This window comes from Heterocephalus glaber, unplaced genomic scaffold (assembly GCF_053883595.1).
Source record: "Heterocephalus glaber isolate CG9 unplaced genomic scaffold, H.glaber_assembly_v1.0 deba00001610, whole genome shotgun sequence".
In the NCBI taxonomy this organism is placed as follows: Eukaryota; Metazoa; Chordata; class Mammalia; order Rodentia; family Bathyergidae; genus Heterocephalus; species Heterocephalus glaber.
In genome coordinates, this window is record NW_028258381.1 from 3,477,964 (window position 1) to 3,622,142 (window position 144,179).

Here is a 144,179-nt window from a genome sequence, read left to right on the forward strand (position 1 = left end):
GGCTTTAAAAGGATAATTTGTTTTGTTTTGGTTTAAATTCTGGTCAACTTGGTAAGAATAATAGATATATAGTATGTTACATAAAGGTTTCAGAATGATGTATTGGTCTTAAATATTTTCTAACCAATATGCTAAATTTTAGGTGGGATAGTTAGAAAAACTAAATTCAGCTCTTAAAATGTTTCTTAAATATCAAGTTATTATGACTTCCTTCTCGAATGAGATCTCACATATCATTTGTTGTTTCACAATCCCTTACCATATGATCTGTAACTTCTTCATGAAGGCTGGTGCATGGCTGAATTCCTTGATGGTAGCGGGAAGAGTGATCATTGTCCCAGAATCATTGTCCCTGGGAGGAGGGAGGGTCATATATTGCAAAGTAACTGCATACCCTATTTAAATGCCACTTATGAATGATAGTGGGAGTCATTTCTGTCATAAATCAGAAATAATGATGAACTACATTTTAAGGGTCCTATGAATCAGCTACTTCCTTAAAAATAACTCTGTAAAGCCAATGTCATATCCTGAATTGGATCTGGGACAGGTAAAGACATTAGTAGAAAAAATAAAAGTAAAACTCAAATTAAAGCCTGTAGTTTACTTATTAGTATTAAAATAATGTTGCTTTCCTTGTTGGGACTATTATACCATTATTATGTGAGATGTTCATATCAGATGAAGCCACTTAAAGATAACACACAAACTCAAATATCTTTGCAAATTTTCTGTTAATTAAAATTTTTCTAGAATACAATATAATAATTTTTTTTTTTGCATCGGAGGACAGAAGTATTAATTTTCTTTTAGGGATCTTGAATGGTTGTTTCTATATTTCAATGCATTAAATGTGAGCAAGTGCATTATATAGCTAAAAAATTGTTCCAAATGAAGTGTCATTTTTTAAAGTGTAAGAGAAGAGGGCTAGTAGGTAATTTTGTCTTGGCAACAGAAATTCTCTTAGGGAAAGCATTCTCTTAGTTTAAAAATATGACAGTTTAAAAATAAGCTTCATTGGAGAGAGCCTACACACAGGACCAAGCCAACAAAAGGCAGGTATAGGACTCTGCAGGACATTAGCTTTTTAGTCTTAGAGGAAAGGAGAAAGTAGAGATAAGAAACAGAAAAGGAGAGGTAGACATATCCAGTACTGTAGCCTAGGACAGCAGAACTACTCAGGATGAAACCACTAGTGAAAATCTTCAGCAAAAAATGGCTAAAAGAGTGCCAGGGATTTAGCTCAGTGGTTCCGCTGCCTGCCTCACAAGTGGAAGGACCCGAGTTCGATCCCCGGTACCAAAAAAAAAAAGGCTAAAAACCTTATAAAAACAAAAATGTCAAATACCTATCATTAATTTTCAATAAAGTTGACAGTGTGTGTTTGGGTATTTGGATGCTTGTATTTGAGGGAAATGAGTAGGGAGGTTGGAAGGAGAACCCAGAGTAGGGCTGATGTGTTGTTGAGATGCTGTAAAACTGAAAGGATGTTAGCAGCAAACACAAAACTCAGAATAAAGAAGCCAGATTCCAAGGAAGACTCAGACTGGTTGAATTTTCATGGAATCTTTGATATTACTGAATTCACTGATGGGAAGATAAAATGGTTCTTATCAAACAGTTAAGGGACAAGAAATTCAAGACAGCTGTTTAGATTTCTTTATGACCACAAGACAACATACTGTACTAAATTAATATAGGCTTGACTGCTAATCTTAATAATTAGATTTTTAATAATTCAGAGTAGCATTTTAAAATATTATTCACAGAGGATACAAAATGTTCAATCACATGTGATCCACAAACAGGCTTTATTGGGCTTACATAACGTTTTCAAACTATTTGAACCTGTTTCCAAAAATTGACAAATAATATTTTAATCATAAAGATCTTAATTTCTGGCTTCCTTTTAAAAAATCAGAAGGAAGTACAGGCAACCTTGAGCCCATAATTCCAAGTGCTGATGTGGCTGAGACAGTGTGGAGGATTCTCCCTCAGGCCCTGCTAGCTCTCAGCTGTCACCACCCCGCCCAATCGCCCCATCCTCTTGCTGGAAGCTCTCTCTGCTCAGCGCCCCGTCTAGGAAACCCCAGCTGACAACTACAGCACTGTCACAGTAGATCTTCCAGTGAACCCAACAAATGTCAATGGTAGCAATTTTCACACAGTGCTGTCCTTAGGATATATTATGCAGAAATCATGTTATAGAAAACCATAGCTGTGGGTTTAGCTGGATAGATGTTGATGCCTAAATTTTCCACATGCCAACAGTCTCTAAGTATTTTGCTTCCGATCTTTCTGCTATGAATTTACATATAAAATGTGGTATATTTAATAAATACAGAGTTTCACCTTTTATTATTTCACTTACAGTTAACTTTCCTGACCTCAGTTTTGATAAGCTCAAATTTGTAGGGCTTTTTATAAGGATTTAATGTGATTTGATGTGTAAAGTCATTAACACCTGTGAGGTTTTAGCATGTAATTCACTGTCCTGAATTCCCATTGCTTCCAGCTCCAATTATTCTCATTCTCAAATTTTGGTCACTTGATTTATGAAAGAGACTAACTTGGAGGGATAAGGTTTTCAATGCAACTGAATTATATTGTTTTTAAATAAGTTTTAAAGCTTTAAAGTTTAAATTCCTCTGACAGGTTAAATTTCAAGCAACTTGAGTTGAATTACATTGCAATCTAAGGCACATAAACCAATTCTGGGACAAAATTATTTGTTTTAATTCTGATCTGGTTCAAAATTTAAAATCAAGTCTATGTTGACAGAGGTAAGAAAGGGAAAAAGTCTCAAAGGAATAGAGAAGTTGATGCTGACTTAGACTTTTTTACTGATGCTAACAATCACATGTTTTTAGCTTAACTTCTGCTGTTCTATCTACTCTGGCTAGAAATAAAAACACTTAATTCATTGAATTTTGGGGGGGTACGGGGGCTTGAACTCAGGATCTTGTGCTTTTGAGGCAGGCAGCAAAACCACTGAGCTAAATCCCCAGCCCAATTAATTGAATTTTTTAAAAATCTTATAACAACTGTTGCTGGCATAGAAAGGAATATACTGACTATAAGTTTAATAATGAGGAGGCAACTTTCCCAATTATTTTTCTTTAAGTGTGGTGAGGTATCAGAAGGTACTCTAAATGGAAATCACATTAGTATAATATATTTAATTAATAGTTCTCTATGTTTTTAAGTGTAAATGGTGTAGGCAATGTAGAGCAATCATGTACTCCCCTCAAGGAGCTTACATTCTAACAGACTAAAGGAGCACAGGAATCACTGAGGTATAGGAAATGTGTGACATAGATCACAGATGAGGCTCAAAGAAGACAGAGCCTCAGTGATGGGGATCTGGAGATGTCCAAGAAGTGGCTACATTCTAATCATGAAAGCCAAGTATGTTCACTTGGATACACTTTGGAAAATGCACAAAATTTTGAAAAGTAATTGGAGATAGTATTTTCACTCAATGATAACTGTTGTCTACATTTCAAAAACTTGCATTTTGATGCATTCACAAAGTTTTTGTAAAAAAAAGTTATGGATGTACATAACATAGCATTTTACATTTTCTTAATTTATTTAAAATTATTCCCTAAATATTTTTCTTTGCTATTTCTATAAATTATTATTTTTAATCTCCAATACCACCCATCTACATCATTTGTGTACAAATACTTAGTCTCAGTTTTATCATGGGAAAGTGCCACAGAGACCTCAATTGAAGGGCAGCCTATAATGTATGTGAAACTGACCAATTTGAAATGCTAAGTTCATGAAAACTGAGAAGACCTGATATCCTCTCAGAGACCGAGGATTTCTGAAAACTGACTGCATGGAAAGATTTTGAATTAAACTCCATATCAGGGAATGCACATTAGTGAACAATTGGTTAAATTTAAATATGATCTATAGATTGCTTAACAGTATCATATAAATATGAGTTTCCTAGTTTAGATAATAGTAATATTATTAACACTAAGACAGGGCATACAGAAAATTTTGATACTTTTACAATTTATTTTAATAATATGACATTATTTCAAAATAAAAAAGACAAAAATGGATAAAACATAGAAGTTTAAAAAGAAAAGTATGACTTCTATGGCTATGTAATTTTTTTTGTGGTTATATCTTCCTTCAGTCAATTCTCATTATTGGGATGTAGTTAATCTTTTCATTTTCCTTTCTGTAAATATAAGTAAGAAATGATGAGTTTATGCATAATCTTTGCTGAAATGTAAGTCACTCTAATAATAAAAATGTGATGCAAAATAAAAGCAAATTTACACGTGGAAAGTAAATAAGAAGAAAATTTGTGAAGAAGCAGTAAATCAAGAGTGATCAAACTGCTGCATTGTTAGGCTTAAGGGAAAAATAGAACCACCTGAGGGGAGGAGTTCTAGATCAGGCCAAAGTGATGAGATGTGGTCAGGCCAGACCACAGTGGACCTTACGGTCCAGAGCCCAGACTTCAGTTTATAAAAGTGAAGATTTGCCCCCATATATGCTTATTTATCTGCCTGACTTCCTTTAATATTGAATACAGTGTTTGTGATTTTTTTTTTCAAATGGACATTGGAGGAAAGTTAGGAATGCAAAATACACATGAGAATCATAAGGTACAAAAGGAACTGAGACACTAACCATTGCTGTGACTGTGCCAAAAATCACAGCTTCTCACTTCAGTTTAGAGTGGTGAATGTTTGAAAACCTGACCATTAACAAGTGGAGAGCCAGCTAAAAGGAAGGGCCAGAAATAGATCTATAATCCTTTGGCTTTGACAGGATGTCCTGCAATTTACTCACTTTTTATAATAAATGAATGTAGATAGATGAAATGAAAACAGATAAGTGCCCTTTACATAGATATGAAACTCATTTAATACATGATTTATCTCTGACCAACACTTTACATCTTACATATCATAAATTTGAAATTGTAATTCAAACTTTCTGAAAGACATGAGTTTTGCAATACCTGTTTTGAAGCCTATTATTCTAACAGCTAACCTTATTTAAAACTCCATGAACCTAGTTTCAAGTCATTGAATCAAATGATCCCTATTATATAAATACTATACAAATATATTACCTCTTACATTGAATTATTCTTCATTGAACTTCTTAATATTACAACTTGATTTTTGATTAAATATTAACTTATAAAAGATAATGCAGAAAATTGTTCTAATATATTAATATTCAGTATATATTATACATTAACATTTCATCAATAAGAAATGAAATTTCTATATTTAAATGTAATCAACAGTGCCACAATACACAGAATTACTTTTAACTGAGCAATATTCTTTCTATGTTCAGTGCTCAAAAAGCTGATTAAAATAGAAAGTGGACACCTCACGTATTGTTGTTTTCTTTCAAAGACTTGAAATTCAAATGTACGATTATCCTGAAGGCCAAACAGGTTAAATAAGTACCTATTTAATTGGTTTGGAAGATATTGCAGCAAAACTTCTGCCCCCTGAAATATTCCCCTTGTCACTAAAATGTAACTTTCATACACTTACTAGTATTCAGGGAACTGAAGGATTCCAAGAATTATGTAAGATCAGTGATGGCCAACTGATGGCACACATCCCCCAGTGGAATGTTTGTTATCATTGAAAGCTCTAAAAGGTTTGCCATCACTGTCCTAGATTGTTAGTACTGAAACCCAGAGAACAAACACTAGTGTCTTCTCCCCAGTACATCAAATATAACAAACTCAACTTTGATTTCTAAGGTATGGGTATATCTAGCATTGTTGGCTGGTGGGCATTGACCTTTGCTGGTAATTTATCAGAGATCAGTTGCCCAGCAGCTTAGACGTACAGAGATAGACTGAGAAAGAGGTGAAATGGAAGGCCCAGGTTAAATGTCATTATGTATTGGCCTATCGCTCTCTTATACATAGATAGTGAAAAGGAAAAAAAAAGTAACTATAATCCTGACCTGAATATGGATATGACATATTCTAACAATTAAGTTGTGTATCCATGTGTGAGATAATTAGAACAACCACATCTTCATTCTCTAGACATCCACGTGCAATCTAATTTAGCATGGTTATATGAGATGAGTGCAATACCAGGGACGACATTTGGAAACAGGTCACAGTCTGACAATGACAAGTGGCAGGGCACAAAGCAAAAAAGGGTGCTTGACTTGGATTTTGTTCCAGGCTTTGGCATCAGTTACTTACATGATGGGCTAGTGAATTTCCCCTTCTGACTTTTGGTTTCTTTATTTCTAACACAACATTGGGGCAGGGACTTGAGTAACTGAGATTTACTTTGTCACTAGCGCCCCAGGTCCTTTACCTGTGAATGTTGCATAATGGTGGCAATGCATAGCAGCATAACTGTAAATCGAAACCCTTAGTGAGTAAGTGATAGGCGCAATCAGCTGATATCCTTACTTTTCAAACCTGAGGAGGATGAAGAATTAAGAATTGAAATAAAGGATTCCTTTCTCATGGTACATAATGGTCATCAGCATCTTGGCAGCTTCTTGGAAATCTAAGTTCTAATGGGATTCCCTATACTTACAGACTAAAGGACTCATTCTAACAAGATCTCTGGGTGACTGCCTTATATAGTAAAGAGTAATTTAAAGACTAAATTACAGGAATTTGCCAACAAGCATGAATGGTGAGTGTCTGAAATCCCAATGCTCTAGAGACTGAGGCAAGATGATCGTGAGGTCAAGACCAGCCTGGGAAACTTAGTGAGACCCTGTCTCAAAAAATAAAAAATAAAAAAGGGGGGCTGGGGAGCTTAGTTCAAGGATCTTGGGTTCAATTCCAAGTACTTAAAAAACATAATGTTCGAGAAACACTGCCCTAAGTGATAGCTTGTATCCAGTACTGTACTCAAGAAACTCAACTGCACTTAACCATGGCCCCCAAGTTTCAGGGCCCATCCATGGTAGGAAGGCTGCTGGGCCACTTAAAATGATGCTCTTGGAATGTGCCTTCCTTGTGTCTGATCTCTCTCATTGTGCAGAAATGGTTCTCTTGCTTCCTCTTTGCCCTCCATTCCATCCTGGGAGTAACACAAAGCCATTGGTTAATTTTGAAAGAAAAAATGGGAATTCTTAGTTAATTTCCTGTAGTCTTTCTTTTGGAAGTTGGCTGCCATAGTGATCATGAGCTCGTCTCTGTCCTCAGAGGACAGGCTGCAAGGTACATTGAGATCTGCTGTGGTCCAGCGCTCCCTAACCTTGGACTTGCTTCTTCCACCCATCTAATTCTGGGCTAAGTTATGAGATCCATCTTGATAAGCACTATATTCCAATTTAATTGTTATCAGTAATAATTTCTGTCTTATTGAACATTTTGCTCAGAAATTGTGTGTAGAAAAGATGATGCTGTTATTTGGGCAACGTTGGTATAATTACCAGTTGTCAATAGACATGAATCCTGGCTCAGGATTTGATTTGCTCAGTTTCTTCCTTGGTTAACTGAGATGGTGAATTAATCAGTGGTTTTCAAACCTGAGTGAGCTTTAGGATTACTCATGTTTCTGAATCAAAATCTGTAGCAGCAGGGCCCACAAATCTGCACTATTCAAAAGTGAGTCAGGTGCTACAAATCCGAAGATTCTCTTCTTGGAGCCTCATCCTTTCTAAGGTGGGCTCTGCTTCTAACACTGTAACACTTCTTGGGAGCTTGCTGGGAATGTGGAATGCCTGACACTGCTCTAGAAGAACTAAGTCAGAACCTTCATTTTTATGAGTTCCAGGCTTTTTGTACACACTCTAAAAATGGACAAGCTATTTCTTGGACTGTATTATCCCAACAGTCCTTTCCAAGATGGAGCTGTTATGATTCTATTTCTTTTTCATTGCTCTATTTGGATGCTTGGCATTAACAAGGGGCTCAATAAATATTTATTGAACAAATTAATCCACTCTCTGTTCTGTTCAGTAGAATGTGACAACAGCTTAAACATTTGGTCATGATCCCATACATTTACCTCTTTGTAAACACTGCAGACAAGTTACTGATAGCTACTCAGAACAACCTGGACCTCTAAAGCATACTTATCATGAAGTCCTGACTTTTCTTAATTCTGATAATTGATGGTGAAAATTTTCTTAGAAGTTAGTGATGCTTATTTTATAATTGTCTCACTTCCCATATTCCTGCAATATTCAAAGGGCTTCTTTCAGATTTGTGCTCCTTGACCTTATTTTGATATTTAACAATATTCAATACTCTCTCCTGGAAGCTTTCTCCACTTGGTTTTCATGATATGATATTGCTTAGGTTTTCTATTTGTGATTATTTCTTTTTAAAAAAATTCTTTTAAAATCTCTTCTTTTTCTTACATTGTATATAAAAACTAACCACCTGTCTTAGTTACTTTTCTGATTGCTGAGACCAAATACCCAACATTCAAAGTAAAGGAGGAAGGGTTTATGTTAGCTCGCAGTTTTTAGAGGTTTCAGTTCATAGTTGGCTGGCTTTAAGGCAAGGTGGTACAGCAGAGATGCATTGCAGAGGAGAAACAGTTCATGGCAGACAGAAGGCAGCAAGGCAGCAAGCACCAAAGTAGTGAAGCAACAGCAGCAGCCTGAGTCTCCTATTTATCCCTTCCAGGCTACCCAGCTTTGGGATGGTTCCATCCACTCAGGGTAGGCATTTCCATTACTCACACTCAGAACTATGCCAAACCAATCAATGCACTGATTTAGTAATTACAGACCCTTAATCCTACCTTCACACACTTAATCTCAGCATCACACACCCTAGATCCAGCCACATGAGGCTTTGGGGGGACATCTAGATACAAGCTATAACATCACCCTTTCTATGCTACAGCTCACTTACCAATTTCATCATAAAGCTCTGAAGGCTCTACCATCTTTAGCTCAATTCATAACAAACCATCATTTAACTGTTATCTAATTATCTTATGTAGTTTTGATATAAAAGATCAAAATGAAAGCACCTTACATTCCAGAGCCATGAGTTGTACAGGTCTAACACAATTTGAAAGACATAGACATTGGTTAATAAACAAATACTCACAGAATTTGCACCTTCTTTGTTGTATGACAGGAATCCAAAGCAGATCTGATCCAAAGCAGAGTTACCCACCTGGGCCAGTTAAGAATCTCCAGTCTCCTGAGCATTGCTTCTGCTGCAGAAGGTTCATTACAGAGTCTGAAAATGAGAATCTGAATTTTTAAAATAAAATATTCTTTAGGTAACTCTAAAATATAGTACCTGGTATTCATTGACATATCCAATTTTGCAGATGAGAATAGTGTCAAAATCTAAGTGAAGACCACAATTTTGCAATCTTTTCAATCTCATATTGTTACCCACATATAGCTACTTTGTCAATAAGGTGAAAAGTTAGACACAGATAACAATCTGATAAATATGATGGCAGAGTTGAATGACAAGTTACTGCCTATAGTGAATGATACAGAAACCACTGCTTAGTTCCACATATATTGGCTGCCCATTTGCTCTGACCATGGATGATATTTTTATTATAAAGTTGGCCTAGTTGGAAACAAGTGGGCTAAAAATGTTTCTACTAATTTTGGAGATAATTACAATGTTTTTGCTGATTTAAAAAAATGTTGTGAATGAAAACAGTATTTTCATCCAAGTGAAAACAGAAGGAAAATGCCTTAAACTCATCACCAAAGATTCATTTGGATCATTGGACTTTATTTTAGAAACAGTGTCTAGCCATACCATTACTCGGAATCAGACTCAGAACATCAAGAGCTGCTACTCCTGTGAGATGACAGGAGCATGGTTCTGCCATCTCCCCCTGTTTGACCTGACCAGTGCATTTGAGGGACTCAAGTTTTCCAATTAATTTTAACAAATGTTCAAACTTCTTTTTGTAAATGTATCATGTAGCTTTTCTTTGTATTGTCAATTTGTGCTCAGTACCAGAGGTATCGTCCCTCTGTCTAATGGAGAAGCAGTAGGCACAGAGCTTGGCATGTGCAGCAGTGAGACATCTTGTGACAGTTGCTGCAGCACAGGTTGTGTCTCTTTATTGAAAGACCTGGCGTCCAACCAGTGCTTGTTCACTGTTTCCCCTGCTTTTGTTCAGCAGACTTCACTGAGCTTTGTTATAAGAAATTCTGCTGCTCAGTGCCTTCTGCTTATGCCAACGCAGATGGTTCCCCTTTTATTCTTAATTCAATATCCTGTTGGTCGACCCTATACCCTATAAATACTTGGTAGGGACAGGGGGTTGAGCTTGTGTCTGACCTGTGATGAGCCACCCATCACTCAGGCAATTACCGTGTAACAGCAGAAAAGACCAGCCTGCCGCAAGCCACTTGGCACTGCATGAAGCAAGAAGTCTGAAAGCACGCTCTCCAGCTCCCAGCTTCAGTGAAGCCCAGCATCTTTTCAGAAATGCTAAATTCTTGAGCTTCACACTGGATGTACTGAAGCAGACACTCTCGGGGTGGTGCAGTATAACAAACCCTCCAGAGGGTAGGAGTGAATGGCTACTATGGGCCAGGCACTGGCAAGGACATGAAGGTGCTGAAGACAGGAAAAAAGTGAAGCCAAGTCCCTTGATAGAGTAGTTTTAGGGCCTGAAGTTATGACAAATTGATCCCAACAGTGCCCATGGAATAGAACTAGGGAGCAGAAGAGGAGGTATAAATAAGAGTATAAGTGGCTCAACATAAAAAATTTTTCTACTATAATATATGCTCCAAATGTATTATTTTGTAAGAGGAATAATGCAACACTTCTACCTTACAGTGTGGAAAAACATAATGTCTAAGAACCCACATGTAGTACTACACTACACATAGTTTTATCAAATATTATGACAGTATTTTGGTTAAGTAGATTTTATAACAATTTTATTATACATGTGAATATACATGTGAATGTACCGTGCATATACTCACATAGTTTCACTTTTAAACACAAGACAGAATTCAAAGGCAAGGTGCTTTGTCAACACATTTAGTCAATAACACATTGGAGTCTGTACCAAAGGGGCTGATATATGGGAGTTAGCCCTGGATGCTCGGTGCTTTTAATGCAATATGCCTCTCAAAGCTAACATCTAAGATCATGGGATGACAGTCACAGAAAAGGAAATAATGTCGTGCCCGTAGTATAGAGACAGAAGCTACCCAAAGAACTTCTATCAGCTTTATAACTGAGATTCAAAAGTATTGTTTTAGTTGATTTACTTTTTTTTGCTCAAAAGCTATAAACACATACTATCGCATTGCTTCAGTTAGGCAAGATTCCCACCTCTTCTGATTTGAAACTTTGTCTTAGATCTACTAAAAATGATACACGCACGTTTGAAGAGATGAAATGCTATTCACAAAGAATTTCAAGTGAAATTTGAAGGGGGTAGACATTATTCTTACATTTCGGTTTCAAGAGCCATTTACAAAGCTCTCAAAATAAAATTTTCAACTGCTTTGAAAAATAAACAGTTATCCTTTTTCTTTAAGTATTATACCTTTGAACATTTTAATGATTACATTAACTCAAAGTAAATCTGCGAACTTATGAGGGCTCCCTGCAGTTTTTCTAGCCTCTGAAAATCTATCTCACTGAATTTCATCTAGCACTGAATTTACAATGAACATGTTCCTGGTATAGGTGATGTTCATGCAGCAGAGCAATGTTCTGTATGAGGGGGAACAGCAGCAAACAATGAAGACAGTAATAGCACAAGGCCGCATAAACTCTCTAGTACAATCAATCTCATTTAGCCACATTGCAATGTATTACTGCAATAGCTGAGTTCCTTTTGCAAATGGGCAACCCACAATTCCATGCAGTTACCACCTGGTAAATGTCCCAGTGTGAAACATGTAGGAAATGGTCCCACTCTCTGAAACCAACTCCATTTGATACAAATTGTGTGTGCTTCATGATTGCTATGTTATCCATTCTAGGTGCTGCTGAATGATAGAATATGTAAGAAGAATCAAGAAGATAACAAGGGTCAGTGGCAGTTTTTCCATAATTCATTATTGTATGTAAATAGCACATCTCTAGCAACAAACAAACAAAAAACTCAAGGACAATTGTGGGTCATGCTTCGAGATGCTGTTGGTCTACAGCTGTGTGGTCCACTATGTTAACCACTGGTCATCTGCAGCCCTTTAAATCTGAATTAACTAAAGTTAAGTAAATATTAAGATTCAATTATTCTTTGAGACTGGCCACATTTAAATGTTCATTAGGGACATGTGGCTGGGACAACATGGACAGTGCAAACAGAGCACTTCCACTGTGACAGACATTTTATCAGCACTGGAGTGGTGAGAGGCCTGTGTAGCTGACTGCCTGAGCAAAACTAGGCAAGTGGTACAAGAGGTTTTTATTTGATAAAACTGATAAAAGGTATTCAGTCTGCTTTATTGAAATTTGTCCATGTCTGCTAACCTTTCAAAGTCAACACTGTATCAGAGAACATTGATAAATATACTTCAAGGAAAGAAGATGTAGAGCATCACAAGCTGGAGTCTGGTCTCGGCAAGTGAGTGACTCCATGAGATTCTGTGGCTCAGTGTGAAATCTGTGGCTTTGGTCCTCAGTACCAAGAAAACAACAAAACCAAAAGGGGGGGGGGTGTAGATAAGCACTAGAATTTAGATGCAGGCAATAAATATTGCAGTACAAATTTCCATGCTAGAATTATGGTGAAACATAAAAGCAATTTCTGCCGCAATATCTTTTGTGGGAAAAGTGAAGATCCCAATCTCCTTGGTAGAAATTCATCCAAAAATGGTTCACCTCAAAGTATTCTTAATTAAGGACCTTGCAGTAAAATAATTTTGAACAGCTACACAGTACTGAACAAGAAAGACTGAGGCAAGAGATATTAGGTGCCACAGTTCCTTATTTAGGGAGCCAAGGAGCGCAAAACCAAATTAAAACATACTCTCTGCTGGAGCTACTTCTTGTGCCTGCTTTCTCAAATCTTCTTCTCTGAACTTGACCTTATATTGCTCCTTAGGACATAATATCTAGTCCATTAAACAAGGTTTGATTTTTAAGGCATATTTTGTAGATTAAATTCCATCTATATTTCTTTTGCTCAATTAGCGTATGAAGCGGGAAAGCCTAGGTTTTCCCAGTATGTCTATCTAAGAGCTCATTCAGTTTTAGTGGCTAGTTCTGTCCCTAATGAACTGTGAAGTTGGGTGAAATGAGAATGAGAAAGGTGAGAGCTAGAGAAAAATTTCCTGAAAGTGGAGATACTATGTTCATCCTTCTTCCGTTAATTTTTAAATGGAATACTAAGTTAAATACTGCCAAGTTTCAGATCCGCTTTGAAATGTGTACACATGTGCAGAATAAGGTCTCCTGGCTGTGCTGGTGGTTTCCGCTCAGGGATGGCCGGGGCTGTCTGGAAACGGGAGGCCTCTCCCTGCTTCTCACTGCTCAGGCTGCCAGTGCACTCGGACTCCTTTCCAGGAACCAGGGTTATCAGGTCAGTGCCACCAGGGTCAGCAGGCAGATGAACCAGGCTTTGACCCTGGGAGTGAGACAGCCAGATCACAGCCAGTTACTGGCCAGTTAGAATACTCTTACTTTTTTTTTTTTTTTTTTTTGCTAGTCTATTGGGTTTTTGTTGTTGCTGGTATTTTATAGAAATGTATTGTTTTCAAGCAACACGAATACCTTTAGTAGGGAACAGACTCAGTTAAATATTCTTCCCTTTGTTCTTGACGTTTGCACATCCAGCTCCTTCATACATCATTTCAGTCTTCCTAGATCCTGAAATATTTTGACTTTCCTCCCCTTGAATTAGGTAAATACAATTTAGACATGTTAGAGATGTATGAAATATCTTTGCTCAAAAATAATCTTTTATGTGAATGGGGAAAAAATGAGAACCAAGTTGCATCATGTAAAGGTACAAGTTCCCAATGAGAAATGTAAATGTGTTGTATTATACCTAAAATATATCAATAAAAGAATTTAAGTAAAATAATAATAATAATCTTTTATGTATATATCCCAGTTAAATTAAAATCCTAAAAATTGAAATTATTCCATATGAACTAAACGTGAGTTTGTAACTATTAAAGATATCGTCTTAATAATTATAAGTTATAATTATAAAATAATAACTTGAAACATGGCACATTCATGTGAATTAGGCTTAAAACAACAACCCCTGAGCTCTCCAGGCTTCCAGCTGTGAAGGATGAAGCTCCGCTCTCCACTCCAGCGTTTCTGCTGTCCCTTCTCCAAGCCTCCCCTCAGCTCCCTCTTGGTGCACACAGCCTCCACACTGAGCGGGTCTGCGAGGCCTGCCACTGCCTATCTCTCCACAGCCTGAGAGAAGCCGCTTAGCCACGTCCGTCATTCTGTCTGCTCTCCCAGGAACAGCAAGCTGGATGGTATTTCAGCCCCAGGAGCGAGGTCTTCTCCCGAGAAGTACGGGGAGCACACAGGAGGCACGTGAGTGAGGAGCAGGTCAGCACACGCTCTAGGTCAGCACAGCACCTGCTCACGGGGACATGCTGGGGACCTGCCCCGTTCGGTGCATCTCACAAACCTAGGGTCAATTCATAGGAAAAGGTTATTCGACAAAAAAAGGGGAAGTTTTTTACTATTGTATATAAGTACTCTACATTTCCTGGCTCTTTGTTTTTATTGTGCTTATATTTTGCAATAAGTAACATATTATTTCTAAATTGTTAATGATAGTTGCTTACTCAAGATGAGACTGATGTTATTAGCTGAGATGTTTAAGGATGTTGACTATATTCCTTTGTTTTCTTTTCTTTTTTGTTGGTTTTCTTTGTTTTGGTACCGGTGCTTGAGCTTCCGCAGCAGGGGGGGAAACCACTCAGCTAAATCCCGGCCCCACTATATTCCTTTGTTTAGTTATCTATTGGTGGTAAATTGCCTCAAGCTGAATAATCAAATTCTCTACTTTTTTCCCTGTAAAGCAAAAAATCCCATTAAAGTGGAGGGAATTTCAGATTGTGTTTATAATTTTGAGAATAGGCATAGAACAAACATGTGGCTGATATGTATGGCCTTCAGACTCGTGAATTAGAATATGCTAATTCTTCATCTAATTTTTTATAGTTTAGAATATTTATTTGGTATTTATTGGTTTAACACAGTTATTTGAAACGGCAAGGAAAGAGGTAAAGAAATTGCTCCACTGATCCAAGAAACCCTCGTTTAAACTTAGTGCTTTCTGCCTACCGACTGCTGTGTGACCTAAACGTATGTCACCTGTCAGCAGTGTGACGTGTACACGCGCCATACAAACTGCAGTGCCACAGCACCAACGCTAGGTGGCACTATTGGTAATTTTAGCTGGTCAGCCAGTCCTGCAGGTACCTCGCACAAACGTAGAAACATCCAGTTACCCTATCATACCTTTTGTTTCCTAAACAAAATGCATAAAATTATCATAGTTTTCAATATAAATGTAATGGCAATCACAAAGTACCTATTCAGCTAGGACACTATGTTCTGGAACAACCATATTTATCACTTCCCCCCTAAATGTAGTGTTTTTGACAAATTATATCATCTCATAGGAACTTTTATCACTTATGAGATCCATTCCCACCTTCTGCATTTCTCTTTGTTTTGATGTCTACTTCTCTCTGCGTCTTTTCAATATGCTTCCCAGCCCCATCTCACATAACCACACTGGGAACACAGCTAGAACTATCTTTAAGTTAACAGAAGTAAGCTATTTTCTGCCAGTTTCTGTTTTCAGTATTTCTCTCACTTTGTTCTATCTTTAGTAGTGAATATGAGTTCTACAGAGTAGTGGGTTTCATTTTGGCATATTTGTGCATGAACACATTTCGATCATTTTCCTCCCTGTGTCCTCATCTTCTTTCCCACCTTTTTCTCTGTAATACTCTCCCTTTTTCTTTCAAATTCTCTCTCCCTCCCTCCCTCCCTCCCTCATTTTGTCTCTCCTAGTTTCTTCAAATACGTAGTATTTGTTTTTCTGAATCTGGCTTCTTTCACTTAACATGTAGATCTCCAGTTCCATCCATTTTCCTGGAAATATATGATTTTGTTCATCTTTATGAGTACAACATGTGTTTTTGTTTGTTGTTTTTAAAGTGCTGAACATTGAACCAGGACCCCCTACATCCACTCTGTTACATCAACAGCTCTGCCCATTTTTAAATTAGCACATCTTCCTCAGCTCTGTCTTTCTTACAACCCTAACTCCTCCTCCTACCTTACAGCCAAATCAATACCTAATTAAAATGTAACAGATGATTATGTGAGGACCATTATTTTTCACACTCTACATATGAATAGTTCAACTAGAAGCATTTGAGTGAGATTCTCAATTGACTTGGACATACCTGGGCAGTTTAACGGCCTTGTTGAGAACACAATGGGACAATTCTTCAAGAAGCTTTACACCTGGGCAATCAGAAACTATCAGTCAACTTGGCATTCATAGACAGTATTGAAATCTAGTTCTGTAAAACTGTCTAAACATTAACTAAAACCAATGAACTACTTTAAAGTAACATTGCCTCTGAGAGTCCAGGCCTTGGGAGTAACCCAAGTCTCTCAGAGGTCTCCCATATCCAGACTACATTTGGATGTAGCCAAGAACACAGGACAGCTGAGAGGAGATGGCTCTTTAACTCCATCCCCCACTTCGGTGTACTCAAAGCTTAATGGACTCATCAGCACTTTCAGTACAATGGCTGGGTTGTAACAAACATAGTTAAAGTGGACAAACATAGTTAAAGTGGGCAAACATTGACAGGGCTAATTTTGGCTTATTCCTTCATGTGAAAACTCATTTTTCTTATGTTGGTTGACTGGAAGAGGAAAACACAGAGAGATACACAATATAGGATTTATGATAAAAATTGTTTTAAAAAGTTTATATAGACATCCTCTCTCTCCTCTCTCTCTCTTTCTATTTTTCTGCCTCTTTTTTGTTCATGCTTGCCAGAAGAATAACATCAAATATTCAATCTCTAGGACTCTATAGTCTTAACTCTTGGGAAAATCCATATTTGTTTGGGTTGACATTCGATAGCTAATTAGTCTTAAACAATCTGGCAAGATCTTGAAAAGAAACCTTTTCTCAAAGCTCCACCTGAAGCTTCATAAGACCTAGCTTTTCCAGAAATCTTTGGACAAACTTGCAATAGTTTTAGTCTCAAAAATCTTGGACCCATATGCTTTCTCTTCCTTTCCCATCTGCATTGATGTATGCTACAAATGGTAGCTAGTTTATATTATTGAATATGATAATAATGGTGGGGGGAATTTACTGATTTTCACTTATCCACATAACTTAATGTATGTTATCTTACTTTATATTAAGAGTTTTATAACTCTGACATTGTGATCTTTAGTTTTATAGATAACAAACTGACATTGACTCAGATGCGTGAATAGTTGCCTATACACAGTAAATAGCAGCATTTTATATTTGTATGAAGTTAGATGAAGTACCATCAGAATAAAGTTTAATTTCTGATTTATTTGTAGAGGTGGGAAAAATACAGGCCTTACCTGGGAAGAAAATAGAAAAGTCTAATTCCCTGGAAAGACAGTTTATACATATATAGATATTATGACCCCACAGCAGGCAGAAAATCATTTTAATCCTCTAAAGTTTAGAAGTACTTTGAAATTTTTATAACTATAAATTATAACTAAAAGTTAAATACTTTACATCATGACAAAAAAAATCCACATTAAAATATATATGTTCCTAAAAGAATTCTCATTTGATAATACTCTTACCACATGTGAAAAAATCTAACACTTCCTGTCATTCTCTTTAGTGCTGGTAGAGATATGAAAACTGGTTATATGAACCACCAATGGGTTATAACCTGCCTTTTCTCAGCATGTTCTTACAATTTAGAACACATAATAAAATAGTACATATTTATGGGGTACCATGTGATGTTTCAAAATGTATGCATTGTATAATGTATAACCAGCATTTGGAGAAGCAAGTTTGTTTGTATAGCAAAAGGGTAAGTAATACAAAGATCTAAATAGGTGTAGGATTACACTATCCAATGCTATGCTGATGTCTTCTCCTATGTATGATTAAATGAGGAAAATTCTCTATGATGATATTTCTTAACTGTATATGAATTTTCCTGTGAAAATGTCAAGATGTCATCAGGTTCCCTTTGGGAATGGGTAGCAGAAAAGTACTACAGCTTGGGTGCTGATATCTGTGGGATAGACTCCAAAGAGAGCAAGACTCAAAAGATCAGAATGACAAAGAAACAGGAGGAAGTGTGGTGGGGAAATGGGATCAAAAGTTACTTGGGAATCCTGAATTTAGAACACAGAAGCTCTGGTAGCCCAGACCAGGAGGAAGCTGGGCTGGCCCAGGAGGAACAGTAGGTGGAGAGTGGATGTGGGATTATACTGAGGAGTACACAGATTTAGGATTGGTTCAGATGAGTGTCCAGATTCTGAACCAGAGACCTGAGCTAATAGGTCTCAGCAGAGGGAGACTCTGGACAGTGTAATGATCGATCCTTAGTTAGACAGAGGAGTTACAGTTCTGAGGTAATTGTTCTCAAACTGTGAAATATATAGAAATTATCTGCTGAGTCTGCTCAAAACTGAGAACCCCGAGTGTCACGCCCAGATATTGGGATTCTCTGGGGACTCATGATTTTGCATTGTAATAAGGGCACAACCATGAATTGAGAAATGCTGGTTTAATATTTGGAGCAAGATCTAAGTGAAGATAGGGAAACAAATTACTGCATAGGCACATCATATGGACTTGTTCAATTGAATACATTTTTGAAAAGACCAAACTCATATACTCCAGGTTTTCCAGGCAGGTGGAATGCAGAACTTTTCCCGAGAAGTGGACCCTCCTAGAAAAATCCTCTACAGCCAAGAATTCCTTGCTGCCCACAGAGGTCAGAACAGGCTCAGAAGTTTGGTCCACCTTGCTAGGTGATCAATAGTGGCATGGATATAACACAAATAAATCTTCTGAGAATTAATAAGAATGACTTTATGGAGCATAGAATAAAGTTGAAGAAAACTCCAAAGTGAGAATAGGACAAAACTAGGCTTCCCTGGAGCTAGAAAGAAAAGGACATCAACTGAATCGAGCTTTGGTTCTCTATGGTAGACAGGATGCCCTCAGGGACTCTCACTCACTCTTCATCTCTCACTTGTGTACGCTCTGTCTTTGTAAAACTTCATTTCAACCTTATCAACAATCATCTTCAACAGATGCATAATGCTTCGTCCTATTCTTGTTATGTGGTGGGATTTGGTGATGAAAATTTATAGCAAGTATCTTGGGTTACATACTTACCCAGAAAGCCCTTAAAGGGGCCACAAGGGGCTTGAATCAGACTGTAGTTTGAATTCCCTCTCACCCATTTCAGTTATTTAACTCAGACAGGCCATTTGACCTGGAAAGACCAAAATTTTTATAGGTAAAATAAAAATAATAATATCAAATATACAGATAGTATGGTAAGACCTAATGTGACAAATGTTTTGCTTATTCTCTTCTTGAATAAAGTGATCAATAAAGATTGGCTATGATTATTATAGATAATTTGTGAATATGCTATTAAAAGTAATATGAGACTAAAGTAGAAAATAATCAGTATTTATTGAGTGTCTGTTCTTGGTCAGCCCTCTATTAGGCTGGCCATATATTATCTCTAATTCTCACAACATGGCAAGGTAAGTATATTAACTTCCATCTTTCATGTGAAAAAACAGGGGCTTAAGAGTTTCAGTAATTGAAACAAGGAATAGATAATTTGGGGAATCATTTGAACATCTCCCTACTTCCTATTTATCTTCTATATATAGAGAGAGCTTCTCATATAACCATGTGATAATTTCATTTATACTACTAGTTTCTCATAGTTCATTGAAAAAAAGTTTTGTGTTATTATTTGTTTGTTCTTTGTAAGAGAGAATTGTTTTAGTTTATGTCTTGAGTTCTGAATAACTACGTTGACGATAATGATACACAGTTGTAGTGGATGAACTAATGGTCAACTTATAATGCTCAAGTGAACTGAGTCAGCTTGGTCTGGGCGTGGAAGATCCACCTAAGGATTGTTGTCAATAGCCATAAAAAGAACTGGAGGGGAAGACTGTGCCTGTTAATTTTCTAGAAGAAGCTTGCTGTGGATGGTTTTCCTGTTGTGAACTAGGCTGTTCATCTGAGGAAGGGCTCTGGGCCTTACTGTCACTGGGAATGGCTGCTGTTTTCATCAGGGGAGCTCTGATCTTCACCGTGAGCATCACTTCCTGGCTCCAATGTAGATCCCTCAGCTGAGATCCCTCAGTGGCACAAATCCTTCATTCCACTGGAGTAGGTTTTCTGGCTTCCACCACTGGCCTTTGGGCCTTCCAGGTCCAGATCCTCAATACAGGCAAGCTTGAGACACTGCTGTGGGCCTAGGCCACTGGACGGACTCATGGAGGATACTGTCTTGGACTCTAAGCCTTTAGCTGGACTTGCGTGGGACATTGCTGTGGGATCCAGGCCCTCAGCTGGATTCTTTGGGCCTCTCGTGTGTGGCTAATCTCTTGCAGTTCTTTGTATTAGACATTTTGGGTAAATGTCATAAAATAATCCTATAAACTATGTGTCCTGTATTAAATGTATTCCCTTGCCAAAACCCTAGCTACAACAAGTGTATTAAGTATTATTATTCTCTTATTATTTTGTTATAAAATTTTGTTTCATGTTTTCATAAAATAAAAAAGGTTAAGTAATCAAAAATTATAAAACTAGTAAACTAAATTAAAATGCATTAGCAGCAGTAGCTACTTAAAGTTTGTCGTTTTCTTACTAAGTCACACTGTCACTTTATTGTCCTCCAGCATGATATCCTTATTTCATCATATTGCTTTCCCTAATGGCTTCAAAACTGAGATACAGGAGAGGAAATATCCATTATTCTTGTCCTTAAGTCAGACAAAATGAGCAGAAAGTGTCTTCTCACTTCCCAACACCTCCTGCAATTAAAGTAAAATGTCAGAACATTGATTTTATAAGAATGAGAATGGCTCAACAAAACCAAACTAATGATTAACTAACTACCTTATTTCCATCAATAAAGTATTACTTAAACATGACTGTTTGGAAACATCACTATTATTGTGAAGGACCTTGAGCTGGGTGGTTTCTCAGAGGAGTCATGATCTAAACTGGCACACTTATACTCTACCTGGTTTTTCTTAGCATTGCTGAAAACACCAAAAGATTCTTCACCCATTCTGTTGTTGAGAAGGATCAAGACTTCAAATTCAATTTTTAGGAGATATGTCCATGCATGAGCTGGGAACCTTGAAGCTCATATCAACATAATATGTGTGAGTGGGGATTTGGAAGTTTCATCTTGGTTCTTTGGAGCACAATATGGGAATCAACATGTCTCACAGCCCTCCTTTTCAAGTTATTCTCTTCAAGACTACACAAGTGATCTGGGTGTGGTTTTGATGATTTCTGAAGTTTGGAGCCAAGATAGAGAGAAGCATAGCATTGTAAGTTGGCTTTCTTGCCTGCTTATAAAGGAATGAGGGACAGGTGCCAAGTTCATTGAATTTAAGCTCCAGGACTCTTAAAATACCACAAATGCTTGCTTTATTTTAGGAGCATCTTTTGTAGTATATGCTAACATATTAATTTTAGTTTCACAAACTTAGGAAAACTAACCTTATTTTCTCAGAACTGTTATGAAAAGTTGGAATAGGAAATTTCTAAAGGCATTCTTTTCAGGTCAATCAGAGTCATTTATACTAAATATTTTTCAAGGAAAAAGACTGCCAATTGTTCGATGTTCTTGTTTTCTGTATATCTTTGGTATGAATTGAATTTTGTCAAATATTTTCATCACAGGATTCTCTGCACTCATTTCTAAGAATGGTCAAGATTTATGTGTAGATAGCAAAACTTATTATTTCTTCTTTTATGAGTAAATGAAGCTAGTGCCAGCTACCAATCCACAGCACAGTTTTGCCTTCTCCCTTTTCCTCTGTTTAAAATTGAGCTTGGCACACTAATAGAAAATAGTAACTACGTTAAACTCCTTTAAAAGCTTTCTCACATCGTTTGAATCAAAGCTCTGCTTTTCACAAGCTTTGCAGGATGATTGTGGCTGGCATTAAATAGATGTATTGAATGCTGAAGTTCTTTTCCATAACACAAGCCCAGCATGCATAGCTGTAGCCAAGCCTCTGTCACTCTCTTATAGAGGTGTCTCAAACCAAATCCATAGCAAGCCTCCTTCAGCAATTTCTGAGTTTCTACATTTATATAATCTTTACACTCTCATTCCTGACTGTCATAAAGTTGTTCCTGCCAGTTCTGAACACCTGCCTTTCAAACACCAAAGAAAACTGAGCACAGCATCTTTCCCAGGTAACTGCTGATAGAGCATCTACAGAATAACAACAGTCTCACAGTATCCTTCCTGCTGACCTAAGTTAGGGGATATATATATATATATTACATCAGCTTCAACCTAATACTCATAATCAGGCGTAACCTTAGAATACCATCCTATGACACTGAACCAATAATGTCTATTTTTTTCTCCTGGGCATATCCTACTTTATTTTTGTATACCATTATATGTTTGTAGTATGTGACATTTACATTCCTTGTGAGGAATTGATACATGTACATTATTCATCTTAATTCCTTATTTTTATCACTTTCCCATTCCCTTCCTCCCCGACTCTATGCATCTCTTGACCCCCTTTCCTTTTTTTGCACAGGTTTTGGAAACATGTTCACATTCCTTGTGAGGAGTTGGTACACATATGTAACACATCTTAATTCTCTTTTTCATCCCTTTCCTGCCCCTCCCTCCATCTCTTGATCCCCTTACCCTCTGAGAAACATCTTTCTCCCTACTTCCTGTTATCTGTCTTTTATTTTGCTCTTTATTGACTTTGTGTCTCTCATATAATAGAAAACATGTGGTATTTAAGATTCTGTGTCTGATTCATTTCACTATTCATAGAATTGTTCAAACAAGTATTTACATGAGAGATTCTTGACTCAGAAGATGGGGCAAGTAATTACTTTACAGGATGAGCATTAATAGGTAAGATCTGCAGAGACATGTTTAAAATTTTATTTCAAATGCAGTAAAACCAGTCATCCTAGCTGCATTAGGTTATTCTATACTGGAACCTCTTGCTCAGCTACAAGGAGTTTACCTGCTTTGTCCAGATGCTGATAGGTATTTACATATGAAACTGAAAATATGCACAAGGACATGTATAAAAAAGGGAAATCTTTGACTCAATACCTTTGTGTCATTTAATAAACTGTGGGTTGCAGCCTTTTCACTAGCCAAAATTTCCAAAGAGAATAAAAGAATGTGTTTATTTTATGTAACTATATTGATGAAACTATAGAACTAAACAAGTTTGAGTTATTTTAAGTTAGAAATACACATTAGAAATCTATGGTTTGATATTGGGTATCAATTTATTAGTGGCATGAACTTGGGTAGTCATAAAACCTGTCTAAGTTTAATTTTCTTTTTCTTTCAGATATATTTTCAAATAAACTTCATTCATTTTTGGGATAACTCATAATATGTTTCTGAAATATTCATAAATAGTGAAGTTTCGTAACTAACAGAGGATCAAACTGCATTAGGCATGAACAAAATGAAATCCAGAAAAGCAGGCAGGAAATCTGGGACTTCAACCTGCGACTCTTAATGAAACTGATGAAATAGAGAAATTTGTGTCCAAGTATGAACTCAAAGTTTACCATAAATGACTGGATTTTTTCAGTAAATAATGCACAGAACATATTATATACTACTGACAAGTAAAAGAATATCATTGCTGCTTCAGAAAGGAATGACAAGACTGAAAAGTCTGCAGAAGTGGGCTCTGGGTTCTGCAAATCTATAACTGCTCTTTTAAGTGATAATACCAGAGTGAATTAATTTTCATCTATCTGAGGATGATTATCTAAAAATTTCTTGAAGTGGGAGAATGTGAGGATCCCTGTAAGTTCTCTCTAATACAGGACTTCCTGGAGATCCACCTAGTGGAAGAGAGTTGCTCAGTTATCCAAGGACAGTGGATGAGGAAGTCCAGTCCAGTCTTTTGAAGTGAAGAAATGTGAAGAGGGACCATGTGATGAGACTGAAAGGCAGTGAGCAAAATCAAGGGTAGCTTTTGGGTGGATGTTCTAAGATTCCAGTGGGTAAATTAAAAGATCTAATGGAAGTCAGGGACACAAGGATTTGGAGCTAGCAGAACTAACAAAACAAAGCAAAACTATGAATGTCAGCTTCATCAAGTGATTTTTCAACAACTAATGCATTGCTTGCCTATGTCTCAGTTTCCATATATTAAAGTGGTAGGGAATGTTTCCTATCCTTAGTGTTATTATGAAAATAAAATGATAAAATATGCATACAGTGATCATAGCCATTTGTATACATTATAGGTTTTAATAAATGCTAGTTACATTGGGATATATTTATTTTCCTCATTATCTCTCTTTTTATATTCATTGGATTATTTATAGTCACCACCTTTTATTTTTGATTCATTACATACTCACAATTATGTTGACAAATGAAGTTAAATTGTTTATAATCCTATTTTAATTTTATATTATTTATAAGTAAGGACTCAACCACTGAGCCAGTTATTTCTATAATACTGTTGATAAACATGATGTGATTTTTGTCTCTACCTTTAGAAAATGCCATGTTATCACTTAGTGTTTTGTATGAAAGATCTTTTCAGCTATTTTCTATTAATATCTTCTCTAAATATCTTAAAGAACTTCAGGACTTTTTTTCCCCATTAAGTTTATTGGCACACTTTAGGTATAAAATACAGTTACATTCATCAATGGGATCTTGCACCATTACCTGAGTATCTTGGTTCTTATTTTTTTCCCTGTCCCCTGCCCTCCCTTTACCCCCTCCACCCTTCCCTATTTGCAAAGATTTTGTTTCCATTTTTTTTCTTTTCTCATATTTTTTCTTTTCCCTTCTTTCCTTTCCCCTACCACTCCCACTTCCCCTGCTCCTTTAGACCTTTTCTTTCTATTACACAATATCAATTATTCATTTTTTAAATTACAATATCAAGAACTAGGAGACATTACCACAGATTTTACAGAATTTGAAAGGATATAGAAAGCATATTACAAAAATCTTTTTTGAAATAAATTTGATAACTTCTAAGAAGCACTTTGGAAGACTAATGAAACTAACTCTGGAAGATATATAAAATTTGAACAGCACCTATTAAAGAAAATATATTCCAGGTCTGGGGATCTAGCTCAGTGGTTCTGGCGCCTGCCTCACAAGTGCAAGGTCCCAAGTTCAATACCCAGTACCAAAAAAAAAAAAAAGAAAATATATTCCTGCATTGAAAACCTACCTATATGACAACAGGCTCATATACATTTTAACTGATAAATCATATCGAACATTTAAAGCAGAAAAAAGAAAGAACACTTCTCCTCTCATTTTAGGAAATCAACATTGTACTAATCCTAAAACTGGATAAAGACAATAGAAGAAAAAAGTTTGAAAATAGATAAAAATTTGTTTAAACAAAACAAGAAGTCAGACTTGCCGGTATGTAGAAAGTGGTATTTTGGGGGGGTTTTTTGGTACCGGGGAGTAGAAAGTGGTTTTACTATAGGGATGGCAGTGTTGGTTCAACCTTGTAAGATCCACCCCAAAAGTCATCATTTTAACACAGGAAAGGAAAAAGCCATATGATCCTGTCACTAGTTGGAGAAAAAGTACTGGACTAACTTCTACAGCTGCTTGTGGTAAAAGCTATCAGGAGACCAGAAGTAGAACAGAACCTTCTCAACAGATCAAAGACATGTACTCCATACTTCCAGCAAAAATGCCTTATATGAGAAGATACAATGCTTTCTCCCTAAGGTGGGGAACAAGGGGAAATATGCCTACTCTTCATCTGTTCATTAAGCTTTGAAACATAGGCCCAAACCAAATAGTCTGGCAATAAAAATAAACAAATAGCATAGGATTGGCAAGGTAGAAGTAAAATCTTTACATGTACATGAAATGATCACCTACAGAGAAAATATTAAAAATCTCTAGGAGCCCCTAAAATTGTATTTGAATTTAGCAGGATTAGAAAACACAAGGTACATTTAAAAATTCAAGTCTCTCTATACTTGCTATAAATGAAGGATTGGATACTGAAATTTAAAAGTTATGTAGGAGTACAAAGGACCTAGAAAAGTAAAAAGAAAAAGAAAAAGAAAACAGTGTTGGAAGATGTTTAGTACCTAATTTTAAGACTTCCTCTAAAGCTACAGTAATAAAGGCAGTGCTGGTATAAGGAAAGACATATAGATCATTGGAATAAAACAGAGAATCTAGAAATAGAAACACACATATATGGTCCACTGAGTTTTGAAAGATTATTTGACTGTAACAGTTTATAGAACATAAACTCAATTCAAGAGCAGTGGGAAAGATAGTGTTTTCAGCAAACAGCATTAGAACACCTGGTATCCATATATAAAAAATTAACCTCAACCCTTTATTTCCATACATAAAAATAACTTGAAAGGATCTATGAACCTAAATATGAAAGACTAGAACTATAAAACTTTAAGAAGCAATTATAAGGGAAAATGTTTATGAATTTAGGGTAGGCAAGAATTTCCTAGGATATAAAAAACATGATGTATAAAAGAAAACATTGATAAATGAGATTCCATCAAAATTTAGAACTTCAAATGACCTCATTAAGAAAATGAAAAATGGTCCTTAAACAGACCATATTTATAATGCATATAACCTATGACCAGAATATATAAAGGACTCTTACAGGTCATTAATAGACAACCCAATTAAAAAGTAGACACAAGAAGATGATAAATAGCAGTACAGCACAAGGAAAGGTGTGCAACACTAGAATCAGAAAAATACTAATCAGTACAATAACCAGATCGAATTATACACTCATCAGGGAGATGAAGTTAAAAGTTTTAAAAGAACAAATGTCAGCTTAGGTGTGAACCAGTTAGAACTTTCTAATACTGCTAATGTGAATGTAAAATGACAAAACCATTCTGGAAAACAATATAGAAATTTCCTATCTTACTGTTAAGAACCAACAGTCCTGTTCTTAAAGTTTTTACTTGAGAAGAATGAAAACACATGTTCACAATAGATTTGTACATACAAGTTGAGTATCCCTTATCTGAAATTCTTGGGACCAGAGTGTTTTAGATTTTCATTTGAAATCCACTTGCTCTGCAAAGAGGATAGCTACTCCTGGTTTTTTGTTTTTGTTTTTGTTTTTGTTTTTTTCGGGTTCCTGTCACATGGAGTATTGTTTTCCACCCTTTAACTTTCAGACTATGCATGTCTTTTTGAATTAAATGTGTTTCTTCTATGCAACATATTTTTGGATCCTGCTTCTTGACCCATTCTGCCAAGTCTATTTCTTTTGATTCATGAATTGAGACCATTAACATTGATGGTTATAACTCATACATATTGACCTACCATTGTCATGACTTTTTCTTTTTGTTGGATTTGTCCCTATACTTTTAATTTCTTGTCGCACCCGACGGATTCATTCTGCTGGGGTTCCTGGGGCTGTGATCCTTGTTGTCTTTTCCTAGGATATTGTTTAAAATTTTTTGGAGTGCTGGTGTGATATTCATGAAGTTCCTAAGGTGCTCTTTGTCATGAAAATATGTTATTTCTCTATGAATTTTGAAAGATAATTTTGCACATCAATCTGGGTTGGAGGCTGTTTTCTTTTAGGACTTGAAATACATCATTCCAAGCTCTTCTTGCCTTGAGGGTTTGCATTGAGAAGTCTGCTGTGATTCTGATGGGCTTTTCTTTGTATGTGATTTTTTTTTCTTTTCTCTAACTGCTTGTAGAACTTTGTTCTTCTGTTGGGTTTCTGGAATCTTAACAATTATATGCCTGTATGTAGATTTTTTTTTCAATCAAGGCTAGTTGGAGTCCTATATATCTCACTTATCTGTATGTCAAGTTCTTTTCCCCTGCTTGGGAAGTTTTCTGCCACCACCTCTCTGAACAGTTTGTTTTATGTCATCTGCACTCTCTCTTGTTTCTTCATTGACTCCAATCAGTCTTACATTATTCTTCTTTGCATTGTCTAGCAGCTGCTGGATTGATTTCTTGTGGTCCCCTACAATTTTAAAGCAATTTTTCTTTTCCTGGTCACTAATTGCAATCTTATCTTCTATATCTCAAATTCGGTCCTCACATTGGATCATTCTGCTCCTTAGACAGTCAATGAAGTTTTTAATCTCCTGGAAATCTGTTTGCATCTGTTTTATGGATTCCATTTGTTTCCTATGTTGGGATTCCATCATGTTCCTGAGCTTCTTTCTAGATTTATTAATCATGTCTTGCACTATGAGCACAATCTCTACCATTATCTGAGAAATTATTTCTGATTTCATTTTTTCCAGATCCTCTTTTGTTGCCAGTTCAGGGAGTCCAGGTGGTTGAGTATCAGAGTGTTCCATCTTGTTTCCCTTTGGGGTTGCTGTAGGTGATCTGGAAGTCTGGTTTTGAGACTTGTTTACATGTCTTCTCATTTTGGCGGAGGGTGTGGGGGGGGTGCGGCTGGCACCTGCACAGTTCACCTCCTGTGTGCTGGTGGGGGTGGTATGGCTTCCCGGAAGCCTCCTCTCCACTGCTGGGAGTGGCTCACCTCCTGTTTGCTGGCAGGGGTAGTACAACATCCTGGGAGCGGCTCACCTCTTGTGTGCTCACTTCAGTACTTTGCAAAATCAACTTTTAATTTCTATGAAAAACTTTAACACTATCAAAATAAAAGCCTTCTGGAATGAAAAATTGTGTCATTGGTATTTATACTGACTTTATCCTATTAACAGGAAATAGTTGTCATATGACTTAGCCTGTAATTTTTAATAGAAAATATCAAGAGTTACTCATTCAAATAAAAGTGACAAGGTTTAGAGATGTGTATTTCCGAAGAAATGGGAAGTTATATCTTGGGAAGCAGAGGGAAATGATTAAATTTCCTACTCTCAGAAGTCACCCCCCTTGCACAGCCCATGTAGATGGACTTGGATATCCAGTCCACTTAGTCCTTTATCTGAGCCCATCAGCTGTAAGCTAGGTGCCTACACAGCAGAATGCCAGACTGCTATCAAGTCACAAGTGATTAGCAAACCATTTCTTGATTATTTCTTTTTCTGTCTTTATTTTCTTTTGCACAACATATTCCAACTGTAAGTTTTGTTTCATTTATTTATTCAAAGAATATCTTGTATGTGAGTGCTATACAACTCTTTTTTCAAGAATTCACAATTGAGTTGGGGCGCTATATAATAGCAAAGTATAGGGTATAAATTTTGCAAGAGATTTACAAAGTAATAAGTTTAGATGAGTACAGTATGAGTCTTCAGATGCAGTAGCATTTGGACGGGCCTCAAAAAATGGGTAAGACCTGATAAATGAAGAAGGAGGAAAATAAAACAGATGCCTGGCAAATTTATATGATGGGTAGAAAAAAGGAAGACAAAATACTGACCCAGGTTAGCCAGAGCTCACAGTGAGAAGCAGCTGAGTACAAGGACATAACTTTGAACAACTGAGACTATAGTTTGTTACTGAAGATCTTGAATTCAATGTACCAATTTGCATATAAGCTAGAATAAAATGGAAACCCACTGAAACTGTTTAACTATACTTTTGAGATAACCAAATCACACCATTAACAGATTGAAGAGATGAATGGAATAGTAGTCTACAGCCTTCCCACAGTGGGGAGCTTGGAGGTTGTCGGTAGGGAAGAAAAATAGCAGATAAATTTACTATAAGGAACACAATGTAAACTGCATATATTTGATGGAATATGCTGAGAAAAGTGACTGGAGGACCATGAGCTATTATCCACTTGGCCCCAAAGGCTATTGTGTTTGTCTATTTTGTGTAATTGTAACTAAATACTAGAAGTGTTGTAACTCTGGAATAAAAAGCATTATCTAGCTCATAGATTTGGATGCTAAAAATCCAAACACTATGATTCAGGCCCTGATGAGGGCTCCCTCTTGTCTGCACCACCTCTTGGCAGACAGCAGGGCCAGGAATGTGAGTGACAGAAAGAAGAAAGCACACAGAAAGAAAGAGGCTGCCCATCAAAACAGGAAGTGGAAGAGAGACTGAGCACCCATATTCCCCACACTCTGCCAGTGACCTGCGGACCTCTCACTGGGCTCCAGCTCTTAAGGAGGCTTCACTTCCCAACTTCACCACTCTGAGGATCAGGCTTCCGACACAGCACCCTTTGGGAGAAAAACAAGATCCCAACCATAGCATTAATATACAAATCTTCCTCAATTGAAGGCCATAAACTGATATATTAAGAAAAAAGGCGTTCATTTTAAAAACAAAAGTTCAGGGAGAGAGGGAAGTAGGGGAGGTGTGGAGAAGGAGGTGGCAATATTTTATAAAGGAAAAGAAATCCTCTCCTACAATTTATGATATATCCTCCTCACTTCCATTTGCAAATAAGTGATATAAAAGCAAGTGTTACCATTCAATAAAACCTCACAGTAGTTCTTGTCACAACACTAGAAATATATACTAAAGTGGGAAAAAAACAACTTCCATAGAAGGGCAAATATGATTAAGAAAGGCAAAAGAATAAAAATTCTATTATAGAAAAATGAAGGGTAAAAAGTACTAGTTTAATCTTAGAAAATTCTAAAGGGTAGGAACCACATGCCTGAAGATTTTTTCACTTGCATACCAGAATCAACATCTAGAGTTCTTCCCAAGCCATGAAGAGTAAGGGTCAGAGCAAGAAAGAAGAGGCATTGTTACAGAGAATTCTCTAGACCTTGGTCATTACACAGGCTGACAACATTAAGAGCCACATAGAGAATGCTAAATAAAATTACATGGATGACAGAGTCACAATGCACCATTAATCAATTTTTTGTTTGTTTTTGTTTCAGTAAGGGAGCCATGGCCTTCTCATCTTTCTTGAAATCACTGTTACTAGAAGGGAAGAATGGACACTCGGTGAGAAGAGAACACCTGCTGTGTCCTGGGCATTCTACTAGGAGGTTTTGCAGGGTCATATCATCTATGGCTCAGAGTACCTCTTGCAGATGTGAAATATGAAAATAGGTAGCTTAGCCAAGTAAATACAAGATGAACAAACAGATCCAGGATCAATGTTCTTTCTTTTAAAGCTCTTCTTTAAGTATTTGTTCAGTAAGTATTTATGGAGTCTCTGCCATGTGCTATGGACCCATGAACAGAGCAACAGTCTGCTGACATTTTAGGGTTGATGTAGTAGACACACAAGTCAGAAAAACTGCTGTGAAGAAATACAAAGCAGGGTTAGGAGGAAGTGACAAGATTAAGGATGTGGCAGAGCTGTTATTATAAACACACTGGGCAAATGAGAGACGGTGACATTTTAGAGATGTGAGGGAGGTGGTGAAGTGCAACAGCACTATGCCAAAGATGCCTTTCACACAAATGGGACAGCAAGTTCAAAGGCAGTGACACAAAGAGGAGCTTGAGTTGTTTTGGAAACAAGACATGTGGCCAGCGAAGAGCCAGCCAAGTGGGTTTGTAATCAATCAAAGGTGGCCGCAGTACCAGTAACCATGGAGATGATTATTAAGCCAGAGTTCAGTCACCTAGAAAAAGAGAGATGCAAATATTTTAAAGACAAGCAAAGGAGGATATATTGGAAACAAAGATTAAATGAAAATTCAGAGCCTTGGGATAAAATCTGGAAGGATTTACGGTAGATAGGAATAATGGAAACTTTAAGGAAGAAAGACTGGAGCAATCATGTAGAATGTATCTGAGATGTAAGATCAATGCCAAAAGATGAGCTAGGAGTGCTGGGACACAGTTGCTGGTCTGCATTCTGGGAGGATAAGGCAAGAGGATTCCAAATTCAAACCCACTCTAGGTAACTCAGCAACTCAGAGACTTTCTTGTCTGGAAAAAAAAAAAAAGGTGATGTAGTTCACTCAGCGTGAAGGGCCTGGGTTCAGCCCCAGTACCAGGAAGGGGAGGAGGACCAAAAGATGCTAATTACATTGATCAACTTGAAGGTCATTATTGTGGTAACTTGCGAGCATTTAAATAGAAAGATAGTTTTTGAAACAAATATTACTGATACAATTAGGTATCTGCAGCTTTTAAAAATTGGAGTAAATCTGAGTTTCACATCTTCTGTGAAAATTATCTCAAAAATTATAATGAACTTAAATGTAAAACATAAAACTATTAAGTTTTTAGAGAAAAACATACGAGAATAGCTTTGAGATCTGGGATAATCAGAATTCAATCTCATCAAAATTAAAAATTATGTTACTTGAGGGACTTCATTAAAAGCTAAACACTGGGTGAAATTCTACAACACAGGTACCAGAAGACTTATATCTAGTCTACAAACATGAATTTTCAAAGCTAAGTAGTAAAAAACAAAAAGTCAAATTAAAAATTTTCAAATGTCAATTTCAATAATGAGAAGTTGTAGATGTTATATTAGCAGATAAGCTCATGAAATACCCTTTATTTTCATTATCATTAACTATCGGGGGCTGGGGTATAGCTCAGTGGTACACCCACTTTCCTACCATCATAACTGAAAAAAGTAATCATCACCTACCAGGAAAACAAAAATTTAAACCATAATGAGTTTTCACTATATATCTATTAAAACACCTAACATTTTAAAATTCATAGTTTGATTTTTAATCAATCAATTAAGTACCAAATCTTTATTAGCATCTGTTTATTGTCAAATATTGTGTAAGATTCCTATGGTAGGTAAAAATGAGCTTTGATCAGCAACAACCCTGTGTGCCTCATATTTAATATACAACATTTTAAAAAATTGTTAGTGAAATTAATGTAAACATTATTATAAAAATGTATAGTGAAATTATCTTAGTCATCAAATTACCACTATGAAAATCATGTTTTCTTGAAAAAATGCAATAGAGAGAATTTAGAAATATTTCAAGACAGCAACATTTTTATCTGAGTTTATGTTGTAAACATTTTTTCCCTGTTTAGAAAAGTAGAAAACAAGTGTAACAAGTCAGTATTGTCTAAAGCCAGTAAACCACTGCACAGGACACTCATGGTCTGCTGCTAATGGCTCCTGGTCCATTGGGGAACCATGAAATGTTACCAGAAACCTCTACAGTAGGCTCCAGTATCCTACTCAGTGTGTGGCACAGGTCTGAAGGAAAAAAAACCTAAAAGACAGAACTAAGACAGAAAGCGGTGTGCAAGGACAACCAATACTGGTACAGCCAACAAAGGCCCTGGCCAGTCCAAGCCATTGATTTTTATTGGTAACTAACTGGGATAAAAGCGAGCTATGTGCAAGGGCAGAACTATGTGCAATGATGTGCAGTCATGTGGTTTCCACGGAAATTAATGTAAGCAAGGCTCACTAAAGACAAGACAAAGCATTCTCAAATTAGGAACAGAATAGACAAAGTATATGGTGGTAATTAGAACATTGTCCTTCTAGTAAGAAGGTTTTAGTTGTGGGAACAGAATTGGGGTGTGAGTTATTCCAACCTCAGGACATAGGCTTTGGCCAGACTCACTTCTCAAAACAAGCCAATTATGGGGTTAGCTCTTTACAGCCTGCACTGCTTACAGCCTGCTTTGGGCATAATCAATATTTCAGTCTCCCTCACTGGTCCATGTGAACAAGGTGTAGATATTTTGCCATTACCCTTGTAAAAAAATTGTAACATAATATTTATTTTTCTTTGCATTATTTTAACTTTATAGTAAATCATAAAATTGTATAAAGGACAGTATAACATTTTCTCACTCATTAGTTTCAATACTTCATAATTTTTTGTCAAACTGGCTTTACATATTTTAATTTACGTATTTTAATTTTTAGAAAGCTTTAAAGATTTATTTGAAGATTGCCATGCTTACCTCCTCAATTCTTTCTTCTTTCCTTTCTCTCTTTTTTTTTTTTTTTTTTTTTTTTGGTACCGGGGATCGAACTCCGGTCCTTGTGCTTGCAGGGCAGGCGACGTAAACACTGAGCTAAATCCCCGGCCCCTTTCCTTTCTCTCTGTTTGCACACATTTCAGCTGTCCTGTGTTTGGAGTTTCTCATTATCATGCATATTTTAATAAATATATTCTATGTGTATATATATATATAAAACTAAAATAATAATATTTGGAATAGCCACTTTACATGGTTTAAAACTTTATATACAGCAATAATAAAGCAAGTTTTTTACTTAAAATTGTGTTTGTAATTTATCTACTGTCATGTGACACTAAGTTATTATTGATCTGTTAATATACAGCATTGTATATAGATAATAATATTATACTGCACACAAAATCTATTGAGAGTGGATTTCATATTAATTGTTCTTTATACAATAAATTTTTATAAAATTTAAATATAGTTCTAATTCATTATTTTTAGATGTGATAATCCTTACTCTAAATATACTACATTTTCTTCCTATTTCCTCTTTTTTGGGGGTGCTATTTCTATAGAATCCTGAATATATCTGCTTGCAAGTAAGCCTACATTTTTAAGAATTATTCATAAATTGCTTCTTTCTCTATTCAACTCAATAGAGTATCTTTTAGTCATATTATGCCATTTATTCATTAACTGGATTTTATCTTTGCACTAGTGTTGAACTCTTTGAAGAAAAAATATTCATGTTGAAAATCACAGACATCATACACGCACACCTCAAAGAGCAAACACACAAACCAACACTAGCAAGGTCAAGAAAGGGAAACCCTGCCATTATCCTAGGAACACCCATGTGAGCCATCCCAGATGCTCATTCTTCCCTGTAAGAAACAGTAGCCTCATTCTCAGCACAATAGACTGATTTCATCTGTTTTAATATTCAGTTTGTATAAATGAAATCATATGGCATATATTCCTGCAGATCTGTCCTCTTTTACTACACATTATATCAGTAAAACATATTCTGCTCCCTGTAAGAGGCTGTGGTTCATTTATTCTCATTCTTGTGCTTCTCTTTTGTTTTTTTTTTATTTTTGAGACAAGGGCTTGCTGTATAGTTTAGTCTGGCCTTGAACTCATGGATCCCAGGCTGGCCTTGAACTCTCAGCAATCTTCCTCCCTCAGCCTCCCAAGTGCTGGGATTACAGTTATGTACCCTCATGACTGGCATTAATTTCTGTGTTTTTTCTGTATGTAGTTTAAATATGCCACAAATTATCCTATCAGTAGTAGTCATTTGAAATGGTTTAATTTGGGGATATTATCAACAATGCTGTTAAGAGATCTTTGTATATGTCTTATTGTGCTTCATTTGCATGCATTACTTTGACTGAATGATACTACATACATATATGTAAAATACATATGAAATATACATACACAAGGAAGTAGTATGTTACCCAGCAAAAAGTGTGAGTTCTAGTTCTAGGTCCTCAGTAATAGTTTTGTTACCAGCTTTTTTGACCACTATGAAATATATGCAGTGTTACTTCATTATTGTTTTAATTTGCATTTGTATGGTGACTAATGACGTAAATCACCCTTTCATACATTTATTGATCAATATGATAGCTGTCCTGTTTTCTGGAGTGCTTATTTTGCCTCCTACCCAATTTGCTCTTAAATTCCATCTTTTGCACATTGGTTTTTATTGTTCTTTTTTTTTTTTGTATTAAATTCTTTTATTGGTGCATTGTAGGTATACAACACAATTACATTTCTCATTGGGAATTGTACCTTTACACGATGCATCTTGATTCTTATTTTTTCCCCATTCCTAGCCCTCCCTTCACCCCCTCCACCCTTCCCTATTTACAAAGAATTTATTTCCATTTTTTCCATTTCTCATCATTTTTTCCTTTCCCTTCTTTCCTTTCCCCTGCCCCTCCCAATATCCCTACCTCTTTGGACCTTTTCTTCCTAATTTACATTATCAATTATTCATTCTAATCATTGGTACATTTTAAGTATACAATATGACATTCATCATTGGAAATTTGCACCTTTACATAGTCTCTCTTGGTTCTTATTTTTCACCCTTGCCCAGCCTTCCCTTCAACCCCTCCAGTCCTCCCTACTTACAAAGATTTTGTTCCTATTTTTCCATTTTCTCATATTAATCCCATTCCCTTCTATCCTTTCCCCTAGCCCTCCCACTTCCTTCCCCTTTGCCTCTTTTCTTGCTATTTCACATTACCTATTATACATTTAGTCCTTATTTAAACTTTCAGTTTCTCACGCCAGAGAAACTATTCAGTATTTATACATTTGTGTCCTATTTATTTCACTTAAGAGTATTGCCTCAATGTGCATCCACTTAGCTATAAATGTCTCTAATTTCTCATTTTTATGGCTGAGTAGTACTCCATTTTATAAAAAAACCCACATTTTCTTTATCCAGTCTCCAGTTGATGGGCATTTGGGCTGTTTCCAAGTTTTAGCTATCACAAACTGCACTGCTATGAACATGGGTGCACATATATTACTGTGGTATGATTCTTTTAATTCTTTGGGGAAGATCCCTAGCAGTGGAATAGCGGGGTCAAATGGGACTTCCAGTCCTAGTTCTTTGAGGTATCTCCATACTGATTTCCACAGTGCTTGCACCAGTCTACACTCCCACCAGCAGTGGAGCAGGGTTCCTCTTTCCCCACAGCCCAGCCAGCATTTGTTATTGGTGGATTTCATGACAGCAGCCATTCTTTCTGGAGTGAAGTGGAATCTCAGAGTTGTTTTCATTTGCATCTCTCGAATGACCAGTGATGTTGAACATTTTTTCATGTATTTATTTGCTATTTCTACTTCTTTGTCTGAGAAGTGTCTGTTGATTTCAGATGCCCATTTTTGGATTGGGTCTTTAAATTTGGGAGGTCTGATCTTTTTAAGTTCTTTATAGATTCAAGATAGTAGGCCTTTGTCTGAGGAAGAGCAGGTGAAGATTTTTTCCCACATTGTGGGTTGTCTCTTCACACTGCTGGTGGTTTCTCTTGCTGTGCAGAAGCCTTTTAATAAGAAGAGATCCCACTTGTTGATTGTTTGTGCTAGTTCATGGGCAACTGAGGTTTTGTTCATAAAATCTTTTCCGAAACCGATGACTTCAAAGGTTCTACCTAACCTCTGTTCCAACTGGTTCAGAGTTTCTATTTTAATATTTAGATCTTTAATCCATTTTGATTTTAGTTTAGCACATGGTGAGAGATATACGTCTAGTTTTAATCTTTGGCAAGTTGAAGCCCAATTTTTCCAGCACCATTTATTAAAGAGGCTATCTTTCCTCCAGTGAGGGTGTTTGGCTCCTTTGTCAAAGATGAGATGGCTGAGTGTGTCTGGCATTTTTTCTGCATCGTCTAATCTGTTCCACTGGTCCTCAAGTCTGTTCCTTTGCCAGTACCATGCTGTTTTTATCACAGTAGCTTTGTAGTATAGTTTCAGGTTGGGGATTGTGATACATCCTGCCATGTCTCTGTTACCTAGAATTGCTTTTGCTATTCTGGATCTCTTCTTGTTCCAAATGAATTTTTGGATTGTTTTCTCGAGGTCTATGAAGTATGTTGCTGGGATCTCAATTGGAATTGCATTAAATCTATATAGCAGTTGTGGAAGTATGGCCATTTTCACTATATTAATCCTTCCTACCCAGGAGCAGGGGATGTCTGTCCATTTTCTGATATCATCTTCAATCTCTCTTTTCAGAGTGCCATAGTTTTCAGAGAAGAGCTCTTTGATTTCTTTCGTTAGGATGATTCCTAGGTATTTCAGTTTTTTGGATGCTATTGTGAAAGGAATTATTTGCCCTATTTCTCTCTCAGTGAGTCTGTCATTGGTGTAGAGGAAAGCTATTGATTTTTGTGTGTTGACCTTATAACCAGCTACTTGACTGAATTTGGTCATTAAGTCTAGAAGACTTTTGGTGGAGTTCTTGGGGTCTTCTATGTAGAGTATCATGTCATCTGCAAATAATGACAATTTGACTTCTTCATTTCCTATCTTTATTCCTTTTATTTCTTTCTCTCATCTAATTGCCATGGCTAATGTTTCCAGAACTATATTGAACAAGAGTGGTGATAGTGGACATCCTTGTCTTGTTCCTGATTTTGGTGTGAAGGATTTCAGTTTTTGACCATTTAGTATGATATTGGCTGTTGGTTTTTCACAGATGGCTTCTATCAGTTTGAGGTAGAGACCATCTATTCCAATTTTTTGTAGGGTTTTTAACATAAATGCATGTTGGATTTTGTCAAATACTTTTTCTGCATCTATGGAGATAATTATATGGTTTTTGTCCTTGGCTCTATTGATATAGTGTATTACATTAATTGATTTGTGTATGTTGAACCATCCCTGCATCCCTGGGATGAATCCCACTTGATCAGGGTGTATGATCTTCTTGATGATCTTCTGCATTCTGTTTGCCAGTATCTTATTAAGGATTTTTGCATCTATGTTCATTAGTGAGATTGGCCTATAGTTCTCTTTTTCAGTTGGGTCTTTCTCTGCTTTGGGGATCAAGGTGATACTTGCTTCCAGGAATGAATTTGGGAGTATTGCTTCCCTTTCAATTTCATTGAAGAGTTTTAACAGTAGTGGGAGCAGTTCCTCTCTAAATGTCTTGTAGAATTCAGCAGTGAAGCCATCAGGGCCTGGGCTTTTCTTAGTTGATAAGTTTTAATTACATTTTCAATTTCATTGGTTGATATTGGGTTGTTCAGAAATTTTAGGTCTTCTTCGTTCAACTTTGGTAATTCATATGTATCTAGAAATCTGTCCATTTCTTCTGTGTTGTCCATCTTATTGGCGTATAGGTTCTGGAAGTAGGTATTGATGATCCTCTGGATTTCTGCTGGGTCTGTTGTCATTTCACCCTTTTCATTCCTAATTGCATGGATTTGGGCCTTTTCTTTCCTTTTTCTGACAAGGTTGGCTAAAGCTTTGTCAATTTTGTTGATTCTTTTGAAGAACCAACTCTTGGCTTCATTGAGTTTTTGTATCGTTCTCTTAGTCTCCATTGCATTGATTTCTCCTCTGATCTTTATAATTTCCTCCCTTGTATGAGCTTTGGGGTTGTCCTGCTCTTCTTTTTCTAGAAGCGTGAAGTTCAGCATCAGGTTGTTTAATTGGGCTCGTTCTGTTTTCCTAATATGAGTATTCACTGCTATGAATTTCCCTCGTAAGACTGCTTTCATTGTGTCCCATAGATTCCAATATGTTATACTGTCATTGTCATTTAATTGAAGGAACTGTCTGATTTCTTCTTTAATTTCTTCTGTGACCCATTGGTTATTCAGAAGTGCATTGTTCAATTTCCATGTATTTATAAAATTTTTTGAGTTTCTTTTGCTAAGGATCTCCAATTTCATTGCACTATGGTCTGATAATGTACAGGGGATAACTTCAATTCCTTTGCACTTACTTAAACATGTTCTATGTGTGAGTAAGTATGTGGTCTATTTTGGAGAATGACCCATGTGCAGCTGAGAAGAATGTGTATTCTGAATTTGTCAGGTGGAAGACTCTGTAAACATCTGTTAAGTTCATTTATTCAAGAGTTCGATTGAGTTCTAGTATTTCATTACTTATTTTTAGTCTAGTTGATCTATCTATTTGTGACAGTGGGGTGTTGAGGTCCCCCACTACAATTGTATTAGTGCATATATGACTTTTCATGTCTGTTAATATTTGTTTTATATAGGTTGATGCACTAGTGTTTGGTGCATAGATATTTATGATTGTCATCTCTTCCTCTTGGATTGTTCCCTTTACAAGGATGTAGTGTTCTTCTTTGTCTCTCTTAATCAGTGTTGTGTTGAAATCTACTTGATCTGCAAAGAGGATAGCTACTCCTGCTTTTTTTCAGGTTCCTGTTGCATGCAGTATTGTTTTCCACCCTTTAACTTTCAGTCTTTGAGCTTCCTTTTGAATTAAGTGTGTTTCTTGTATGCAATATATTGCTGGATTTTGCTTCTTGACCCATTCTGCCAGTCTATTTCTTTTGATTGGTGAATTGAGACCATTAACTTTGATGGTTATAACTGAAATGTATTGACTTGTCATTGCCATGACTTTTTCTTTTTGTTGGGTTCTCCCCCTTTACATTTAATTTCTTGTCATGCCAGATGGGTTCATTCTGCTTTGCTTCCTGGGGTTGTGATCCTCAATGTCTGTTCCTAGGATATTGTGTAAAATTCTTTGGAGTGGTGGTTTCATATTCACGAAGTTCCTAAGGTGCTCTTTGTCATGAAAGTATCTTATTTCTCCATCCATTTTGAAAGATAGTATTGCAGGGTACATCAGTATGGGTTGGAGGCTGTTTTCTTCTAGGGCTTGGACTATATCACTCCAAGCTCTTCTTGCCTTGATGGTTTGTGTTGAGAAGTCTGCTGTGATTCTGATGGGCTTTCCTTTGTATGTGATTTGTTTCTTTTCTCTGACTGCTTGGAGAACTTTGTTCTTCTGTTGTGTTGCTGGAATCTTAACAATTATATGCCTATGTGTAAATTTTTTTTGATCAAGGCTCTTTGGAGTCCTATATGCCTCACTTATCTGTATGTCAAGCTCTTTTCCACTGCTTGGGAAGTTTTCTGCCATTATTTCTGTGAAGAGATCTTTTATGTCATCTGCACTCTCTCCTGTTTCTTCATTGAGCCCAATCAGCCTTATGTTATTCTTTTTTGCATCATCTAGCAGCTACTGGATTGATTTCTCATGTTCCCTTATAATTTTGAAGGAATTTTTCTTTTCCTGCTCACTAATTGCAATCTTATCTTCTATATCTGAAATTCTGTCCTCACATTGGCTCATTCTGCTGTGTAGACTTTCAATGGAGTTTTTCATGTCCTGGAAATCTATTTGCTTCTGTTTTATGGATTCCATTTGTTTCTTATGTTGGGATTCCATCATGTTCCTCAGCTCCTCCCTAGATTTATTAATCATGTCTTGCACTAGGGGCACAATTTCTCCTGTAATATGAGAAATTATTTCTGATTTCATTTTTTCCAGATCCCCTTTTGTTGCCAGTTCAGTGGGTCCAGGTGGTTGAGTATCAGAGTGTTCCATGTCATTTCCCTTTGGGGTTGCTGTAGGTGATCTGGAAGTCTGGTTTAGAGACTTATTTACGTGCTTTCTCATTTCGACTGGGGCAGGGGGCTCTAACCACCTGCATGGATTACTTCCTCAGAGCTGGGTGAGGTGGGACAGGGGCCGGGAGCAGCGGTAGGGATGGTGACCCAAAAGCCCTTTCCTGTGGGCTGGGAGCAGTGGGAGGGATGGTGGCCAGGAAGCCCCTTCCTCTGGACCAGGAGCAGTGGGATGGTGGCTCAGCAGCCCCTCCCTCTGGGCCAGGAGCAGCGGGAGGGATGGTGACTGGGAAGCCCCTTCCTCTGGACCAGGAGCAGTGGGACGATGGCTCAGAAGCCCCTACCTCTGGGCCGGGAACACTGGGACTCAGTACCTTGGTCTGGTGGTCTGGTGTCCTCTGCATCTTTGCAGTGTGGAATCAGGTGGCTGCCTGTCTTCAGCGGTGTGATTTGGTGTCTTCCACATGACTGGGGACCTCAGTAGGGTGTGCACAGACCTGCCTGCCTGCAGAGGGCTGATTCGGCGTGTTCTGTGAGACTCAGGACCTAGGTAGGGCATGGGCAGACCTGCCTGTCTGCAGCGGGGTGATTAGGCATCTTCCGAGCAACTCAGGACCTCGGTAGGACGTGCACAGACTTGCCTGTCTGCAGCGGGCTGATTCGGCATCAGTTTTTATTGTTCTTATATATTGTAGGCAGTTTCTTTGTCAATGTTATGTGTTGAAACTCTTTTCTCCCATATTGCTGTTTCTTTATTCTCTTAATTACTATCTAAAAAAACATAAAATAGCCTATGCTTCTAGGTGCTTACATTCAAATCAAGGAAACTTTGATGATATAGATAGGCAGGTATTTAGTTAGGAAGATAGATAGATGATAGATAGATAGATAGATAGCATTTGGGCTTGTATGCAAAATAAAACAGAGTGGAAATCTAGTGTTGAGATATCATGAAAGATAAATTTTAATTTATATTTGAGGGAAAGTGAAACATTCAGCAATATGGCAGAAAAAATATGACAGGACACAGAATTAGTAGATAGAAGAAGGGGCAGGTGGACTCTGGAACTACATTGCATTGACTTGGATTCTTGGTCTTTTCTACCCCTGTAACCTTGAGCAAATTAAATAAATTTCTTCAGCTCAATTTTTGTAATGTACAACGTAAGAACAAAATATTATCTCTCTATCATCTATCTTCTAACATGATCAAAATTGAAAGTAAATTTGAGTACATATTAAATGTTCAAAAAATATGTTATTGGGAAAATGACACATGTGGAGAGCTTTTAGTGTGAATAATTAGAATAAATATTAACTGAATACTTATTATATCCCAAACATCTTCATAAACATTCTGTTTAATATCTTACTTAATCCTCACAGCAACATTGTAAAGATAAGTAATTATCTTATAGAAGAAGCCATCAATTTTATTGAAGAACTGTACAGAGAAAAACACCATAAATAATGCTAGCTATTTATGAAAGATCATTTGAGGTCAGAGATTGAGGGCCAGAAAGAAGGCTCTGGATACTATCCATGTGAAGCTTAGGGATTCACTAGAGGTAAAATCATGAAAAATCAAAATGATATCTTAGGAAAAATTAATCTCACAATAGTTTACGGGTGGTCAAGAGTGCAGAGAAGCTGAAGAGAAATATGAAAAGTAGGAAAGCTTTTAAGCTGATTAAGCTTGACTTTACCTATATATGGCTTTTGGGTTCCTGGCAAAATAATTTGGTAAAGTTGTAGGTATTTCATGTGATCTGAGTTTCTTATTGCGTATTTGTGCATATAGTAGAGCTAGGGGCTCATATGTAAAATTTAAAATAGAAAAGTGAGTGAGTGAGGTCTCTGGTCAGTGTCTTAGTGCACGCAGGCATCTCTAACTAAGTCACATCCACTGGGGGCTTAAATAACACTCTACTGTTTGGAGGCCTGCTGATTGGGTTCCCTGTAAAGATCCTATTTTCTGGCTTTTAGAGGATGTCTTCTTGCTGTGGTGTCTTGACAAGGTAGAGAAAAAGAGCTCTGTTCTCATCTTCTTTCTATGAGGACACTCACCCTATTACATTAGGCCAGCATATGAATTTTGTGGTAAAACAATTCAATTCATGTCAGTCAGGATCACTTAATTATACACGAACTAGACATAAAGGTCCTAGGAGCCTCAGGAGAAAAACAAGTAAAAGATTTCTGAGCCTGGCATGGTGCCCAAAGTAACAGTTTGTACTTAGTGCAAACAGTATTTATGAGTACATATGGAGAGTCCAAATCTTGAGAAAATGGTGAGAGCCAAGCAGAGATACAATTCTCTCATGTTCTCTGGCCCAATCCCATTATTTCCAAGGGACCTGGAGAAAGGATTTATAATGAAGAAGAAGTTAAGAACTCTCATTAGAAGAGTAAAAGGACATAGACATCTCAAGGTCAGGTATGGTTTTATCCGTAATGATACTAATCATAACTACCATTGATGTAGCACCTGCAATTTGCAAGTCAGGGCCATGATGTCATTATATGTGATCTCACTTAACTTTTAAATGTTAAAAGATATTGTATTAACACTCCACATTTTTAGCCTTAGAGAGACCATGTTACTTGCTTGAGGTCAAAGAGTAATGGAATGAACTTACCCCTAGGTGTTTTTGGTCTCGTTGGTCTTAATCATGGAGAAACATTGCCCCATGAACAGGCAGAAGAGGGCACAAGAGGCAGAGGAGAGCATGACAGAGAGGAGCACATGTCATTAGCAAGAGTGGTGATGACAAGAATGAGCCAAATGGAGGAAAACCCACAGTGACAGCAGCTTTGTCCATTGTCCACCTGATTAGCAGCTATCCTGAGTGTCAAGGACAAATCCAGGAGTTTGGGATAACTGTGTAAATGGAAAAGCAATAGTAACAGCATATGTGCAGCTCAAGGGCACTGGGGAGAATTCCAGGATGTATGTTCAATGAGAGAAAAGTTCTTGAGTGAAAATTGGTGAATTATATTAAGAGTTACTTAGTGGCCTTTTTTCTACCAGCTCATCGTGCCCGAGTCAAAACTGGTCACATATACTTTATCTCACAGTCCTTTCCATCACTATTTCATCTAAAAAATATCATTTGTGTATTAACCTATGTTAGTATTTCAATACATGAAGGAGAAAATATTTCTTTATACTTGATATATGCATGTTTTAAATGTACCCTATTCAATCTATGACTTCACTAATTGTACAAAATTGACTAATTATATTAAAATTTTATTACTGATCAATAGTGAACACTACAGAGCTATTTATCTAGTCATATTTTTATATTCTAACATTGATAAATAGCAGATGTACTTGGAATAAGAATACACATCCCTATTTACATAGCTAGTGAGATCAGTGTAAAAATACAGCACATGTAATAAATAGTCTGGAAGCCATGGGCTTTGAGTTATCATTATATTCCAATAAAAGCACATGTCATGGTAATAAATGATATTGCCACCTGCAGTTCACCTAAACTGATGTTCTCACCAGATAATTTTGAATGCCAACAAACAGCTAATTTGTACTGGGTCTCAGGAACTTTTTATAGGAAAATTCTAAACAAAAGGGCCTAAACAGAGAAATACTCAACTTATCAAGTGATGTTATATAGTCTATTAACCTTTCTTAAAACAGTCTGTTCATTAATTTACATTTAGTTTATTCCATTGTATTTTTTGGACAAATTGCTTGATAGTACTCTTCAAAATATACAAAAGTAATATCTATACATAGCTTATGGGATTTATATATAATGGTATCATATACTAAATATGATCTCACCTTTATTTCTCAATATTTTAATAAAAGATTAATTAGATTAATGAAGTTAATGGTTATTCCTCAATTTTTTATAATGTTATATGAAGAGCTTAATGTTTATTGAGGATTCATGTTATCCTAAACAAAACAAAAACGAAATGAAGTCCTTTAAAATTAATAATGAAATTGAAAATCTGTTTACGTGGTTGCTTCCTTAACTACAGCATAGAGACCCTTGTGGTCAGTCGTGGGTGTTCCAGGCAGTCTGCTCGTGTGGTCCTAGTTTAGCACTGTTCTCTATCTCAGCCTGTCATGTGGTTTGCTCTTCATTTTAGCTCATCTGACTATCAATTAACTACAGAGTTTTCAAGTTATATTCTGAGGAAAGAAAATTCTGAGGAATAGAAACTAAAAGAAGGCAATATCTTCAGTTCCTTTTACCCAACTACTTTGTGCATAAAGTTGGATTATCCTTACATTTTAACAAAAGTATTAGTTTACTGTGACTCATCTCTAGATTCAAGACTGACTTTTCAACATATCAAATATCCAACAGGGATTTGATGATGAAGTGAGAAATAGAGTGACCTGAGAGTCTTTACATCATTCAAAATGTCTCTACAAATGTAATATCCTAAGGCAGTACTTCATAAACATCAATAAGCTTCGGGATATTTTTATGAAATGAGATCTTAACTGTAAAGTCAATATAGCATAAACATTGTATTAGTTAGCTTCCTGTTGTTGGACACAGTACCAGACACCCACAATTTAAAGGAAGAGAGGTTTAATTTGCTTACAGATTCAGTCCATGACTGGCTGACTCTAAGACAGAAACATCAGGGAGGGAAGGCATGGTGGAGCAAAGCTGCTCATTGCATGGCAGCTAGGAAGCAAGGCAGGGGAAGGATGAGGGGCCACTCACAGGCCCCAGGAACACACCTCTATGACACCCCCCTGGGGCACACTTCTCAGTATGTTCCACCAATCACTGCAGTGTGTACCAAACCCAATCAAGTTGAAACTTCATACTGACTGCCACAAACTCCCACAGTAATACTCTTGTGTTAAAACACAGGGGACCAAACACCTGCTCGCTGACTGCTCTTCTGCACTGTTCTCTAAGGAGGTAGGTAAAGCTTGTGAGAGGTCCTGCTAAACAAAAGAGTGAAACAACCTTGCTGTAAATTGAGAATTCTGAATACCCCTGACTGTTAATCCTCATAAATTAAATTCACTGAATTAAGTAATGTCAGCGGACTAGTAAAGCACACTGCTCTGTATATCTGCGTCGGTCACAGAGGCATAGTCTTGGATACCATATGATTCTATTCTGGAACTGTTTCTCTGCTTTGCTTCCTGGCCTCCATTAACTAAACAGCTTTACTCTGCCACACACTTCCACCATGATGTTTCTACCTTGAAGCCAGCAGACTATGTACTGAACCTCCAGAAACTGTAAGCTAACTTAAACCTTTTCTCCTCTAAATTGTGTTGAGTATTTTGCCCAGCAAGGGAAAGCTTACAAATACAATAGCAGAAAACTAGACTCCTCTAAGCTGACAGTGCGTCTACAGATACAATACTTCAGGACTCAGTGGTTATTGAAGGTGGAATATAATGGTCTCAGAAGTGGTCATTGAATTGAAGTCAGAAAGTTTAGGCAAAATTAGTGTTCCTTTGGTCTTAATTTTTCTATTTTTTCTTTGTAAACTCCTATTTATAAGTAAAGAAATTGGTATTAGAAAGAACACTTGACTTAAAGTAAGAAATATATATGTGTGTGTGTGTGTGTGTGTGTGTGTGTGTGTAGAGAGAGAGAGAGAAACTGCTAAAAAAATGTATACACACTTCAGCAGTTCTCCATACTAACAAATGTCTAGAAACTCTTGGCCACCACTTTGAGCGCCTTTTGTAGAGGCCAAAGGTAACTTGTATTAATCTCATGATGTCTCAATAAATTTAGTATTAAAATATTTACACAAGTTTTTCTTTTCCTGGTGCATACTTTTTTGATGGACTCATATATATATGTGTGTGTGTGTGTGTATGAATGAGATGTGATGGAAAATATAGTGTTCAAAATTTAAAAATTATTACTCTAAAAGTCTTCTGGGAGTGTCTTCAGTTGTGCTGTCATGGCTGCCATGATGTCCTGAATTGATTCAAATATTACTCATTTCTGGTGTTGCTGCCAGATCTGGTGAGTACAGTGGATGAGGACACATGGCTCTGCTTTTAAGGGCATTGGATGGCACTAGGCAGCTGCATTCACCATATTTGTAAAGACTTTTTTCACTCATTTTCATGTTATAACTGAATACTTACAAGCTCAAGCTTTTAGAATTAGTCTGTCTTTCTCTTTCCCAGTATGTATGGAAAGAGAATAAATGAATACATTTGTTATATCTTTGTTGTATACATTATGCATTGTATGAAGTACATATAATTACACATACATAGGAAAGAATAAATCTGTTGGTTGTGAGTGTTCAGTTATAACATCAAAATAAAATTACAAATTGAAAGCACCTTAATAACTGGCAGAATCTCAGTGTGCAGTGAAGCTCCAAACCAGCAGCTGGGGCTTCTTTCCTGACACCTAGCCTCCCTTCACAGTGTACACAGGACCTGATCCCAGCAGCATGTGCTCCAAAGAGCTACATTTATTTTATTCATTTTCACTGAAATGCAATCCTCCTACTGAGTTTTAGGACACCCCTCCCCTGCCCTGTGTATTTCCTCATCCTAGTCTGAGAATCCTGAGGTGAGCTGGTGGGAAATACATTGCCCTCCCAGGTCTCCAAGGATATGTTCCTGGAGCTACTACAGTTCCCAACTTCCAGCTTAGCTCCCTGAGCAAGAAAATGTGACCTTGGGGGGGGGTGTCATGTTTTTTAATTTTTAAAATGAAAGTAGTAAGATTTTGTGGTGGCTTGTGTCTAGTTGTACCCCCAAAGCCTCATACAGTCTTTTTGTGGGGTGGCTGAATCTGGAATGTGTGATGCTGGGATTAAGGGTATGTGATTACTAAACCACTACATGTGAGTGATTGGTTTGGCCTTAATCCCAGTAGTCTGTAAGATAAAAGGAGAAGGAAGATGCTGATAAGGTCCTTTGCTGCTTTGCTACCCTCTGCCTGCCATGAACTATTTCTCCTCTGCTACCCTGGCTTGCAGCCAACTGATTATGGACTGAAACCTCCACAAACTGTAAACCCAATAAACCTTTTCTCTTTAACTTGGGGTGTCAGGTATTTTGTCTCAGCAATGAGAGAAAAATAACTAAAACAGAAATTTGGTACCAAGAATGGGGTAGTTGCTATGGTATTACCTGGCTATCTGGCTCAAGCACCTTTGGAACTGGTGTGTGGGTAGGGGAAGAGTTAGGAAAGATTTAGAGATGCCAGCTGAAGAAGTAGAGCTGGAATGCCTTAAGCTGTTCTGTATGGGAGATTCTGATCAGAGCTCAGGAAGCCAGAAAGCCAGCAAAGACCAGGCTCAGGGGGTTTCTGCTGTTCAGAAAGACTGAATTGGCTGTTGGACTCCAGACGATGTATATTATGGCTTGGCAGAAAGTTTTTCTGCATTGTGCCTGTGTCCAGAGACTGTCTGAGACAGAGATTAAGGGTGGTGGACTAATTAATCTTACAGAAGAAATTTCAAGGCAATCTAATGTTGAGGCCATGGCATGGCTGCTGCTGGAGGGTTATAGCCAGATCTATGTTAAGAATTAAAAGCAAAGAGCTCAGCAGAATGATTTGAAATGTTTTGAGTTTGGTCAGAAAGGAAGCTCCAGTAAAATTTCAGTCTGCAAAGACAGAGCTGAGAGGGAAAAGAAAAAAAATAGAAAAGATAGCCTGAGGGCATCACAAGAAGCAGCAGGACTCTACCCTTTGCAGCCTCAAAATTTCAAAAGTGAAAGAATTTGCTTTGAGAAGAAACTCCCAGAGCACCATGTTTCAGAATGGCGGTGGCCTAGAGAATTTGTTCCTCAGGATTGGGTTTAGAGTGCTCAGCAATCCAGGCACTCAATCCCTACAGCCAAGAGAGAGGGAAGGCTGGCTACTGCTCCAACTGGCAGCAGACCTGGACATCAACCTCGTGGTGCTAGTTTTGGTGCATGAAAAATGTAAGAGTTGTAGGCTCAGGAAGGCGTCCACCAAGATTTCAGAGGAAAGCCTGGGAGGCCAGGTGGTGTGCCCCTGAGAGGACAATGTGTAAAGCTGTGAGTATGAAGCTGAGGGTGCAATCGGAGACCCCAGAAGTTTGGAGAAACCAGGACCATAGATTGTCTGAGGAAAGCTGCAAGGTGGGAGCAGAGCTGTCCCAAGAGAAAAGCCATGGCAGCTACAACCACCAGAAGTGCTGTAGGGGCAGAGCCACCCAAGTCCTTTAGAGTTCATCACTTGTCATAGACTGCCTTGGATACCAGACATGGAACTATAGGACTTAATGTTTGCCCTGCTGGATTTTGGACTTGCTTTAGTCCCATTATTTTGTATCCTCCTGTTTGTAACTTTTGGAATGGAAATGTCTATCTTGTGCCATTGAAAGTTAAAAGCGTTTAACTTTCTTTTCATTTGTACAGGGGCTCACAGCTAAGTTTACCTTAAATCTCAGAGGAGACTTTGGACTTGAACTTTTCTGCAATACTAAAACTGATAGGACTTCAACAACTCTTGGAGATGGACTAAATGTCTTTGTCATAAAGGAATATGCATGAGTGTTTGGGATCCAGAAGCAGAATGTTGTGGCTTATGCCTAGATGTCCCCCTAAACCCTCATGCAATCATTTTCAGAGGTGGCTGAATATAGAATGTGTGATGCTCTGATTAAGGGGATGGATTACTAAGCCACTACATGTGAGTGATTGATTTGGCATCACCCTAATCCTAGTAGTCTAAATGGGATGAAAAGGGCAGAAAGATGCTGTTAAGGTCCCTTGCTGCTTTGCTACCACCTGTCTACCATGAACTGTTTCTCCTCTGCCACCTTGCCTTGGAGCCACACGATTATGCACTGAAACCTCTACAAACTGTAAGTCAAATAAATCTTTCCGCTTTAAATTTGGATGTCAGGTATTTTGTCTCAGCAAAAGAAAAGTAACCAAGACAGACTTAATCATAGGTCTTTGTGAAGATGCAAGGGCAGAATGTGTGTAAAGAAAGTGTTCTTTAAACTGTCAAGTGCAGCACTTAGTAGCTGATCATAGTCAACAAGATCTAGGTAAAAAGATCTGATAAATAATAGAGGGGAGTATATTTATAAGAACTAGATATCACCTAGGCTGGAGATGTAACTCAGTGGTAGAGCACTTACCTAGCACGCATGAGGGCCCAGGTTAAAAAATAAAAAATAGTAACTGTAGTAAAACTTCTGAGTCATTCTTTTTCTTCTGTAAAGGATTTCTACCTGAATGTGACATTCATGCTATGATGAGCATAAAAACTTTTGTCAACAGGAATTTTATTTTAAAGTAGTGCTATAATTACACTAAATTTTTACACTAAAATAATACGAAAATGTTCTTCTATACCAATGTAAACACCTTCTTAGATTTATTCCTTTTTTTTCAGAAAGGACTTTATATATGTCTCCTAAGTTTAAAAAATGATTTGAAGCATAATTTGCCAGGACTATTTTTATAGAAAAGTCTATCCTAAGCTTTCAAATATCTTTCTTTGCACATTAACAGATAAATCTGTGAAGCAGCATATATTTCAAAAAAATTTTTAAATACCCTCTAAATGGTCATTTACTACCACAATGTGTTGTAGAATTTTATTCTCCCTTTTAAGACTGAAGTCATTCTTGGTTACTTTTAAATTTTACCCTAACTATTGTAGCATTTCCTTTAATAATTTAGTTTTTCATGTTGAAAAATGACATCCACAAAATTTTGCATTGAAAAATAAAAATTACTTCTCCTACCTTCGCTATATACCACGCCAGTTAATTAAAAATACATGAACTATTATCTGCCCATAAAATAAATCCCAGTAAAACTTGTACTACCCAGCAGTGACTCTCAGGCGAGGCAATAGCCTTTTAGATCTCTTGCCAGGATGGAAGGTCACTGTATTCCATTTAGAAAATGAACCATGGGGGAAAATACTAATTTATGATGCTGAGTTAATATAATTTTTCAGAACAACATATTGCAGACAAAACATTTTATATGATATTCTGAGACCACATAGTCACAAATGAGCTCAAGCTTACACACAGTAGATCTTATTAATTTGTAGTTATATAGTAAATTGAGTAAACAAAGGAAGCCCCTCACATGTTTTCTGAATAATTTAAGAGAATCTTATTCACAACATCCTTCTAAAATTGTACCGTGCAAGAAAGAATAAGCATTTGAGTTGTAATACAGTTACTTTGGGTGACTCTCTTGATGACTGAAGAATACACTATTGCCTGCCACAACATGGAACTTCAAAGTAATCAAAAGAAAGAATCTCTTTGTGTCATCTCTCTTAGAGCCTTTTACCAAATAGAAAAGGCTACACAATTATGGTTGAACATTCATGCTTCTACTTTGGTGTCAGACTCCAAGAATATAAATGAATGCTATGGTGAAGTTAATATTTTCCAGTTTAGTGAGAACTGGTTTTACTGGTTGCTGAATAAGTCCAAGAGAGACCTGTGAAACACAGGTAAGCAGCAAAGAAAGTTTATACAAAAAGCTGACTTGCTTGAGAGGAGTTCCTTTTTTTTCTATCATTAGAGCTAAATCATACTATAAAGTTTCTTATGGAATAGCCACATTAATAAAGCTGATGAAATAGGTTAAGCACTACACTGGTTAGCTTTTATAAATTATTGTTTTGGTAACCAATTATTAATAGTCACCACTGCTGAAAAAAGAAAATCTTACTACCCAAATTATTTTCTCACAAAACTAAACTATGTGGCTATTATGGAGTATGATTTCTTTCTATCATGTACTAATATACAATCCTAGAGGAAACTGAATCATTTCAATGATTTTATGTTTTTTAAAACTCAATGTTAAAATTTTATGCATTATTTTTCTTGCTGTTCCCTGGCTGTTGGTTTTTGTTAGTCAGAGAAAAGTCATTGTAAATTAGAAATAGCATAATAATAAATTCTAAAAACAAACTAAGGCAAACATTTGGGTACCTAAATTGAAATCAAAGAGAGTAATGCAATGACTACGTCTCAATGGATCAAGGAAAAAACATCTGACTTCTAGGGAAAAGAGATGTGTTTAATAATTATTAGGCTATAAACCATATATCTGCAGAATTAAATTTTCTCATCATTTAATGAAGAACATTTTATTACTTGAGGAAGAATAAAATAATTACCTGAATTTCACTGTTTTGTTTCCCCATAACCAGCTAATTCCACGTTATTGAAATAATAACTAATAATAAGTTATATCTTATTATGTTAACTGGATGCATTCATTTGCGGCAGCATTCATAACTTTTTATTCTCTAGTGTACAAGGTTAAGGTGTACACCTCTACCCTCTAAAAATTAGGCCTAGCTCTAGGACTGGATCTGGGAGAGGGAGTCAGCTGCTCATTTCTGATGGTACCAAAAACTCAGTAATTAAGAAAAATATCTCAATCAGCTTTTTATTTTACTTTATCTTATTTTATTTTTACTTTCCCCAAAACTTTTATGAGGCTTATTTTAATTGTAAGGAAACTCTAAATTTAACGTGATCAAAAAAGGAACCAAAAAGACCCAAACTACACAAAATCTTAGGATGAATGATGGTGGAGAATAAGAGCTAGCTATATACTTCAGTCAATCTCTGATAGATTTCAGGTGGCATGGAAAAAATAGTATTATTTGGCTCACCCTTAATTTCTCCTCCTCTCCAGGCACTCTCCTTTCATTTTTTTAAATGTATTTTTAACTTATACACAGAAGTGTTACATATTAATGAGGTACCATGTAATAATTTGATATGTGTATATATTGTGTAGTTTTTGTGGTACTGAGAATTGAACCCACACGTAGGTACATTCACAGCCTTTTTGTTTGATTACTTTGAGATGGTCTCAGTAACTTGCCAAGCTGCTCTGCCAAGACTCTAACTTGTGGTTCTCCTGGCTCAGCCTTCCAGAGTGCTGAGATTACAGGTGTGTACCACGAAACCTAACTACATTGTGTTCTATTTAAATCAGATTAAATAAATTAATTTACTGAAGTATTTATCATTTCTTTACAGAGGAAATTTTAAAAATTAAATCTTCTATCTTTTTAAAATGTGCAGTAAAAAATCGTTATGTATAGTCACCCTACTGTGCAATTGCAAGGCAGAACTCTCTCTCTTATCTATTACTTCATACCTGAAACTTTCCTGTTGCTGGGATAAAACACCCAACACCCACTGCTTAAAAGAAGAAAAGTTTGTGCATGGTTGCAGAGGGTTCAGTCCACAGTTGGCTGGCTCCAAGGCAGAAATGTCATGGCAGAAGGGCATGGTGGAGAAAAGCTGCTTGACCCATGGCAGCCAAGTAGCAGAGAAAGAAGGGAAGAGCTGGGCAGATAAATAGAACCTTTCAGGTCATGGCCCCAGTGACCTGCCTCCTCTGACCAGGCCCCTTTAGATAGGAATCCATCAACATTTTAATCCCTTATGAGTATAGTGCCCCACTTCCAAAACAGCTCCACCTCTGAAAACATGAGACTTTTGGGTTACAGTTTACATCTCAAGTGTAACAATACATGTTTATCAACTCTCTTAACCACCGTCCCACAGTCCTCAGCCTCTAGCAACCACCATTCTACTTTCAGCTTCTATGAGATCCATGTTTTTATTCCCTCTGTGATTGAGATCAAATAGTGCTTGCCTTTCTGTACCTGGCTTAATTCACTTAACATAATAATCTATAGTTCCATTCATGTTGCTCCAAACAGTCAATGCAATATTTTAAAGAATCAAAATTAGAAGAAAAAAAAACAGGATGATCACAATATCAAAATATTTTCAAAAGGTAGGATCAGTATTACTGATGTTTCCTTTTGCCTCAGGTTGAACCATGGCTGAGTTGGGCTTCATAATGATCTGTGAGTAATATCTAATAACACTATTTGGACTTAAAAACATGTTCATGGGGGGAGTCAATCATTGACTATACACACATAACAAAAATCACTGAAAGAATCTAATTAATGCTAAAGTTTATTCAAAGAAGAGTATCTAACTCTGTTATTGTTACATTTTTCTACATCTTTGTACAATTATTTGCAAATACAGAGTTTTATAAATGAAATACATTTAAAAAGCAAGAAATTCTTCTCATATACAAATCTTGTCAGACAGTTGTATATTCACAATCTATTTAATTATTTAATAATTGATCATCTCTCATGCTGAACAAGAACTCGCTACATAATGGGAGTTTGTCTCTTATAAGACATTGCATTGGATAAAATAATACACCAATGCTCTATCATAAAAAGACTAAATAAGTCTAAAGGTTAAATAAGTCGATTATTTGGAGCTCAAAATGCATTTTTTAATCATACAGATACAATTAGAAAAATAATAGTTTTCTGAAGCCATATGTTAAGGCCCACTAAGCCAAAGGAATATATTAGGAAAATCATACTGTAGAGTCTGTCTAACGTTTCTCCATCTCCTGAGCTCACAGACAGAGCAGACACCCTTTTCCTCCTGCAATAGGAGACCATATGACTGCATATAGATCAATGGACTGTGAGCAAGAATGAGGGCTGTAGAGCCATGGGATTAGACACAGGTACATTTACAGCCCCTGGAGGTCAGGCTTCTCTCGGATGGGAAGTAGAGTGAAAGACATACATGCACCAGAGGGATATCACCTTAGTCACAATAACAAACAACAGCTCCTAGAGAGCAGGGGTGAGATAGCACCCTATACAAAGTGGTGGCTAGAACTCAAAAACAAGCAACACAGGCAAATTGCTTCCAAAGAGATAGAACCTTTTGGGCTGATTTAGATGTCTTAGGATGAAACATAAAAAAATGACAGAACCAATAACTCTAAAGAGAAAGTAAGTTGAGAAGCATCAGAAATATATGCTGTGAAAATTATACTATACTTGTCTTTCTAATTATTGAGTGTATTTTTTAAAATGCTAGCAACGTGTTAAACCTTTCAAAAGTTTTAATTTATTTTATCTGCCCTAATTGGATCTGGGAGATTATCCACTAATGAATAGTCCACAGAATTAAATGGGAACAGACATGCCTGTCTGTGGGAAGCAGCATTTTGTCTCGGTGGAAACTGAAGCAAGGGAAAGGAAAACTCAGAGTTCCTGAGGGACTTCATCAGGAGACTCTCCTTTGACAGAAAGCCTTGGAATTCTGTTTACTAGAATGAGAACATTTCTTGATTGGATGCCCAAATTAAGGAAAAGGCTGAGCCATAGCAGGTTACATGACTGTAATTCTAAATGACAAGAATGATAGTACCCCTGACAAGCACAGGATATTGGAGAACACTGGGTGGAAGATGGAGAGTTCTGATTTGGATAAATTGAGTTTGAAATGATCATGGGATAACTTAGTGAGTACTGATTTTGTGTCAGGTTCACTTGAGATGTTTCCTTTGCATATTCTGGATTTAAAAATGGGAATCAAGTGCATATAATTACAGTATTTAATAACATGTGCAATGGTCCATGGTGGCACAAAGGATAAAATATAAAACTGTAAGGATCTTACATGCTTCACTGAGAATACAATAACGGAGTTTTATCTGAAATGATGAACACAAATTTGCAGAAAAGAGGTAAGGGCAAAAATTTCAAAAATGACGTGACAACAAAACAATTTGGCAAAAAGAAAGTAATATGTTGGGGGAGGGGAAAATAAAAGGTGACTTTGGAGAGTGTGGATTTCAATAATAGATTTCTGGATCCTGAAATGGAGTTTGAATTTTATTTTCCAAACACTGTGAACCCATTACAAGGTCTTAAGAAGATAGAAGAGATTGATGTAGTGTACATTTTGGAAAGATCAATTTGACAAGGCAGTATGAAGAATCAACTATATAAGGACAAGATAAGATGTGCAGAGAACATTTATGAAATTTTGAAATCTTCAGGTGAAAAATGATGAACTTAAAAAGTCGGTATTAGTAAAGATAAAAGAGGGCAGGAGGGTAAAAGTTATTAAAGATGCAAACTCATTCTATTTTGATGACATCATGTCTGAGATCTGCACCAGTTAGGGAGAGTTGTTAGTGCTATGTTCAGATCTAAAATGCTCCAAAGTCTCACATGTTCAGAAGTGAGGTTTTGGCTCAATGTACTCGAGGTCTTTTCAAAGCAGGCCCCTGAGTAGGGTACCCCTTGGCCACCAGCGTGTGTGCCAGGGCATTAAGAACCAACAAGGGTATCTGCATTTTCTGTTCTCTTGTGGTTTCTTGACATTATTCAAACTAAAAGTAATTGCTCCATTCCAGCTTTTTGAAAAGGGAAAATTTATTAGGTCAACAAAAGCACAATGAAATAGCAATAAAATATCCATGAACAATGGAGATGAAAGCACTTTTGTTTCTTTCATTTAATAGATTGCTGGGCTTATTCTCCTTAAAAATTTCTGTGAGGAAATAAAGTACATGAAATGTCTGATTAACTTGAAATTTTAGCTTTGTTTTTAAAGCATGATTCAGAAATGGATATAAATATCTTTGTCAATGCTACTGGAACAATACTTTGTTTCTGATGACGCAGAGGACAATGTCTGCAAAATTTGATTCACGTGACAACAATAGAGATGAAAAAAATCCTGATGACCATATGCACTTTGACTTGGGCAGGTGTGGGGGCTATTTTCCCATTTGTACAAGATATGAAGGTTTCTTATCAGTCTTCACAGATATAGGCTGCATTTGGAAACAAGGAGAGGACCAGAAGTTTTGGGAAGTAATGGGAGAAGAATAGCTGATAAGATATCAGTAGGGGAGGTGAAATGGGAGACCATGGGGTGTCACATATAAGAGATATGGCAAAAAATAGGGAGAATAAGGACAGCTTCAGAGAGATAAAGGAAAGGGGTCAAAATTTACTTATCTTCCTAGTTAATTTCACACAGCTATCTTCCACTATATTCAGTCTAGTTTTTGTACAACTCAGTTTTCATATTTGTTATAGAGTTTTTGTTTAGTGGGACTGAAAAGTAAATTGAGCCCATGCTGGGTGAATATTCATGGAGGAGATAAGATTCTGTTTTCAATCCAACTAACTGGTATGTGCTGTTTAGAGAAAATAAGATGAACAGTTGGATTCAGTTAAGTTGGACATAGTGAGTTTTAGTTTTCTGGGAAATATTGGAGGAAAAATCAGGCAGAGTGATGGATATACAATTGTAAGCTTTAATAGTTGGAAACAGACTAAAAAAACAGGCAAACCAAATATCTCTATGAGAACCAAAGAAGGAGTGAATTTCAAGAATACTTGAGTAGTGAACAGTTGAATACCAAAAAAGTATCTTTATTTCCACACCAGCCTCTGGACTGGTAGCCTTTCCATTACCATGCAACCCAGCGCTGGTCAGCCCATTCTCTGGGAGCTGAATCTTACATCTATGCTCTAAACACTTACCAATGCCTGAATGAAGGGCATCTATCCAAAGACAGTGTCTACTTCTTAATGTATTTCCCAAAATGTTCACTGTTACTGGGATTAGCAAATTTTACTTCCTTCTAACAACAGTTAATATGTTATTATCAATGGTTATGGGCAAGAGCAAAGTTTTTAACATTCTATTGTGGCTCTATGACTTATTTTCAAAGCCAGTCTTTATGTTCTATTTATAATTCTAAAAACCTGCCTTTTCTTTAGGGGTAGAGATTAGGCCCCTGATTTCAAAATTTGTTCTCTACTAGCAAAGATGGAAATGTTCATTTTAAGATACACTCTTTGTTAGTGTTTACTTGTATCTCAGTCCTACCTCTCCAATCTATTGCTTTTGGCCCAGGGGAAGTTGTCCTGCTTCTTGCAGTACAATGTTATCTCAGCATCTACAACACCTCTTTTTCCTCATTCCTCTGTTTCTTTTTTCATAGTGTCCTAAGCAAATTTATATTTCAGCCATTATATAGTTAAGATCTCAGACTTTGATCCCCCTAATCTCTCTTCTTTTATTACTACTTCCCTATACTCTTTGCCTAGGGAATATCAAACAAACATAGGACATAATAGCTTCAGTAACTACAGTTCTACCACTGTAATGTAGAAAAATCATGCAACCCACTAATGTAATATCAAAATCACTGCAAATTTTATGTACTCAAGGTCAAGTTCACTACTTTCTGTTCCTTACCTGGTCCTTTACCAGAATCTCCTTTCTCATTTAGTAGCCCAGGTATCCATGGAGTTATAATAGCCAAAACATCTTTAAAGATGTCTAAGTGTCTTTGAAGTATCTCTTTTTCACAACCCATCAAAATTTGCCATTTTACCCCCTAAATCTTACCTGCAATACATTCATTTCATATATATTCATTTTTCACTGCCATCAAAGTCCAAACTACAGGCATGTCTTACCTAGATTGCTGCAAGACTCTTTTAACTATTTTTGTTTTATTCTTCTTACCCATCTTCTATGTACAGTCTGTAGCACAAAGATCTTCTTTTTCTTTTGTACCGGGGATCAAACTCAGGACCTTGCGCTTGTGAGGCAGGCAGCAGCACCACTGAGCTAAATCCCCAGCACATAGCACAATGATCTTTAAAAAGGCAAATACCGGTACTATCATTTCATCTCCATTGAAATTCTAAAACTCTCCCACATTTCCTAGAATTTGACAAAAGGAAAATACCATAAAAATTCTAGTTTTCTAAACTCACCATGCAAATATGTATTCCCACACTCTGCTCTCTAGCCCCATAGTAACCTTCTTAACATTCTCAAAATTGATCCTCGGTTTTAGTACATATTTTTTATCAGTATGTACAAAAAATTGAAGCCACAGTCCTGTCTCCTCTCTGGGCTTAAATTAGCTGTTAATCTTTTCATAATAGATTCCCGAATCACCAGTATAAGTTACATTTATTTGTTAGAATCTCTCATGAGTTATTTATTTTTTTCTATTTTGAGATTATTCATGCATTAATATAATCTTTTAATTAATGTCTATGTCACCCCTTGAATCATAAGCTCACCTGAAATGAAGGATTAAGTTAATTTTTCTCATTGTCACATCAAACAAAGTAGGAGGTGCTCAGTTGGCCTTTGTTGTCTCGGAAGTTGCTCTCTGGATGACATAAAGTCCTATATCAATCAGATAAAACCACATGTTTATATGCTGATTACTCATTAATTTATGGAATATATTTCAAGAGTGCTATGGAAGTGTATTTATGTATTTGCTCAGTATATTTGTCAATGAATGAATGGATAGGAATTAATATAAAAATAAATTACATATTATAAATTATATGAAAATAGTAGACGTTAAAAGATCAAAATCCTCCCCTCAAGGAAATTCCAACATCATGGGCTCTAACTAAGTGGTAATAAACCTTTTTTGTTATGAGAAATAGATTTCTGGAATCAAACTCCTGACTTTTACACTTAGTAACTAAGTTAAAAGCTTTACTGGATCTGTTTCCCCATATCTATAGTAGAGAAAATGTTAGTATTTTTGCATAGGAAGCTATGCTATATAACCTACATGTAATACTAGTGTTTACACATAGATTGGATATGACCTGTAATTATTAGTCTATATCATCCTATTAGGGGCTGACTTGTCTTCTCACAAATTTAATGTATTGAAGTCCTAACGTCTAGTATCTCAGAAGGTGGTTGTGTTTGAAGATAGGGTCTTTAAAAACGTAATTAAGGTAAAATGAGGTCATATAAGTCGACCATAGTCTAATATGACTACTGTTCTCATGAGAAGAGATTAGGAAATGTACAGGCATACAGGGAGGATCATGTGGGGCACAGGAAGAAAACATCTGTATAGGTTCATTTTCTGTTACTATTCATGCAATAAAGAGACAGGGTGAGTTGTAAAGAACTGAGGCTTTTTTAAACTTTTAGTTCTTATCCAAGGTCAGGAACTCATCTAGTCATGGCCCTTATACTGGCAGAGGGCCTGAGATGATGTGAGGCATCATGTGGGAGAGTCAGGAGCACAGCATGTAGCCTCTGCTCAGTCCCCCTCTCCTTACAAAGCCACCAGTGTTTGGTCATGGTGTTTCATGTGGATCACTTCCAACAATTTTAATCACGTTGCCAAACCCCTGCCCCCATACACTATAAGTGGATGAAAATTCCACTGTTTCAGCAGCTCATGTTCAGAATAAATTTCAGCATAAGTCTTTGGAGTAGACAAGGTCTATACAACCATAGCAAAAATCCATCCCTAAGCCAAGGAGAGATCCTGTAGAATTTTGAAAATATAAATTTCTGCCGATTACACCACTTGATCTATGGTGGTTTGCTATGAGAGTCCTAGGAACCCAACACAAGTCTTTTACACTCCTATCCAGACATTAGCACGATATCACTAAGAACAATGTTAAAGGAAGATAATTTTAAGGTATTTTTTTCATGCATTTACTTCTAGCTACTTAAGTGCTCTCATTGGCTTATGCCAGACTTGCAGAAGTGTAGGGTCCTTGAAGAGATCTGCTTGCCCTTTGTTGGATTATCTTCACTGAGTAGTCTAGATGGTAATCCCTTGACTTTTTACTGAAAATAACTATAAAAGAAAATTTGTGTGACTATTTGCTAAATCTACTATATGACAGATGCTTCATATACACTGCCTCATTTTAATCTAAGCTCTTTGGGTAATTATTAACATCCCTATTTTATAATTAAAGAAACAGAGGCAAAAAAGATTAAGAATTTTTCACAAAAGTATGGTATTTAGAAATGTCATTACTAGAAGTCAAATGCAAGTCCAAGGTTTTTAAATTATAGAATAATAACAAATAGCTACATTTGTAGTAAAAACAAATGTGACTTTCCCTTGAAAAATTTTATATGGTATTCCATGTTAAAATTTCCTCCACTTTATAAAGCAATGAAAGTTTTTTCCCTTGAGGAGCATGATGCATCTTCCTTTCTGAAATTGATAGAGTAATAATACACAATAAGACAGGACCTTTCCTTGCCTCCATGTTCTTTTTTTCCACAAAATGTTCTGTTCCAGAAATGTAACAGCCTGTGGGGCTGGGCTGCCCTCTGCCAAATGTATCAAAATGTTTTGTAGCTGTTTGAACTCCTTGACCTCTCAAGAATGTTCTGTTAAATCCACCCTTCTGCTTCTGTGAGCATGCTCGTCTAACCCCTATACCCCTATATAAGGAGGCTCCTATTTCTAGTCAAGCACTCAGACCTCGGAGTGCAAACTCCCCTGAGCCCGCCGGCATAATAAAAGGTTTTTCTCCACCAATTGGAGTTGACCTTTGGATTCTTGAGTCTTCAAACTGTGATAGCTGCAACCCAGAGTTGTGACACTGAGTTTTAACACTTGGATATAGCACTGAGCTGTTCCATTTTGCCACAACAAAATGAATTATGTAACCTATCAGTTTTTACTCAGAAGCTTAGTTTAATTCAATCATGATGTCTAATTAACCATTATAACAGTTCTCTGCTACTATCAATATTTTTTTAAAAATCGGTGGATATAAATAAACAAGTATAAATATGTACTTTCACAGGCTTGAAAACAGTCAACCAACATTATCAGACCAATTGTCATACACATATTTTCTGTTGTTAGTAAAAAAATTAGAAATTGCCAAAAGAGAGGTGCAGATACACTGCTGAAAGATTAGGGAAGAAAGATTACATCAATCTTGGAATTTCAGAGAAGGCATCATGATGGCAAAGATGAGCATATAGAGATGGGAGGAATGGGCAATCCAGATGAGGTCAGTTGCACAATTTGAATGAAGAAGCTAAAACAAAAGTTTGGATGGAGTAAGCTCCAGCAGTGAAGTTGTAAAATACCTGTCTTATTCATACAGAAATATGAAGTAAACCTGAAATGTCACTACTTTATCCACTCAAAATTTTAGAAACAGTGTGAACATTTTAGAATACTATCAGTTACAATTAATAGATTCATTAATTTCCTTACTGTGCAAGTCAACATAAACATAGACAATTAAACATTGGCAGAGCTTTATTGTACATTCTGGCCTACTTCAAATATGTGTTTTTCTACAATATTCTTGGAACAATCAAATTCTAATGACAAATCCTTTGTTAGTAGTGTCTTCAAAATGCATTCTAAAATGATAAATAAATTATAGCATTCACTAGTTTTATGCTGTATACAATTTGCTTTAATTGTATCTTGCTACAGTGAAGATAATGAGGCAAAGGGGAAAAATAAACTGATTGCTAATGTGTCAAATCTCAGATAAATTGAGATAATGTTATTTAGTTTAAAATTCTTCAATTTTTACATATAATTGGTTTGAAATACAAATGATTTTATACATCAAGTAAGAACCTAAATCTTTTCAATATTCAAAGTACTTAATTTTATAAATAATTTTTATTTCATTAGGTAAAATATTTTATTGCTTATTAATACTACAGTTTATGTATAGGGTCTTAAAATGACATATTAAGTGTGTATGATGTTTACAAGAGAGTTAGAGATAAAACTATTTGGAAATTTTTCACGTATTCTTATTATAAAACATAACAAAGGCCGGGGATGTAGCTCAGTGGTACTGCACCTGCCTAGCAAGTGCAAGGTCCTGAGTTGGATCCCCGATACAGAAAAAAAAAAGCATAACAGATACTCAGGCTCTGAGGGTGACAAAATAGAGTAGCTTAATTTCTATACAGTAAAAGTTCTATTACTTAGCACTATACAAACAAGAACTCTGAAGGACAGCCATTTTGACATCCTTTTGAACAATTCATCACTAAACTTCTTTACATATTATATTAAAAACCCAAGTCACAATGTCCCAAATGAGATCTCATTAGTTTCTACATGTAAGTAACTGGTTTTCAAATGAGTTCTACCTGGAAAGACTGCTTGACTTTGAATATATGGTGTATTGTAATTACGTAATTCTCTTTTAGCTTTTAACACAAAACTTAAATTTCAGGTAATCTAAACAGATACCTATTTTTCTGATCTTCTAAATGACGACACTTTCATATAAAGTTGTCCATTCTTTTAAGTAACCTTACCGCGTAAGTATCCACAGCTTAAACTGCTGAATGTTAGGCAAATTCTTTGCACACACACACATATACACACAGAGGTATTTGTAAAATTTCTGCATATTATCTAATATCAAGCCCAATTACCTATACAGGTCAGTTCAAAATTGAGTTGTAGTCACAATTACATTCGAATAGTATATATGCACAAAATAAGCATGAGTTTTGCACTCAGATATTAGTTGATGAAATTGGATTTCGATAAAAATATTGTATTCAAAAATTATTGTTTAGGGTTGGGGATGTAGCTCAGTGGTATCGCCGCCTGCTGCACCAGCGCAAGGACCGGAGTTCGATCCCCAGTACCAAAAAAAAAAATTATTGTTTATGTCTTCCTTTTTTCACACAAAAGATACAAAACCCAAAACTAATCAATAATTTCTAACACGTGATCATAATATTTTAAAGAGGCATCAAAATGTCAGTCATTCAAACTAAACTTATTCAATAAGAGTCCAACCATAATATGTTACTTTATTGTAATTTACAATTCCAAAACCCATAGTCATTGGAATCACTTCTGCTCCTCCATACAGCTCAACACACAGTCCTCAACTCTTAGACCATGTCCTGAGAATGAAATTAAACATCAGAGTTATTTATTTATTCCTGTTTTATTAATTTGAATATCTCATGAATACTGACAAAAGTCTCAAGTTTTACCATTTGAAATATCAACAATTAGAACTATATGTCTTCTCTTTTATAGTCAAGCTTTGAACATTATTCCTTTTTTATTAATACATGTTTAAAATACATACTGTTTACATTCCTTTTATAGGGTTAGTACATCTACATAACACATCTTCATTTTTTTATCTCTCCCACCAAGTTCTTTACAAGTCTAATTATGTGAGTTGACATATAAAAAGAATTCAGCAAAATTTCTGACATGTAAGAATTGCCCAATAAATGTTATTCAAGTAACCTCCTTAAATCCCATCATAATTTACCTTAATATTCCCTCAAATACGCTCATTAGTATTTTTGACCTATTCAATAGTATAACCAAAATTCATAAATACTTTTCTTATACTTAAAAAAAAATTTTAAAACCCTTTTGTTCTTTGAAGTAAGCAATAATTTGCCAGTTTGAATAGAGAACTAAAGCCATATCTGAGGGAATGCACAGTTAGTGGTAAAGAGGAGAAAAAAAAACACAAACCAGTGGTAAAAAAATGCTGCAACAAAATAGTAACTTTCCCTGGCTTGAAAGGTCAGTGACATTATGTACTCAAAGAGAGTTAATAACTGCAGTTTCTGTACTCCTTCTTCAGGAAGCCAAGGGAAATTGCAGAGAAAATGTGGTTGAGTCCAGAATATTATGCATCATGCTCAGTGGAGTTGAGCATGTGCGACCAGGAGAGGTGAGCTGAGGCAGGCTCCGTAGTCTATATTGCTACTTCAGGAAATTTCACCTTGCATGCTAGCAGCAGAAAGACAAATAACATGATCTGATTTGACTTAGAAACCACTCTAGTTGAAGCAGCATGGTGCTTTCATTTAATAAGGCAAAGAAGGCTAAGTAAGAACTATATCCTTGACAGTAAGTCATACAACTACCAACAGTAATGTAGCCTGTCAATTTGCTGCTCTTTACCTTAAGGGGAGGAAGAGAGCCAGGGTTAGTGCACTAATGAAAGATATCCTTTCTCCCACAAATGCAAAGCTCTCATTGAAAACAATTATGTCAGATTAATGCAATTTATTTCCATGATGTCATCTCTCTAGGTTTCCATGAGGATTGATTATGTTCCAGATGGAAATCAGAGTAACAAACTAGACTGATATGCTCTAGAATACTGTGCTATTAAAAGAGGAAGATGAGATTCAGAAAAGTATTGATTACTTCTCCCACTTGGGGACAGAGACTGTTAGGTGGATGATGTGTTACTAGAATTGTATGCTAGCTTTGCACATAGGTGTTTGAATTCTTACCTATTTATTTTCCATATTTAAGAGCTTTGTTGGACTTGATTGCTTGAAAGAGTAAAAGATTTACATTTTTAATGCACAAGGCGAAAGTATAATGTGAAATAATACAAATCAATATATGAATATAGAAAAAAACTATAAACAAGTAAAAACACATTTAAAAAGCTGAGTACATTCATGAGTCCATGAATATTCTTGGGGAAGTATACATGTTTGTGAATTAAATTGTGTTATCTTGCCATGTGTAAATAAAAGTATGTAAACATTTAACCCCTCATTAGCATTTCCACTCTATTCAGGGAAACAATTTGTTTAATCCCATATTTTAATAATAATATTGTCATAAACCTTTACACTTACAAATTTAATTTTCAAAATAACTCAGTAATACAGACACTATTTCATTACCACTTTACTAAGTTGGAAACTAAGTAAATGATTACAGTAACTAGTGAGTGGTGGGATAATTTCAAGGTCCAAAATAAATATCTTTTAGCAAATGAAAATTCAAAGCAAATGATGGACATTATGTCCTGAATACCATTAACTACCACATTTGAGTGCTCACTGAGAAGAAGCCATTGCATTAGATATAGCAGGAATCTTATAAACTGTGGCCAAAATCTGCTTTGATGTAAAGCAGAGCAACATGTCAAACAAATCAGAAATATTGTTTAGCAGTGACCTAGCAAGGATAATTTTGACTCAGACCATTATTGAAAGAGAAAATTAGAAGAGACTATTTCCAGCAGAATATTCTTTATTCTCTGGAGACTCCTCAAATGCTGACAACCTGACAGGAGATGGGTGCTTCACAGCACCACTGACCTGAAACTTAAACGAGATTCACAGTGTTATTCTAATGTGCAGATGATTTTCCACTACACTGTTATTTAGGAACAGAGTACAAGGACAAGCATGATCTTCTATTTAATACATTCCCTAATGTTAAGATCTACTGAAGTTTGCTTGTTTCTTTCAATAAAATCTTAGTGCTTGACGTTTTCCTGCACCATAAATTCCTACATAATGATATCAGCATCAGGTACCTTACTTTGAGAAGTTGAAAGTATTGCCACTTGCAAAAACCAAATTCCTCATGCTGACCTTAATTATCATTAAGAAGACTCCAGGAAGTAGAATGTGGCTATCATTTTTTACTCATCCAACAGACATGGAAAAAAAAATCTCATGAGCCATGTTATTCATTTTTAATATTTTCATTCACTATTTATAAGAAGTTACTTGTTAAAAGGATGAGGAATTAAAAGCTACTATAAAATTTTTACCTATTTTCTTTGTCCTGAATGGTAGGCTTCTTGTATCAAAAGATCAATATAATTAAAATAAATTTCCATAACTTTTATTAGATACAATAAATGTTGCTCAGAGATGAAAGGAGTTGTGAAGGAGAGGGAGGAGCTGATGATTCTATGCTTTTTAGTTTGGATGAAAACATGGATAGTGATGTCATTAGGAGAAAGGGAAATCTAGAAAGAAGAGTAGAGCTGTTGGGGGTGCTGTGGGAAGATACCAAGATGGGCGGTGCGGCTTTACACAGCCCTCGTAGGTTCTGTGTGTGATGGACAAGCTATGGGCTCTGGAGCCAGCAGCTTTCATTAACACCTGGTTGTTGAAACAAGTTGTCAGGGATCTTTTTACTTTCTGTTGCACCCTGTAACCTGGAGACAGCAATTGTGTCTATTAGATTTGTTGCCAGCACCAAAGGAGCAAATCTACTGAAGTATTTCAGAAGAATATGCCAAGTACTTAAGACCATGAGTACACACTAAAAGCCATTTCTAAATTTAGGTTTAGAGTCAACCACAAGTAAGATGGGAGATAGAAATGGCAACTGCAGTAGAATCGCTTGAGGAGAGAATATTGCAATTGCAACTTTCAGGAGTTACTTTATATTTTTATTTAAAAGATTTTTTTTTCTCCTGAATCAGATTGGGGTAGCTATAAAGGAAGGGGTGGAAAGAGCTCATGTAAAATTTTCTTAAGGTGCAGCAGTTAGAAACTTTTCAGAAAAAAATAAAAAGTAAATTGAATGGTCCTATCTTTTAGGACAGTAAGGAAAGCCCACTGCAGTCAATTGGAAAGGCAGTTTCTTCCTCCTGCAAGAGGGAGAGGGAGCCATAACAGAGGTGACCAGATGTCCAAATGAAGAGCCTACGACAGAGGGGAACTCATAGAGTTGTTGTCTGTGATATAAAAGTAGCTGTAAAGGATTTTGTACCAAGACAAGCAGCAAATCTCTAGGGTACAAAGTAAATAAGGGATGAATAGGGATAAATAGGGGTCTAGGGATAAATAAATAAATACATTTAATTAAAGGGAATAGATTAAATAAGCATGTTGTTACTTTGTGGACAGCTTCATTCTTTTGAGCATCAGTCATTATTTGAATATTTAGCATTTGCTTTTACAACCCAACATCTGACTGTTGTTTCCTGGATTTCACATACTAAAGTACTATGTTTGGAAATTATGGATTTCATTTTAGATCCTGCAAGTCATCTCCAACTAGTCTGTCTGCTTCTGTTTTTTCCTTTTTTTTCAAACTGCTTCTCGTTTTATACAATACAGATCTAACCTTGCCATTTCCTTCCTTGAAAACCAACAATCATGCTCCATTTCTGGGTTCAAGGAGAGCTGCAAAACTGCTTTCCATTTTATGTCAAATTGTGTTGATTTAATGCACTTGTCCAGGTCTTTATTGACATGCTTAATAGAGCACATATGTGTCTTTATGTCCTGGTCCAATTTCATTTCTAGATTTATTTGCAGTAACTACCACATGACCTACACCAGACACATTTCACTACATACACCACAGATCAGAGGTTTGCCAACTTGAGTATGTCTATGAATCATCAGATTGAGGAAGAAAGGAGAGAAAGATCCTGTTAAAAATGATAATTCTGATTCAGTATGTCTTGGATGTGGCCAAAGATTATGTATTTATGACAATTTTCCAAGGGAAAATGATGATTTTGGTCTGAGCCATCCAAAGAATATATACAGAGAAGCCAAGCTATATTGTTTATGCCAGATACCAAAGATAATACCAGATACAACACATGTGTATACCCATGCACATGCACATATACATTGCTATTATTTAGAAAAGGAATGTCCCCCAAAGACCCACGTATTAACAAACTGGAGCTATGACAGTTGGGTGAACCTTGAAGAGGTGGTCTAGCGGGAGTATGTAGGTTCTTGGGGATGTGTCTTCTAAGTGGATAATGGAACCCTCCATCTTTGCTGTCTCTTTTCTGTACTTAACCATAAGTTGAGATGGCCTCCTCCACCATGTTTCTTCCATGATGTACATGCTCAAAGCAATGGAACAAGCAGTCATTATTTAAACCTCCAAAACTGTGAGCTAAAATAAACCTTTTCTCTTGTTAATTCATTCCAGGTTATTTTTACAGTAATGGAAAGCTGGCTAACACACACGCGCACGCGCGCACACACACACACACACACACACACACACGCATTACTGAGGAATTATTACCTATACAAAATAAAAAATCCATTCATGTCTTTCTAACTTTATGCGGGTGATTTGTGCTTTTTTTCCTCTAGGCTAAGAGTCTTCCTCTTCCTTATCAACTGATAAATTTGTATACCTAACATGCTTTGTGCAAGTTCACTTTCATAGTAAACACTGAATAAAAATAGATTGAGGTAGGGATTACGTCTTTTAATTTTTATCCTCATTCCCTAAGCACTGTTGTTTAATGAATGTATGATGGAAGAGCTATGCACAAGGTTTTCCCCATCCAGTTGGAGAGTTGAGATTATTTGTTATAATATACCATGACAATTGGAAACGCTATCACTGATCCTGTCAGAATTTTATTCCTAATAATTTGAAAAACAAAATACATAGAATTAAGTGGATCCAAGTTTTATAATTCCAACATCTTATTAATAAAAAGGAGCAAATAATGGCGGTCAGTATGGTCCACACAGATTCCTACGGGGGAACAGAATGGCAGTGTTAAGAGAAGTTCACTTCAGCATAGTACCAGAGGAGAGAGAGAATATGAACAAAATACAGAGGGCAATGATGGACAGTGGCCAGAGCCCATCTGTTTATGTCAAGTAAGAAATGGAGAACATAAAGAGTCTGGCAGGACCACCGTGGAGGTACAGCATTGGAGATATCTGATGAAACAGATAGGTCCGAATAGGAAGGGGCCTGAGCTCAAGGGTTCAGCCATTGGGCACAGGAGGAGAGAGAAAGACGTAAAGTTTGTGAGCATGTTAAGTACTGTAGCAGAAATATGTCAAAATAATTAATATTACTAAAACATTCAAATAGCATAGCATACTAATCAGATTCTTGTATGGCATGATCTGCTCATAAAAATTATTACTTGAGGGGTCCTGGGATTTAGCTCAGTGGTTCCACCACCTGCCTCGCAAGCACAAGGTCCCAAGTTCGATCCCCGGTACCAAAAAAAAAAAAGAAAAAAAATTATTACTTGAGCGAGAAGATATTCTGTATGATACTTTGATTTACCTTTACTATTAGGATATTAATATCAAAATTAATATGACCTAGCTGTATTTATATAAAGTTTATTAATCTAAAAGAAAGAAACAAAATCATATCCTTATTTGTTTAATATATAAAACTAGTTCCTAGTTTTGAAATCCTTTGTGGAAGGGTGTGGATTGCATGTTTAGGATATCAATGCCAGTCTAGGCTTGTTACTTGAGGAGTGTCTGAGATTTGTTTTTTTTAATGTGCACAATAAGGAACAGTTTAACTAGAAAAGACAACAAAATAGTTTCAGTTTAATATATGATTATTCATTCTCTTTCCTTGTATATTTAAAACATAATGAGAATATGATGTCATTCACATTGGGTAAAAATATTATAGCGTGAGGTAAATGTCCACAACAAGATCAATGTATGTACCCAACAGAATTCTTATATTTTTATCTTTTTTTAAAGTCTATAAAATAAATTGAACAATCACAATGAAACAAGAAGACAAAGAATTCAGATAAGGGAAGAGAAAACTAAAAAATATTTGAATATTTGCCCAAAAATTCACATTTGAGTTTAATACTTCATCCTGATTAGAAGCCTGAAGACCCTTTTTATGCATGCTAGTATTTACCTATTTAGACCAAGAAAATCCAAGTAACTGGAAATTAAAGCCATTCTAATGAATTTAATATAAAAAGACTACTTTGTGTGCACTGGATTTAATGCATCTATCTATATGCATAATTAATTTGTCTTGAAATCACATATTCTTTTGTCTGACATATACCTTTCTATAGTCTCTCCCCATTTTAATCTTCAAAATATGCTTATAGAGTATGAAACAGTGTGAGTATACAACAGCAATATTTTTAGTCCACTTATTCCACAGTTTCTATAAGTTAACTTGGAGGTAGTATGTAAATAAAAAAGTAATTAGTCCAAATTCAAATTGCATTATCACTAAAAGTACAGCAGTGTTCATGTTTCACAGTGTGGAAAAGTAGTGTCCATATGTTTCACAGTGTGGAAAAGCCAACTCTTCAATGGAAAAATTTATGTAAGAAAGCTTCCTTTTCATTCTCCAAAAATGGTGGATAATAAATATGTTTATTTCAAGATTTTCCCAATGGTTCACATAGAATTTCTCAATGCATTTCTTTCTGTATATATTTCAAGTCAATATATCATAGAATATGAAGTTGGTGGATGACTGAGGATTTCCAACTAAAGGCCCTCTTTTCATAAGCAAGGCTACTGAAGTCCTACTGGAACTCACCAGCCAAGGGCCACAGCAGATGACGCATGACCTAGGGATGCCTTTGTGACTCCTGGCCCAGAGCTCCTTCATCCTCTCTTTGACACTCATTTCACATGTGAATAAGATATTCAGGCTCCTAAGAAATTATTTATTGTAGTATTTCTGCCTTATCCAAGATTTCCCTGGCAATCTGGGGTATAGTCCTGAATGGCAGTGTGCCTCCTGAAAAATGGAAAATATTTCTTCCTTACATGTAATCATAAAGGACAAAAATAGGAAAAATATAGATTTCCATGTGTGTATATTTATTGGAAAATATTCAGGAAAACATACAAGAAATGTGGACAATAAAAACATGGACTTGGAACTAAATAAACTCGATTGTCTTCCACAACAGTGTTTATCTAGGGTGAGAGCTGAGCTAAGATTCTTAACACGGTTTCTTCTGTGCTTATAAGGCTGGCACCTGATAAATGCTCAATAAAGATGCAGTTTGGGCTGAAAAAAGTTTGTGCCTTTGAAATTATTCAGATGCTTGTTTCTTTGAAACTTAATCATGTATATGATTCATGTAGTAGTACTGGTATTCCTCTGTAGAAAAATTCTCAAGAATAACTTAAATTCTCCCAAGGACATAACAAAAAGTAAACACAAATGAATACATTATGTCATAATAGGTACTCTGGTGATTACAGAAAGATGCTCCAAGAAAAATATTACTATCATAAATCACATTGTTTTCTGTTGATTTAATTAACATAATGATTAAATGTGGTTCTACTTGCACAACAAAACTTACTCTGAACAAACTTCTAAACTCAACTATAAATCTACTTAATAATGAAATATAGAATTTTGAAATTAAATTTCAAATCCAACAATGTTAATGAATGTTGATTAATGTCTTAGATTAATTAAGACACACATAGGTTAAAATGTTTAAGACTAAATTTTATGTCATGCTGAAATATCTTTTATTTGTACAAATTGTAACTGTAAATGATATCTAAATGTACTTAATAATTTTTTAAAGTTTTCAATGGATCCCTTAGAGATGTATCTATAAAAAAAATCAATCTGACCACATTTTTGATACATCTTCCCTTCTTTGTAGAGTTTTAAAGATAGGTAAGGATATAATTAATGCTTGGTCTATATTTTGTCTAGGAAAATAAACATTTTTCTAAAAGTTAATAAATAGTAACCTAAACCAAAACATATGATGCTATCTTTGCCTTTATTATCACAGATGACTAAAGAAATCGCAATCATTTCATTCCTTTCTCCATACAGATATGAAGAATTTTGACAACATGGGAACATGATATTAAAAACATTCCAGAAACTTTAGAATAATGACTATAACTAGAATTTAGAGTCTCAATTTGAATAGCTATCATTAATCAGTGTAAGAAACATATGCTGTCTATCAGTGAAATTTAGTGGGTGTGGTAGTACATGTCCATAATCCCAGCACTTGGAAAGCTGAATCAGGTGGATCACTGCCAAGTTTGAGACCAGCCTGGGCTGCACAGTGAGTTTAAGATCATCTGGAAAGATATAGCAATATCCTCTCTCAAAAAACAAACAAAAATAAATTTAACCACCAAATAAAGCTATACCATGCACAATGTAAAAGCTAATTATTGCCAAATGCATTTTTATTCAAAGGAAATTTTATAACATTTCTCATAGATATTGAAGAGGAGAAAGTAACCTTGATTATTCATTGTAAAACTATGCTGTTCAATGATCACACACACACTTGTTTTTTCCAATCCCTTCTAGACTGGACCCAGAAAGGCAGGGAACGCCCCAGTTGCTGTTGAATACATCTTCCTGGGCACATAGCCCTTCTTGTTTTTTCTGCGTAATACATTTATTGTATAAGAGTCTGTGACATGAGTCATTATAACAACATAGCCAAACTTAACGTTTCTTGCAGATAGTATTAGTTATTATTTTGTTATTTTGGTGTATTAGGAAAATAAGTATTATCATTTCAGTGCAAAGAATTTAAACATTTTATATTTTTTGAACCCTTAACTGCATATATTGAAATGTTCCTAAGTTTGTTACTTTGGTTTTAGAAAATGAGTCTCAAGCCACTAACCAATCAGATTTATGTGTTGATTTTATGCAGAAAATCTTAGCAACAGAGTTTAGATATTGAGGCAGGCTACAAAACCATCACTTATTAGCTCCATGAACTTGGTCAAGTTTCTTGTCTCTTCAAAACTCTAAAGTGATGTTGCTAGTAATAGCCATCTAACACCTACAATTCATATGGAATCACAAAAGACATCAACAGATAAAGAAATCTTAATCAAAATGAGCAAAGCTGGAGGCATACCTGATTTCAAGTGTCCAATAGGGAAAAGACAACCTTTTTAATAAATGATATTAGGAAAATTGAATACCCATACACAGCAAAATATTAGATCCTTTTCTCACACCATATAAAAATCAACTAAAAATGGATTAAAGACTTAAATGTAAGCTCTGAAACCACAAAACTGCCAGAAGAAAACAAAGGAAAAACTCCATGTCACTACTCTGATTTTTTTTTTTTTTGGCTGTGAACCAGAAACCAGAGGCAACAACAACAACAACAAAAAAATAGACTAATGGGACTACAGCAAAATAAAAAGCTCTGTGCAACAACTGGAAAATTCACAAAGTAGAAAAACTAATGGTCAGCCATACATTTGATAATGGGTTAAATAAATGGGTTAATGTTCAAAATACATAAGCAACTCAAACAACTCAATAGCAAGTAAACAAATAAACTCTATTTAAAAATGGGGAAAGGATTTGAAGACATTTCCCAAAGGAAGACATATGAGATATGCTAAAAAAACCCACAAAAGTATATACTTAATTTTTTTTTTAAATGTATTACAGTAAAAGACACATTGCCATTATTTCCCTTCAAAATACTCTTTCTCAAGTCAAACACATTTATCCCATCATTCTCACCACTTTCTGAAGCAGTTAAGGAATTCCCCTTTGTTAATGTCTTCAGTTGCACTGTACTGGCTGCCGTGATGTCCCAAATTGATTCAAAGTGTTCACTTTGACTCTGGAGAAGAGCCAGAAGGTGCAGAGTGCCAGACCCAGTTAATAAAATGGATGAGGGCACACTGTAATGTTTTTTATGAGCCTCTCATTCTATTCTATGGCATTTGGCAGCTGCATTCACCCTATTTTTTAATCACATTTTGAAAAAACACTCCAGACTTGCAGAATTGCTAACAAGTTTGGGTGGGATAAAAGTGTTTAAAGAAGGGAGAATATTTTGAAGGAGTTCATGACAGCATATCTATTATTGTAATAATTTTTAAAAACTAAATAGTCACTGTGTTTCTTGATCACCTCATGTACAGAAGGTATATTAAAAGATGTTGAATATCAATACTCAACAAGGAAATACAAGTTAAAGTCACAATGGGGTATCTCTGTTTGTTCACCTGATGAGATAGTGTCTTCATTTCTTTCTGGTTAGTGAGACACAATACCCAAGATGGAGGAGAGGTTAATTTGTGCTCACAGTCTGTAGAGATTTCAGTCCATATTCCACTGACTCTAAGACAGGATATCATGGCAGAGAGGCATGGCAGAGAAGAGCTGCTCATGGCATGGCAGAGAGGAAGAAGAGAGACCATGAAAGGAAGAACTGGGAGGGAGATAAACTCTTCCAGGGCCCACCTTTAGTGACCCATTTCCTTAGACCAAACCCCACTTCCCACAAGTGCCACCTATACCATTCCCATAATCCAATCCACCTTCCATAAGATCCTTCCTATGATTGTATGAGGTTTCAGGAAGACATTTAGATATAAACTATAGTGTATGGTTATTACATAAAAATGAAAAGTAAGCATTGGTAAGGATACGGTAAATAGGAAACCCTTTCCCTCTATTACTGGGAATATATATTAGTACAGTCCTTATGGAAAACAGTGTGATATTTCCTCCTGTATACCCTTATGGCTCTCCCTTGATACATAATTTCCCTTATTGACATTGTCCATTAGTCAAGTATTCTTGGTATAACTGATGTGCTGATATTAATAGATCATTATTTACTAAAATCTGTAGTTCATATTAAAATTCACTCTGTTTTGTATACTCATGTTTTTTGGCAAATGTATGACATATATAAACCATTACTAATTATACAGAATAATTCTACTGCTCTAAAATTCCTCTGTGTTTTACCTGCTAATACCTCCTTCCCTCTTCCTCAAAATGCTAGTGACTACTGAAATTTTTACACTGTTCATATTTTTACCTTTTCTATCATGTATTTGGTATCATATAGTATGCAACATTTCAGATGGGTTTCTTTTAATTAGCAATATGCTTTTACGGTTTCTCCATGTCTATTCATGGCTCAATAGTTCACTATCATTGCAGAACACTGTTCTATTTTATGGATTTATCACAGATTTTTTTTATCAATTCAACTATTGAAAGATATCTTGGTTATCTCAAATTTTTGGTAAAACTCAAAGTAGAAAATAAAGCTAACAGCATTTATATCATTTGAATTAATTAGATATCTATCGGTTATCATATCACTTTAATTATGGGAAGGCCTAAACATAGATCCCCAGAGATCACCTGACATGTTCAAGCTTACGCCAGGAAGGACAAAGGCACTGTGTTTTGTGGTGAGAGGCCAGGTTCCAGACGTAGCTGGATCTGACGGTGATGGCATTGAGTCCAGCAATCTGTTTGAGTCCTTGCCCCACTGGCTTCATTAGGCAGAGACCAGTGGTCTGATTAACATGATCAGGAACTGTCTTGGTTTGGCCAGTTGCCACAGTGTGAGGTTTAGAGAGTGGGGGCCTCTTGAGCAGAGGAGCTACCTCACAAACCCACAGGCTATAATGTGGGGTGGAGAGGAAGATGAATTGCTATACTCCAAAGACTCCAGGTCCTGGAAGGAAACCAGTTATTTGGAAATATAGAGAAAATTTTTTCTTTTGACTTATTTTTTCTCCTCTATTGGTTCCTCCCTGCCCTTGGTGGTGTCTCTAATTTTAGCTCCTATTTTCTCCTTCTCCTCCTCCCCTCCCCCTCCCCCCTCCTTCTTCTTCATCTTATTATTATCTTTATTTATTTGTTTGATTTGGTCTCTTTTTTTTCTTTTTCTTATCTTTCCTTGCTCTCTTTTAATTTGTTTCTTTATTTTCTCCTTTAGTTTTCTCCCTATTTTTCTTATTTCTCCTTTTGCTTGTTTTTCTTCTTTTGTAAATCTAATACTACTAATTTCCTTTTGCTCCTTAATGGAATGCTATCTTCCATCATTAATTTTTCAAATTTTACTTTTTTCATTCTCCCATTCCCTAAAACCTCTATCCTTACTACATAGTATAACCACTAAGCTTTATGAATCTATAGATAGTTACCTATATCTTGCTAAGGTTGAACACTCTTCTATTATTATTACAGAGATAATTGTTCACTTAAAAAGTTATTTACTATAGGTCAATAGCTGGTTTGCTTTAGTGTTTATAATATAATCATAGATCTCTTTTCAATGAATAAGCATGGTACATTATTGGTTTTTAGGTTCTGTCAATATGCAGTTTGTTTTTGACACTATTCTTGTTGCTTATTTTATTACTATAGCCAAGGTGACATAAGTGTTGCTGTCAATTGGTTTTCTCTGTATACCAATATCTGGATTGCCCAGGGGTTGTAAACAATACTGCAGCCAATTCTAGAAGAATGGGTACTAGGCCAAGTAAGCTCCAAGCTCCCTCCCAAATAAGTGGAAGTGGTCAGATTCTGGGACAGAGGCAAAGGGCAATAGTTAGCCACATCCAGAGGCTATCTCTGAGAAACATACATTAAATAAAGTTGTCTCCATACTAGTAATAAATCTATCCATTATAATCACCCTTCAAAGCTCACCAGAGGAGAAAAAAAAGTAGAAACATGAGAAAAACAAGATAACAAGATACCTCTGAAAACTCCCAACTCCCTCAAATTCAATTCAGGAGCAGGGATGGGGTGGGGCTGGGGGGTGGCAAAGCCACAAGATAACAGTGGAACTAACAACACAGATCAGTATGGTGCTTGATAAAATCAAAGAAGGTATAACTAAACAGATAATGATCCTAATGAGATGAATGATTGGCAGTTCTACATAAGACTAATAAAAATCCTGTGGAGCTAAAGAAAGAGATGCAAAACATGAATTCCCAGAATAGACAAGAATTAGAGTTCATAAAAGAGTTCCAAAGAGAAATCCAGGAGATTAAAAATTCTACTGAAAGTATGAACCACAGAAGTGACCAACATGAAGACAGATTGTCAAATCTAAAAGATAGGGTAGCGTTGGCAATCAATAATGAAAGATACCTTAAGAAATAAAAGAGAACATAAAAAAATGGCTCTATCAACTGTCACAAAGAAGACTAATCTAAGAGTAACTGGAATTAGTAAAAACTCAGAAGACAGCACAAAGGAAAAAAAATCTGCTTACTTTTCCCAAACATGGAAAACAAATTTAACATACAGTTAATGTTTCTGATAGACTCCCAATAACCATAATCAGAAAACAGAACACTTTACCACACATCTAGTTAAAATACCAAATTCAACACAAAAGCAGAATCTTAAAGCTGTTAAAGAAAAGCAATAAATTACTTGTAAAGGGAAATTCATCAGCATTACAAAAGACTGCTCAACACAAACCTTAAAGGGAAAGAGATCTTGAAGTGAAGTGTTTCAAGCTCTAAAAGAAAACAATTCCAACCCACACTAAAATATACTGTAAAATGACTTTCAAAATTGATGGAGATATAAGATATTTCCATGATAAAAAGCACCTAAAGAAATTCATAACTACTAGCACTCCAAAAACTCTAAAGGATATTCTGGAAAGAGACAATGAATTTAACAATACCACAAGGTTCTATAGAATGTCTGCATAGGTAGGGTAAGAAATTAAGTGGAAGAGAAAGTAAGCCAATCAGTAGCAGGAAAATTATGTAAAGACAAGAGTAAGCCAATTTCTACCAGTTATACTTATCAATGAGAATGGTCTCATTTTGCCAATCAAAAGACACAGATTAGCAGAATAGATCAAGAAATAAAATCTAATGGTATGCTATATTCAATCAATACATTTAATAAAAAAGTAATTAATAAACTAAAATCAAAGGATGGAAAACACTATTCCATGCACTGGAAATGCAAAAAACATGCAGGAGTAGCTATTCTATTTTCAGACAAAGTGGACTTTAAGCCAAAACTAATTAGAAGGAGAAAAGAAGGACACTACATATTGGTTAAGGCAACAGTTCAATAGAAAGATGTAATAATTATAAACATATATGCAACAAACAATGGTGCACCTAAGTCCATAAAAAAACCCCACTATATATAAAAAATCAGATAGACTTCAATAAAATTAAAGAGGGGGCCCTCAATACCCCATCATAAAAAGACAGATCAACCAAACAAAAAAAGAAAACAGAGTTAACCAAATCATCAACTAAATGGATTCAATAGACACATAGAGCATGTTTCATACAATAACATAACAACCTTCTTTTTCAGCAGCACATGGAACTTTCCACAAAATGACTACATGCTAGCCAATAAAGCATAGTTAGGTAAATGCAAAAAAATTGAAATTGTACCACGCATATTATTAGAGAATGGTGCAATGAAACCAGAAATAAGTCTCAAAAGAAACTACAGAAATTACACAATTTCACTGAAAGTAAACGACATATTCTTGAATAATCAGTGGGTCACAGAAAAAAATCAAGAAAGAAATAAAACACTTCCTAGTATTAAATGATAATGCCAGTACAACATACCAGAATTTTTGAGACACAAGGAAAACAATCTTAAAGGAAAAGTTTATAGCTGTTAATGCCCACATCAGAAAAACAGAGTGGGCCCAAATAAATAATCTAACTATGCACCTCAAGTTCCTACAAAGACAAAAACAGTGCAAATACAGAGCTAGTATATGGAAGGAAATTGTAAAACTCAGAGCAGAAACTAAGAAAATGGAGATTTAAAAAGCAATGTAAGAAAAAAAAATCAATGAATTGAAGAGGTGGTTCTTTGAAGGAATAAACAAATTAGACAACCCCTTAGCCAGTCTTACTACAGAAGGAAAAAGACACAAATCAATGCAATTAGAAATGAAAAAGATGAAATCATAATGGACACCACTAAAATCTAGAACATTCGTAGCAAACATTTCATAAATCCATACACCAATAAACTGAAGAACTCAGGAGAAAAGGAGAGATTCCTAGGTACATTGGAATTACCAAAATTGAACCAAGAAGACTAAAAACTCCTCTATAACCCAATAGTAAGCAACAAAATTGAAGAAGCAATAAAAATAAATCTATCAACTAAGAAAAGCCCAGGACCTGATGGATTCACTGCTGAATTCTATGAGAACTTCAAGGAAGATCTAATGTCAATACTTCTCAAACTCTTTCATGAAATCAAAAGGGAAAGAGTACTACTCAAGACATTCTTAAAAGCCAGCATTACCTTGATCCCAAAGCCAGGCAAGAATCCAACAAAAAAGATAACTACAGGCCAATCTCTCTAACAAATATTAGTGCAAAAATCCTCAACAAGATACTGCCAAGCAGAATGAAACAAATCATCAAAAAGATCATACATCATGACCAAGTAGGCTTTATCCCAGGGATGCAAGGATACTTCAATGTAAAAATCAATAAATGTAATTCATCATGTAAACAGAAGCAAGAACAACCCTCCAAAAAATCACATGATCATCTCAATAGATGAAGAAAAAGCCTTTGACAATATCCAACATACATTCTCTTATATGAGAAACCCAAATATAAATAAAGAAGAAAATAAAAGATAGATAATGGAAAGTAGGAGGATCTTTTTAAAATGCATAAAGGATCAATAGATGGAAGGGGGAGGAAGGGGATGGAAAAGGAATTTTAAAAGAAGAATTAGAGGAAGAAAATGGAAATAGAGCTCTTGCAAATTAGGAAAGGGAGTAAGAGGTGGAAGGAGTAGGGAGGGTTGGGAGGGTTAGGGACAGAGAAAAAGTTAAGATGTTAAGAGTTAAGATGCATTATATCTTATATCTTATATCAGCCCCATGGTAAATGCAATCATTGTGTACTGCAAACATGTACTAATAAAAAAGCAACACTTCTATGACTCCTTGTCTTAAGCATTATGAGAAAATGTCTTAGACTAACATTTTATTCATTAAGAAATTACTGAGAATTCCTATATGCCTGGAAGTGCTGGATTCTACAAGATAAATATGTAAATATTTTTCCACTAAGCCTACTAGCCTCTATGTATTTTTTTTTTTTGCACTAGAACTAAAAAAATAGTTTACCAAAAACAAAAGTATTTCTGTAGCCTTTGTATTCCCTGGGGAGTTCATGTATGTAAGGCATTTTTCTTGTAACTGTATTTAGGGCAACTCATCTGTGAAATACATTTTTACTGGGTTTTTTTTCTTTATTTCTTTTTGGTTGATAATACTGAAAAGTGAGAGCAGATTGTGGTTCTTTCTTTCCATTAACTTATATGATATTCCAAACATCCACAGGTAGTCAGAAGTGCAAATGGTGTTTTACTTACTTTGACGATGAATACATGAAAGAAGAAAAGCTGAAAATAATTTGCTCAAGTTTAGAGTAGTTGGTAGTTATCAGAATTGAATCCAGGTAATCTGGCTCCAAGTGGAATTTTTCTTATGACACTATCCCCAAAAAGAATGATGAAAACTCTGCAGGCTAAATTTGAAGGAAATAAGGCTTTGCAATTTCCATTTACTTTTAAAATATAAAAGTGCTAGAATGCATCTGATGTTGTATTGACTATGATTACCTTTAATGTATATATTAATATATCAACATTCAAATAATATAAGAAACCTATTAATTTTCTCCTTTTCTCAATTATATTGAGGTTCAAAAATAATATTCTGTAATGATAACAACATATACTTATTTAGATATTTATTTATGATAGTGATATTCACTACAGAAGACTTGTCATTGTTGTATAGTCAAGTATAAATTTATTTTCAGGTACATTGTTATAGGAAGCTTTCAGGGTAGCTGCCATTGAAGAAAGACCAAATTTCAAGCAACATGCTCCAGTAATGTATGAATCCTGTCATCATTTCAAGTTAACATTTTGCTGAAAATTTTCCACGTTACTGGGAAGTCAGCATTATATATTCACAAAATTTGTGAAAATTCAAACTTGTTGAGCATTATCTCTTTCATATCAAACAGCAATTTATCATGTGCCTAAATCAGAATAATATCCTAAGCCTCTGATTTTTCATGAAATAACCTCTTCTCTGGAATTAGTCCCTTGAGAGTACTGTTTCTTAGGTATTCCATAGTGTTGCATCAGCGTTCATACCTAAACTGTCTATTCTGATCCCATAGGTATAAGATAGATGTTTTTCTGTATGCTGTAATTTACTAGACAGAATTCTGCTACAATATTTTATCTGTGATGTTTATATATAAAGGTATTAATATGATAACTGCCAAATATTTGAATGAAAGAAGTAAGAGGCCCTGATAAACCTGTTTATTATGCTTAGGCGAGAAGAAATTAGTCATTTTTTATATTTTAATAAAAAAGAAAAAATGTAACAAGTAGCTGTTGATTAGCCTTGCTGATAAATAAGGAGCCACAGCATTCATGCTGGACCCCCTCACACAAGCATGCGCACACGAACACACACACACACACACACACACACACAGACCAATAGCAGCAGCAGTCCTACACATCCCTTAGTGATGCCCTTCCAATAACCCAGATAACGTCCTTCTTGCCTTTCAGGTCAGTACTGTCAATCTCAATCATAGAAATCCCAGACCTAGATCATTCTAAAACTTGTTTCTTCTATTTCTGCTCTAGCACCTGAAGAGTATAAGACCAAATGCAAAAATGAATGGCTGAACTTCAAATGATCACTCTCCACACCTGTGCAATTATTGCATAGATGAGTTGAATTTCTTTACTGAAGACACCATGGTGATTCCCCAGATCTTCTGTTTTTCAAGTCTCCTGTGGTAGTTAGGGTAGAGTTTCAACTTGATTGGCTTTAGGATCCACCATGGGGATTGGTGAAGTGCACTTCCAGATGTTTCTGGGTAGGTCATGGAAGTTGATCTTAGTGTCTACATATAAATAATTCTTCACCTCAACTACTTCACCACTGTTTCCCTACTTGGCTTTCAGTGCAATGTACTAAGGAAGCTTTGCTCTGCCATAACCTTTCACTGTTATGTCTCTGCCTAGGAGCCAGTCAATCATAAACTAAAACAATGAGAAAATTAAACCTCCTCTTCTGTAAATTGTGGATATTGGGTATTGTACCTCAATACAAAAAATTGGTACCAGAGAAGACAGTTTTTGCTGTGACTATACCTGACCACGTGGTTCAGAAGCCTTTGGAACACATTTTCAGAGGAGATTGGAAAGGTTTAGAGATGCAGATTAGAGAAGTCCTAGAATCATATAAAAATAGCCTAATGGGCAATTCTGGTTGGAGCTCAGAAGATTAGGATGCTGATAGAAATGTGGACAGTAAAGGTCAGGCTCAAGAGGTTTCAGTTTGTCAACCATTGACAGCTAGCCAAAAGGCCATGTAAATTATGGCCTGGAAGAAAATTGGTCTCCATTTTCCCAATGTTTTGTGTCTCAGTGGGAGACAGATATTAAGGATAATGAATTAATTAATTTGTTGTAGGAAATGTCAAGACAGTCTAATATTCAGACTGTGGCATGGGTACTTCTGTCTGCTTCTATCCATATTTAGTGAGAATCAGAGGTAAAGGCAGAACAGAAAATTTTCAACAACTTAAATTTTGGCTCAGAAAGACCCATATGTGTAAATTTGATAACAAAGGAGGTGTGACTGCTAAAGATATTAGCACCAATAAAATGAAACCAAGTACTTTGTAGAAGGAAGAAAAGAAAGATGGCTGGAGGGCATCTCAGAAATGAGCAAGACCTTACCTAGTGCAAGTTCAAGGAAATGAAAGTGTCAACATTTCTTCTGAGAAGAAAGTTCTCCATGATTCACTTACTACGCCCAACCATAATGGTGCTGAGAGGCCACTGAAACCATATTCCAAGGGGTCCTGGCCACTAACACTGGCAGGTGACTTTGGAATTGCCACATAATGCTGGTTTTACTTGCATACAGAGTGCAAGAGTTGTAGGGTCAGCAAGCCTTCTACCAAGTTTTCAAATGCTATAGTCCATGAATGGAGTCTATCCAAAAGAGAGACATTGGGGGCTGCAACTATAGAAGTGGGGAGACTCAAGCCCTTCAGAACTTATATTTTATCACCATGTGCTCTAGATGCCAGATATGGAGCTATAGGACATACTCTTTACCCTGCTGGGTTTTGGTCTGACTCTTTCTATTCCCTTATACTTTCTTTTCACTAGCCAAGTTCCTTTCACATTAGCAAACATAACTCTCCCCTGGCTTAACATTATAATTATGAAACTGCAATTCAACATGCCTGTATTTTCTAAATTATTATCTTATTTCCTTACCATCTGGGCAATAAAGCTTATTTGGTCTGGACCAAAGTTTGACAGATCTAACTTAAAATATTTGCATCCTTAATGCTATTATTTCATAGCATCAAATTTTTTCAAATACAAAACAAACCAGCCACCACCTTCATGTACTATGATTTTGAACAGTCTACTAGTTTGGCCCATCTTTTTTTTATTTGATTTCCAATACTAGATTATATCAGAATGAAAATTTTCCTTCCTTATTTTCTACTCTTTGTTCTTCTCAAGCTACCTTGTTTATGAAAGTGAAGTATGAACACTCCTTAATCCATTGATACTCACAAGCCCTTTTACTCGAACTTAATTGGTGGGTACAGCTGCTGATTAGGAAAAAAATGACTCACAAAAACAAGCCCTTAGTTCTGTCTCACCCAATGTATGGCCATCAGGTCATAGACTCCTTTTCTGCTGGATAGAAGAAAGGGTTCCTACTCCAGGTTTGAAAGAGATGCAAAACAAATAATCTAGAGGATGACCAAAATATAACAACACAGTGAACCAGCAAAGCCACACAAGCAGTTTGATTTATCAATGGGTAGAGATATTTATTCATAAAATTACAGTCCAGTAAATATCACAGCATTGTTTCGTTATACTTTTGCTTACCATTCATCGATTGTATCTAGAACAGAGGATTAGATATAACTTATGAGTGCTTAAAGTACATCTGATAAAGACAGAGAGAAAATGAAGGCATACCTGGGCTAAGGAGTTCATTATCAGAATCAATAAATCAATTAGCTTTATGTGTAGGGACTGAGTTTGGATAATATTCAGGTTCACAGATAAGTACAATAAATAGCAGATCTTCCAAAGTAAGAATCTCTGTGAATCAAAATGACAAAATATTTAAACCAAAACTGTTCTATGAAAATTGCTATATAACTAAAGGGAGCTTTAATCCTATAAAATGCAGTGAATGGGAAGACATTAGGAGCCAATTCATATTTTTCTCATCTCTAGTTGAAAATTTAAAAGTAAAATAATCAAAGCATACTAATAACAACAGTAATGAATTTCCAGTACTTACTGTTCTGTTCGTAGCATATTGAGAACCACAGAGAAGCTAGTAGCTGAAGAATGTAGAATGAGCAACTTCCCTGCTATGCCAACAGAGACCTTGTTAGTATGGCTTTTAACAGTTATAAGGAATTTTTATTCTTGGTTCTCTGTATATTTAAATATCTGCTGAATGCCAGACATTGAGTTATACACAGAGATATAGCCCAAGGAGACAGGTCCTTCCCAGAAGACTTACAGTGGAGCACAATGTGAGACAGGCAATTCTTCAATTTCAGAATTAATCACTAATATATAAACATATATTCAAAAATTATCTCTTGTGTCAGATTATCCATATCATCAGTTTGCTCCATTTGGTACAGACAATTGATCAAAACAATTGAGGAAGAATAAAACAGACAAAAAACCAATTATTATAACATACAAGTTAAAATTATTAAAATATTAATTTACATACCATTTAAAATATCTGTATTTCTAGGAAATCCACAGTCATGTACTATAAACAAAGGAATTGCCTAACTTGTCAGTCCAATGCATCCAACTCAGTGAGAAAATGTGCTAGTTGTCTCCCCAGGCACATCGATTAATCAATCAACTGATGTGCTTGTGCAGTACATACAATGTGGGTAAAATTTAAAACCCTCTTTGTCCATTAGTATCACTAGAAGTATCTAAATTTTCCAAATGGAAAGTTACTAGAATGTAACTCTCTGTTGGAATGTCAGCCAGTGTGAAACAGAAAGCATATGAGCTAAAACGAACACACTATTATCATAATCTTAGTAACTTAATAGTTTAGTGATAGTCCCTTCAGCATTGAATTATTGCCTTACATGGTCTATACTCACTAGAGTCTCATCACCAATAAAATATTTCATGTATCTCCAGGTTTTTTCAGAGAACCTTATAACCATTTACAGCTGATCTGCCTTATCCTGAATGGGCTAATTATGACATGAGTGCTCATGAAGCTCGGCGGCCAGCACAGCCGTGTTTTATCATGATGTCATGTCCCTATAAATGAGCTTTGGGTCTTATGACTCATACCACTAGTCCATAATAGATCAAGCAGGCAGGGCTATTGATGAGTCATTTACTCAAAATATTTCTTTTTCATGGCTGAATGTTTCTGAGCATACATATTTCATATATATTGCATATTGTTCATGTTAATAAGTTCACTGTACTAAAACATTTTTATGAAAAAATAAAACAAAATTTAATACAAACTAATAAGATAATAACAATCATTAATACACGGTGTATCATTATCTTCAAAGTAGTTACTCAGAGTACAAGACATATTTGAAAAAGATTCTTACAAAGAAGAAACAAACGGATAATAACACAAAAGTTTTTCCATGAACTAAGATCAACTAGCAGTATAAATGAAACAAATTATCATATACATTAAAATATTTTTTAAACAACATAATAGGTAATTTGGGAAAGTATATGAACTTCTCCCTGCTTCCTATTTAGCGCTCTTCTTTTTACACTTTATTTATATATATATATATATAGTTTGTGTTTCTTGTTTGAGACACCATTGTGATATATAACCTTGTATATCTGACTTATTTGATATAACATTATGTTTTCAAGTTGTATCCGTTTACCTATGCATCCTTTAAGTTTATCTTTATGGGAGGGTAATCCTCCATGGTATATAAATACCACTTTGAATAAAGCTTATATTTTAAAAGGAAGTAACATTAATCAATAGTTTATTGGAATTGAGGGGCTGATTTTTGTCATGCTTTTGATTTAACTGTACGCATTAAATTAAAATAATAAGATTGGTGCACCCTAAATTATCACCCTTCTCTTAAATTGTGGACAACAATAAAAGTAAACCTGGATTATGAATTGTAAAAGTTAAATAGAGTGAAAATGTGTCTATTCTATTCCAGAAGGATGTTATTCTGGAAGATAACATCATTGGCTCATACAGGAACTTGTAATAGTTAAGTTAATATCTGGAGATCGTAATTTATTCAAGCACTTCATTGGTCTTATATTTATGAAACAAATTCTAAATGCTGATGTCCCATCCTGATTTGCCAACAAATTTCAATCTACTATTTATTCAAAGAAAACATAAGCACAAATATTAATGGAAATATTACATTGAACTTCTAATTCTACCATCCTTCATGGTCTTTCTATAGGTCTAAAGGCTATGTCAAGTAAGTCTGTCTTTGGAAAAATGAGGTTAATAATATGTATAGCACTGTATAATGGAAATTCTTGAGGATTAAGTAATTACCACAAAATACACATAAAATTGTAATCAAAAGAGGTTATGAGCACAACATATTTTAGAAACTACATAAAAACTACTAGTTTAATATATTTACATATAATATTTATACATAAATATTATACATCAATATTATTATCAATATCTTGTACTTTGTCTTATAGGCGATTAGAGGAGAACTAGTTAATTTCTCTACATCCACTGCATTGCATTGAGTGGAAAACTCTAATGCTGAAGCCAAATCTAACTTTGGTGTCACTCTTATTTTCAGCCCATCTTTAGCATGGCTGAGATGTGCTCTTCTTTCTCTGCTTGTTATCAAGAACCAAGAGTGTGAGTCACTGAGTAGAAGAATCCATGGTAGGGGCTAGAGATCCTGTTTGATTTAAGAGCCAGTATTTCTGCTGCCAGAAATCCTTTTATAGTGCCAGAAATGCAAGCATTTAGGTCACCTCTTTTGCCCAGGCCCTCTTTCCACCTGGCTTCTAGAAAATTCATTCAAGAAGTCCTGGTACAGATGAGAAGTCTTCAGAGAGACCATGCATTTTAATCACAACTTTGAAAAAGAACAGAGCCCCGTGTGTATGTGACACAGAATTACAACTGGATGTTCCGTTGCATAGAGCACTGCTTAGAAAAGACAAAGCACCCAGATCCACAACAGAGGTTGGCCATGGTAAGGGTCAGGGAGACTAGAGCCAAACCATGCAGAGAAGGCTCTAGAGAGAACTTGTTAGGGAATCACCTGGAGAATTATGCCAACTCACATACCACACATGTGTCAAATTCTCACTTTCCCAAGGGTGCAGACCAATTCCTTAATTACAATGTATGTAATTAAATTCCAGCAATGAAAGAAACCAGTTGTATAGGAACAGCGGTACAGTGGACCCTCAGGTTATGACTAGCCTGACATACGAACAACTTGAGTTAATTAGGTTAATGAAAGATTCATCTGCCTCTTGTTATGTATGGCGTGTACCCAGGTAAACATCTAGATCTCAACTGTATTGACTTACAACCACCTTGAGTTACAGCCAGCCCTCAGGAACTGGTTGAGTTTGTAAGTCAGGGGTCCACTGTAAATTGACTTTAGATAGCAGACTTCTCAGCATCCTTAAGGTTAGGCTTTCTAAAGAGTCTTGAGTTTTATATTGTTAAATTTAATGTATGTTAACAGGAAGCTGATTGTTAGATAAATTGCTGTTTTAAAGGTTAAAATTAAACTACATGTAACACAGCAAAAGTTAAACAGTAACAGAAATGGATCTATTCAGAGTCAAGCAGGCCACAGAGACAAAGTGACCTAGTCTGATAATATCAGACTGACCAGGAAATGTAGGCTTACTAGCTTTATCATATTAGGCAAACCGATTAACCTGCTTGAACCTTAGTTTCTTCGTCTCTAAAGTAGGTAATATAACCCTACTAGAGTATTCAGTAAAATGGTAACTGTTATTAGTTGTATATTGTTGTTCTATTACTGCTAATGTGATAGAAAATAAGGTAACAGGTGTCCAAAGAAAGTTTCTGTGACTTTTAGAACTCTGGGAGAGGCTCAGACAAGAACCAGGGCTTGCACTGGTGTTTGAATGTTCAGTATATTGTGTATGCAGAGAGGATTCTGTGGGTGGAAGGCGGCTTCTTCATTTCATAAAAAGGAAAGGTATGCAGGCAGAACATCCCTGATGTCTTTTAAAGTGAGCCATATGCTACTGGCCTAATAAGAATCCATCTCAGGAGTGGGCAGTAAAGGAGTAAATGTAAATTGGGATCTGATCATAGATAATCCTGGGCATCTGTCAGCCCTTAGGGGTTTTTTGTTTTTTTTTTTTCCCCCTGTAGATAATTGATATTGGGTTGGGTTATGATTAACGAGCTTGTGTTAACCAGAGAACAGTTGTGGTTATAGTCTTTAGGGCTGTTCCTCAGCCCTGGCATTTTTAACAGCTTATCAAAGATCTAGCCTACAAAAATAGTCAGACACTTTATCCCCAGCTATAGAAGTGGGAGTCTCATTCTATTGTTCCCTGAATATGGCATACTGAAGTAGGAGGCATGTCCACAAAAGACTAAACCTGTAATTACTAGCATAGAAAACTTGTCATCTAAAAGTCAGTGGAAAGAAAAGTTGTCAAAGAAAACTTTCATATATGTTGTTTGATAGCTACCTCAAGACTTTGTTTCCTCTGATGATTATGTACTGCATATTGTGAGAGAATTCAGGTATGAGAATAACAAGTGTCCCAAAACAGAGGAACATTTTGGTATTTATGCTGTAATAGCATAAACATTGTATGTTATATTTACTGCAGTTTACAGTGCAGTACATTGGATTACTTCTACTTTATTTCTGCATCAAATTCTTAAAGTCAAACATTCCAGTTGGATAACATTTCAGCCACTTTGATATAGACCAGTTGTTCCTGTGTTTGATAACAAGAAAAAGGAATTTTCTGGTTTTTAACAAGGCGCAAAGCTCTCTGAATTTGTTTATAAAATGTCATTCAAGAATGTAAGGCATTTAGAAGTGTAAATTTTTCTAAGCTGTGGAATTTGACAGGTTCAGTGTCCAAACAGAGATGGGCTAACACTAACAAAACATCAGTTTGTTTTCTTTAATTCTATATATTTACCTTGGGGAAGCAAATTCTCAGGAGTCTACATTAGCAAATGTTCAAGTAATTAACAGACTATGATGTGGAAAAGTATAAATATTCTTGTGCCACAGGATAGAAATAGTTCTGTAAAAGAAAGAAAATGGCAATTTTATCTTTGTGTATGAAATATTTTATAGAATTGGCTGAAAAATAGCTTGATTTGATCATTCAGATGGAGAATCAGTTGTTTATGAGGAGCCATCGACTTATCCAGTGATTTTCACCCGATTTACATATCAGTATCACCTGAAGATTTTTCAAAGTTATAGTAACATCAGGGCCCCACCTCACATTAATTTAGTAGACCCTAGGGTGGTAAAATCTGTGGGCATTGGTACAGTGGACCCTCAAGTTATGACTGGCCTGACAAAGGAACAATTTGGGTTAATATGGTTTTGGGAGGATTCATCTGCCTCTTGATATCTATAGCATGTACCAGAGAAAACATCCAGATCTCAGCTGTATTGACTTACAACCAACTTGAGTTACAACCAGCTTTCGGAAACCAATTCATAAATCAAGGGTCCACTGTGTTTTTATTAAACACCATGATCATGAATCACATAGCTAAGGAAAATTTATTGTAAGTAGTTTGTTCCACGGTGCCTACCCTATCTGTAACATTAAACTGGAGAGAACCACATAAAAGCTTCAGCAAGGTGATTGAGGGTCATCATGTTTAGAGGCGGCTGAGACTATGAAGGAGGCTGCTGTGAGCCCAGCTGCCAGAGAATAGACTTCTGCTGTGAATTGGCATTGCCTTTATAATCTGGAAAATAAGTTATTTTAGATTGTAATAAGTATCAATGAAAATTTGAAATGTTATTCCAGCCCCATGTTCAGTCCCATCTGTGACCACTGCATTCCCCCATCCCTACCATAAGCATGCATACTTCTATTCTGGCTACAGTCACTTCCTCAAAGTTCTAGAAAGATTTTAAGTTGACTGCTATGATTTCAGTCACTGAGCTCAGTCTCCTAAGTGTAACTTTCTTCCCATTTCTGCCAGTAAAATCATACTTTTAACTAAGAGCCTATTTAACCATCCCTTCCTTTAAATCTTACCCTGAATACTTCAGAACACAATTGTTTTCTCTACTCTATTTCCATAATGATTTGAAATAATACTTTAGGAATTAAATTTAATCTCTTTGTATTTTATTAATTTTTATTTATGGTTGTGTGTCGAGATTTTACATTATTTCCTCTGAGCATCAAAGAAGAGAGAGAAATCAAAGAAAAATCAAGTTATTTTTTCCCAAGAAACTCCCAAATCGCTGACAGAATTCCAAAAGTTAATTTATGATATTTTAAGTTCGAGGAGATTGTTGTACATCTATTTAAATACATGTTTAGAGTGGATATTTCTGAAGCTTTAAAGACAGTTAAGTCCAGACACCTAGATTCCTGATTTATACACATTCATTCACTGTGCTCATCCCATGATTCCTTTCAGCACCTGCCATTTGCAAAGGTGCAGTTCCAGGTACCAGGGACGAAAAGGAAAGGCATGACTCTGTAACCAGCACTGCAAAATGGCACTTTAGAAGTTAAGACTCTTTTTAAACTTTCTCCTGCTGAGCACAGAGCCAACTCCTTGTCCTCTCCTCTGCCACAAAGAAGCAACAGACTATGCAGATGCCAGCCTATATTAAGATGCCAGGAACCTGGTTTCCTTTCCCTAAAAAGAGGTGGACAAGCTGAAGATATGCATTATCTGACTGTGCTCCCCTCTTCTCTGTTCCCAACTATGCGTAACAAAGACCCTTGCCTGCCTGTACACGGGGAGATGGGGATTGGAGCCAAATAGGCTTCTCCATATCCTGGGAGCTGGCTTTAAATAAATCCACCCAGTCCATCAGCCATTCCTTCAACACTCAAAAACACTTATTTGGATTAAACTTGGCCAGCTGAGAACTTGATGCTCAGTGGAAATGCTAGATAAAATACAAAAAACCCAGTTAAATTTGAACTTAAGATAAATAAATTTTTTAGCATTTATAAGTATTCCTGTGGAATATTTGGATCATATTTTATTAAAAATCATTTGTTGCTTATCTGAAATTCAAATTGAACTGTGAATTCTTTTTTGTGTGGTACCTAGGTCCTTCACAGTGAGCTGTATGCTACCTTGTTTTATTTATCTTTTTTTTTTGAGACAGTGTTAGTATGTTGTTAATTTGTCCAGGTTAGGCTCAAACTTGTGATCCTCCTGCCTCAATTTCCCAGAGTGCTGGGATTACAGAGATGTATCACAACACCTGGCTGAAGCCTACATTTTTATTTGTTAAATTTGTGAACCTAACTCCAAAATTATAGTGCTTGATTCTTTGTTAATTATGTTTAATACACTTTTAGAATATTCCTATATTGAGCTGCCTATGTTGTGGATTATACCTAAAATGACCCCCAAAATATTATGTGTTTAGACATGGGGTTTGTGATCATGGAGTTTGTGATCATGGTCATGTGATCATGCTCGCTCTGTCTCTCTCTCTTTCTCTCTCTCCTCCCCTCCTCCTTTCTTTCTTTTTTTCCTTCTTCCTGGCTGCCATGGGTCAATCATCTCTCCTTAGCCATGCCATTCCACCATGCCATTTATAGCTTTGAACCAGCCAGCTGAGGGCTGAACCCTCTGAAATTGTGAACCTAAAAACCTCTCTCCTCCTTTAAGTTAAAGGTGCTCGATACTTTGTCTCAGCAATGGGAATTTGACTAATACTTGGTATGGGAAAATGTCTCAGTAAGTGTATTAGGCAGCTCTCTTGGGCACAGACACAGTACTCAACACCTACAGCTCAAAGATGGAGAGGTTTAATTTTCTCATAGTTTTAGTCCATGATCAACTGGCTTCAAAGGAAAAACATCATGGTAGAAGAGGTGGCTAAGCAAAACAGCTAAGTCTGTGGTTGTCTGAAACAGAACAGGAAGAGTTCCAGAATGGAAGGGGCCACACAGAGACATCTTGAAGTGCACTCCACCAATCCCTGGGGCAGATCCTAAAGCCAATCCAGGTGACACTTCACCCTTCCCACCACGAAAAATTTGATGCAGTAGTTTTCGTAAGATTTTTAATGAAGACATTATCCTGGCTATTAAAAAAAGTTGTCTTACATTCTATGAGAAAAGCCTCTCGGGTCATTTCTACTTATATCTCCCTACTGTGTTTGAATCTCTCAGAAGTCATGAGAGATTTTATTTTTCTCTTTGCATTTACTTCTTAGAAAGTTAGATTAGGACTGGGAATGTAGCTGAGTGGGAGAGCAATTGCCTGGCATGCAGGAGGCCCTTGGTTTGATCCTCAGCACTGAAAAATAGATAAATAAAAAGAAAACAATCATAGGTGAAATTGTGTAATGTGTCCCTTGAAAGAATATATGTAAAACTGGCACAGTGGTCCCCATCTGTAATCTCAGCACTCTGGGGATCTGATGCAAGACAATCAAGAGGATCTCAAGTTCAAGACCATCCTGGGCAACTCAACTAGTTCCTGAGACTTCATGGGTTTTGTATTATTTTTTTCTAGGGTCATTTTACCTGTTTTCCAATATTCTCATGTATATTTTTTAAAATCTGTACATCATTTTACAATATTTTAGCAGTTATTCTTAAGAAAAGTAGATCGATTAAATAATAAATATAGAAATTTCCTGAAAGATTTACCTATTGCTGGCAATGTCAAATTTCTTACTAATACTAATATTGCACAAATACTTAATAATTTAACTATACCTGTTAGGTGTACCTGTCAGTAAATATATGAAAATTGATATTGATTCCTCAAATTATAATTTAAGGAAAAGACCTAAAACAATATCTGACATGAATTTTATAAAAGCTTTCACCAGAAATGGATTTAAAGAGTAGGAAAATCAAGTTAATCGTTATGTACTGCAACCATGTACTACTTACCAAAAAAAAAAAAAAGAATGTTAACTTGAAGCATAGATACCTGAGTATATTTTAAACTCATAAAAAATTACACATTTATACCTTTACTTGTCTACTATATATTTGTTATTGATTTCATTTAAAGAGGTTGAAGTTGATAAGGATATCAAATATATAATTGAAAGTAAGGCATTGAATAATACATAATGGTTGTTCACATACACTTGCATAATTCTAAAAGTATTGGCTCATTTGTTCCACAAAATAGAAGTAGCAATTCAGGCCATTATTTATCACCTCTTCTCAGTAACATTGATACGTATCATTAACTTTTTAATGGAACTTTCCTCTTACCTGACTTTTTACCCCAGCCAAGTATTAGCAAGTCACACTTATTGGCCCATATATAAAAGAAATTTACTGAATAAGAATTATCATTCAACAAGGAGATCTCTGCCACAGTAATCAATACACAATTTTTGTCAATTTCATCACTAACGAATCACATCATGTGAAAAAAATATGGTTACAATGCTTCAAGTATGAGAATCTCTTATTTGAATTTAGTAAGACAGCAACATAGATGAATTTCTGTAGACTTGTAATCATAGGAATACACACAATCTTTACCTACTAATATATATTATATTTACATATGTAAGAGGCAGAAGAGATTCATAAATGTCAATATGCACAAGTCAGACTTTGTTAAAGCTCAGATTTTGAAGACATTTTGATTCATTTGAACTGAGACATTGTACTTCAATAAGAACAAATATTCCATAGCCAATCTGCAAGTGACTTTCATATCACCTTCAAGAAACATGGCATTATAAATATGAATTATGCCTATAAAACATCTGTGCAGAAGTCAGGATGCTTTCCTGTAGAAGCAATAAAATTATAAAATGATGATAATATGCACTAACATAGATGTTTTCATCAACTATATTCATAATATCCTTAGAAACAGTATCAATGAAGGTAAAATATATTTATCAGTTGTGTTGCAATGTTCAATTTCCTCCATATTCCTTGTAAATACGTTTTTTGTTTTTGTTTTGTTCTTGTTCTTTTCCAACCCAACTAAACTAGAGGCTCTACCCATAATTCTGGACAATATATAGGCTTTTAAAATTCAAATAAGGGTGGAAAATAGCAGAGTAGAGACTGGCAGCAAAATATAGTTTCTCAAGGACCTAGAATTGAGACACTTGGAAAATAACAACTTGGTGAAGAGAAAAAAAGAAGTAGATCTCTGGGAATTGGGAGAGAATTGACAAGAAAACCCAAACTACAGAGAAGCTAGAGAAACTGAGCCAACACAGAGGAAAGTACAAAGCACCCTGGAAAGCTGACCTTGCTGCTGAGGAGGGCGGTCCCAAAGAAGCTCAGCAGCTCCAGGGAGAAACAGTGCAGCAGGTCAGCGGCACCAGCCCCAAGGAAGCCACCACTACTGTTAACTGCAAAAACAGCATGGAGGTTTACTCTTCTAGTGACTCCTTTCACAAAGCAGACTAGAGTGGAGAAGAAACCCAGTAGAGTGCTGCCATATTAGGGCTTAAAAAGAAGCTATTTGGAGAAGGGATAAATTGTTTAAGGCTATGCCAAGAACAACCACAGAATAAATATACTTCAGGGCTTCCGGTGGCACCTTACTAAAGTGACTGGGTGGGGGCCAGGGATTTAGCTCAGTGGTTCTGCCACCTGCCTAGCAAGTGCAAGGTCCCGAGTTCGATCCCCAGTACCAAAAGAAAAAAACAACAACAATAAACAAACAAAGTGACTGGGTGGGAGATGGGCATAAGAGACATTAATGAACAGGATGAGGGTTACATAGACCCCACCACCACCACCTTGAGAAGTTTAAGCTCAGGCTAGAAAGGACACAAAGGCCCAGTCCTCCATGATGAGATGCCAGGTTGCTTGTGTGTGGCTTTCAGACGAGGCTGAGTGTGAAGGTGCTGGCATTAGTCGTCTGCTAGATCCCCAGCTCACTGCCTACAGTCAACACAGAGCACAGTGACCTGATTAGTGTTGTTTCCCGTTCACCAGCAGGAGCCACAGCCTGGGGGAGGGGCTTCCATGGGGGACACCTCACAAACCCACAGGCGGTAAAGCTAGGTAGAGAAAGTGGTGGCTTTGGGCGCACAGAGAAAAAGGAAACTGGAGCTGCTGGAGTGGCTACAGCTCTTGGGTGGATGCCGCTGACTGAACAGGAGAGGTAGGGAAGGGTTTGGCATTCACGAACAAAAACCTGAGTGTGAAAAGAAAACAGGTCTTACCAGTGACTCGCTTACCCTTCCCCACATCCAGTAGATTTCAATACTGCAGCCCCTGGAGAGAAACCACTAATTAAAAAAGAGAGAGAGAAATTATTTTTGAATTCGTTTATTTTGTCATTAGTTTTAGGGGGTCTTGAGGTTTTTCTTTACTTTTTTATCCTCTTTAAAAATTTTACTCTGCTTTTGGTTTTCTTGCTTCTCTTGTTTGTTCTTTTCTGTTACTTTTATCTAATTCTATTAATTTTCTTTTACTCTTTAAAAGGATCCTTTATCACCCCTTTCTCATCTTTTTCTCATCTTCATTTCCTGCATTTTTCAAATTTTACTTCTTTCACTTTCCCCTTCCCCACTCTCTTCCATCCTTACTTGTATTGCTAATAAGCTTCATTAGTGATTAATATTTAGTTAACTCTATGCTATTACTGCTGAATGTTTTCTATTGTTAGTGGTGGTACAATTGAAGCATTTAGCAATATATCGTTTGTTTTTGTGTCTATTAGAATTATGCATCTTTTTTCTATGGTTAAGCATAGTACAAAGGTAGCTTTTATTGATTCTCATGTTATGTCAATATCCAGTTGTCTTTAACTCTATTATTGTTGCTGATTTTATTGCTCTTGTCAAGGTGATATAGTAGCTGCTATTATTTTGCTTTTACTGTATGCCAATATTTTATCTGTATGCCAATATATTTTTATGCCTTTAAAGTACTGTTGTTCATTTCTAGAGAACTATGTGCTGGGCCAATTTCACTACATCCTCCCCTCTTAAATTAATAGAAGTATTTGGATCTTGGTACAGGGCAAAAAAATGCTTCCCAAAACTCCCAGGTCCCCCAAAGTTGATCCCAAGTCCCCTAAAGTTGATCCCTTGGGCATCAGGGGAGGAAATAGAAAGCCAAAGAGCTAAATTATATGAAATGATAAAAGAGGAGACCAAAAACAAAACAAAACAACCAAAAACCAGATTAATAAGGTGCTTGGTGAGCACAAAGATTATATAACTAAACAGATAATAGAATTAATAAACAAAATGATTAGTGACCTTACAGAAGACACAAACAAAAAGTTAGCTGAACAAAACAAAATAATATGAAACATGAATGAACAGTTTAGTAAAGAATGACTCCATTAAAATGCACTGTGAGATAAAAATTCTATTGAAAGTATGGGCAGCAGAAATGACCAATGTGAGAACTCAGTACCAGAACTAGAAGAGACAGGTGACCATATAATCAGAGACACCTTTTAAATATTCCACCAATAGATTTCTAGAATTAATAACCAAATTCAGCAATATAGCAAGACAGAAAATCAATATAAAAAATCAATAGCATTCCTGCACAATATAATAAGAAATTAGGAAAACAATATAATAAGAAATTAGGAAAACAATACCATTCACAACAGCATATAGGAAAATTAAATACGTAGATATTAAACTAATTAAGGAAATGAAGACTTCTACAATGAAAACTACAGTACTCTTAAAAAGGAGTTCAAAGACAACATCAGAATATGGAAAAATATCCTTATTCCTGAATAGGAAAAACAAATATTGTCAAAATGGCGATACTACAAAAATTGATACATAGATTTAATACAATCCCAATTAGAATAACACCATTCCTCACAGAACTAGGGAAAACATTCTTAAAAAATCATATGAAACAAGAAGAGACCCAGAATAGCAATAGCAATTATGGGCAACAGCAAAAAAGCAGTAAGTATCTACAATCTCAGATTTCAAGTTATATTACAAAGCTACAGTGCTAAAAACAACATCACCATGACACAAAAGGAGACATATAGATCAATGGAATAGAATAGAGAATTCATAAACAATCTCTAGAACAGTCCCATGAGATCTTTGACAAAGGGACTAGAACCATATGCTGGAGGCAAGATAATCTCTTTAGAATATATTGCTGGGAAAACTCTCTAGCCACATGCAGAATATTAAATCTAGACCCATGTATCTCACAATGTAGTAAAATATCAAAATGGACAAAAACTACAAATATTAAAACAGAAACAATCTGCTGGAACATAAAAGAGGTAAGACTATATATATTATATATATATATAATATATATATATATATACATAAGGGACTGAACTCTGGACCTTGTGCTTGCAAGGCAGGCAGCGGAAACACTGAGTTAAATCCCTGGCCCAGAGGTAAGACTTTGAAGACATGGGTATAAGTAAAAACTTTCTAATCAGAACTTCAATTGCACAGGAAATAGCATGAAGAATCAATAGGATTCCCCCAAATTAAAGAGATTCTGTGCAGCAGCAAAACAACCAAAAGAGCAAACAGACAACCCATAGAATGATTTTTAAAAGTTTGTCAGCTACACCTTGGACAAAGGACTAACATTTAGAATATATATATATATATATATAAAAATAACTCAAACAATTACCCAGCCAACCAAAAAAAAAAAAGATATAATTGAGAAATGGGCAAGTGAAAGAATAGATACTTTTCAGATATAGATGTGACCAATAAATACACAAAAAATAGTCAACATTTTCAGTCATTACAGGAATTCAAATTACAACAACATTGAGATTCCGTCTTACTCCAGAAAGAATAGCTATCGTCAAGAAATTAGATAACAACAAATGCTAGGTAGGCTTTGGAAGAAAAAGTACACTCACTTCTACATTGCTGTGAGTATGTAAACTAGTACAACCAGTATAGAAGTTGGTATAGAGATTCCTCAAAATTCTAAAAATAGAAATTCCATTCAACCCAGCTATCACCCTTCTAGGTATCTTCCCCAAGAGGTAATGATATATTACAATGATACATGCATATTCATGTTTATAGCAGCACAATTTATAATAGCTAAAAGTTGGAAGTAACCTATATATTCTTTGACAAATGAATGGATAAAGAAAATGTGGTATTTATACACAATGGAGGGCTACTCTGTTATATAGAACGATGAACTTAAGTCATTTTTAGTAAAATGAAGGCACTTTGAGACCATAATGTTAAGTGAAATAAATCAGACACACAAGCATAAATATCACCGTTTCTCTTAGATGAGAAACCCAAAGTACAAATAAATTAAGGAACAAAATAAAAGATAGGTAATAGAAAACAATGAGATAAATCTTTAGCAAATGATAAGAGGATCAAAATATTGAGGGAGAAGAGAAGTTCGAGAGGGTAGGGAATGAAAAAGTAATTAATATGTGTTACATACATGTACCAACTCCTCATGATGCCTGTTGTCATTCTGTAGTGCAAAGACATTGTAATAAAAATTAAAAATTTAAAAATAAAATAAAGTACAAATAGTCCAGAAAGGTGGTTATTTGTGATAAAGTAATTGGGTAACAAGATTTTATTCTCATTGCTCTGAAAGGCCCCGTTATCTTGCTACTTTACCCTATGGGTTACTTTCACTTTTACTGATATTCATTTGTTACATCAATGTCTCTTTTCCTCCATGGGATACAATTCGAAGGACCTGAAAGGTTGACAATCCAATCCAAGTTCTGAGCTGGACCCAGAGTATGGCATATATGGAAACAAATAAGATAATTTATGTAGGAAGAGAGGAGCAATTACTAATTATGTCGGAAGATAGAAAGTATCATTACTAAAATGCTGCCATATGTTGGGCCGAGACAAAGGAACAGAAAAGACTCACTGGTGTGATGAGCTGACTGATATTTACCAGAAACTCCTGATTCTTACTCATCGTGGGCTCTCTAGAGATCTCAAAGTGGATCTTGAACCTGAGACAAAAGTGACCCACCGAGCTTCCTGGATCCCCTCAGTACTTGGTCATTAAAGGGATTTTTCTTTGCACTAATTAACTATACGTAATTTGAGAGAGCATGCTAAGAAAGTATTAAAGGGATATACATCTTACTAAGAGATACTGATTATCTTCTTGAATTAAGATCTTATAACAAGATAATAATGGGAAATGGAGTAATACCAGTAAAATATAAATAGTATTTTGAGTAATAATTTTAAATTTCAATAATTTATAATTTAGATGCTACTGTTATTAATGTCATTGAGTAAATCATGTTAAATTTATTTACATTAAGATTAATAATTTATAGTTTAAAAAGTTGTATAATATGATATAACATGTGTCAGAAGCCCTACCTACTAGTTTAAATCCCAATGTTTTATCCTTATTAACTATATGATATTTGGCAAGGTGGTTAAGATTTCTTGAGATTTTGATTCCTCATTTCTAAAATTTAATACCTCAATTTCCATTTTACAGATTTATTTTGAATATGATTTAAGATCATTATGTGAAAAGGTTTTGTAAACTACTGCACACTATAAATATGTCATTATTTGTATTATTGTGCTGAGAATTTTTGATTAATTTAATTGGTATATAAAATTTTAGATATACATAATGATTTTTTGATATAAATAGTGAGTGATCGCATTCGTCATTAGAAATTTGTTCCTATACAGGATATATCTTGATTCTTTTTTCCCAAAACCCCTCCTCTCCTGCAACCCCTCTTCTCCTCATTTACAAAAATTTTGTTTCCATTTTTTCCTTCTATTCTCTTTCTTTTTCTTCTTTCCTTTTTGACTCCCCCTCCCTTGTTCCCTTCCCAGTTAAACATTTTTGTCCTAAAATGTATAATGTCAGCTATACATTTTGGGCCATATTTACTCTTTGGATTTCTCATACCAGAGAAACAATGCAATATTTAAACATGTGTGACTGCTTTATTTCACTTAAGAGTATGGTCTCAAGGTGTATCCATTTACCTAGAAATTTCTCAAGTTGATTCTTATTAATGGCAGAGTAGTATCCATTTTATAGAAAAACCACATCTTCTTCATTCACTGGTTGATGGATGTTCAGGCTGTTTCCAAGATTTAGCTAGTACAAACTGTGCTGCTATAAACATGGGTGTGCATTTATCAGTGTAGTATAATGCTTTTAATTCTTTTGGGAAGATACCAAGAGAGGTTATAGCTGGGTCAAATGGAACCTCTAGCTTTATTTTTTTAAGGACTCTCCACACTGATTTATACAGTGGTTGTACCACTCTACACTCCTAACAACAGTGAAAAAGGGTTCTTTTTCCCCACACCCCCTCCAGCATTTGCTATTGGTTGATTTCTTGATAATGGCCATTCTTTCTGGAATGAGATGAAATCTCAGTGTTGTTTTAATTTGCATCTTTCAAATGACCAGAGATCTTTAATATTCTATGTATTCATTTTTCATTTCTAATTCTTTATTTGAGAAGTGTCTATTTTTCAGATGATCATTTTTGGATTGGGTCTTTAAAGTGTGGTGGGGGGTCTAATTTTTTTTTTTTTTTGAGTTCTTTATAGCTTCTAAACATTAGTCCTTTCTCTGAGGAACAGCTGGCAGAAAATTTTTTTTCCACTCTGGGTTATTTCTTCACTCTTGTTGGCAATTCCTTTTGTTGTGTAAAAGCTTTTTAATATGATGTGATCCCAGTTGTTGATTCTTTGTAACATTTCCTCTGTGGGATAGAGAATTTGTTCATAAAGTTTTTGCCTATAGCTATGTTTTCAAGAGTTCTACCTATTCTGTCTCCAGGAGATTTAGTATTTCTATTTTAATATTTAGATCTTTGATCAATTTCAACTTTAGTTTAGCTCATGGTGAGAGACATGGGTCTAGATTTAAACTTTGGATATAGAAAGCCAGCTTTTCCAGCACCATTTATAAAAGAGGCTGTCTTTCTTCCAGTGAAGACATTTGGCCCCTTTGTCAGAGATAAGGTGGTTGAGTATTTTTTGAGTTGTATCTGTGTCCTTTAATCTGTTCTGCTGATCTTTGGGTCTGTTTTTGTACCAATACTGTGCTGTTTTTATCATAGTAGCTTTCTAGTGTAATTTCAAGTCTGGGATTGTGATGCCCCCTGTCTTGCTTCTATTGCCCAGGACTGCTTTTGCTATTCTATGTCTCTTCTGGTTTCAAATAAATTTTAGGATTGTTTTCTCTAATTCTGTGAGGTATGCTATTGGTATTTTGATGGGGATTGCAATAAATCTGTATGACAATTTTGGAAGTATTGCCATTTTCATTGTGTTGGTCCTTCTTACCCAACAACAGGGGATATCTTTCCATTTTTATGATATCCTCTTCCATTTCCTTTTTCACAGTACTGTAGTTTTCAATGTAAAGGTCTTTTACTTCCTTTGTTAGATTGATTCCTAAATATTTTATTTTTTATGCTATTGTGAAAGGTGTGGTTTCCCTAATTTCTCACTCATTGTGTTTGTTATTTGAGTTCTGGAATGCTATTGGTCTTTCAGTGTTGACTTTTTGTTCAGCTACACTACTGAATTTGGATACTACCTGTAGAAGTCTTTTGGTGGAGTTTTTGGGGTCTTCTGTATAGAGCATCATGTCATCCATAAACAATAATTTAACTTTTTCCTTTCCTATCCGAATTAGTTTTATTTCTTTCTCTTGTCTAATTGCTCCAGCTAATGTTTCCAGAACTATATTGTGGAATATATATAAAATGGTGATAATGTTCCTTATCTTGATATTGATTTTCAACTGAAAGCTTTCAGGTTTTGACCATTTGGTATGATGTTGGCTGTTGGTTTGTCATAAATGGCTTTTATCAGATTGAGATAAAGACCATATATTCCAATTTTCTGTAGGGTTTTTATTATGAATGGGTGTTGGACTTTGTTGAATGCTTTTTTAACATTTATTAACATAATTATGTCATTTTTGTCCTTGGTTCTGTTAATATGGTGTATTAAAATTATGCATTTGTTGAACTAATCCGGCATCCCTGGGATGAATCCTACTTGGTCAGGGTGTATAATCTTTTTGATGATTTGTTGCATTCTGTTTGACAATATTCTGTTAAGGATTTCTGCATCTATGTTCATTAGGGAGATTGGCCTGCAATTGTCTTTTTTGGTTGGATCCTGCTCTGGTTTTAGTATCAGGATAATGTTTGCTTCCAGGAATGAGTTTGGGAGTATTGCTTCCCTTTCAATTTCACTGAAGAGTTTGAGGAGTAGTGGCATTTGGTCTTCTCTAAATTCCTTGTAGAATTCAGTAGTGAATCCATCAGGACTTGGGCTTTATTGTGTTGGCAGGTTTTCAATTAATTCTTCAGTTTCATTAACTGATATTGGATTATAATTTTTATGTCTTCTTGATTCAGTTTTGGTCATTCATATGTACCTAGAAATCTGTCAATTTCTTCTTTGTTTTCCATCTTATTACAGTACAAGTTCTCAAAGTAGGTACTGATGATCTCAATGTCTACAGGCTCTGTTGTGATTTCACCCTTTTCATTCCTAATTGCATTGATTTGAGTCTCATCTTTCCTTTTTTTAATTAAATTCTTTCATTGGTACATTGTAGGTATACAACACAATTACATTTCTCACTGGGAATTGTACCTTTACGTAATGCATCTTGGTTCTTATTTTTTCCCCATTCCTAGCCCTCCCTTCACCCCCTCCACCCTTCCCTATTTACAAAGACTTTATTTCCATTTTTTCCATTTCTCATCATTTTTCTTTTCCCTTCTTTCCTTTCCCCTGCCCCTCCCACTATCCCTACCCCTTTGGATCTTTTCTTCTTATTTTGCATTATCGATTATTCATTCTAATCATTTGGAACATTTTAGGTATACAATACAATGACATTCATCATTGGAAATTTGTACCTTTACATAGTCTCTCTTGGTTCTTATTTTTCACCCTTGCCCAGCCCTCCCTTCAACCCCTCCAGTCCTCCCGATTTACAAAGATTTTGTTCCTATTTTTCCATTTTCTCATATTAATCCCATTCCCTTCTATCCTTTCCCCTAGCCCTCCCACTTCCTTCCCCTTTGCCCCTTTTCTTCCTATTTCACATTACCTATTATACATTTAGTCCTTATTTACACTTTCAGTTTCTCACACCAGAGAAACTATTCAAAATTTATTCATGTGTGTCCTATTTATTTCACTTAAGAGTTATTGCCTCAATGTGCATCCACTAAGCTATAAATGTCTCTAATTTCTCATTTTTTATGGCTGAGTAGTACTCCATTTTATTAAAAAACCACATTTTCTTTGTCCAGTCTCCAGTTGATGGGCATTTGCGCTGTTTCCAAGTTTTAGCTGTTACAAACTGTGCTAGTATAGTTGCAGGTTGGGGATTGTGATACCCCCTGCCATGTCTCTGTTACCTAGAATTGCTTTTGCTATTCTGGGCCTCTTCTTGTTTCAAATGAATTTTTGGATTCTTTTCTCAAGGTCCATGAAGTATGGTGCTGGGATCTCAATTGGAATTGCATTAAATCTATATAGCAGTTGTGGAAGTATGGCCATTTTCATTATATTAATCCTTCCCATCCAGGAGCAGGGGATGTCTGTCCATTTTCTGATATCATCTTCAATCTCTCTTTTCAGAGTGCCATAGTTTTCAGAGAAGAGCTCTTTGATTTCTTTCATTAGGTTGATTCCTAGGTATTTCAGTTTTTTGGATGCTATTGTGAAAGCAATTATTTGCCCTATTTCTCTCTCAGTGAGCCTGTCATTCGTGTAGAGGAAAGCTATTGATTTTTGTGTGTTGACCTTGTAATCAGCTACTTGACTGAATTTGGTCATTAAGTCTAGAAGACTTTTGGTGGTGTTCTTGGGGTCTTCTATATAGAGTATCATGTCATCTGCAAATAATGACAATTTGACTTCTTCATTTCCTATCTTTATTCCTTTTATTTCTTTCTCTTGTCTAATTGCTGTGGCTAATGTTTCCAGAACTATATTGAACAAGAGTGGTAATAGTGGACATCCTTGTCTTGTTCCTGATATTAGTGTGAAGGATTAGAGTTTTTGACCATTTGGTATGATACTGGCTGTTGGTTTTTCATAGATGGCTTCTATCAATTTGAGGTAGAGACCATCTATTCCAATTTTTTGTGGGATTTTTATCATAAATGCATGTTGGATTTTGTCAAATGCTTTTTCTGCATCTATGGAGATAATCATATGGTTTTTGTCTTTGACTCTATTGGTATAGTGTATTACATTGATTGATTTTCGTATATTGAACCATCCCTGCATCCCTGGGATGAATCCCACTTGATGAAGGTGTATGATCTTCTTGATGATCTTCTGCATTCTGTTTGCCAGTATCTTATTAAGGATTTTTGGATGTATGTTCATTAGTGAGATTGGCCTATAGTTCTCTTTTTCAGTTGGGTCTTTCTCTGCTTTGGGGGTCAAGGTGACCCTTGCTTCCAGGAATGAATTTGGGAGTATTGCTTCCCTTTCAATTTCATTGAAGAGTTTAAACAGTAGTTCCTCTCTAAATGTCTTTTAGAATTCAGCAGTGAAGCCATCAGGGCCCAGGCTTTTCTTAGTTGATAAGTTTTTAATTACATTTTCAATTTCATTGATTGATATTGGGTTGTTCAGAATTTTTAGGTCTTCTTCGTTCAACTTTGGTAATTCATATGTCTCTAGAAATCTGTCCATTTATTCTGTGCTGTCCATCTTATTGGCATATAGGTTCTGGAAGTAGGTATTGATGATCCTCTGGATTTCTGCTGGGTCTGTTGTAATTTCACCCTTTTCATTCCTAATTACATGGATTTGGGCCTTTTCTTTCCATTTTCTGACAAGGTTGGCTAAGGGTTTATCAATTTTGTTGATCCTTTCAAAGAACCAACTCTTGGCTTCACTGATGTGTTGTATTGTTCTCTTAGTCTCCACTGCATTGATTTTTCCTCTGATCTTTATAATTTCCTCCCCTGTATGAGCTTTGGGGCTGTCCTGCTCTTCTTTTTCTAGAAGCTTGAGGTTCAGCATCAGGTTGTTTAATTGGGCTCGTTCTGTTTTCCTAATATGCATATTCACTGCTATGAATTTCCCTCGTAAGACAGCTTTCATTGTGTCCCATAGATTCTGATATGTTGTATTGTCATTGTCATTTAATTGAAGGAACTGTTTGATTTCTTCTTTAATTTCCTCTATGACCCATTGGTTATTCAGAAGTGTGTTGTTCAATTTCCAGGTGTTTATGAAATTTTTTGAGTTTCTTTTGCTATGGATCTCCAATTTCATCACATTATGGTCTGATAATATACAGGGGATAACTTCAATTCCTTTGCACTTACTTAAACATGTTCTATGTGTGAGTATGTGGTCTATTTTGGAGAATGACCCATGTGCAGCTGAGAAGAATGTATATTCTGATTTTGTGTGGTGGAAGACTCTGTAAACATCTGTTAAGTTCATTTATTCAAGAGTTCGATTGAGTTCTAGTATTTCATTACTTATTTTTAGTCTAGTTGATCTATCTATTTGTGACAGTGGGGTGTTGAGGTCCCCCACTACAATTGTATTAGTGCATATATGACTTTTCATGTCTGTTAGTATTTGTTTTATAGAGTTGGGTGCACTAGTGTTTGGTGCATAGATATTTATGATTGTCATCTCTTCCTCTTGGATTGTTCCCTTTACAAGGATGTAGTGTCCCTCTTCATCTCTCTTAATCAGTGTTGGTTTGAAATCTACTTGATCTGCCAAGAGGATAGCTTCTCCTGCTTTTTTTTTGGGTTCCTGTTGCATGGAGTATTGTTTTCCACCCTTTAACTTTCAGTCTATGAGTTTCCTTTTGAATTAAGTGTGTTTCTTGTATGCAGCATATTGTTGGATTTTGCTTCTTGACCCATTCTGCCAGTCTATTTCTTTTGATTGGTGAATTGAGACCATTAACATGGATGGTTATAACTGAAATGTATTGACTTGTCATTGCCATGACTTTTTCTTTTTGTTGGGTTCTCCCCCTTTCCATTTAATTTCTTGTCATGCCAGATGGGTTCATTCTGCTTTGCTTCCTGTGGTTGTGATCCTCAAAGTCTGTTCCTAGGATATTGTGTAAAATTCTTTGGAGTGCTGGTTTGGTATTCACAAAGTTCCTAAGGTGCTCTTTGTCGTGAAAGTATCTTATTTCTCCATCCATTTTGAAAGATAGTTTTGCAGGGTCCATCAATCTGGGTTGGAGGTTGTTTTCTTTTAGGGCTTGGAATAGGTCACTCCAAGCTCTTCTTGTCTTGATGGTTTGTGTTTAGAAGTCTGCTGTGATTCTGATGGGCGTTCCTTTGTATGTGATTTGTTTCTTTTCTCTGACTGCTTGGAGAATTTTTTTCTTCTGTTGTGTTTCTGGAATCTTAATAATTGTATGCCTATGTGTAGATTTTTTTTGATCAAGGATATTTGGAGTCCTATATGCCTCATTTATCTGTATGTCAAGCTCTTTTCCCCTGCTTAGGAAGTTTTCTGCCATTATTTCTATGAAGAGATTTTTTATGTCATCTGCACTCTCTCCTGTTTCTTCATTGAGCCCAATCAGTCTTATGTTATTCTTCTTTGCATCATCTAGCAGCTGCTGGATTGATTTCTCATGGTCCCTTATAATTTTGAAGCAATTTTTCTTTTGCTGGTCATTAATTGCAATCTTATCTTCTACATCTGAAATTCTGTCCTCACATTGGCTCATTCTGCTGTGTAGACTTTCAATGGAGTTTTTCATGTCCTGGAAATCTATTTGCATCTGTTTTATGAATTCCATTTGTTTCCTATGTTGAGACTCCATCATGTTCCTCAGCTCCTCTCTAGATTTATTAATTATGTCCTGCACTGAGGCACAATTTCTCCTGTTATCTGAGAAATTATTTCTGATTTCATTTTTTCCAGATCCCCTTTTGTTGCCAGTTCCGTGGGTCCAGGTGATTGAGTATCAGAGTGTTCCATGTCATTTCCCTTTGGGGTTGCTGTAGGTGATCTGGAAGTTTGATTTTGAGACTTATTTATGTGTTTTCTCATTTCAACTGGGGTGGGGACTGTTGGCGCCTGCATGGATTACCTTCTCTGAGCTGGGTGAGGTGGGACAGGGGCCGGGAACAGTGGTAGGGATGGTGGCCTAAAAGCCCTTTCCTGTGGGCTGGGAGCAGCGAGAGGGATGGTGGCCAGGAAGCCCCTTCCTCTGGACCAGGAGCAGTGGGATTGTGGCTCAGCTGCCTGTACCTCTGGGCCGGGAACCATGGGAGGGGTGGTGGTCCAGAAGCCCCTTCTTCTGGGCCAGGAGCAGCAGGACAGAAGGTGGCCCAAAAGCCCTATCCTCTGGGCTGGGAGCAGCAGGAGGGATGGTGGCCGGGTAGCACCTTCCTCTGGACCAGGAGCAGTGGGACGGTGGCTCAGAAGTCCTTACCTCTGGGCTGGGAGCAGCGGGACTCAGTACCATGGTCTGGTGGTCCATGTCCTCTACGTCTTTGTAGTGTGGAATCAGGTAGCTGTAAAGAGGAGTGAGGTGGGGGTCCAGTGGATTGTTGCCAGGGCATGGGCTGATTCTGCGTGTTCCACGTGACTCAGGACCTCGGTAGGGCATGTGCAGACCTGCCTGTCTGCAGCAGGCTGATTCGGCATGTTTCGCACCTGTCTTTCCTTTTTTTTGATGAGGTTGGCTAAAGGTTTGTCAAACCAACTCTTCAATTAATTGATTCTTTGTATTGTTTTCTTGGTCTCAATTACATTAATTTGTGCTCTGTTTTTTATAATTTCCTCCCTCATACAAGCTTTGGGCTTAACTTACTCTTCTTTTTTGAGAAGCTTGAAGTTCAACATTAGGTTGTTTATTTGAGCTCACTCTGTTTTTCTGATATGGGGATTCAATGTTATAAATTTCCCTTATAAGACTGCTTTCATTGTATCCCATAAGTTCTGGTGCATTATATTGGCATTGTCATTTAATTACAGAAACTGACAAACATATTCTTTAATTTCATCTGTGACTCATTGGTTATTGAGGAGAGTGATATTTAATTTCCATGTGCTTATCCAGTTTTTGTGGTTTATTTTGCCATTGATTTCCAATTTCATTGCACTATGTTCTGATAATGCATGGGATAATTTCAATTCCTTTGCATTTATTTAAGCATGTTCTATGACTAGTATGTCATGTTTTGGAAAACATCCCATGCCCAGCTGAGAAGAATGTGTATTCTGTTGTTGTGGGATGGGATACTCTGTAGACATCTACTAAGACCATTTGTTCAAAAGATTGGTTCAGTTCTGATGTTTCTTTGTTGATTTTTTTTTTTGTCAAGTTGATCCATCTGTTTGTGACAGTATAGTATTGAAGTTCTCCATTACAATTGTATTAGGTCTTATTTGATTCTTCATGTCTGTTGATATCTGTTTATATGAGTGAGTGTGCTGGTAGTTGGGGTATATGTATTTATGGTTGTTATGTGTTCCTCTTGAATTATTCCCTTAGCATATATGTAGTGAACTTCATCTCTCTCGATCAGCCTTGCCTTGAAATCCACTTTTCTACAAATAGAGTGGCTACTCCTGCTTTTTCTCTGGGTTCATGTTCCATAAAGTATTGTTTTTCATCCTTCAACTGTCAGTTTATGAATTTCTTTTTTAGTCAGATATGTTTCTTATATGCAGAATTCTGTTGATCTTGTTATTTCATCCATTCTGCCAGTCTCTTTCTTTTGATTGGTGAACTGAGACTATTTACACTGATGATTATAACTGATATTTATTGACTTATCATTGTCACTTTATTTTCTTGTTAGTTCCTTTTCTTTCCCTTCTGTTTAATTTCTTGCTTTGATTAGTGAATTCATTCTGTTGGGGTTCATAGGCTTGTAGTATTTATTATTTCTTTCTAAAACAACCTTCAGAACATTTTGGACTGCTAGTTTTGGTGTTCATAAATTTCATCTGGTGTTCTTTGTCATGGAAGTATCTTATTTGTCAATTCTCAAAGATAGTTTGTGGGATACATCAATCTGGATTGGGGATTGTTTTATTTTAGGCCTTGAAATATTTCACTCCAACCTCTCCTTGACTTAAGGGTTTGTGTAAAGAAGACTGCTGTGATTCTGGTGGGCTTTCCTATTTAGATGATTTATTTTTTTTCTCTAATAGCTTTTAATCTTCTGATCTTTTGTTTAATTTCTGAAATCTTGAGTATTATATACTTCCAAACTCTTCTTGACTTAAGGGTTTGTGGAGAGAAGCCTGCTGTGATTCTGGTGGGCTTTTCTTTTTAGATGATTTATTTCTTTTCTCTAATAACTTTTAATGTTCCAGTCTTGTGTTGAATTTGAATATTATATACCTTGGTGTAGTTTTTTTTTTTTATAGTGGCTTGTTACCTCACTTATCTGTATGTTGAACTTTTTTTCCATGCTTGGGAAATTTTCTGCCATTACTTCTGTGAACAAGTTTTTTTTTTAATATCATTTACACTATGTCCTACTTTTTAATTGATTCCAATCAAACTTATGTTATTCTTCTTTGTATCGTCTAGTGGCTGTTGTTTTGATTTTTTTGTAGTCTCTTGCTATTTTTTTTCATTAAGTTTATTGTTACATTTTAGATATACAATATGATGGCATTCATCATTGGGAATTTGTACCTTTACATGATATATCGTGGTTCTTTTATTCCTCATTTCCCTGCCCTCCGTTCCACCCCTCCACCTCTCCCTATTTACAAAGACTTTCATTTCATTTTTTCCTTTTCTCATATTTATTCCTTTCCCTATCTTTCTTTTCATAATCACTAACCACAAACATATCTTCTAGATCTGATATTCTGTCCTCACATTGATTCATTCTGCTGTATATACTCCCAATAGATCTTCTAGATACCTGATTGAATCTGTTTCATAGATTCCATTTCTTCACTATGTTGTGAACTTATGGTTTCCATCACTTTCCTATGCTCCTCTATTTTTCATCTGTATCTACTCTAGATTCACTAACAATGCCCTTCATTATGGTCATTATCTCTTTTGTTATCTGAGAAATTATTTCTAATTTGATTTTTTTTCTATAGCCTCATTCATCTTCTTCTGTTACTTCTGCTGTCATTATTTCAGAGAGTTCAGGTGTGTGGTTTCAAAAGTTTTTACCTCATTGTCCCCTGGGTATGCCTTTGGTGAGCTGGAAGTCAAGGGTTGCATCTTGTTTCTGTGTCTTCTCATTTTTTATTTTTTTAAGTTTAACTTTTGCATTGATGTTTCTAAATTGCTTATGGTAGGTAGGGTTACTGCTGGTATCAAGAACTTTTAGGAAGTTACTAATTTTCAGAGATGCCTTATAGGTATAGCTGGCTTTTGAGTATATTGCAAGATCTTGCCTCTTCTATTTATTGTGGATGAGACATTGATGCTTATTTCACCTAGGCCCTGGTTGTTTGGTACTGGCCTATATTATTGTTTATGATACTCAGGCAATCTCAGTCTTGACATAGAAGAAAGAACAACTTATTAGAACAACTATGTCACTTTGGCTAAAGTAGTATGATCAGTAATAATAGCAGCATCAAGCACAGCCTAGAAAAGGATGATCTGTGGCAAATGTTAATTTGCTACCTTTAACCATAGGAACAAGATTTGTAGTTATAAAACAAAGTCTAATACAAACCCCAAAATTATATACAGTAACTATTCCCTCAATATGGCAATTTTACCCTCAGTAGAGAAAATTTAAAAGAGGCTAGGTAAAAAATAGAGATTAGAAGCAAGGCTGAAGGACAAAGGAAGATTACACAAGCTTTGGGAAACTGGTGAAGACATGAGGGAAACAAAGAAAGAAGAAAAAGTAAGAAGAACAAAACAAAAAGCAACAGAAAACTAGAAACAATGTTCACATTCATATATAAAAAGAATATACAATCAAGAAAAACAAAACAATACAAAACAAAACCAAAAAAAAGCAAAAAAAGGAAGAAAAAAATATGTCCATTTTTTTCTCTGCTGTCACTGGTAGATAAAGGGAGCAGACAGAGATCTCACATCTGCGTTGGTTGACCCCAAGAAGCATGCAGTAGTATTATGGTAAGGTCATGGATAATCCCAGAAAACCTGCTTTTTTTGCTCCACTGAAGTTCAGGCTGCTTCTGGTTTATGGCTATGAGACTGAGATTCAAGTTGTTCAACCACCACATTCCAGTGCCTCCTACCTGTTTGAATTCAGCTCCATGATCCAGGGTGTCTCCCATGGCTGTGCCTCACCCTCACACTGCGAAAGCTGAGATGGAGCCAACCTATGGTTACTCTGAGTCCCAGGTTCAGTTGACCCCTTTCCAAAATTGTGACTGGCCAATTGCACTTTCCTGGGTGGGGGGGGGGGTCAACTGAATTGGAATAACTCATCAACTACTGCAGTCTGAAGCATCCATTGCTCCACCCCACTGATGCATATCTCCATGAAGGTCTCTGGAGTCATCATGCTTCGGCAGGCAGGTTTGAGCAAGTCCTCCCATGCTGAGAGCTTGGACTTAGAAAGGAAGCACCACTTGCCACCTCCCTCTTCTGTGTTGAGGTATCTGTTTTTGCTCTCCCTGTGGACTCTATTTCTCACTTCAGATTCTTGCTGCATCTCAGGGACTCACTGCCCTCCTTCTTCTCTTCCACACATTGCTATATTTCAGCATCAGGACTCCAAATCTCAATGATCCTGTTTTGCTGCTGCTCATCACTTTTCCATCTTCCCAGAAGTCCAATTCATGGTGAATAATTTTAAAAATCTATATAACATAGAGTGTTTCTCATATTTATTCTATAATAACTGATAGCTCCAAGAAAATATTTCTGTTTTAGTATTAAAAATGAAAAAAAATTACATCCTGATAAAAGCCAAGAGGAAGTTGGACTCTCAGGGCTGGCTTTATTTATTAGATTATTAAGTTCACTCAGTAAACTTCACGTGAGCATCACATGCCAATTAGATAAAACCATCTGAAAATGAGGATCTAGCATTATCGATCTTCAACCTCAGGATTTTTTACTTCTCTAGGTGTAAGAGAATAAATATATCTTTAAAAATTATCTGTATTTTCCTTCTATCCAGTCTTATGTATTTTTTACTCCTACAATATTATATAATTTGTTGTTTCTAAATACAACCCCATGTCTCTAGGTTTTCCATATCTATTCTATTCTGTAATGAATCACTTCTCCATGTCTGCCTGTCAAAAGTTACGAGGATAATCACACTGCTACTTATTATAATAAAGACTGGAAAATATGGATGTCAATAGCATTCACCATCAGTTATAGTCCACTGCTTGTTCTCCACTTCTTGGTTGAGAAAGAATATAAGTTACCTGATGCAAAAACCTTTTATCTCAGAGTCTTTTACAGCTAAGCATGACCATATGACTAAGTCTATCCATGTGTTATAAGCAAAAATGGTATTTATAACTTGTAGACACTGTTCTTTCCTTCTATATACATAATTATATCCTTCCAAGAATTAAGAAAAAATCAGTCTCAGAGATTCTACATCATGTGGAATCATATAAGCCAATAATTTATTTTATGAATGTAGGGAAGAAACTTCCATTTTGTTTAATCAAATGAATTTTCATTTTCTTCCACTTGTAGCTCACTCTTAAACTAAAGAAGTATAGCTGTATAATTTGTTTTAAAGTTACAAATGTTATAACATTCAAATGAAGTAACCAAGTGAAAAGATAAACAGAATTTATTGAGTCCTAAAATCAGTCTACAAAATTGTATTTATAGTATGAGCTCTTTCTTATGAAAGCACTATATGAAAGCATAGAAAACATTGATTCTTGACATAATTACCCTGCATAGTAAATCACCTCAAAACTCAGTGACTTGAAACAATGATTTATCATCAGTCTTGTGGTTGTAGACTGTCTGGAGACTAATTTACCCTAGAATTTGTTGGACTTGGCTCCAGGCTATTGACATAATCCATGTCTTAGTCACTTTCTTTCTCACTGAACCATTACACCTGACATCCACAACTTAAGTGGGGTTTATTTTGGCTCAGAGTATTCAGATGTTCCATGGTCACTGGATCCACTGAAGAAACTGCATATTGGAGAGGACAGGTAGAGAAAAGGTGCTCACATCATGGCAGCCAAAAAAAAAAAAAAAAAAACAGGGAGAGGAAAAGATGGGATAGGGATATACCTTTCTGGATAAAGACCACCATGACCTGCCCCTTCTAACAAGAACCTCACTTCCTAATAGGAAGTCAACAGAGAACCTCATTATCCAATCACCTTCCAAAACTCCACTTCTAAAGATATAAGGCTTCTGGGTGGGGGCATTCTACATCTCAACCATAACATTCTGCCCCAATCCCCAAGACTCATGTTCACTTCTTTATGCAAAATATATTTAATCCATCTCTAAGAGTTGCCAAAGTTGTAAGTGTCAGCATTGGTGAAAAGTCCAATTTTAAAAACTCCTCTGATACTCAAGGCAAACTCTTAGCTGTGAGTTCCTATTAAAATCAAAATGAAAGTTAAACACTGCCAATATACAATGGCACAGATTAAATATTCCCATTCCAAAAGGAAGAAATAGAGAAGAAATTGGAACAAAGCAAACCTGAAACACAGCAGGGTAAACATTAAGTCTCTTAGCTTCATGTCTATCACCTGGGACAGTATGTGGAGAAATGTGAACTCCAAAGGGCTTGGGAAGCCCCACTCCTATGATATTGCTGGTTGCATCCCTCAAGGCCTCTCTCTTGCACTGGCATTGCTTATAGTCTGTAGCATTCCTCAATAAATAATACACATTTGTGGCATCTTCAACTTCCTGGGATCTCCACTGCACTTTTAGTTTTACCCTCACAGCTTCATGCACTACCCTCCCAGAGGCCTACTCCCTGGACTTCCAGGCCTTTCTCTAAAACCGGGGTGGAAGCACCCTTGAACCCATGATTCTTTCATTCTGCATGCCTGTAAAACTAGCACTAAATAAATAATGCCAAGGAATGACCTCATTTGAGCAGTAACTAGGCCTCTTTGGATCAAGGGGACAGAGGCTCTGATTGACTCGATTCCTGAGCACTGTGAATCAAATTCCACAGAACCAATTACTGAGGTAGTTCTTCTGGAGCAGTGTCCCCAGGATCTCTGTTCTAAGTGCAAAGTTGTGGGGGACTTGGCTGAGAAGTGAATGTTTAAACTTCAAGGTGAAAGCACGCAGCTTCTGTGAAGAGTGAATGTTAAACAAGAAATTTAGATTAGTGAAACATGTTGTGTCTGGCCCTTGTCCTTTCCCTTTCACCAAGAAAGACTGCTTAGTTTTGAGATAGTTCCTTGCCCAAACTGCTTTTCTTCTGCTTTTTTCATTTACATTGATATTCTAAATAAAATTCCGAGAGTTTGCAGCTTCAGGGCTTCTCCTGGGAGTCTCCCTAATGCTGAATGCTCTTGGTGGAGATACCCCTCTGGGTCCTCTTAGTGACTGAACTAAGTCTTGTCTCCAAGTAATCATTCATTCTCTATGCTGCCGTGGTTGCAGACTGCAACATAAAGTCTTTTAAATTTGAATCCGTTTTGTGTGTGGAGGGGTGGGGGGATTTGAGACAGGGTTGCATTGTGTAGTTCAAGCTAGCTTTGAAATCACTACATAGCCCAGACTGGCTTCTAACTAATGTCAACCTTTCTGCCTCACTTACTCAGTTGCTGGGATTACAGGAGTGCACCACCATGCCCAGCTTGCACTTTTGTGCATTTTGAGCCCATAAAGGATAAGGTCTTGCTGATTCCTGAGCTGTCCTCTAGGCATCTTTCCTAATATGTTGATGCAAAGAATATGGCTTCTTTTTAATGCTAATTTTTCTGGCAACCATGTTCTTTAGTCCAACTTTTCAGGTACTTCCTTTCTGAAAACTTTGCTTTTAAATTTATTTCTAATAATTTTATTTATACAGGGCCGGGGATTTAGCTCAGTGGTTTCGCCACCTGCTGCGCAAGCACAAGGACCCGAGTTCAATCCCTGGTACAAAAAAAAAAAAAAAATTTATTTATACATGTTTGCAGTATAAAATGTTTATTTTCATCATATTGAGTCAGTATATGTATATAATACGTCTTAATTTTTTTAAAATTTCCGTTCCCCTTTCATCCCACCCCCCTCCTACCACCTCTTGGTCGCCTTACCATTTGCAAAAAGTCTATCTCCTTGTCCCCTATTACCTGTCTTTTATTTTGCTCTTTAAATTATTTATACTTCATAGATAGATAAACTATTATATTTTTACTTGTATAAGAGAAACAAATTGCTCTGGCTAAAATTTGAATATTATATTGAACAGTAGTGGTAATATTAGACATCCTCATCTTGCTCCTGATTTTAGAAGAAAAGCTTTCATTTTTCCCCCATTTAATGTACATTTTCAGTTGCTTTTTCATAAATGGCTTTTATCAAATTGAGATAAGGTCTTTCTATTTATCTTTTCTTTATGGTTTTAATCATGTATGGATGTTATATTTTGTCAAAGGCTTTTTCTGTGTCTATTGAGATAACCATGTTGTTTTTGTACTTGGCTCAGATTATGTAATGTTTTGCATTTATTGACTTGCCTATTTTGAATCACCCTTATATCACTGGGATGAAGATTACTTGGTTATGAATCTTTTCATGATTCATTACATTCTTCCTGCAAGTATCTTGAGGATTTTTCCATCTATTTTCATTAAAGAGATTATCTATAATTTTCTTTTTTAGTTGAGTCTTTGGTTTTAGAATCAAGTTACTACTACTTCTGTGAACAAATTTGGGAGTATACCTTCTTTTTTGATATATTTAAGTGTTTGAGGAACATTTGCATTAGATCATCTCTGAAGTTCTTGTAAAATTCAGTGGTGAACCCTTTGGGTCATGGAATTTTCTTGGCTGATAGGTTTTTAATTATTGTATCAATTTAATTGCCTTTATTAGATTAGTTTTTTACATCTTTTGGTTAAGTTAGGGTAATTCCAATGTATCTAGGAGTCTGTCTATTTCTTCAGCATTCTCCAATTTATTGAAGTATAAACTCTTTGAAGTAGTTACTAATGATATTCTGGATTTTAGAAAAGTCCATTGTGGTATCATTTCTTTTTTCACTTCCAATTGCATTGACATGGATCTTTTCTTTCCTTCTCTAGGTAAGATAGCCTAAGGGTTTCTCTATTTTCTTTGTTCATTCTTTTGAAAACAAGCTTTTCAATTCATTAATTATTATTTCACTTCATTAATTATTTGTATTGAAAAATGACAACTTTTTTAATTGGCCTTTTTTAACCTGATTTTCATTATAAGTCTGGCTAAAAACTGCTCACAGTACACAAGTTACAGCCTAAACATTGGACTGCCTTTACATTTCCTCTGCCAGATTAATTTATCTGCCACTTTTTTTTTTTGGTATTGGGGATCAAACTCAAGACCTTGCACTTGTGAGGCAGGAGCCAGAACCACTGAGCTAAATCCTCAACTATCTGCCATTCTTAATCTCCGGCCCTTGCAAATTCTCAGGACATGAACAAAATACACAGAAAAATTTTGTCAGAGCATATGTTCTCAAATCCATCTGAAATCAACTGACCATGTTCTTTCCTGTCTGCATTTCTATGAACATTATGATCTTAGAGCTTTGAGAAGAATCTCCCATCAATCTTTGTTTACTCTGCATAGAGAATTCTAGACCTTCTCTTGCTTGCATCTTGAAACCTTTCCAAACTACTCCCTCAACCCATTTCCAAAGTCTTCTGAATTACGTTGTCAGGTAATCCCAGAAACCACTTACTCTCAGTACCAAAATCTCATAGTCACTTTCCTCTTTGCTGAGACACAATACCAGACACCCATAACTTAAAGGAAAAGAGGTTTGCTTTGGCTCATGTTTATTGTGCTTAGGCAGCTGGTGTCAAGGCAGAAATGGCATGGTAGAAAGGTCCAAGAAGAGGAAAGCTGCTCTGGCCATGATGGCCAGGAAGCAGAGAGAGAAGGAACAATCCTGAGAGGGAGATATATAATTCTAGGGCATGTCTACAATGATCCATCTCTTCTGACCAGCCCCTACCTCCCAATAGCATCTCAGTTATAGATAGTAACTCTTTATGATCTTTGGCTTCCAGCAGGAGAAAAGCACAGAAACAGTGTATTTAAGCATTGAGAGGTATCTGTGGGAAAGGAGAAGGGAAAACGAGACCCCCAAGGAAAGGGGAGAATGTCCAGAATGAGTGTTCTGTGAAAGACACAAATAACCGAGAGAGCTTATTTTCAACATATTTCTTAATAATCAAGATGTCAAAAAAACCCCAACTGCTTCTGTGAGCACTGGGGTTTCTGAATATGCATAATGACCTCAATACTCAAGCATCAGGTCCCTAAAATTGAACATAAACCTGAGAGACAAGAGACACAAGTTGATCTGTCCAAATAAATGGCTTTCATTTATTTTGTTAGGAAATGTAGAAAGACCCTGTGTTAGATGCAAGTTCATCATTGAAAAGAGCCAATAGTTTGTCAAGTTATTCTGCATCCACTAAAAAATCAGGTATCTATGGAAAAAATTGGCCATTTCTTGAACTGAATAAACAGAGAAGCCTAAAATGTGAGTACAAATTCAGGGTTAGACAAGGAACTTCCAGGAAAATGCTGATGCGAGTAACTTCAGGTGCATTAACCATGATTTGGATAATCCCAAAACATGAAATACTATTTTTTTGTGCTAAGAATTCCCAATATGAGATCTGCTCTCTTAACAAGTTTGTAAATGTACAACACAGCACTATTAGCTACAGATGCAATGTTGTACAGGAGATCTGTAGAACCTACACATCTTTCATAATTAAAATTTTATACTTGTTGAATAGCAACTCCCCGTTTCTCTTCCCCTAACCACTGCCAACTGCCATTCTATTCTCTGCTTTTCTGTATTATACTGTACATATCTATTATACATTAGTTTCATTGTAGCATTTGTCCTTTTGTTAATGGCTTATCTCACTTAGCATAATATCTTCCAGGTTCATCTATGTTGTCCCATACAGTAGAATTTCTTTCTTTTTAAAGCTGAATTATATTCTTTTATATCCATATACTACTGCATTTTCTTTATTTGCTCATCAATGGATATTTAGATTCTTCTATATTTTCACTATTGTTACACAAAGCAATAACAAGCTGTAGATCTCAAATATCTCTTTGAGAAAGATTTCAATTCTTTTTGATAAGTATTCAGAAATGGAATTTATGGGTTATATATTTCTATGGCTGATTTTATTGTTTTTCATAACAGCAGCACTGTTTAAAATTCTTACCAACAAGTGCATGCAGTTTTACCACATCTTTTCTTTGCTTCATAATAACCATTTTACAGATAGGAAGTGATATCTCATTGTGCTTAGAATTTACATTTCCCTGATGACTAGTGATGTTGAATATCTCCTTATACATCTAGTGGCCATATGTATGGCTTCTTTGGAGAGATGTCTATTCAAGTTTTTTGCACATTTTTAAAATCAGGAAATGTGTGTGTATAAGTGTGTTATGGAGTTAAAGGAGTTCCTTATATATTGACCCCTTGTCAGATGTATATTTTACAAATATTTTCTCCCATTCCTATAGGTTTCCTTTTCATTCTGTTCATTGTTTTCTTTATTATGTTTAATATGATTTCATTTTTTCTACTTTTTGCTTTTATAGACTGTACTTTTAGTTATCATATCCAAGAAACTGACCAATGTCATGAACCATTTTACCTAGATTTTCTTCTTGGAGTTTTACAATTTCAGGATCTAGGGTCAAGTCTATAATTCATTTTCAGTTGAATTTTTAAGATAGCAATCCATTTTCATTGTTTTGGAAGTAGATAATAGATAGTCCATTTCCTGAACATCAATTTCTGAAGAAACTAATCTTTCTTTGACACCTTTATTATCCACCTAATAAATGTATACTTATGAATGTATTTCTGGACTCTAGTCTATTTGATCACTCTTTATCCCTGTCTTTATGCCAGTAACAATGTTTTAATTACGGCACATTTGTAAAATATTTTGAAATCAGAATTTGTGATATCTTTAGCTTTGTTCTTCTCTCTCAAGGTTGATTTGGCTGTTCATAGAGTTTGTAATTTTATATGAATTATAGTACTGTTTCTTCTCCTTTAAATGCCATTGGAATTTTGGTAATAATTACACTGAATCTGCAAAGCACCCTTTGCAGATAAGGTAAGCATAAAGTGTCCCAGAATATGTATAAGTATACATATACATATTCAAATGTCCCAGAATACGAAAACATTTATTTATTTCAATTTATTTGTACCTTTTAAAATTTCTTCCATCAATATTTTGTAGTTTTTAGAGCAGAGATATTTTACCTTTTTAGTTAAGTATATTTCTAAGTTTTGGATCCTTTTTGATGCTATTGTTTGTAATTATTAATGTACTTTTCAGAGAGTTTGTTCTTAGTGCATAGAACTTCCATTCATTTGTATGTGGTGATTTGTATTCTGTAATTTTACTGAATTCATTTATGCTAACAGTTTTGTTTTTGTGGCAGCTACATTCTATGTTGCCCAAGTTGTTTTTGAACTTGCAGACTTACTTTATCCTACTGCCTCAGCCACTCAAGCAGCTGAGACTCCAAAAATGTGTGATCATGACTGGCTTCTAAGTTATTTTTAATGGCACCTTTAGGATTTTCTACATTTAACATCATGAATTAAAAAGCACTTTAAAAAGATCATACAACATATCCAAGTGAATTTATTTCTGGGACACAAGGATGGTTTAATGAGAAAAACAAATTAGTGTGATATATAACATTAATGAACTAAAGAATAAAAACTATATAACAATCTCAGTATATGCAGAAAAAGCATTTCACAAAATTGAACACCATTTCATGATAAAAAAAAAAAACCTCAACATAGTAGGAATAGAAGAAAATTGCCTTACCTAGTGAAGAACAAATATAATAACCCCACAGCCAACACATACTCAACAGTAAAAAAGCTAAATATTTTATTTTTTTGTGTATTTATTTAGACAAGTTTCACTATGTTGCCCAGGCTGGGTTCAAACTCTCGATCCTTCAATCTACTAATTAATCTTCCAAGTAGCTGGGATTAGTAGTGCCCACACTGATGACAGGTAGCTTTTCATCTATGGACAGTAAAGCAAAGCTGTCTGCTTTTGCCACTTGTATTCGGGAAAGTACAAGAATCCATAGGCTGAGTGATTAGGCAAGAAATAAGTTCTGCCCTGAGTATGGTATGCTCGAGAAAAATGATACCTACTACACTAAGAATATGGCCATATCAAGAATGATGCAAGATACTTTTTCAAGTTATTTTAACCATAATGGACAAGTTCAGCTTTTATTTTAAAACATGGTTTCTATTGAGTTTGACATGCATGTGAAAATAACATAAAGTAATTAAATCACTGTGTGTAAATTTTAATTCAGTTTGGCAATGGATATTACACTGTTATTTGAAATGGATTGAAATATGGTTTTTGAGATTGTTTTACATATTTTATTTAAAGTCATATTGTATAAAAAATATTCTTATCACAGTGAACTAAATTCTAAATGTTTTATGTGGAAATATTTTTAAATTGTTGGCAATAAGATGTATGAATAGCTAGAAAATATATATAACTTCACAAATGTTTTTATTCATCAAGTTTTATTAATCTAGGAAGTTTTATTACATTTCTCTCACTTGGGCTGGGATGTAGCATTGTGGTACAGTGATTGCCTAGCATGCTCAAGGCTCTGTGTTCAGTCCCCAGCATTTCCACAAATAAAACTAAAAATTTAAAATTAAAATTAAAACTTTAACTCACTGGTCCCAATGTTGTAATATAATCACATTTCCTCCTTTATTCCCACCAAAGGTGCTGGGGGGAGATTATCCTCAATTTAAATGTTATGTGGTATGTATAGGCACACACATTAGTATAATAATTAACCACCAGTCTCCCATTGCTATTGAGTATTTGCACCACATGTGTGTCAGAGATAAGCCCTACTGATTTAATTGGCAATTTGGTTTAGGAGCAGCTTTGTGCAACACCCCAAAGTCTTTTAAATTAATTGGTATAAGTATTTAGATGAAGGTTCAATTGCTGTACATAATCTGTGTGTTGTCTACTGTGAGGGCTTTCCATAAAATAGTGAAGCTAATGTGACTAATGACACAAATATTAAAAGCTACTCTTCTCTGTATGAAATAATTAAGCCTGGAAGTATTCCAGAGATAAACAAGGTTCACTCCATTGTGTGAAACACAGGTTAAGCTCTCTTGATCATGTCCTATAAGTTTTAGAGTTTGAGATATTACTGATGGTAGTGCTCAGTAGTATAAAATAGGAAATAAAGTGCTGATAAACCCATGAGACAAAAGTATAGCAAACACTGCCCAAGGATCTGCTACCACCAGTGAATAATTTATTGCTTTTTCTAACCTAGTAAATTACTTCTGCGTTCTTTCTCCCTTGTAAAATTGAGATAATAATGTTCACTAATGCTCTATACTACTCAGATGGAAGACATTATTTGATGTATAGAATATTTTACAGAGACTTGTTTGGGGACAGGGTCTCACTTTGTAGTTCAGGCTGGCCTTGAACTCACTATGTAGTCCAGGTTGTGCTTGAATTTTCAGCAATCCATCTGCCTCAGCCTCCCAGGTGCTGATATTACAAGCATGTGCCACCATATCTGGCTTTTATAGACACATTTTAACTAACCAGTTATGTTCTGCTTTGCAGGCATAATTTGGTGCCTTTCACTTGGGTTAAATGTCTCTAAGTATTTCTTCGTTAACCTGGTATCTAAGAAATAATACTGTATTGAAATAATTATTAATTATTGCAATATTATAAAAATAATAATATTGCAGAAAAACTACAATAAATAAGATAGGATGCTAAAAATAGATACAATGCTAATGATTATAGAACATGGTATTGAGATAGATAGAAGGAAGAAACAGTTTACTGCAACAAAGAAGTCCAAAGTGGGTTCTATGGGCTAAAATCAAGGTATCAGCTTGGCTATATTTCTTTTGCAGGTTCCAAGGGAGAATCTGTTTTCTGCCTCCCAGTGGTTCCCCATGTTCCTTGGCTCATGGTCCCCTTCTGTCTTCAAATCCAGCATGGCTGTTCTGATCTTTCACACATTGCCAGAGCTCTAGTTCTTTGTCTTTGGTCTCCTCCATATGCTTATACCTATGTTGTATGCTTACAGATGTGACGTTCCTCTGCCACAGATAATGCAGGATAAACTCCCAATCTCAGAGTCAGATGACTAACAACCTTAATTTCATCAGTTACCTTCTTATTTCTTTTCTGTGTATAAGGTAACATATAGCCAGCATTGGGAGAAGGAGATGGACGCCTTTGGAAGGCCATTATTCAGGCAAACACAGTTGTCAGGAAATAAACGCTCTCAAATGACTAATAGGCATACAACAATCTCAAGCTCTAACTTTCTTAAGTATGTCTAAATATCACCTTAACTACTTAATTTGACAATATTTTAAAAACAAAAGCTTTTGTATCTGCAGTTATTTTTTATTATTATTGATGAAGGTAAAAATATTCTTAGCTGATAATTATTTGAAAACATATAATGAATTGAATAATGTAATTGTATGTCACCAAGAATAATATCATCAGTCAGGTGAAATTATTTGGGGCATTTTGGAAAGAAAGCACAATGTTATAATAACAATAAGCGGCTCCCATCATAGAAATGTATGTTTGAGGATGCTCACACAGTCTGTGCTCCTTGAAGTTTTTAACGATAATCCTGCACATTAAAAATAAATTATGTTATAAGCAGAGTCATTTTTAATTATAAATATAATTTATATCATATAGTTTTCCATAAATGCTAAATGAAATATATTTTCAAAGGAATTTGCCAATGTAAAAATATAAAAATAAGGATTCATTCTCTTCCTTATTATTAACACATCATTCTCTTAGACTAAGAGTTTATCATTTACCTGTTTACCTCCTTCAAGATGTCAAACTCTGTTATTCCTTTAAAAAGATATTCTCACTGTTGCTGCACACACTAATCAGTTCATACCAGGATTACTATACAATATATTGTAAGAAATTTTCTACTGGGGCCAGGGATTTAGCTCAGTGGTTCCACCACCTGCCTCGCAAGTTCAAGGTCCCAAGTTCAATCCGCTGTACCAAAAAAAAAAAAGAAAGAAAAGAAATTTTCTGCATTGATTTTTCTTAATTTGAAAAATCTACTCAAATTTATAAAATAATTTGTGCCACTTTGAGAAGTATCTCAAATATTTAAATTTTTATATTCTTTTAGTTCTTACTTTGAAGTGCTAATAACCTTGTTGTACAGATGAGATGTGGAGAAGTTGAATAATTTGTCCAAAGTTGGAAAACTGTAAGTAGTGAAGCCAGAATTCAATTCCTCCAGGGTCTGAGGTGAGTTTACAACACACTTCCCATTATGTTACCTGGGTATAATGAGGGTGAAACACATTTGTGTCTTCTGGAGTTGTGTGACACACCACACTAACTCTCTTATGTTCTCATGATAGCAGATTCCATAGGAAACAGGAGGACATATCTGAGAGAGAAAAAGGTACCACTGTCTACCAAAGCCAGGAAAGACAAGGAGTAAGTCCTGCCACCATCAGATAGAAATTAGCATTTTCCTGTTTCCTCAGTGCCACAGTGTCATCCTTCTTTCAGTCTAGCTAGACAAAGCTCTTAGACATTACCTCCAGCACTGCTTCTTACATCATGTTGTTCTCCTACTTAGGAACTTAAGTGACTTTGTTATACTTAAAGGAACAAGCTCCGACTACTCCATCTGTCACCGATAAGTCTTTTCATTAGGTTCTAGTATATGTAATACCTAATTGTCCACTTTTTTCAAACACAAATCATTACTCTGAAACCTTGGATTTATCCCTGACTTCTCTCTTCCTCTAGCATATTTTAACTAATCTATTAGCAAATCCTACTGACTTTAACTTCAAATATGCCAAAACCAACCATTTCTCAACATCTTTCTGTTACCACCCTATAGCACATAACTATTACAGCTTTTTGAAACATTGACATAGCTGCCTAACTGGTTCAGCTGCTTCCACATTCAGACTTCTATAGGATCTTCCAAACACCACAGTCAACCACTCTTTTCATGTAAGTGTTCCTTGGCTAAAAGAAGCACTAACATTGAAATACATGGAAACCTTGAATTTTGTTTGAAAACATAGGTTAGTGAATATTCTTGGGGATAAAAACAGTGGTCATTATAGTTTAAATGATAGGACCTGGAAAAATAGTTTCTTTTTTTTAATGTACTCTATATTTGAAAAAAATTGGGATTCTCTTAATGGTTTTGAAATAATTCATCTAAGACAGACATAATGGACCACTGATAAAGAACATGATAAGAGAGACATTAATAAATTGAAACTTTCTAAAGAGAGATATAATGAATAGAAAACTATGACCCCAGATATTTTTTCACTATAGTAAAATATTCCTCAATTTCTGGAATATGCTATGGTTTGTATCTAGATGTCCCTCAAAGTCTAATGCATAAGTGAGGCTTTGGGGAGGTGACTAGATCATGGGTGTGTGATAGTGGATCAGGAGTGTGTGATATTGGATTAGTCCACTGATGGGTTTATAGCTGGGTGTGATGTTGGGAAGTGAAGTGTGGTGGAAGAGGTGGGTCACTGTGGGTGTGGCATAGAATTGTATATATCCCTCCTCCTACCATCACCTCTGCTCTGCTTCCTGCCTGCCATGCTGTGAACTGTTTCTCCTCTGCCAGGCTCCTCTGCCATGCTGCCCTGCCTTGGAGCCAGCTGCCTATGGGCTGAAACCTCTATAAAATGTGAGCTAAAATGAGCCTTTCCTCCTTTAACTTGTAGGTGTTGGGTATTTTGTCCCAGCAATGAAAAAGTAACTAAGAGAGATTTGGGTATCAGAAAAGTAAAGTCATTGTTGTGATGCTATCTGGACACATGGTTCAGAAGTATTTGGAATTAGCTAGTGGGAAGAGTTTGGAAAGGTTTGGAGATGCCTGCTCGAGAAGCAGCACTATAATGTGTGAGTCAAGGCTGATGGGAAATTCTGGTAAGAGCTCATATAACAAGAACACTGAGAGTAATGCAGCTAGTAAAGACTAAGCTCAGAAAGTTTCTGGTGGGAAGAAGGACAGTATTGGCAGTTGGACTCAAGGCCATGTGTGTTGTGCTCTGGTTGAAAATTTGTCTGCATTTTGCTCATGGCCACGGATATTGCAGAAGACTGAGATTAAGGGTAGCATAATTATCTGGTGGGATAAATTTCAAGGCTGTCTAATGTTGAGGCAGTGGCATGGCTGCTGTTGCGGGCTTTTAGCCAGCTGTTTCTTGAGAATCAAGAGCAAATGGCCCAGCAGAATGATTTAAAAATGTTTGAGTTTGTCCAGAAAAGAAATCTCCAGTAAAGTTACAGCCTGCCAAGATGGAGCAGAGGAGCACTTGGTTGTAGAAAAGATTAGCATTAAAGAATGAAGTATTTTGGAACAGGACAATAGAAAAGATGGTCTGAAGGCATCACTAAAACTAGCAAGACTCCACCCTTTGCAGCCTCAAAATTGAGAAAGGGAAAGACTTTGCTTTGAGAAGACAGGCCCAAGGCATCATATTTCAGAAAGGCTGAAGCCTAGGGAATTTGTGCCTGGGGATTAAGCTCATAGTGCTCAGCAATCCAGACACTTAACATTTACAACCAAGAGAGAAGAAAGCCTGGCTACTGCTTCAGCTGGCAGCAGGCTTCAGCATCATCTACATGGTGCTGGTTTTGGGTGTATGCAGAATACAAGAGTTATAAGGTCAGAAAGGCTCCACCAAGATTTGAGAAGAAGGACTGGGAGGCCAGGCAATGTGCCTCTGAGAGGGCAGTGTGTGAAGCTGTGAGTGTGAAGTTCAAAGTACAAGGGAGAACTTAGAAGGTTGGAGGAGCCAGAAACATAGGTGATTTAAGGAAAGCTGCAAGGGGTGAGAAAAGTAGGCCCAAGATAGAAGCCATGAGGGCCACAACCACTGGAAATGCCATAGGGACAGAGCCACCCAAGCCCTTTGGAGTTCACATCTTGTCCACATTGCCCCAGGTAGTAGACATAAAACTATGGGCTTTTAGGTTTGTCCCATTAGATTTTGAACTTGCTTTGGTCTCATTTCTTTCTATACCCCTGTTTTTCTTGTTGAAATGGAAATTTTTATTCTATGTTATTGTATGTTGGAAGTGTTTAACTTTTCACTTTTATAGAGTCTCACAGTTAAGAGTTTGGCTTAAAACTCAGGAGAAACTTTGACTTGGACTTTTCAGAAATATTTAAACTGTTAGGGCTGTGGCAACTGTTAGAGATGGACTAAATGTATTTTGCATAAAGGGATATGCCTGAGACTTTTGGGAGCCAGGGGCAAAATGTTATTTTTTATATGTAGATGTCTCCCCAAAACTTCATGGGCTCATAGGTGGGGCTTTTAAAGGGGATTGGATCACAGGTGTGTGATACTGGATTAGTCCACTGATGAGTTTATAGTTGGATGTGATGTTGGGAGGTGAAACCTGGTGGGAAGTGGTGGGTCACTGTGGGCATGGGAGGAATGGTGTATATTCCTCCTACCTTCATCTTGGCTCTGCTTCCTGACTGCCATGCTATGAACTGTTTCTCCTCTACCAGGCCCCTCTCCCGTGCTGCCTTTCCTTGGAGCCAAGTAACTGTTGATCAAAACCTCTACAAGGTATGAGCTAAAATAAGCCTTTCCTCTTTTAACTTGTGAGTGTTGTGTATTTTGTCCCAGCAACTTGAATGTAAGTAAGACAGATTTATTGTGACAGTGAACAGCTGCCTCAACTTGAGTAAGAAACACTCAGCTGATTAACTTAGCATAGTTCTGGGTGTGACTGAATGATGGATTTATTGAAGACGGAAGACCCACCCTAGGTGTGTTTGACACCTACCAATAGGCTGATAGCTTATTGGGGAAAAAAAAATTCTGTTTCTTTGGAGAAGAACCACTCTTTGTGATTGCCTTGGATGTCTGTCTCTTAGTTTCCAGCACAGCCTTCCAGTGCAGACCCTTGGGTTCCTGATATGGAGTTACATAGGCCCCTACAGTGAACTCCAGGACTTTGACTTTTCACTGAATCCTTAGGATCTCCAGTGTGCATACAGACCTTCTATACTTTTATTGGGGCTGGTGGGCTGGTGGAAGGCTTGGTAGGCGAGGTTCCCAAAGAAAAGAACATGTGTGGAGCAGACATTATAAAAAAATCAGGAATGGAACTTTAATTTCCAGCATAGAACTTATAGTAGATTTATCAGCTTACTGAGACATAGAAGACAAAACACTCTGGGAGGTATGGCCAACCTGTACCCATAAGGCATCCACCATGGGCCAATCAGTGGGCACTATACCTATGAGCTTATGGCCATCCCACCAGCTATTTGTGTCATTCGCCTATAATGTGTTGTTACACAAGTGCAGGGATATCCATCCTACTGTGAGATTTCCCACTGATGCATTGATCTGTTCAATACATAGTGGGGCAACATCCAACAATATTCTCCATCATCTACCCATAACTATTACACATCATAGGTCCCAGTCTTTGTGGGGTAGTTGTGTTCTTCTGGATGAGTGCCTCAACAGCCTGGTGTCACTGATCCCAGGTGAGTCCAGTCCAGTTCTGCTATCACCAGTTTGTCCAATTGCATGGAGACACTGGTGTAATTCTTCACTGAAGGCCTTCAGCCATGTCCTATGGGAGTTCAGTGCACACCCAACAGAGTGATTGCTGGTGCACATGAGCAACTGTATGCCCAGGAGATGAAGCTGTTAGTTTGACTCATCCCAATCAGAAGGACAGGGAAGAAAGAGAAACCACCATAGGGAGGTCACACCCTTTGTGGAGGATGCAGGCCACATATTCATCCTCCAGTAGGATGGTGGCTGCAATCATTTTACCTTCTGGTTTAGAATACCACACCTGTGTCCTTGTTGCCACCAAAGACAAGGGGGCTGGAGCCAGGTCTATCACCCCTAGGGGAATAGGCCAAACAGCTGCAATGTCACTTCCCTTTAGGATGGTGGCCCCAGCATTGGCCGGGGAGCATACCGAGGCCTTGAGGGGCCATGTAGAAATCCAGGGCTGCACCTCTATGGCATAGTACAGTCCCTCCCCCCAGAGCTCCAAGAGGGACACCCAGTTCCCCAGCAGGCTGACTGTGGGCTATCCTTAAGTCCATTGGTACCAGGTCCTCAGCTACATAGCCTCTAGTGTGGAGAAGATCATAGCCCCTTTTAACAACTTAGGGCATTGCTCTGTGCATTGAATGTGCAGATGAGTTAGCTGTGCTATCAGAAGGCAATCCAATGAGCTGTCACCTGTATGCCAAGGTTAATCATTGAGCAATTGAACAGCCTGTGGTAAGGCCTGCAAACACCTGATAAACTTTAGAGCCAAATAGGGCATTTTAATTTTTAGGAGCCCATTATATCTCTCAATCATACCAGCAGCTTGTGTCTGATATGACACATGAAAGCGCTAGGTAATGTAATTGTCTCTGGCCCACTGTTGTACCCGAGCCCCTTTAAAGTGGCTTCCCCAAATAGATGCTATTCTTAGTGGCATCCTGTATGCTGTGGTCAACCATTGTAATACCTTAATGGTATGGGTCTGGTCAGCACAGGGCACAGGGTAGGCAATGCCTATACCCATAGCACTATACACAGCAATCAGAATATACTTATGTCCTTGTGAGAGATGCACGGGCCCAATACACTCTACCTGCCATTACTGCAGGGGATGGGGTGCCTGAGGTATTGCACTCAATTGTGTGGGCACTCTCCTCCTCCAGAGGGCCAGCTGAGCCCTTTGAGGGCATGCTTTCACTGCTGCTCTTGCCTCTGTGGGAGTCATATCCAAATGCCTTCATTGTGGTACAGCTTGGTGGTATAGGGCACTATGTATCCCAATTTCTTTTTTTTTAAATTCTTTTATTGGTACATTTTAGGTATACAACACATTTACATTTCTCATTGGGAACTTGAACCTTTACATGATGTATTTTGGTTCTTATTTTTTCCCCATTCTTAGCCCTCCCTTCACCTCCTCCACCCTTCCCTATTTACAAATACGTCGTTTCCATTTTTTCCATTTCTCATAATTTTTCCTTTCCTTTCTTTCCTTTCCCCTGCTCCTCCCATTACCCCTAACCCTTTGGACCTTTTCTTCCTATTTTACATTATCGATTATTCATTCTAATCATTGGTACATTTTAGGTATACAATATAATGACATTCATCATTGGAAATTTGCACCTTTACATAATCTCTCTTGGTTCTTATTTTTCACCCTTTCTCTGCCCACCTTTCAAGCCCTCCATCCCTCCCTATTTACAAAGACTTTGTTTCCATTTTTCCAATTTTTCATATTAATTCCATTCCTTTCTTTCCTTTCCCCTACCCCTCCCACTTCCCCTTCCCCATTCCTCCTTTTCTTCCTATGTCACGTTATCTATTATACCTTTTAGTCCTTATTTATACTTTCAGTTTCTCACACTAGAGAAACTATTCGGTATTTATACATGTGTGTCCTATTTATTTCACTTAAGAGTATCACCTCAATGTGGATCCATTTAGCTATAAATGTCTCTAATTTCTCATTTTTTATGGCCGAGTAGTATTCCATTTTATAAAAAAAAACACATTTTCTTTATCCAGTTTCCTGTTGATGGGCATTTGGGCTGTTTCCAAGTTTTAGCTATTACAAATTGTGCTGCTATGAACATGGGTGCTCATATATCACTGTGGTATGATTCTTTTACTTCTTTGGGGAAAATACCTAGCAGGGGAATAGCTGGGTCAAATGGGACTTCCAGTCCTAGTTCTTTGAGGCATCTCCATACTGATTTCCACAGTTTTTGCACCAATCTACACTCCCACCAGCAGTGGAGCAGGGTTCCTCTTTCCCCACAGCCCTGCCAGCATTTGTTACTGGTTGATTTCATGAAAGCAGCCATTCTTTCCAGAGTGAGGTGGAATCTCAGCGTTGTTTTCATTTGCATCTCTCGAATGACCAGTGATGTTGAACATTTTTTCATGTATTTATTTGCTATTTCTACTTCTTTGTCTCAGAAATGTCATTCATTTCAGATGCCCATCTTCAGATTGGGTCTTTAAATTTGGGAGGTCTGATCTTTTTAAGTTCTTTATAGATTCGAGATAGCAGACCTTTGTCTGAGGAAGAGCAAGTGAAGATTTTTTCCCACATTGTGGGTTGTCTCTTCACACACCTGGTGGTTCCTCTTGCTGTGCAGAAGCTTTTGAATAAGAAGAGATCCCACTTGCTGATGGTTTGTGCTAGTTCATGGGCAACTGAGGTTTTGTTCATAAAATCTTTTCCTACACCCATGTCTTCAAGAGTTCCACCTAACCTCTGTTACAGCCTGTTCAGTGTTTCTATTTTAATATTTAGATCTTTAATCCATTTTGATTTTAATTTAGTGCATGGCAAGAGATATAGGTCTAGCTTTAATCTTTGGCAAGTTGAAACCCAATTTTTCCTGCACCATTTATTAAAGAGGCTATCTTTCCTCCAGTGAGGGTGTTTGGTTCCTTTGTTGAAGATTAGGTGGCTGCATGTGTCTGGAGATTTTTCTGCATCTTCTAATCTGTTCCACTGGTCCTCAGGTGTGTTTCTTTGCCAGTACCATGCTGGTTTTTTTTTTATTATCACAGTAGCTTTGTAGTATAGTTACAGGTTGGGGATTGTGATACCCCCTGCCATGTCTCTCTTACCTAGAATTGCTTTTGCTATTCTGGGTCTCTTCTTGTTCCAAATGAATTTTTGGATTGTTTTCTCAAGATCCACAAAGTATGCTGCTGCAATCTCAATTGGAATTGCATTAAATCTATATAGCAGTTTTGGAAGTATGGCCATTTTCACTATATTAATCCTTCCTAGCCACGAGCAGGGGATGTCTTTCCATTTTCTGATATCATCTTCAATCTCTCTTTTCACAGTGTTATAGTTTTCAGAAAAGAGCTCTTTGATTTCTTTCATTAGGTTGATTCCTAGGTATTTCAGTTTTTTGGATGCTATTGTGAAAGGAATTAGTTGCCTTATTTCTCTCTCAGTGAGTCTGTCATTGGTGTAGAGGAAAGCTATTGATTTTTGTGTGTTGACCTTGTAATCAGCTACTTGACTGAATTTGGTTATTAAGTCTAGAAGACTTTTGGTGGAGTTCTGGGGTCTTCTATATAGAGTATCATGTCATCTGCAAATAATGACAATTTGACTTCTTCATTTCCTATCTTTATTCCTTTTATTTCTTTCTCTTGTCTAATTGCCGTGGCTAATGTTTCCAGAACTATATTGAACAAGAGTGGTGATAGTGGACATCCTTGTCTTGTTCCTGATTTTAGTGTGAAGGATTTCAGTTTCTGACTATTTAGTATGATATTGGCTGTTGGTTTTTCATAGATGGCTTCTATCAGTTTGAGGTAGAGACCACCTATTCCAATTTTTTGTAGGATTTTTATCATAAATGCATGTTGGATTTTGTGAAATGCTTTTTCTGCATCTATGGAGATAATCATATTGATTTTGTCTTTGGCTCTATTGATATAGTGTATTACATTGATTGATTTGCATATATTGAACCATTCCTGCATCCCTGGGATGAATCCCACTTGGTCAGGATGTATGATCATCTTGATGATCTTCTGCATTCTGTTTGCCATTATCTTATTAAGGATTTTTGCATCTATGTTCATTAGTGAGATTGGCCTATAGTTCTCTTTTTCAGTTGGGTCTTTCTCTGCTTTGGGGATCAAGGTGATGCTTGCTTCCAGGAATGAATTTGGGAATATTACTTCCCTTTCAATTTCATTGAAGAGTTTAAACAATAGTGGCAGCAGTTCCTCTCTAAATGTCTTGTGGAATTTAGCAGTGAAGCCATCAGGGCCCGGGCTTTTCTTAGTTGATAAGTTTTTAATTACATTTTCAATTTCATTGGTTGATATTGGGTTGTTCAGAATTTTTAGGTCTTCTTCGTTCAACTTTGGTAATTCATATGTCTCTAGAAATCTGTCCATTTCTTCTGTGTTGTCCATCTTATTGGCGTATAGGTTCTGGAAGGAGGTATTGATGATCCTCTGGATTTCTGCTGGGGCTGTTGTAATTTTACCCTTTTCATTCCTAATTGCATGGATTTGGGCCATTTCTTTCCTTTTTCTGATTAGGTTGGCTACATGTTTGTCAATATTGTTGATCCTTTCAAAGAACCAACTCTTGGCTTCATTGATTTTTTTGTATCGTTGTCTTAGTCTCCATTGCATTGATTTTTCCTCTGATCTTTATAATTTCCTCCCCTGTATGAGCTTTGGGGTTGTCCTGCTCTTCTTTTTCTAGAAGCTTGAGGTTCAGCATCAGTTTGTTTAATTGGGCTCGTTCTGTTTTCCTAATATGTGTATTCACTGCTATGAATTTCCCTCATAAGACAACTTTCCTTGTGTCCCGTAGATTCCGATATGTTGTATTGTCATAGTCATTTAATTGAAGGAACTGTCTGATTTCTTCTTTAATTTCCTCTATGACCCATTGGTTATTCAGAAGTGTGTTGTTCAATTTCCAGGTGTTTATGAAATTTTTTGAGTTTCTTTTGCTAGGTATCTCTAATTTCATCACACTATGGTCTGATCATATACAAGGGATAACTTCAATTCCTTTGCACTTACTTAAACATGTTCTATGTGTGAGTATGTGGTCTATTTTGGAGAATGACCCATATGCAGCTGAGAAGAATGTGTACTCTGATTTTGTGGGGTGGAAGACTCTGTAAACATGTTAAGTTTGTTTGTTCAAGAGTTCGATTGAGTTCTAGTATTTCATTACTTATTTTTAGTCTAGTTGGTCTATCTATTAGTGACAGTGGGGTGTTGAGGTCCCCCACTACAGTTGTATTAGTGCATATATGACTTTTCATGTCTGTTAGTATTTGTTTTATATAGTTGGGTGCACTAGTGTTTGGTACATAGATATTTATGATTGTCATCTCTTCCTCTTGGATTGTTCCCTTTACAAGTTTGTAGTGTCCTTCTTCGTCTCTCTTAATCAGTGTTGGTTTGAAATCTTCTTGATCTGCCAAGAGGATAGCTACTCCTGCTTTTTTTCGGGTTCCTGTTGCATGGAGTATTGTTTTCCAACCTTTAACTTTTCAGAGTTTCCTTTTGAATTAAGTGTGTTTCTTGTATGCAGCATATTGTTGGATTTTGCTTCTTGACCCATTCTGCCAGTCTATTTCTTTTGATTGGTGAATTGAGACCATTAACGTTGATGGTTATAACTGAAACGTATTGACTTGTCATTGCCATGACTTTTTCATTTTGTTGGGTTCTCCCCCTTCACATTTAATTTCTTGTCATGCCAGATGGGTTCATTCTGCTTTGCTTCCTGGGGCTGTGATCCTCAATGTCTGTTCCTAGGATATTGTGTAAAATTCTTTGGAGTGCTGGTTTGGTATTCACAAAGTTCCTAAGGTGCTCTTTGTCATGAAAGTATCTTATTTCTCCATCCATTTTGAAAGATAGTATTGCAGGGTACATCAGTATGGGTTGGAGGTTGTTTTCTCTTAGGGCTTGAAATATGTCACTCCAAGCTCTTCTTGCCTTGATGGTTTGTGTTGAGAAGTCTGCTGTGATTCTGATGGGCTTTCCTTTGTTTGTGACTTGTTTCTTTTCTCTGACTGCTTGGAGAACTTTGTTCTTCTGTTGTGTTTCTGGAATCTTAACAATTATATGCCTATGTGTAGATTTTTTTTGATCAAGGCTATTTGGAATCCTATATGCCTCACTTATCTGTATGTCAAGCTCTTTTCCCCTGCTTAGGAAGTTTTCTGCCATTATTTCTGTGAAGAGATTTTTTATGTCATCTGCACTCTCTCGTGTTTCTTCATTGAGCCCAATCAGTCTTATGTTATTCTTCTTTGCATTATCTAGCAGCTGCTGGATTGATTTCTCATGTTCCCTTATAATTTTGAAGCAATTTTTCTTTTCCTGGTCACTAATTGCAATCTTATCTTCTGTATCTGAAATTCTGTCCTCACATTGGCTCATTCTGCTGTGTAGACTTTCAATGGAGTTTTTCATGTCCTGGAACTCTATTTGCATCTGTTTTATGGATTCCATTTCTTATGTTGGGATTTCATCATGTTCCTCAGCTCCTCTCTAGATTTATTAATCATGTCTTGCACTAGGGGCACAATTTCTCCTGTTATCTGAGAAATTATTTCTGATTTCATTTTTTCCAGATCCCCTTTTGTTGCCAGTTGAGTGGGTCCAGGTTGTTGAGTATGAGAGTGTTCCATCTCATTTCCCTTTGGGGTTCCTTTAGGTGATCTGGAAGTCTGATTTTGAGACTTATTTACATGTTTTCTCATTTTGACTGGGCCAGGGGGCTATTAGTGCCTGCACGGATTACCTCCTCTGAGCTAGGTGAGGTGGGCCAGGGCCCATGAGCAGCTGTAGGGATGGTGACCCAAAAGCCCTTTCCTGTGGGCTGGGAGCAGCCAGAGTGATGGTGGCTGGGAAGCCCCTTCCTCTGGACCAGGAGCAGTGTGATGGCAGCTCAGAAGCCCCTCCCTCTGTGCTGGGAGCATTGGGAGGGATGGAGGCCTGGAAGCCCCTTCCTCTGGGCCAGGAGCAGCAGGACAGAAGGTGGACCAAAATCCCTTTCCTCTGGGCTGGGAGCAGCAGGAGGGATGGTGGCCAAGAAGCCCCTTCCTCTAGACCAGGAGCAGTGGGACAATGGCTCAGAAGCCCCTACCTCTGGGCCGGGAACAGCAGGACTCAGTACCTTGGTCTGGTGGTCTGGTGTCCTCTGCATCTTTGTAGTGTGGAACCAGGTGGTTGCCTGTCTGCAGCAGGGTGATTCAGTGTCTTTGGTGAGACTCAGGACCTTGGTAGGGTGTGCACAGACCTGCCTGTCTGCCTCGGGCTGATTTCACGTGTTCCGTGTGACTCAGGACCTCGCTAGGCCAAGTGACTGTTCTCTTTGAATCCTGCATTATAGCTTCTGCAGAGTAAGTCCAGTCCCATGTTGCATCCTTTGAAGTCATGTGGTATAGAGAACATAACAAGGTGGCTAGGTGCAGAATGAACATTCCTCAGAAACTTAGCAAGCACATGTATGCTTGTAACTGGCATATAGTTGTGGGTCTGGAGTATGCCTGGATCTTAACAATTATTGCATTGGGGATTACTTTTGTCTTACCCACTAGATAACACCCAAGAATTTGACAGATAAGCCAGGGCCTTGGGCCTTGTCTTTATTCATGGCTCACTCCTAGGCCAGCAAAACTTCTTTTAGACTGTGTGCACCAGTTTCCAAATCTGAAAGGCAATCAGAAGTTAACATGGCATAATCAATATAACGGAACAAAGACAAAAGGTGTGGCTAGGTCCATGTGGCCAGATCCTGGGCCACCAGGCCATGGCACAAAGTAGGGCTATGCAAATACCCTGCGGCAACAAGTCCATTGTCTGCCCTCTCGGGTGAAGGCAAACTAGTTCTGACTCTTAGGCATGATAACAATGGAGAAGAACATGTTGGCTCGGTCCACTATGTAATGGTATCAACCCAATGTCAGGGTGAGCTGGACCATCAAGTTAGCAATATGGATACCTCTGCATGCAATGGAGGAATCACTGTGTTCAGTTCCCAGTAGCCCACAGTCATTCTCCAAGTCCCATCAGGCTTCTGTACAGGGCAAACAGGAGAAATGAAAGGACTTTGTTCATGGCATATCATCCTTGCTTCTATAAACCTCACAACAGTCTGGCTTATTTTTTTCATGACCACTCAAGCAGCCAGTACTGCTTCACACACACAATTTGCATTGCCTGCAGGAGAGTTAGTGGCATGTGATAGGAATGTCCTTGGACAATAGTTTTTATCACATGAATCTGCAAATGGAATTATCCCTGTGTGGTGCCTAACCTGCCACCAGTCAATATGTCTACCTTCAGTATGTATTCAGCAACTGGGAAAACATAAACATCATAAGGATGCAGGGGCAAATGTACAATTCCCAAAGTCACCTTGGCCTTCTGAACTGTAATGTAGTGACCTCCATACCTTTTTATGTGTGCAGTGGGTCCTGTGAAATGGCCTGGATTGCCATGAATCAGTGTTGACTCTGGTCCAGTATCCACCAATGCCAGTACATGCTGCACACTTTTCTAGGACCAATAAATAGTTAAGTCCACATGTGGCCTTTGGTCTCCTGGGATTTACCTCTGTGTTGTCAATCCCTTCATCCCAGAGCCATAGCAGCCATACAGGCACTGTCTCATATGATGGAAGGGACTAAAAATCAACCAAACCACCCCCCCTCCACACTGATTCATACTGGGGGAGAGGAATTTGTGTCTCCAGAATTTCCATGGCCCATAAAACATCTCCAGGTCTCAGGGGGACTGGGTTCCAGTTCTCAGGAGATTTCCAAGCTGCCAAGAAAGTTGCTACCAGCAGCAAGAGAGAGGCCTGGGATGCATTGCAGTAACTCCCAGGGGCTCCTCCCCACTGTCTGGCGCTGCTTTCATGGGTGGTGAGGACACTCACCTAACCATCTTGCTAGAGTATGCCAATTGTCAGGGTCAGTGGGCTGAAGGGAGGCCTGCTCAGGCTAGGTTCCCAAAGAAAAGAACACATGTGGAGCAGACATTACAAAAAAGCAGGAATAAAACTTTAATTTCCAACACAGAACTTACAGTACTTTTTATCAGCTCACTGAGACATTGTAAGAAAAATCATTCTGGGTGACCTTGCGGCCATGTGGCACATTCATGGTTGTCTATGCTAATTTATTATTATATAACAAAGCCCCACTGTGCACCTGTACTAAACGATGGGAGTGTGTCCTCAGGAGCCCTCAAATGCCCTCAGATGCTCAGGTTTTGACACATCTCACAGTGGCCTCTACAACTCTTCCACACCTGACTTGGAAGGTGGCCATTGTAAACTTACATTGCATATCCATATATCTTATATTAAATATGTTTCTCTAATGAGCACTAACTGATACAGAGTACCTGGCAGAAAGTGAGTCTGAGTGGTGGTCCCTCCTTTATCTTCTTGAAGTGAAATCACTGGAAAAGTGAATAAAAGTGGATTTTACTTTATTTAAATATACCTCATAAAAGCCTTGAACAAATTAACTAGTATAAAACAGTAAATAAACCAGGCCTGATGGTGCACATGTATAATTCCAGGAAGTTTAGACAGAGAAATGAGTTTTTGAAGCCATCTGGGGCAACATAGCAAGACTCTACCTCAATCAAACAAAACATTCTTAACAAGCTGAGAAAATAAATATCTTCATATAAACCTTTGTTATTTAAAACTATCTAGGTCCTGGGCCAGGGATTTATCTCAGTGGTTCCACTGCCTACCTCACAAGTGCAAGGTCCTGAGTTTGATCACTGGTACCAAAAAAATAAAAGAAAATTTAAAAAAATTATCTAGGTTCTTACAATTGGCCAATTAACTAGTGTTGAAATTTACAAAATGAAACTACAAAAGTACTAGATGACAAGATATCTCTTTTAAAAATGTGGTAGAGGGGGCTGGAGATTTAGCTCAGTAATACCCTTGTCTGCCTTGCAAGTGCAGGGTCCTAGTTCAATCCCTGGTACTCCCTCCAAAAGTTTGTCTTTTTAACTATTTTTAAGTGTATAATTTAGAAAAATAAAATACATTCACATTGTTGAGCAACAATTATTACTGCTATCTCAAGAATTTTTCATTACCCGAAACTGAAACTTTGTACTCTCTGAACAATAGCTGCACATTGCCCTTCCCCCTAATCCCTGGAAGCCAATAATCTGCTTTCTTTTTATGAATCTCACTACCTTAGGAACCTTATTTAAGTATATTGATATTAATGTTTGTCCTTTTGTGTTTGACTTGTTTCATTTAGCATAATATTTGCAGGGTCTTCCCTTATTGCAAGAAGTATCCAGATTTCATCACTTTGAAGGCTGAATAATATTGAATTCCACACATATACTACATTTTGTTTATCTATTCACCTCTCAATATTTGAATTGTTTCCTCTTTTTGACTATTGTCAAGGAGCTTCTATGAACATTATTATACAATAGCTGTTTGAGTCCCTGTATTTAAATCTTTTATGTATACCTAGTATACATAAATAAATTATATAATTGCTGGGTCACATAGTATTTGTACATGTAATTTTTTGAAGAACCACCATATCCATGTTTTTGTCCATGGTTGCTGCACATCTCATATTGCCATCAGCAATGCTCAAGGGTTCCATTTTCTCCATGTCCTTTCCAGTACTCAACATTTCCAGTTTTCTTTTTCTGTTTTTTTCTCCTTTTTTGGCTTCAAGACTCACACATAACTGAAGTTTCTTAAATTCAAGGTTATTTAGGGAAACATAGTTTATAAAAGGGATACATGGATTTAACACAAATGTTAGTTAATGGAAGATCACTTAATTAAGTGACTAGAATGTGTTTGCCAGAAAGTGTGGGTATAGGTCTAATCGATTGACAATGACAATGTTTGACATGGGGAATATAGCAAAAGTGAAAATAAAATTGCTTCTTAAATTATCTGCAGTGAATGTTTGAAAGAAGCAATTTGAGGAATTGGCTATTGCTTTGAAAAATGTAAGATTTAGAGACACTGTAGAGAGTGGTGTTTGAGAACTATACCTCAGTGATGAGGTCACACCTGATAAGCCATACATATGAGAAAAAGGTGTTCCAGCAGAAGTGATGGTGAATACAGAGACACTTGGGTGGAATTCATACTGAATTGTGTGAGTAACTGTAAGACAGACAAGGTTTGTTTGCAATGGTGAGCATGGGGGGAAAGTTGGAAGCAATGAAATCAGAGAGGTATCCACAGGTGAATTTGTGTAGAGCCTTGTGGTTCATTGTGAAGACATTGTTACTCTGAATGAGATGAAATTCCATTAAAACATTTTATGATAGAGAATGCTATGATCATCTACATTGAAACTTTGAATCTAGTTATTCTATGAAAATAGACAAGGGCAAGGAGACTAGCTAAGAGGTTATTCCAATAGTTAAGGTGGGATTTTCTTTTCAGTCGTTCAGGGACTAGGAAGTTGATGTTTGTTCCTGATGACAACTGAGCAAACTGAAGAATACACTATAGAAAAGCATGATAGAAACTGCTACGTATACTCCAATGTCATCAATCTTTTTACCTTACTACAGTACCCTCATTTTTAGCTTCATATATTAATGAGAAGATTCCCATACTGCTCCACTTCTCCTGTAGCTAGTTATAGTCCATTGACAAAGTTTTGGTTAATGAAACATAAGTGAAAATTTTATGTAAAGACTTCCAGAAATACTATGTAGAAGGTGGGAGCAATGTTTTATCTGTGCTTTCCTCCCTTCTTGCTTCTCAGAATGCAGAACTGAGGCTTGAGAAGACATAGACTGTGAAGAAACACTGCTATATAAGGAGCCTAGGTCTTGGATGACTATGAATGCCCTGGAATTTTCTATCCTCTTTATGCCACTACTGTGCACTTTATTTAAATATAGTAGATCCTAAGCTAAAAGAACACAGAAGCAAGAGAAAAAGTAGGTTTACTAGTTATGAGACTTCTACAATAGTCTAAGACGTGATCAGAAATAAGGAGAGGAATCATTATAAATAATGAGATTCAAGACACATTTTAAAGAACAAACCAAGAGAATTTCTTGGTCAATTAAGTGAGATTTTTAAATAATTTATACTTGTTGGCAGGAATGTTGAGATGTTTACTCTCATTTTTTTCAGTTTTTCAGTAAAATAATAAACGAAATAATGATTTAATGATGGGTGGGTGAAAGACAAGTTAGAAGTTTGGGAACAAAAAGTGAGGAAATTTAAAAAGAGGGGAAGAGTGAATTGAATAAGAGAAATGTAATATGTATGTGGAGGGGGATTGTCCTAAGGATTGCTGGAAGTGACTAATCATAAATGTAAATTGGGACCAGTTAGCAGGATGGTGAGCTTTTTTCCAGCGATATTCTCCCATCTGGTGTAAGTAGAGGATTATGTTCATCCAGGTTTGGGAATTTGGCCAAAAGAATCCAGTGGAAAGAAAGAAAGGTGAAAGGATTGAGAGTGTATACACAGTAAGATTATAATGTGGCCACTAAGCCAGGCAAGAGAAACACAAGGAAATATGGAGGTAAGAGGAATGGTAGAGTCCATAAATTCATGGTCTACTGGGGTTGAAGTTTTAGATGTTAAAGGTTAGGTTGGGACAAATTGGAAAGAATGAAAGTGGTTATTGGAGAGTGTAAGGTTTAGAATTAATGTTACTGAGAAGATGTCCTTATTGGTGAAGGCAGTTACAGGACATGACCTTGAAAGTGGCTACCTGGTATATGTTGAGGTTAAGATTATTGGATAGGAGTCAAGAAGCCAGAGTACTGGAAAGGTGAGCTATGTAGATATTGCACTCACCAGGATCTAGGGAGTTAACTATGTGCTAGAATCAGGGAATAAAAGAGAGTCATTTACAAGTCCATAGATGACAGCAACAAGGAAAGATAATATATTCCCAAACTCCTCACATGCTCCTTCAAACTGAACTGCCTTAGGTATGTGTGAGCACTGGAACTTTGAAAAATTCTGTTTGATATAATATTGCTTCACTTTACCTGTTTTTATCAGGTATTCAAAATAATGTCAACAAAGATGACACCTCCATAGATATTAGGGAAATCAGTCTAATAGAGGGGATAAAGATGTAAAGAAATGGTTATGCAGTGAAATTACATTTCCACACTCTGTGAAACATTACCAAGAAGAAATGATGTCAGTGAAGACTTGTTGAAATGAAAGTTTTCTTGTTAATGTATAAGTCATCTCTGGATGCATTTCAAAATTAGACCCACCTTACATTGGTTCTCTCAAAAATGTCTAATGAGTACAATAGTGTATAAAAGTCTACAAAGTACACCAGAAGATATAATGATATAATGTTCTCTAATCATTCATGACTACATTATGGTAGGTCATGTTATAGGTAAGATTCCCTGTGGTTAATATTTTTCCAGACATTTTACTTAAATAGCCACATGGTTTCTGCTAGGGGCAAAGTTATTCTTTTATTTTACATGAAATCATCTAAGTCATGGAAGCATTAGTTCAGAATTTAAAGTTAAAGCTTCAACTAGAAAAAAAATAGACAAATCTGAATTCTGCAGACAGGGGACTAACTGTTATCCCTATGGATATTGTGATAGTTAACTGATGGTGTCAATTTAAGTAAGAAATGGTCAATTAAATTGGATCAGCATAGTCCTGGGTGTGGCTGAGGGGATTTACTGAAGACAGAGGACCCACCCAAGGGCTGATTGTCACCTGGATGGTATAAAAGAGAAGTTGAGAAGGAAAGTTCACTTCTGTTTCTTCAGAGGAGCTCCAGCCTTCACCCCTACCTTTGATGTTGTCTACTGGCTTCTAGTGCAGACCCTTCAGCCTCCAGTGCAGATCCTTTGTCCTCCTGATTTGGACTTGCACAGGACATGACACTGAGCTCCAGGCCTTCAACTGGATCCTTCAGATCTCCAGTGTACAGACAGCCCTTTTGTACTCTTCTACACCTGACTCTGTGGTGGCCACTGTAAGCCAATCTTGTAAATGATTATATATTTGTATATCTTGTGTTAAATCTGTTTCTCTAGTAAGCACTGATACAGACATATTCACAAGGTTTTCTCTGAAAACTTAATAGAAATGTGTAACAAGATATGTAAATATTCACTTTCATCATATTTAAATTGGTGATAATAATGCCACCTATTTCATGAGGTAACAATAAACAAATGATTCCACTAATGCTATGGAAAATACTTAATATTTATTAGCTCACATTACTGTTAAAATTAGTGCCAGCAAAATTATTATTATAACTACATAGTTATTTTATCTTGAAATGTCTAGTTGTGTATAAATAGAATCCAACCTGCAATAGCACAGGCACACTCCAAGTTTCATTGAATTTACAGACAGGTGACACAGTGGTAGCTGAGTCTCCAAAGAAAATGGGATTAGAAAGAGGAAAGCCATCAAAGTTCTTTTTTCAACTCTCTTGTGTATTTCTGCAATCTTGCAACAGTTTTTCCATATCTGAATAGTGAATTGCCTAGTTCTCAACCCTAAGATATATGACATTGTCACAGTCCCTGAGTTTAGATGATATAGGTTTAGTGCCATAACTAACTAGCTAACTCCAAATCCTACTTCTACAGAGGAGAGAAAATGTGATCCATCCAACTTTGCTCAGTAATCTTCTGGAACTGTTAGCACCAAAAAGCAATTGATATAATTTAAAAATGGCAGCCGCCTCCTCCTCACGTTGCTTGGGGGTAGTTTCCAGGGAAAGGAGTATTGTTGTGAGTTCTGAGAAGAGACCTACTACACCCTACTTTGATTTCTCAGTGCAATCTTTCCTTTCATAAAAGTCTCCTATTCATGATCCAATGAATGCATGCATAAGAACAAGCATTCAACTTCTCTATAATTAGTTATAAGCCCACTCAGGGCCAATTGATCTATTTAAGAAAAATGGAGCCTTACCTGCAGCTAAGTCTGCATCAAGCCTTTGCTTCTGATGCTGGGGCATATGGGTGGGGTGAAAGATGTGCTCTCACTGGAACCACATGAGTAGGAAAAAAATAGATTTACAAAAGTCTAATGGCTGATAGAGTATTTTTCAACCCATTACTATATTGCAGCATTCTCATTATAAGTATTTATTCAATGTCTTCATTTAAGATGTTATAATAATTACAAATACCACCAACTATACATTCAGTCCCTCTCCAAAAGGCAATGAATCAATATCATCTCCAGATGCATGCCCCTGACATGCACCCCCTTGGTCATATCCAGGTGTGGTTCTTAATAATGCATTTAGCAAACCTAACACTTGTAGTCCACTAGCAGGGTGACTGGGGGAAAATAACTGCAATAAACTTGCTGCTTCTGAAAAGATAATGAAAAATGAATACCTGTCTGAACTGTAGCATAAATGATATTCTTGTGAAGGGGTAGCAAATATCCCCACTTTGGCCGTGGAGAAAATTCCAGGTCACATATATGTTTCTCTTCCCTGACTGCTAGGAGGATCACCAGGGTCCACTTTTCTACATGGACCTGTCTGAAAGGGGTGCACAGCAGGACTTTTTCTGGAGGGCAATAATTTCTTAATCCACCTGTTTTCTGTAGATATGGTTATAATGAACTCAATATTGAACTAATGGTTGAGCAAAAATAAAACCCTGTTTTCAAGGCTTTAGGATTCTCTGACAAATTTCCTAAAATACCCAGTGTTTTGCTTGTTAATTTATTTCTGAAACTTCCACAGGATAATAATCAGCACTACAAATTTTGGATCAAGAGCAGTGAAATCGCCTCCACTCTGTTTCTCCCAACAATTGTTCTCACAGCACTGTGGGTGTCTTGAGGCCAACACTTACTAATTTCCCCTGAGCACCCTGTTGATGATGGTAAGGGTTGTGTGTCTCTGGCCTGACCTCCTGCATTGTACTTGATAGTGCTTACACTGTTTTCGGTCTGGAGAGAGAACTGCCTCTCTCAGTATAAGAACAAATATTTAAAAATGTTTAAAATCCAGGGCTTAAACTACTCCTAGAAACCAATTTTTTA